A 124,310-nucleotide genomic window follows, 5' to 3' on the forward strand; every position below is an offset into this window, starting at 1 on the left:
CTCTGAAATCACCATGTCAGACATCCCTGTGTCTGTTGAATTTCAACAAAAGCACAACTTATTCTACTTAATAAACACCTGATCCATGTCCTATTTAAGGAGAAGTATAAAAACCACATACTGTAGCAATCGCTAGTCACTTTTCCATTGACTCTCAAATTGCGTGAATATAACTTGTGCATAAAAATGTACCGACTGGAAAAACCCCAATTTTGCCAAAACTGTCGTTTTTCAATTAAAAGTGTTTGCGCTGGCAAGAAGTGGTTGTTTGGGCGTAGCGAAATTAGTATATCATGCAAAACTGCAATGGAAAGACCTTTTTCTGCAACTAGAGTCGCATGAATAAAAAAACAAATGTTGACGGACGTTACAACAAGCGAATAAAAAGACATCAAAGAAACATGGTGTGGTATGTGTGGACACACCAGGAAAACGAACCGTTTTTTAATTTAGTACGGCATAGAGGGGTAATAAATAATAATAGTAATGAATATACCTGTAAATCAACACGATATTTACATTTGTCACCATGTTTATGGAATGACTTCTCGTGTCATCTCACAATAATAAAGAAACAAATCATCATGTTTGTGATTTAATGGAAAAACCAACATTACGCACTTGTTTTTTTTTACATTTAGTAAATATCAGTAAAGTTTTGCATGGATGTCCAATGGAAAAGCCACTAGTATCTTCTTACAATAGGCCAAAAGAGTGCTATTAGTACCACAAAAGTAACTGGAATCCAAAAATAACTATTGAAAACTACTGGACTTCTGCTTTGACAGTGTTCCCAAACTCTGAGGACTGGTTCTTCTATCAGGACAATGCTCCTGGCCTCAGCTAGGTCAGTAAAGGTGTGGATGACGGACCACCAGATGAAGACCCTGTCATGGGCAGTCCAATCTCCAGACCTGAAGCCACTTTGAAAATTTCTGGAGGAACATGAATGGTCACAAGCCATCGAATATTCCTGAGTTTCTTGCATTTCTCTGCCAGGAGCTGCATAAAGTCATCCAACAGCAATGGAGGAGAACCAAGACACATGAAAGCTGTCATTGAAAATCAGGGTTATTCCACCAAATATTGACGTCTGAACCTTTCCTAAGTTCCAACATTAGTATTGTGTTGTTTAGAAATGAATATGAACTGGTTTTCTTTGCATTATTTGAAGTCTGAATACACCTGCATCTTTTTGTTATTTTGACTGTCATGTTCTGCAAAAACATGCTCTAAATAATATTTTTATTTGGAATTTGGGAGAAATGTTATCATTAGTTTAGAGAATATAACATTAATATTCATTTTACTCAGACACAAATAGTAAAATCAGAGAAAGTGATAATTTTGCAGTGGTCTCTTATTTTTTTTCCTGAGCTGTATAGTGGACAAGAAGCAAAAACAACAAACAAAACAGAGAAACTGTGAGGCGTAGTGGGTAACACACATAGACAACTACTGACTTGCCAGGATGACCATGTCCATTCCCCAGAAGATGCTCATGATCCATCCAACCATGATAACAGCTGTCAGTATCTGGATGAGCGCCGCTGCCACATTGAGCCAGAAGACGCAGCACACGCCTCGCTCGGAGATCAGATCACTGTGAGCTCCACACAGCACTGAGAACGCTGAGATGAAAGTACCTGCCAGATGAAAACGGACAAAACATCATCCGATTATTTCTAATGGGATAATTAGCTCTTCGTCCAGCATCAGTTTAATGCATGTGCATTTCCTTCAGAGGTCACTTCATCCAGTCCAACACAGGAGTTTTCAGGTCTAGTTCATTCCTGATGAAATACACCAGACGTCACAGCTGCCACGGAAATAAACCAAATGAGGCAACACGTCTTGACCTCCATTATTTAAAAAAAATACCCAAAAATTGACCATATTTGAGCTTCAAACTGCAGCACATTAACATAAACGCAGTCGTTCTTTTTCCTGCAGCAGATGTTTATTACTTACACATCCTGCAGTTACATCGAACCATTCACATTCATTCTGCTGCAAGTAGCTACATTTGTCTTTTACTAAATGATGTTGGGAGAGCAAATAACAGAGGTTTATCAGATTTCTTAGACCAAAAACAGCTGCCTTTATCTGGAGAAAACACATGAGGCTGAACTAAAACACAGTGGCTATGTTCACACTGCAGGGAAAAGTGGCCTTAATTGGACTTTTCTGTCTGAACAGTGCAAATCAGACCCTGGTCACTTACACACAGTCACAGAAAAAAATTATTAGACCATCCTTGTTCTCTTCAATTTCTTGTTCATTTTAATGCCTGGTACGACTAAAGGTACATTTGTTTGAACAAATATAATGATAATAACAAAAATAGCTCATAAGAGTTTAATTTCAGAGCTGAAATCTAGACATTTTCCATGTTTTCTTGATAATAACCAAAATCACTTCAGTTCTTACATCAGTATCTATGGCATTGTACTGACAAAAACAGTGCTTTTAGGCATTCCATGTTTTCTTTTCTTTCTGTTTTAGTCACATGATACACACAGGAGTTAGTACTTGATTGCATAACCATTGTTTTTGATGACTTTTGTTGGTCGAATAATTTTTTTGTGCAATTGTACGTGTTCCCAAATTAGATACATACCTGATGTTTTCCATTGCGACTTCAGTCTGTATGATCATATAACATTTCATCTGATTTTAACATCACTGAAATGCGACAGATGTCTCAATTCTGTGCCGGAGGAGGCAGAACCAGGCAAGATCTATATTTACTTCCATAAACACAGTGTGCTCCATAAACTCATGAGGCTGATGGCAGTCACATTTACATTATAATGTGAACAATTATGCAAAGAAATCAGATTTCAGTTTTGGAAAATCTGAATTGAGCATTAAGACCTGCAGTGTAAACATAGCCTAAGTGTCCAGTTCACGAATAGAAGTGCCTTAGGTGTGTTGAATGCATTAGTTGTGCAAAGTAGTGTACAATAGCAATACATCATGAGCATAGATTTGCGTATGTTCATGACGGACATGCAGAGGTGGCAAGTAACAAAGTACAAATACTTAACCTTACCTTACTTAACCTCCTAAGACCCAGCTATGACCTTTTTGTCCCCATTTGTGCACAAGAGTTTCACAGCTTTATACAAAAAAAAAAAAAAGAAAAGAAAACTGTCCACCATATAGGACATTCCATAAAAATTTTAAAACTGCATTTGAAAAAACTGTTGCATCGTGATGTTTCCAATATAGGCACTTATTTAATGAAAAAAAAAAAAGCTTGTACTTTGCTGACATTTCCTGGGTCTTAGGATGGTTAAGCAGAAATTTTGGTTATTTAAAATTATTTTTCAGTTGATTTTTCACTTCTGCTTACATTTTTACGCAAGTACCTGTACTTTCTACTCCTTACATTAAAAAAAAAAATGGCCTCGTTACTCCTATTTTATTTCAGTTTGTTTTCATTCTGGCTTGTCATTGTTCAAATAAAAAATTTAAAAAATAACATGCTGCACACTTTTAAAACCTCTTGGCCAAATATAGTGTGAGATTCGGTTGAAAGTTACTGCCCTATAATTTAGATTAGACTGTCTTTGTGTAAAACTTATTACATACATATTTATATTTGAAAGTACTCAGATATTATACCTGCACAAGGCCATTAGACTTTGAAATAGTAGGTTAAAGTCGCCTATTTTCACTAGGCTTCTGCTCCATGCTAAGATGCATCCACAGTATAAATTTGGTGCAGATATCTCAATGCATTCTTCAGATAATGCGATTATTGAAAGGACAGATGACAAAACAATTACAATACCCCTCTGGCTATCTAACTATCCAGATAAACTGCGCCACACGGATAGAGTGAATTTGATTGTGGTTGGATGAGAAGTATAAACATATACCCTTCCAACACCCTACTTGTGTTGATACTGATTTTAATACTGACCATAAGTCTTCTGTTAGTTTATAAGACACTTATGATAGCTCTTCAGTTTGTTGCAGTAGAAGTTGCCAGAGATGTTGATCCCCTTACATCTTACGACCATAACTTTGTGTCCCAGCAGAACCTGTTTAGTCACGATGGCAGCAAGCCGGCCGAGTAGATGTCCCCTGCCATCAAGTAGCAGAACTTTATTGAACCGTTCCGCCATGATGCGTGAAAAAAAACTTATTAACACTACAACACTACTACTTAACAACAGTATTAACACTGGTCTATACACAATCCATCACACCTGCACATGACACAAGTCACATCACACTCCAGTAAGGACATAAGTAGCGCACTATAGGGCCTAAGCTTTTGTCTTAATGTCATTTTCCTCCTTACATTTACCTTTATACTTTCAATAGTTTTAAAAACAGTACTTTTACACTTTTACTTGAGTAAAAAGCTTGAGTTGATACTTCAGCTTCTACAGAAGTCTTTTTAAACCCTAGTATCTATACTTCTACCTGTGTAATGACTGAATACTTTTGACATCTCTGTGGACACGTCACTACCAATACTTTTGTAAATTCCTTCACATTATCTAATTTTTCAGATGATGAAACCTTTCAGGGGGCTGATCATGTACTCACAGAACTGGAGTTAAATCTAGTAACCAGAATTTCTACTCAAAGTTGGTTTTGTACTTGCCAATAGAGCTGTTTCACCACCAAGATCAACATCAATTGTTAACAAACTAATCAGAAAACACAAAATCCTGCCACCTGATGCCACAAGCCACTACGTAAATAATGTTTGTAATGACCATGTAACTAAGGCAACCCTGCTTTTCTAGGCCAACACTCAACAGGGGCAAATAGTTGTGAGTGGATATATCAAATTGTGAGATGAGAATTGCCACCTTTAATGAATTATTTTGCATGCAGAAAATACAGCAGCAGGTTGGAAAAGTCGAGCAGACTCTTGAGGAAACACACATACATATTCAGGGTTTTCGGTGATCTCCTCATAAATATGAATTATGGCACGACTTGGGAATTATATCGAGAGGCATCAGCATTAATGTTCAACAAATATAACCTCAAAAAGTCGAAACATTTGGTTGGGAGTCTATTTTGGAACAAACACAAGCATAAGTGCAGTCATGTGCATCATCATCTGTTTGTGCAGTTGAGTTAATCTACAATTAGACAGAGTTTAAGTGAAGGACGAGTGATAAGTAGCAGCAGAAGAAGTCATTTACCTTTAACCTGTTGTCATCAGAATCTTTTAAGCTCATCCTCAAGCTCATTTCACAGGGTGCAATTTAAAAAAATGTTAAATGTAGCCCACAAAAAACTCCAAAACATTGACCTCTAGTAACCACATGCTTATATACGTATAGATGTAAGTACATTTCTAATAAGTGGTTAGTAGTTGTGTCCCCACTACTGTTTAAACATACAAAATAAAATGTGAAATCGTAATTTTCTTCACCACTTTTATTTAATATATTATAAATGTTTCCCGTTACCAAAATTTACACGCAGCAGCAGCAGCAGCAGTGGGTGAACAATAGAATATACGACGTCTGTTAAAAAAAGTCAAGTCAAACACATCAGTCACCGTAAAATACATTTAATACACACAAAAAACCCTCCTCTTACAAGATTTGCACATAGAAAACATAGTGATCGAGGCTGTTTTACAAGATGTTATATCACAGCCTCCTTGGATCATCATTAAGTGGGTGATTCAGCAATTCAATGAGTGTAATTGGTGAATGCGTGGTTATGGCGGCAGTCCGTCTGCAGGGGTGGGGGGGTGCAGGACACACATAAATTGATGCTCACATCTATGATTACTAAAATGAAAACCGGATTATCCCTGTGGAGGGTCCTCGTGTGCCTGAATGAAATCTAATATCGCCCCTCCTCATCCTTTATGTGTGGAGGTTGACCTCCAGTCTTCCTCTGCACACAGTTGGGGGTGAATTCACATATATTAGATTATTTCTTTATATTTCATGTTTCCATGACAAGATGTTCTCAGAAAGGGATTATAGTTTATAACATGATTCGGACTCTTCGTATTGTAAGTTTATCTTACAGTATCAACTTAATTTTAATGTCAGGCCTCACACATTAGGATATTCAAAATATTGTATCATTGTAATATAACGTATATGTATGATTTTTTTTGTAGGTTTGAGAATAATTTTAACCTTTTAACAACTGCAATCTCTCCGGTGCTGCATTTTGCACTTTACAGCAAAAAATGACTGTAACTCCTGAACCATTTCCATTATCCACAAAATTCAAACAGCATCAGAAAGCTGAGATCCTGAGCTTTCCGACACAATATAACACTTTACAACAGCAGTGTGGGACTCTAGTAGACAGGAACAGATTCAGAGACTTCCACACAGGCAAAAACACCTGGAAATATGAAAATATGAAGCTGTACCATGGACACTGAATGCTCAAGACCAAAAAGCATGTTTAAGCAGATGTAAAATAGTTGAAAGTTTATTTTTGCAGTCTCAAAAAGTTTTGTTATGGACATTTATAGTTGTTTCTGATAATAAATAAGCTATAAACTTCAAGGTTGTTTTTTTCACTCTGTCATAAGCATTTATTATTATTAATAATAATGATAATTAATGGCCAGATATTGAAAGTTATGTTCTTCCTGAAAAGAAAGGTATAAAGAATTGGCAAAAAATACATTTTCTGACATTTTTATTGCATAGAAAATATGAAAACACCTAGGTGGCCTGTTCTAATGGCAGTCTTAAAAGAGCTAAATATGCTTGTTTTATATATATGGTGTTACATGGAATATATTTGTTGAACAGTGAACTCACAAGAAAAGGTGACAATTGTCACACTATAACATGATGAGTTTCACTTGTCAGTCAATTTGTATTTTTCTGACATGGCAGTAATAGTTTCCGTAGAACAGTAATGTGAACACTGAGTAACGTATAAAGACACTCATAACTAGCCGGGGCTATTAGGAAGTGAACTGACAGACCATGCAAATCAATTCAAACTGCACTAATAGAAGCTAATGTTGCTAAGTTACTCAAAAACTCTGGGTTGTAATTCGGTACTGGTAAACGTCAGAACAGAATCACCTGAAATATGACATAAATATTTATATGGACACAAGGATAGAGTTTGTAGGCCAAAGGTCAAGGACGTTTTGCCCTCAGAGAACACATTTTTGGTTTTGATGTAACTGAGAGAACTGAGCCCATGTTTCCTATAAGGCACAGGTGTCAAACATGTGTCCCAGGGGCCAAATCTGGCCCTCCAAAGGTTCCATTCCGGCCCCGCAGGATGAAAGTGCAAAAATGAACCTGAGCAGTCAAGGTTGTCAAAAATCCTTTTGGTTCAGGTTCCACATACAGACCAATGTGATCTACAGTAAAAATAACAACACAATAACCAATAATTAATGACAACGACAAGTTTTCTTTGTGAAAAATTATGTAGAAAAAAATTCAAGTGAAAAAAATAACATTACCCCGTGAAAATATTTACATTTACAAAACTATTCTTTCGCAATCAAATGCAAATAAATACATAAATAAAAACAAAGATGAACAACCCGAAATGTGCAATTTGAACAATATTCTGCCTGTTACTAAATGTTTTGTGCATTTATGGATCCACTGGAATTTGTAATTGTGTTAACAATAACAGATGTAATATTGTAAAAATTGTTCAAATTTTAGCTCCAAACTCCAAAATTTTAACAATATTCTGCCTGTTACCAAATGTTTATGTAACACTGTGTGTAATGTACATGTATAAATAATAAGTCGAGGCATAATATTGTTAAAATTGCACTAATTTTTCAAATTAAATTTGTGTTTTTTCAGGTTATTCACATCTTTTTTGTTAAATGTAAATATTTTCATAATTTAACTGGGTTTTTTTTGTACTAAAACAAAATGGAAAAACTTGGATTTGTCATTATTTCTAGGTTATTAAGTCAATATTTTACTGGTCTGGCCAACTTGAGATGAAATTGGGCTAAATATGGCCCCTGAACCAAAATGAGTTTAACACCCCTGCTGTAAGGCCATTACACAAAGTTGCTTTTTCAGGGGGGGATATAAATTCACATATCAGTATTTTATTTTATTTAACAACTTTTCAAGTCGTGAATGCTTTCATTCAGGACCCAGATATTTCACAGTGAAAAAGTATATTTTTCAGAGCTTTTTCAACAGGAATAACGGCATCATCCACTCATTTATGTTTAGATGAGACTTCAGGTGATGTTGACTCCATTACTATTTCTGAATGGCCTGCTTCAGCTATATTAAAATGTTTTACTAAACAAATATCGCAACCGTTGCAAACTCGCTGGTGCCTCTGATGTGAAGAGTTTGACAAAAAATGTTCATGGCTGAATATTTTGCACTGTCATGTCATTTTTCCATCACACCCCCAGTGTATAAAGGCCTTAACTGGCCTTAATTATGAATAAAACCATGCTTGAAGTGGCTAATCGGGAGATTTGGGAGGATTCCCCATGGACCGGCTCATGTCAATCTCAAGTTTGGTCCGGTTGGATGGGAAAAATAATTCTGACACTTATCTGTCACTCATCTAATCTTCTTTCATTCATTCTCCATTCATCTGACAGCACAGCCCCTTCATCACAGCTGGTTGGGCCTGCGAGTCATCTTCTCTGGAGTGGTAAAATTAAATATAATAACAGAATACCGCGAAGCATAAGTCAGTGGTGATGGTGGGCAGGAAGAGGTCAAGTGGAGCTGAAAAGGCCAGGTTAAAGAAAAACAAAGCTACTGAAGAGTTTAATGTAAACCAGGTAGATTTACCAGGTGGTAGGTAAATCCCCCATTTGAAAATCTGCAGAAAAACTTGTTGCTCTGACCAGGAATCAAACCCCCACCTTCTGCAGTGCAGTCTGTGGGTTAATTCTCCATTGGATGAACATTGACCTATTTGCCATCTGATTGTCTTGGTTTTTTCGGGATGTGACATTTATATCTAAGCTTCAGGGTTAATTAAGATTAAAGTGTATGTTGTGTTGTGAAATATGACCATAATGCACAGTATGTTCTGTAAACAAAGCAGGCAGTCCAGCTGAGCAGGAGTATGACAAATCAGAGAAGGATATCATGTACATTGTAAAAAAAAAAAACAAAACAAAAAAACCCCCGTAATATTCCAGCAGCAGGGGTGCTGAAAAAAATACTGTTAAATAACGGAAAATAACCATCTCATAAAAATATGATAATTTTCCATAATTAAAATACAGTTTTTTGCCCTAACTTTACATGAAATTTTGCATTTTTTTTTTACTTTTTAATCTTTAATAAAGAATATTTTCATGTATTAAAACAATCAAATTACCTATAAATATATATATATATATATATATAAATTTTCAATGAGATTAAGTTGTACAATCCACTGATAAAAACTGTATTTTGACAGTTTATCAGTGCTTAAACATGTTATACAGTCACAAAAATACATTTATTCAACATTTTGTTGTGAAACCTCTCATAATTACACAAGATACTTGTCAATTAACAAACAAGTCTTGTTAAACTTACAGAACAAATGCTTTTTTTTACAGTTAATTGTCAGTAATTTTATCTGGTTTTATTATTATTATTATTATTATTATTATTATTATTATTATTATTATTATTATTATTATTATTATATTATTATTATTATTATTATTACAGTATTAAACTTTAAATTAACAGTTTAATCTCATAAATAGAAAATAAATATTTGTGAAATTATGATACATTTGCAAATGTATTTTAACTGTATTTTTCTATGAAAAAAGAAAAAATTTCTTTGAAATGGAAATTTTTGGTTATTCACGGTAACAGTTTTTTTGTGTTATTTTACATCTGACATGTAAAATCACGGTCTAGTTTTGTCATTTCATTGATATTTTCCTGTATCTGGAAAATACAGGAAAAATCTGTAAAATAAACAGTGAAAATTCTGTTAAATTACAGATTTTTTTTTTTTACAGTGTATGTATATAAAGCAACCCCCCTTTCATTTTTTCTGGATCCGCCACTATCTAACAATGGAGCACCTCTCTGTTGGGAAGGAAAATGCAATTTCAATCTCAAATTATTTTAATTTCAATTTATTGCTCCTGTACGAAGGAAAATACGTTTTCATCTTCATCACATTTTTTTTTTCCGTATACATCTTTATCTGATTTAAATTTGAACTGAACATGTTGTTAAAGTGAAGTGTTTTTTGTTAACTTATTGACATACACCTGAACTTATACCTAATAAAAAGGCATTGTAAGAGCTAGCTGCTGTTTCATTGATTCAAATTCTTCCTCCATAGAAAAAGTGGGCTGTTTTGGGCATGAAACCCCCGGGCTGAAAAAGAGGCTCACTCCGGCCCTGAATAAAACTAATTCTTCATATAATTTAAACAGACGAGTGACATAAGACAGTTACTTCCAATTCATAAACAGGGAAATCATGTCTTTACCAGGCTGTAAGTATGTTATCTCTGCTGTGATAAAGGGCATTTCAACATGGAGGTTTATGGGGATTACTGGGTTTTGGAACCAGCCTTCAGTAGATGTTGGAGAACTGTTAGTTTTAACACTTGATGCTGGCTTTCAAAGTGCTATTTGGTGTCAACATTGCAATCCCAAGATTCATGTGATATCATAGCTTCACTACATGATAATCTACCATCCTTTTCAAAACATGCCTAAGAGACATGAATCCAGAGAGGAGGGAGTTGATCATTTTTGTGTCACATCTAATTTTAACCCTTTCATGCACAGTGGTCACTACAGTGGACAGCTATTCTACATCTGTTCTCTTGTAAATTCATGGGTTTTGTTGTTTTAGTTCCATATCAGCCAACACAGTGGACGCTTATGCACCATCCCACACACTGACATTCATACCATTACTGTAACTTTGCTGTTCTTGATAAACCTGATCTGCAGTTACATGGCTGAGTGTAAATCAATTGCTAATTGTTATTAGACTGTAATTAACAGTTTTGCATGTTATCTCCATGAACTGAATAATAACCAGTATTTGAGTATGTTAAAATGTGAGAATACATCAGATTAGCTGCATGAAAAATGTTTTCACACAGTGTATCACTTTCTGATGATGGGTTTTAAATACATGTTTCTTTGTTTCAAAAATTAAATGCATGGTGTCCAGCTGAGAGGACATTTTTGTAACTCCATGAAAAATAGGGTCATAAAAAATTTTTCAACTGCATTGTTTTTTTCATGCCTTAAGCGGAATAAAAACACTCAGGATAAAAATCTCGACTTCTCATAATTAGGGATGGGAATCGAGAACCAGTTCTTTTTGAGAACCGGTTCCCAGTAGCTCGATTCCTTGGAATCGTTTGCCTGCCCGCTTAACGATTCTGCTTATCGATTCCTCCTTCGTTGCGCATGCATGATGACGTCATGCATACGCTGCATTGTTTTGGTCAGAACGTAGCCAACATGGTGTTGAGGCAGAAACGGCCTAAAAAGACGACACCAGGTCCACTTACTTGGAACACTGTCAAAGCTTCCATTTCTTCAAAAGGGTGGAATCCCTCCAATATCCTCAAATATTTGTCCACAGCATGTGAATCATTTACAGGAATGTCACATATTTGATACTCTACTTAGCGGTGCTTGTGAATGTAGCAGCAGAGTGAACGCCGGGCCGGTTCCGGTGTGGGCAACAAACGTCGTAACTCCTCAAATACAAGTTTCCGAAGATAAGGGAAAGGAAATGAGGTGCACAACAACGGGAGACAAGCTGAACCAAGTCGAACCGGTTCCACGTAGTAGAATTGCGGCAATAGAGGAATTAGTAAAGCGTCTTTAGTTTCACTTTCACTGTACGTCCCCCCCAAACTGGCCCGGCGTCATCTGTTATTATTATTTGTACATACTGTATATGTTATATTTTCTGTGCAGAGATGGAAATATAAAAGACAGTTAATGCAAACACACCCGTTTGTACTCTTTTATTCCCTCACCCAATGAGAATCGATAAGAGAATCGGATCGATAAGCAATGTCGATAATAGAATCGGAATCGTTAAATTCTTAATGATTCCCATCCCTACTCATAATTCATGCATGAAAGGGTTAATGGCTCATGCTTTTCTTGCTTGTTTAGCTTGTCATATTTTTCTGTTATCATATCAGTTCTGCACATGTAGTGTTCAGACTGTTTACGCTGCATCTCAGCTGCTGCAGTTGACACTAAAGTGACCATTCAGGATGTACCGAATGAATGAACATCCCTCAGTTCAGTAACAGTCCCACGCAGAACATTATAATCTTAGTTTTTATTCACAAAGTCCAAATGAGTTCAGATAGTCTTTTTTTGTCTTATAGTTAAATTTTTCAGACAATCCATTGATGTTGAGACTTCTCTCCCTGTTTCCTCTCCCAGGTTTTGGAAAAACTCAACTGCATACTGCAACAAACTGAATGCGACACAAGAAATGCCTAGTGGGCGTTGTGTGCATCATGGCCTTGGCCCTTCTTTTTCTGCTTGCTCCATTTCTTGTCACATTGGTGGAATTCAAATAACAGAGCGAGCAGAACAGGTGGGGGGAGGGCGAAGTAGAAGAACTTCCCGGATGCCAGCTGCATCTTTTTTCTCAGGAGAAAGCAAAGGCCAAAGTCGACTCATGTACAAGTTGGTTTCTTAATTCCTTTTTCCATCCTATCTGCATTTCTGTTTAATTTAATTTTACGTCCCATTTATTCGCCATAATTTAAGAACCAAAATAAAAACTAGGAGCTCTGCCAACATTAATGTCTCTATAGAAACACATACTAGATATGCTCGGTTTGTCCTTATCTGAGAAGTCTAAATGAAAACCACAATATTTACTTTCACATGGCCTGCGGTGGCCTTTTCTGGAATGACGTCCAAACAGACAAACCTCAAGAGTAAGAATCCCCGTAAAAGTGAGACTTAAAAAGTCACGTTCTTGTTTGCTTTTGAGCGTTTTGCAGATGCTCTTTTCAAAGCGTTTTCATAAAGAGCAGCACGGGGCTGAAATGAGACTGCATCCACAGCCGATATGGCCTGATCAGAGAGAAATTACCAGGTCGCAGAGGCCACACCCACCAGCAGATGCTCTGGCTGCGAGTGGAGCTGCCCACCTCCACACATGAGCAATGACTGACAGGAAGCTGATAGCTGAATGGTTACGCATCACTTCCATCCCAGTTATTGGCATATAAAATAGAATTTATACGGTCTGGCTACTTGGGAGTTTTTTGTGCAACTTCCAACTTCTGTTATCTCTGCAACTGTCAGGTACCAGGTTTTTTCTGATTGAAGTAATTCATGATTTAAGAAGTTTTAAGCATGTTTGTGTCATTTGTGCAATAAATTATATAATTTTTCAATCGGATTTTCTTTTTTGTATGTTTAGGTATGCTGATATAGTAGGTCAAAGTGAAAATATAATGGGTATAATATAATATAATCACATAGGTGAAGTTCTGCCAATTATGGCTGTGGTAAACATGTTTTTATGTGATGTATAAAGCGGCTAAAATTTACTTAGAGGGTCAAATGAGTGGCTATTTTTGTCAAAAAAAAAGTTGTAAGAAATTCATAGAACTGTGTTGAAATAATGCTAATACATTTGTGCACAGACTACTGATATTCTTTGACAGTGGAAGCTATATTTTCAGAAATATTGGATTTTGAATAGCACATGTATGTGAAAACTTTTGCTGGTGGACGGACGTGACATTACCCATGATGCTCTGGTCAGTACCAGTACTTTATTAGTGATAAACTTATATACTTACTATTGCTAATTCTCCTCTTATTCATAAATGTTAGTATTGTGGATCTAAAATAATAACAGCTGACACAAAAACACAAAATGTGGCAGTGGACGGATGTGACATGGTTGTTACAGATCCCATCATACTGATGCTCGGCAGCCATGTCACCGTTTCCACAAATGATCCCTGTGCAAAAACTAGGATCATGATTATTTATTGTATAGTTTATCATCATACTAAAGAGTAAATAAAAATATAGAATTGTTATTTCTTTATAAAAATGCTTATTATTAGAAAACTGTTGATTTAAAAAGTGATATGTGACATTCTTAATGTATGTATTGGTGTAACATAAGCAGGATGGATCAGCGCCATACTCCATATTGCAACCTGTAAAAATAAAACATGTGATATGCAGGATAGAATCTTGTAAGAAAAAACTGGGGAATCTAAAAGAATAGAATATTTGTTTTTCAGGTAAAATCAGTTAAAATATAACTTGGTCATTTGTGACATGAAAATATAGCATTAATTGTGATGAAATTGGACATTTTTGAGCTGAAAACATCGTTCATATGACCATCAACATGTTGAACAGAACTGAAATCCTGTAAATTTGCATAACTTGCATTTACCAACACAAAGTTCCTTTGGGGATTCACTTATATTGATTTCTTATGCACAAACACATAAATAAGACCTCTAAGCAAATTTTAGCTGAAAGGCAAAATTAAAAGTAACAAATCAAAATGGTCAAAATAAGCTCCGACGTCTAAGGGTTAAATCTACAAAAAGCCGTTACACATTTACAGATTTGAAGGAACACTGGCATTTACCAGACAAATTATCACATTTTCCTTTTACTTTTGGTTTTTTACTGATTTATAACAAACTTATCTGCCAATTATCCGTTCATTACTGTATTTGCATGTCATCTCAGGCATTTGTCTGAGCTGCACTGTGAATTAATGTTCCATATCACTGCTGTGAAAGACATCATGCCTTCTCTGCTCCCTGAAGGATAAGTCAGACTATTAAACCGGGGGCATTTTTGCCTCTAAACAAAACAAACAAAAGCAAAGAGTCAATTTTTTGCAGCTAAGACAGAATCCCTTTCAGGTTTCTGTGCTTTCTCATTAAGCTGCCAATGTCTGTTTCCTGAAAAGAAGTAATGATGTGGAATCACACTCCGGTTAATAATGTTCAGTTAATCTCACATACACAAGAAATATTAATCCAGAACTGTTACACTCTTTGTATTTGTTAATCACTTACAGGACCAAAACATCCAGGATTTAGCTTTCATGGTGAATAGGAATGTGTTCATTTCGATAAAACACATTGATTATTTATATGTGTGTTCAACAATTCTCAAAAGGAATAAAATGGGTTCAATGAAACTTTAATCTTCTTTTACCGAGAAATAGCTAACACTATGAGTGACAACTCTTATAAGCCGCATGTGGGAGACTGTGTGTGTATGTGTGTGTCTGTGTGTGTGTGTGCGTGTGTGTGTGTGTGTGTGTGTGTGTGTGTGTGAGTGAATGTATGTGTGATTGTGTGCCTAGATATTACCCAGACTAATGACTATAATTACACAGAGAACTCTAGCAAGCACCCACTGCTAGTGTGGGAGGTTAATGATGGAGTGTAAGGGTGTGAAAGAAAGGCAAAGGAGAAGAAGGAGGAAATGATAAAAAAGGGAGAGAAACAGAGGGAGCAATAGACACAAAGGGACAAGAAGAAAGGCAAAGTAGAGACAGATAAAGACATAAAAAGTCAAAGGAACCATAACAAGGACTGTCTACAGTGGGAAAAGTTCACCTCTATCAACCAAAAATACACAAATAAAACTTTTTAAATGTAAATGTTTATATTGGTAGAATTTTTACAATATAGAGAACAATAAAAGACCAAAACAATGCAATAATTTCAGGTCAAAAGACACTTCCTTGAATAAAGTGCAGTACATTTAGTCTGAATAGATAAAATAATTAGAAAAAAACCCAACTTCAGATTACAATAGCATGAAAATAACTGTTTTCGAGTGCAATTCTATGCAAAAATGTCTTTTCTTGAGGTGGCTTTTGCTGTGTTTTGCACAAGAGTAAATGAAGAGGTGTATTCAGTAAAAATACAGCATAAAATACAAAATCAACATTGAAGTAATTTTGTTGGGGAATAAAGCCTACAATATAATCTCAGTGTTTGACAGGGATTACTTGAGGTCATTTTATAGAGACAGATAAAGACACATAAAAAGTCAAAGTAACCATAACAAGGACTGTCTGCAGGGGAAAAGTTCACCTCTATTAACCAAAAATACACAAATACAACTTTTTAAATGAAAATGTGTATATTAGTAGAATTTTTACAATATAAAGAACAATAAAAGACCAAAACAATGCAATAAGTTCAGGTCAAAAGACACCTCCTTAAGGTGTAGTCCTTGAATAAAGTGCAGTACGTTTAGTCTGAATAGATAAAATCATTACAAAAACAAACAACTTCAGATTAAAGGTAATTGCAGAAATGAAATTTACTATTAATAAAGTTGTTTTCATTGGTGTACAATAGCATGAAAATAACTGTTTTCGGGTGCAGTTCTATGCAAAAATGTCTTTTACTTGAGGTGGCTTTTGTTGTGTTTTGCATAAGAGTAAATGAAGGGGTGTATTCAGTAAAAATACAGTATAAAATACAAAATCAACACTGAAATAATTTTGTTGGGGAATAAAACCAACAATATTACCTCAGTGTTTGACAGGGATTACTTGAGGTCATTTTATGGAGACAGATAAAGACACATAAAAAGTCAAAGTAACCATAACAAGGACTGTCTGCAGGGGAAAAGTTCACCTCTATCAACCAAAAATACACAGATAAAACTTTTTAAATGTAAATGTTTATATTAGTAGAATTTTTACAATATGAAGAACAATAAAAGTCTAATAAAATGCAATAAATTCAGGTCAAAAGACACTACCTTGAATAAAGTGCAGTACGTTTAATCTGAATATATAAGATAATTACAAAAAAAAAAAAAAAACAAGGCAATTGCAGAAATTAAATTTACTATTAATAAAGTTGTTTTCATTGGTGTATAATAGCATGAAAATAGCGGTTTTCAGGTGAAATTTTACGCAAAAATGTCTTTTCTTGAGGTGGCTTTTGTTGTGTTTTGCACAAGAGTAAATGAAGAAGTGTATTCAGTAAAAATATGATGTAGAATACAAAATCAACATTGAATTAATTTTGTTGGAGAATGAAGCCCACAATATTATCTCAGTCTTTGGCAGAGATTACTTGAGGTCATTTAGTGGAGGGTTTGTACTGAGATGTCGCTGTAAATAGTCTATAGGTCGTCAGGGTCAGAGGTCACTGCTACACTCACTGCCACCTGCCATGGCTGGAGACACATGGTGTGAAAACTGAAGCCACGTCCAGACAAACACAGATGTATAGATTAACGGTAACTACATGAAGGAACAATAGGTAATGCCAAAAAGTCATGTGATGCCATTGTTTTCTGATCTCTTTGGTTCCCCGTCCACACAGATGCACAGAGTTTAGTGACTTAAAATGGCCTGATTCAAATGAAAAGAAAAATACTTGTTTTGCACAAAATCCATGTTAGTGTTGCCAAGACGTGAATAGTGATGTTTGGGCACTATTGTTTTCCTCAAACCCTCACCCCTGTACTTTTATTCAGAAATTATTTAGGATTTTCATGTCTATTGTCAAGAATAGACTGACCATGACACATGGTCACATGGTCACATGACCATACCTTAACCCTTTCATGCATGAATTATGAGAACCTTAGTCAAGATTTATTTTCCTGAGTGTTTTTATTCCTCTTCAGGCATGAAAAAAACAATGTCATTAATTTTTTTTATGGACCTTTTCTTCATGGTGTTACAAAAATATCCACTCAGCTGGACACCATGCATTTAATTTTTGAAGCAAAGAAACATGTATTTAAATCCAATCATCGGAAAGTGAAACTGTGTGAAAACTATGAAATAAAACATTTTTCCTGCAGTTAATCTGATGTTTTCTCACATTGTAACATACTTTAATACTAGTTATTACTCACTTTATGAAGATAATATGCAAAAAAAAAAAAATAATAATAATAATAACTTTGAGTAAGAAAATGGTTAATTACAGTCTAATAACAATTACCAACTGATTTACACTAAAACATGTTAGTGCAGATCAGGTTTATCAAGAACAGCAAGGCTGCAGTAATGGTATGAATTACAGTATATAGGATGATGCACAGGCCTCTATTGTGTTGGCTGATATGCAAATAAAACAACAAAACCCATGTATATACAAGAGAACAGCTGTAGAATGACTGTCCACTGTAGTGACCACTATGCATGAAAGGGTTAAATGAACCCTAAATATAATATTTTCATATTAAAGGCTGATAAATGCATCAGTAATAACCGTACTATATACATTATACAGCTTTTTCTCCATTCTTTTTATACTTGTAAGTGTTTGGAGTAGAGGTTTGAATACATTTTTGACCCCTGACAATGAGCAGAATTAAACCCGTCTCTTACCCTTTCCTCAACTGTGGCCTTTGACCCAATAACATTTACTAGTCTTAGTGACCACCAACAAAATTCCACTCTATTTCAACCCTTCGATCCTCATAAAGGTAGAAATCCCTGCAGACACATACTTGTACACACCCAGGGACAAAATGTCAGCATAACCCAGTAAACTGATGCAGTGTCTCCAGTATCATATACCATCAATCACATACACGTGTGCATGAAGACACACATGTGACCTCTGCCACCTCTGCGTACACTGACACCCAGGGCTGGATCATATATTCACTTCGACTCTTACACCCTCCAGTCCACTTATGACCAAGGTTCTAATGAATCTTGAGCTGTGGTTTACCTCACAATAAGTGCAATTATTTACCAGCCGGCAGCTCTTTAATCACATCCAACTGCTACTGTAGAGCTCACGCATGGATTTTTACTCAGCCTTCATTACATCGCAGGGGCAATTAAAGGCTTTGGCATCATAAATGTCAACCAGTATTAATGTTATGTTTGAGAAGAGTGGGCCTTTGAGAGGGGGGCTGCCAGTTAAAATCCTCACTTTACTGTTTGGTGTGGATATGCAGATCTGCAATTGAAGCACATTTAGGAGAAATCACTGATCATTGGTGCTGATAAAAAGTCAGTAGTTGCTTTTCCATTGGACATCTGTGCAAAACTTTATCGATATTTACTAAATGTCGAAAAAACAGAAGTGCGTAATGTTGGTTTTTCCATTAAATCAAAAATGCGATGATTTGTTTATTTATTATCGCGAGAAGCAGGGGTGTAAGAAAATATCGGTATCGCAATATATCGCAATATTTCACTTCACAATACTGTATTCACTGTATCAATATTTTTTAGGTATTTATTCAAATGCAGACGTGGCAGAGGTTCATTTTTGTTTTTCCAGCTCTTTTATTTCTGTATTCACATGGGTATTTTGTTCTGTTGTTTGTATACTACAAAAGTACTATTGTGTTATTGCAGGTCATAAATGTAGTTTTTTGAAATTGATAATGCTGTTTTGTTAAATAATAGATAATTCAGTCCATCCTAGAAGCACTTTTTACTGTCTGAAAGAGACAGATGTTTGCTTTTTTGTTGGGAATGCACAAAAATAATGTTCTAATGTTGGATGATTCAGAGACTGAACACTATGTAGTCTTTTCACAATAGAATACGAATATTTAAGCAGGATCTTAAAGTATAATGTCTGTAAAACATTATTAATTAATTAATTTATTTGTGTGTTTTTTGTACTGGTAAAGCCACGTGTTAAAACTTTATTTATCCAAATGCTACACTAAAGGTTTTTCCAGGAAATAATCTTTTAAACAAAGAAACAAAACAAAAAATATTGGCTTGTTAACAGTATCGTGATATATCGTGATATGTCGTATTGTGAACCTACTATTGTGATTTGTATTGTATCGCCTGATTCTTGCCAATACACAGCCCTAACGAGAAGTCATTCCATAAACATGGCGACGAACGTAAATATGGTGTTGATTTTCAGATATATTCATTATTATCATGTTACCCCTCTATCTCATCCTAAATAAAAAAAAAATTATTGGGTTTCCTAGTGTGTCCACACATGCCACAACATGTTTCTTCTTCTTCTTTTTTTTAATTCACCTGTCTCTAGTTGCAAAAAAAGGTCTTTCCTTTGCAGTTTTGATATACCATTTGCACTACGCCCGAAAAACCACCTCTTACCAAAAACTTTTAATCGAAAAATGAGACTGCGCGAAATTGTCATTTTTCCATTAGGTAAATTTTTATGTGCTAATTATATTTGCGCAATTTGAGGGTCAATGGAAAAGTGACTAGTGATTCCTCAGAACATCTATTGATTTCTAAGTCAACACCCTTACAAACTACCCCCTCCCTAAAGTCACCACCTAGATTTATGGATACACACCACCAAAGGCAACACCCACTGTTGTTGACCGACTGAAGACAACAACTGCATCTTAGTCACTTTTCCATTGGACATCTGCGCAAAACTTTATCGATATTTACTAAATGTCAAAAAAACAGAAGTGCGTAATGTTGGTTTTTCCATTAAATCACAAATGCAATGATTTGTTTATTTATTATCATGAGATGACACAAGAAGTCATCCCATAAACATGGCGACGAATATAAATATGGTGTTGATTTACAGATATATTCATTATTATTATATATTAACCCTCTGTCTCATACTACATTTTTAAAAAATGATTGGGTTTCCTAGTGTGTCCACACATACCGCGACATGTTTCTTCTTCTTCGCTTGATGTAACGTCTGTCAACATCTTTTTTTAATTCACCTGACTCTAGTTGCAAAAAAAGGTCTTTCCATTGCAGTTTTGCGTGATATACCATTTGCGCTACGCCCAAAAAACCACATCTTGCCAGCACAAAGACTTTTAAACAAAAAATGAGACTTTGGGTGAAATTGTCATTTTTCCATTAGGTAAATTTTTATGTGCTAGTAATATTTGCATAATTTGAGGGTCAATGGAAAAGCAATTAGTGATTCCTCAGAACATCTATTGATTTCTAACTCAACACCCTTACAAACTACCCCCTCCCTTTAGTCACCACTTAGATTTATGGATACACAGCACCAAAGGCAACGCCCACTGTTGTTGACTGACTGAGGACAACAACTGCAGCTTAGAACTGAAGCATAAGCAGTAGTGTCTAAAAGTGTAACATGATGGCTGATGGATGCAACATGCTGCCCTCTGGACCCTCTAATAAGCGTTCCAATGATCTATTTCTAAGTTGCTAATAAGATTTTAGCGCTAATAGAAGGCTGTTGATGGACAAGCGGGTTTGACAGCGCATTCATCAGCCAAATCAGACAATAGGAGAAGCTGTTAGTCAAAGAAAATGCATTTTTTCTCTGATACAATGAGCTCCACTGGAGTTGTGGTTAGTAATTTACACTAACAAGGTTGTCACATGATTTGTTAGACATGTGTTTCAGGATGTTTAGCCTTTTAACATACCACGCCATGTCCCAGTGTAATCACCTCCGGCTCCAAAACATAACAAGGAGGGTGTAATGGCATCGTGTAGATCAGACGGAGACACTTTGTTTGTCCCATTTTTTCATTTTTTTTCATTGTGTACTAGACAAATACCCGGTGGTAAAAAGGTATTAGACTGACTGTCATCTAATGTTCATTATGTAAAACCCAAGAATATATTGGAGTCTTTTTTTTTTTTTGCTTGGAATGTGTCATTTGTTGACTTTAGCAGATTCCATTTTTTAGCTAATGCCAACACATCCATGAAAACCTCCTATACACTGACTTATAGTTGCGGAAAAAAATATTAGACCATCAAAAGTCATCAAAAACAATGGTTACTCAATCAAGTACTAACTCATGTGTGTATCATGTGACTAAAACAGACAGAAAAGAAAACATGAAATGCCTAAAAGTACTGTTTTTGTCAGTACAGTGCCATAGATATGGATGTAAGAAATGAAGTGATTTTGGTTCTTATCAAGGAAATTATGGAAAATGGTTGGATATCACCTCTTAAATTAAACTCTTACAAGCTTTAATTGTTGTTGTCATTATATTTGTCCAAACAAATGTACCTTTAGTTGTACCAGGCATTAAAATGAACAAGAAATTGAAGAAAACAAGGGTAGTCTAATAATTTTTTCCGTGACTGTATGTGGAGTCAGGTCAGTTTTTCAATGAAAACGCATATGCTTTTTCCCTGGATCTTCAACGCCTCACTTCTGCTCCTCTACAGTGATAACATTATACAAGCCACTGTTAGCCTGCTATCATCAAGCCAACACAAATAGCAACATAAAGTTAAGGAAATCACACAAGCTTGTAAAAATCTTACATATCAATGCTTACATTGCTAACAAAAGAAATGATTCATTAAATAGCTATGATTATCATTTTTACATATCAGACAAATTCTCTGAAATCATCTGTTTTTTTTTTAAGCCCTCTACATGATCAGTGTGATTTTTTTTTTAAATTGAAAAACCTGATGTATACAATTAGATACATGCAATATGCAGATAATCCACCGGGGGGGGGGGGGGGATTCATTCACCAGAGGCCTTTCCAGTGACACTACAAGATTGTCATTGATGAGGAAGGAGGCAGAACTTTGCCAATTTTGAAAAGGAATTACCAATTTGTTAGACATGTTTGTGTTATATTATGCATATTTGCTCAAAAACAATGCTATTTAAGCATTGAGACCCAATGTATCAAATATGAAACAAAACTGAAACTCATACATGGAAATTGATTTCAGGAAAAAAAAAATGTTTTGAGTTGTTAAGAACGACCAATAAAGGCTCCAGTTTCAAAGAACTGGAATTTTCTGTCAATTATTTAATGGTTCAGGCTTTACAGGGTTAAGCATTGTGTGTGAAATTATGTTTTGCATGTGATTATTTTGCAAGGTGTGCACTTCAGGTTTCTTCTGTGCAGCTGTATAGACATAAGACTAATGGAACCTGAATGACCTAAACACATTACATGCATAATGTTATTTTTTACAGTAAATGTGAAATGTAGTTTGAAAGCACAGTGTTTCTTCAGGTGAATCTAAACTGACCTTAAAAATATAGCAGTTGTTTAACAAAATGTCCAGTGGCTGAAATATTCACTTATTGTGCTTGACATTATAAATAAATGTGTGGTTTTCCTCTTGTGTGTGTCGTCTGTTTATCATTGTGTCTTTTTGTCTGCACCTTGTTACACCCTACTCTGATTCTTGTCCCAGTTCAATTTTATATTTTATCCTGGCGGCAGGTTGAATATAAGATGCTGTTTTCAGTCTAAGTCAATTAGACCCAAACGGCGCAGACACACACACATGCATTGTGTTCATTTCAGTCAGTGTTGTCATGGCAACTAGCCACCGCTATTCAATGAAATGTCAAGGCATTCAGGCAAACCTACAGTACACACACACACACGACTGTACACACACCTAGATGAGGTGATGCTTTTCATACATTAGAATCTCAGTGGTAATTTTGAGGATGACATTAATGTTAAAATGTGAAAAACTGATTATGTTTGTTCTATTGTGTGTATTGACCTTTTTTTTTTTTTTTTTCGCATGGTTGTTTGTTACATTTTGAAGCTGTAATTAATTCAACATTTACATTGAAAAGGTCACAGTTGCTGAATAAGTGCATAAAGATGAGAGGAGAAAAAAAAAAAAAAAAAAAGCAAAAGTGCGAGAATAGATGTTGGATTTCATGGCCAAAACCTTAAGCAGGGAATGATAACAGATACTGAAGAGAGAAAGAGTGAAAAAGAACAGATGAGAGGACAGACACTCACAGTTGGAGAGTTATGACCGACAGATCAGAGGCGAGGATTCAAGAGGACACAAGGTTATTTAATGATGGATTTCAGCTGTGTTCAGAGTGTTTTTCTGTGGCGAGATCATATCATCAGGAGAAAACACCTGAGTTTTGTTTTTTTTTTTTTATACCTGCTAAATTTTGCTCTGTTTATTGTTCTCTGCTTCTCTGTTTGTCTTGTTTCTCCTCTCGCAGTATGATTTTCATATTTTTGTGTGTACAGTGTGTGCTGCTGTAGATGTCTCTTCCACTTCTAAATGAAACATTATTGAATTCCTGGGTGTGAGTGTAGAGCGTCTGTAGCTACTTTATGTGCGTATCAACAGTGTTATGCTGGTGTAAATTTAGTGCTGGATATACAATCTGTATATTTGTGCATCATTATGTTCAAAGTGAGGATTGACATATTGTTGATGTTGATGTGCTTTCCTATGTGTGTGTGTCAGTAGGTACCAGATGTTGTTACATAATCTTACCATACACAGATGTCAAGTGAAGTTGAAGGAATAGGAAAGATGCTACCATAGAAATCACAAATCAGACTTTATGTGAATTATTATGTAAATCATCATGATGTCAGGTATCTATTTTAATGTGAATATCAACAAAATGGGGCTGAGTGCTTCTTTGTTTTATATTACTAGTCCCCCCATACGATGATCATCAGAAACCTATAGTACACAGGTGTCAAACATGCGGTCCAGGGGCCAAATCTGGCCCGCCAAAGGTTCCATTCCAGCCCGCGGGATGAAAGTGCAAAAATTAACCTGAACAGTCCAGGTTGTCCAAATCATTTTGGTTCAGGTTCCACATACAGACCAATGCGATCTCAAGTAAAAATAACAACACAATAACCTATAAATAATGACAACTACAAATTTTCTTTGTGAAAAATTATTTGGAAAAAATTTAAGTGAAAAAAATAACATTACACTGTGAAAATATTTACGTTTACAAAAGTATTCTTTCACAATAAAACACAAATAAATACATAAATAAAAACAAAGATGAACAACCCGAAATGTGCAATTTGAACAATATTCTGCCTGTTGCTGAATGTTTTGTGCATTTATGGATCCACTGTGATCTGGAGTTGTGTTGATAATGATAAGAGATGTAATATTGTAGAAATTGTTCAAATTTTAGTTCCAAACTCCAAAATTTTAACAATATTCTGCCTGTTACCAAATGTTTATGTAACACTGTGTGTAAATGTACATGTATAAATAAGAAGTCAAGGCATAATATTGTTAAAATTGCAATAATTTTTCATATGAAATTTCTGTTTTTTCAGGTTATTCACATCTTTTTTGTAAAATGTAAATATTTTCATGATTTAATTGTTTTTTGTTTTTTGTTTTTTTGTACTAAAACAAAAAAGAAAAACTTGGATTTGTCATTATCTATAGGTTATTAAGTTTTTATTTTACTGGTCTGGCCCACTTGAGATCATATTGGGCTAAATATGACCCCTGAACCATAATGAGTTTGAAACTCCTGCTATAGTCGGTGAATAAAATCTACTGTGACACCTGCAAAGTGATGCTCAGTTGATATATTATACAAGTGAAATGTAAAAATTTGCCTTGACATTTACTCCCACAAATGCCCATGTCATATAAATTGACATTTTCTAACACTGTTATGACAAAATGAAGTAAAAAGTGAGGAAAATTGCAGCTGAATGTCACTTTGTCCAGGTGTCTGCTCCAGTTAATGACACAAAACTGAGCCCCCCACCCCCCACGCCCCACTATGATAATGTATCCACCCGCTGTGATGATGAATCTACCCACGGAGCTGATATTTTTGCCCAAAATGACACCAGTGGCAGTGAGTGTCTCTGAACTTAGATGTTTCCACCTGGAGTGATAACACCCAGTGAACTGAGCATCAGGCTCAGTGTGGATTTACACTTTGAGCTGTTGTTTTTAGTGCATGTTTGCACCTGGCAGACTGAGACTGAAAAAGAAAGGATTCAGATGTTGTGTTTTTCTGAGTCAAATGTGGGTGATTGTTGGATTTTTTGATGTGCAACACAAGTGAAAGGGAGTCTTCAAAGGTTGCAAACTCATTTTAATCATCTTCACAAATTTTCCTGCTTTTATTTGACATTTCTTTCTGCTATTTATTCATTTTTGCCTTTTGCGCTTGTTTGTGTTGATTTATAGTGTGCCTCCTCACTTGCCTCTTAGTACAGGTCCTCTAGTTTCAAGACCACTCAGTCGCTCCTGTTGCTATTTTCGACCCTGCATGTTTGCTTACTTTCACATGTGCTCTGTGTGAAATCTATTTACCAACTGTATTTGGTTTGACTTTTTTTTTTTTTTTTGGTTCAAACCTCACTGCTCTTCTTTTGCAGCAAAGACAGACAAACGTACAGAGAGGCGAAGGAGACAGACAACAAAATCAAATCCAGAAACGAAGATAGAAAAGAAGACCCCCCCTCAACTCACCAAGTCCAGGTATAAAGGTGTTAAGAAACAGACAGATGACAGCCAGAGGGAAAGGCATTGTAGGTATGGCGGCCCGCAGTGGTCCCTTCTTCTCCCTGACCTCCACCACCACTCCGCCTCCTGCTGTGGGGGCCCCAGCCATGGCTTTGGCCCCCAGGTTGTCCCCGGTCTTAACACGGCCCTGCTCTGTTCCTCCTTCTTTCTGTGCCATCTCTTCCTCTCTCTCAGTCTTCTTTCTTTTTGTATTGACTCAAGACTAAATTAATGATGCTTTAGGATTGATTACTGATGATTTACACAGGAGGAATTTAGTGATTTTTCTTTATAGTCACTCTGTCGGTGTTAATCGATAATGACTGACTGTGTCCTCAGAAAATTAGACTGGAAATGTAGTCCACAAGTTAGCACTAAAATGAGCACTAGCACACAAAGTAGTATTTTAACAGAGAAATATTTACATCTACACAGTGGAATAAAATGATTAATATCAACTTCAAAAGCCTCCAGACTTCTCCAAAAGATAATCCTGAGTAGCTATCTTACTCTGATTGTTTCTCTCACAGTTTAAGTTCCACCAGGAAAGTGTGAAGAGAGGCAAGATTTAGTTATTTTCCTCAAAAGTCCTCAAACTGTGTCATCAGAGGTCAGTGATGTCTGTTTCCATGTCCAAATGTTGAGTCAACAACAGGTTCTCAAGGACTCAGTGATAGTTCCTCCTTAAAAGTATGTGAGTATCTTCAAATAATTCCAGGAGGGATGTGCAGCTCTTTCTTTCTCTTGTTTCTTTTCTTTGTCTCTCTCTCTCTCTCTCACTGTCTCTTTTTTCCCCCCTCTTTCCGTCAAATCACGCTCAGCCCACACACCTCTCTGAGACAGAGAAGAGAAAGTGCACACAGCGACCCCCCTCTTTTTCTACTACGACTCTCTCTCTCCTCTCTCCTCTTTCCTCTGTCTCTCACTCCCCTCCACTCCCCATCGTCTCCTTCCATTTAAAGGAACAGTACGCTGGTCTAACATCGCCGCTCAATGAGATCACAATCAACAAGCTTTTACTGAGTCAATCAAACCCAAATGGATGCATCGGATGCCTGAGTCTGCTCATGTCACGTTTAAATGAGTTTTAATAGGAACCATGAAGCACCACCTGGGATTAATCTGTATCCTCAATGATAACATCACTGTTAGTTTTCAGTCATATATTCATTCATAAATGACTTGAGTGGGTAAACACTTCTGAGCAGAACAGATAATAGCTCAGAGAAGAAAATCATTTGAGATCCTCCCCGGTGCGTAATAACAGGTTATTAGAGCGGATAGTGATGATTATGTAATATTTGTGAATGTTGTTTTTGATTAATTAGATTTACAGAGGCTAGAAAACAAATAAGAATGAAAGAAAAGCAGAAGAGTGAGAATAAAATCTGCACGAGCGAGGGACAAAAAATGAAAAAAACTGAAATGCATGAAGGTCACCAAGGAGTGAAGATGTTATTAGAGCGGATAGTGATGATTATGTAATATTTGTGAATGTTGATTTTGATTAATCAGATTTACAGAGGCTAGAAAACAAATATGAATGAAAGAAAAGCAGAAGAATGAGAATAAAATCTGCATGAGCGAAGGATGAAAAATGAAAAAAATAACCTCAAATGCATGAAGGTCACTAAGGAGTGAAGATGACTGAACTAGAGGACGACGGGAGGCGACAAGATGAAGAGACAGTCTGTGTCAATATCTCAGTAATTATTCATGCAGCCCAGACCCCTAAAGATCACACATTTCTGTCTCATTGCCCTCCACCTCCAACCCTCTCTTAACTTTTTACAATTTTTTATTTCCTCCATTTCTCTCTCTGTCTCAATTTTCACCTCCTCCCCTTCCTCACTCCCTCCACACACACACACACACACACACACACACACACACACACACACACACACACACACTCTCAGCATGACTTCTTTTTAAACACAAGTGGGAAAAGCACAATGAAAATCAGTGCAACCCTGAAAATTGTCTGCGAGTGTGTCTCTGTCTCATCTTCTTTTTCTTTCTCATCTCTATTTGGTCGCCTAGCAACCCATGAAGCTGTAGGTAATTATATGGAAGATATTGATCTCCAGGTTTTTGGTCCCCCACTCCCCCCCCACCCCTCCACACCCCGCCCACTCTCTTCCTCATGTCTCCCTCTCTCTCTCTCTCTCTCTCTCTCTCTCTCTTTTAATTTCTTCTCAAATCCCAATTTTAATTTCCGTCTAATCTCTTCTAAAACTCACAACAACATGGCTACCTAAAGCGTCTGACGATGCAGGACTCTGGGAAATCTGGACCACTGAACTCAATCATCATCGGATTGTTCAGCCGAAGGCATGCGATGTAATGTGCTGATGCTTATTACCATGACAACGTGACAGGAAAAGTTATACAGCAGCCGTCTTAAAGGGACATTTTGGATTTTGCTGTGGAAGAATAGTTTCATTAAAGGACTGGGACATTTACCTCTGCTGGAAAAGTGATAAAAAATTCTCATTAGCCTGGTGATTCTCAGCTTAATTTCCCCGTCTGCACCCTGCAATAAGACAAGAACCATAATAAACCTTTAGCTGTGCATGGGTGCAGTATGAAGGGTAACTGTTGCTTTGGTTCACTTAAGCCCACAAGCCAACATTATTCCAGTTTGTTTGTTGTGTGTGATCGTGTTTGTGTGCATCTGTAGCTGACAAGAGTTAGTGTCGGCCTTTGTTGCCACAAAATCTGTATTCATGCCCATTTAGTTACTTTAACCTCTCTTCTTTGATTCTCATCCATCCTGCCTCACTCGCACATGCCCCCTCTCTGTGTTTCATTCTCAGAGGGTTTAATTTATGTTGATCCCATCTGTCAGGAAAAGCCGACATCACACACAGGTTATTTATACTCTACATGTGTGTGTTTCTTTAGTGTGTGTGTGTGCTCCTGATGGCATCCTATTGTGTCCCTCAACCCTGGACTGGATCATCTCCACAGCGACTGAAGCTTTCACACTCCCTTTCTCTTGCCTTTCATCTGCAGACGCTCGGCTGACTCTCGCCGGCTTTTATGTTTCTTTGTTCCTTGTCTTTATTTCTCTCAATCTCCCATAACGCCACATGAATTCCCCCATACAAGTGTATCACGCTGATGTTTTTTTTTTTTGTTTGTTTCAGCTTTTTTATGTGCAATCAGTCTTTTGTTGATAAGGGAAAGCTGTATTAAGATATTTTTTTTGCCCGGCAACACTGAAACCCAAGGTCACTGACTTGTTATTTCATCTCTTGAGTGATCATTGCATCTGTTTTATGTATCACCACATTTTGTATTCTTGCGTTAGACACATGCAAACATTATTAACACATGACTGCACGGGAATTAACAGTCCTTTTCTAACTATAGCAAGCTCTGATGAATTCAGAGTGAAGGCAGGTGAAATACTCAAGGCCCGTGGCTGCAATACCCCAGACCGCCCGCCCGCCTGCCTGTCTGTGTCCTAATTTCTCGGTGGCTACAGGTAGGTCATGCTGACAGACAGGCATGTATGCCAATTTTATAGGACATGTCTAAGACGCTTGATTTAGACACGTGCATGAACATTTACACCACACAAACAAAGTAAACAACTGATAAATGCAGATATCCAAATGTGTTTTCATGCACTATTCTGTTATGTAATATGTCAAATACCTATTTTAATCATTTTTCTTTAGAAATATAATTCCAGTCATTACCATGAGACCACTGAGCTGCCAAATCTTAAGCCTGATTTCTTCTCATTAATATGCAGATTTATTCAGCAAGGCCCTCCAAAATCTAATCAGACCATCTCTTCTAATGGGTCACCCTCGGTGTGTGCATAAAGCTCCTACCATGAGGTTTATTGAATAATATAGCACGTAAGAATCCGTATGTAAACACATCAATGAAATAGCAGGGAGGCGGGACATAAATATAGTAATGTGGGTCTGAAACTATTTAAAGATGGAGCTGTGAATGATGTCACTGCATTGACGTCACTATGGGAGTTTTTCAGGTCAGTTTGTCTTGAAATAACAAGGAAATCTGGCAAATAGAGACGCACTTGAATGCACCACATAGAGGTGCTCATATATTTTCACAAACTATCTCATCATTTTAGTAAAGACTGTTGTTGAAATCTGCACACTCAGGTTACATAACTAAAGATAACAGCGTTGAGATCATTCATGTGTCACCTGAGTGTGCTTCTGTTGTTAAAACTGAGGTTAAGTAATTCCTCATTTTTCCTACAGTTATAAAAACCTGTGTGGGGAAATAAAGTGATGGATTCCAGGGAGTGTAAGAGAAGAGAAGAGCGACATCTGCTGGAAGAGAAGTGCAATAGACCAAGAGGGGGGAGCTTCTCACAGAATTCACAGAAACAAGTAATATTAATAAAAAAAATACTTCCATAAAGTTAATTTATGAATATCAGTTTAATGAGTTTTATTTCAGTAATGCTGTAGTCTATAAAAACAAATACAAAACATCCTGGAACGGGCAGGAAACGTTTCTGCAGACCCATCACCGTCTGTTTGAACTTCTTCTATCCGGCAGGTGATACAGAACACTGTACGCCAAAACAGCCACACATAAGAACAGTTTTTTCCCCCATGCCGTCACCCTGATGAACACTTCATGAGCCACCCATTGTCAATACCCCCCCCGCCCCCCGACTCCAATTCACCCACAAACTTATATTTGCACTCTGTATATACTGACGATATAGATCCACTGTAAATAATATACACATAAACATATATTTTCAATAGACCTGTACATATCTACTCACTGTATAAAACTCTAATCTGCACTCTGTACGTCAGTGTTTATCAAACTTGGGGTCGGGACCCCATGTGGGGTCACCTGGAATTCAAATGGGGTTGTCCGAAATTTCTAGTAATTGATAAAAATAAAAACTTACAAATAAAAAATATGGTGAGTTGACGGAGACAATCCCAATACATAAAAGACATGACAAACTGTGAAGCTCAAACTGAAGCACTGGTACTGTTTGTCTTTTAAATGTTCATTGTGGTCAGTTTCAGATGCTGCAGCTCTGTCATAATTCATAGTTTGAGTTATTGTTTTTACAGTATTAATTATCAGCCTTGTAAATCCAAGCTGGACTGACTGTACATATCCTGACCAAGGAAAATAAAATTCTCACTTTGTGCAGTAATCTACACCTGGCTTTTCTGCCTCCGTCCATAATAATATACATTATATAGACTGAATGTAGTCTAAAATTAACATTTATTTGCAACCTAGTAAAGCAAACTATTACATGATCAAAAACAACTTAATTTTAGTAAAAAAAAAAAAAAAAAGTTTCTGTTTTTGAATGACTGGGGTCACCAGGAATTTGTGATGTTAAAATGGGGTCACAGGCCATAACAGGTTGGGAACCACTGCTGTACATATTACAATATAAATCCTCACTGTAAATATGTATACATAAATATATATTTTAATAGACTGGTTCACTGCACACATCTACCCAGTTATTCATTTTTATCTTAACTATTGTCAACTCTTTGTCTCGAATGTTTGTTTATATTAGGTCTATGTTTAAGTGTCTTTGGGTTATGTTGAAATTGTACGTCATGAGCTAAGAAAAAAAAAAGCCAAAATTCTTGTATGTGTTCACATACTTGGCCAATAAAGCTGATTCTGATTCTGAAAATGATCGATGAGGCGATGAGTTGCATATGAACACAGTGTAAAATTAGCTCAAAAGCATAAAATAAATATATAAAATGGTAGCAAACAAAAATAACAGCAAAGGCACTTTAGTCTTGTCTATGACTAATTAGATAATATTTGGGGAGTTTTGTCATTTCACGGTTTCTGTTATTTCCTGTGGCTTTATCTCTAAGAAATCACACCAGCCCTGATTTCACTGATACTTTTGCCGATATTAAAAAACAAGGTAAAACTGAATAAACAAATCAAAGTAATCAGGATATAATTACTTGCAGTCCTTTATTAAAAACAATATTATCTGTTGAATTTAAATGGCACAGCTTATATGCAGATAAGAGACAGAAAATAAACCAAATACGAGTAATCTCCAGTTATTTAGCATTTTGGGGTTACAGGAAATTAATCTTTGCAGAAAAAAAAATAGCTTTAAAGATACAGGACGATGCACTGCCACTTCAGAGAGACCTGAAGTGTAGTTAACACACATCAGATCATTCAGAGTATTGTGGGGAAACTCGAGGAGGCCCAGCGGTTGCTGTTGCAGTTGCGCGTAACCTTTCTTTTTTCCTGTCTTGGTCTCTTATGATTCTCATGACCCACTCCTCAGTCGGGTCGGCGCAGAGTTCCCCCTTACGCATCACCAAACTAAAACACAAAGAGAGCTTCAGTCAGATTGTTGCTAAAGAATCTAAACTAGTCATTGAAAGTCTGTTAGTAACTGTACACTCACATCACAGACTCCTTTGCACACTTTCTGTCAGTCCACCTGTAGTCCTGGACGTTATTCTTCGGCAGCCTTTTTTGGACATGGTTAAAACAGCACTCCTCTGGACCAAAGATACCTGGAAAAAATAGACACACACAGATGTTTTCAGAAATGTATTTAACATAAGACTAAAGCACTTTTTATGGCTGTTACTGAATTTGAGTTTATTTAATGGTCTCTTAGATGCAGCATTTTTATCTTTAGGACACATATATTAGAAACAGATATAAATAAAGCAGAGTGCTGAAAATTCATTGCAAAATTTAAGGCAAATATTTGAATTGTTAATTTTTCAAATAAACTTATTAATTGGATTTTTCTCACACGATTTACAAGCCTCTTTATCAGAATCAGAATACTTTATTAATCATAGGGATAAATTTTTGTGTGTTACAGCTGCTCCATTCACGTATACTAAAATAATAGGAAAGAAATTATCAATACAAGAAAAAAATTATATGTATACATATATATAAAGCTATAAATATACAAACATATATAGCTCTGAATATATATATATATATATATATATATATATATATATATATATATATATATATATATATATATATATATATATATACCAAATATACATATTGCACTCTATTAAACACAATTAGAGCATCAATACATACTAGACAATATATTATGAATATGATAATTAAGAAAATATACATAAATAAGTGTGCAAAAATTGTTGTTTGGCCTAACTGTTTTACTCAAATCCTGTTATATATTAAGCAACAGTACACTTCATCAACATTACCAACCAAGTACAGGAAAAATATCAAAGGGAACCACCAGATTAGATTATATATGTCCACAAAATGGAAATTAAGACCTAATTACAGACGCAACAACGGCAGACTTGCTGAAAAAGACGAGTTAAGTTCTTACTTTGAGATGCAAAGACAGCCAGGGATGAGAAGAGCAAGGTGCAGATGACCAGAAAAACGGACTTCTTCATCATCATCATCATCATCATGTTGATCTGTGTGTCTGTCTGTCGTCGTCTCTCTTCTCTCTTCTCCCTCCACTCCCTTTATTATTCTGCTTGTTAAATGTGTGTGTGTGTGTGTGTGTGTGTGTGTGTGTGTGTGTGTGTGTGTAGGTGTAGGTGTAGGTGTGTGTGTGTGTGTGTGTGAAAGCAGACATTAGCAGAACAGGTTCCATGACAAAGTAAAGACCATACCCTGAAACTACCCAGTATGCAAACAAATTGCAGCCTGCGGTCATGTGGTCAGTACTTCTGAGCAAAAACAGAGGAGGGGAAAAGCGAAAGGGGGGGTAAGTGGGTGAGAAGAGATAGAAACCATCGTACCTGCACTGATGTTAAATCAACTTGTGTTCATGTGTGCAAGTTTGTGCAGAATGCAGATGCACTGTGGTTTTTTAACTCCTGTCCCTGTCGCTGGGGTAAAAAAAAAAAGTTAAAATATATCACTTAGAGTTGTTAAGTAATGCCTCAACATCTTTGCAGGAAATGCTTTATTTCAAGAGGACGCAAGTCAAAGCCTTAAATGTACAGCACAATACATTTTAATGTCTTTTTGGCTCAACTTCTCATGAAATGATTGAGAATATGTCATTTATTCTTGATGGATAAAGTGTAACTGGGACTCAGTATGTAACCTAATTATTGCTACAGGTCAAAGGTGAATACTGATGTGTATAAATAGGAATAACAAGAGGCATGTGTATGAAAACAGAAGTATTCCAAATTTATGGGCAACAGTGTAAATAAAAATCATGCATTCATCTTGGGTTCATGTATTCATGTATGGAATAGCAACGCAGTGAAACAACTATCTCAACTTCTAATTTTAATTATTGCAATTATTTTATAGGTAAAAACATATGAAGTGATAGAAACATTTCCTGATAAGAAAAGAAAATAATACATTAATGTGGGGATACAATACATACATACATACATATATACATACACACACACACACACACACACGTATATGCATACACACATACATTCATACATACATACGTACATACACACACACACACACACACACACACATACATATACATATATATTAACAGACAATAAATATACTGTATTATTCTGAACAAAATAACCACTTCATTGACAGTATAAGTTAATCTGATAAATGCTGACAACACCAGAAATCATCCGCTGCAAACTCAAACTGAAACCTTGTGGGTTTTTTTAAAAAGGCAGAGGAAATACAACCCAAAACCCACAGAGGAGTGAAAAAAACACAAGTGTCAAAAGTTCTGCCGCAAAATTAAATGACACGTATGTCATATATGCTTCATATTGGCTCCACAAATCTTTATTTTACTGATTCGATATAACTGAATACTGTAGTTGATTGACTTTGATACTGCAATGATTTTTTCTTTCAACAAACCAGGTAAAACTTTTGAAGGAAAAATGATTTGGAAAAAAAAATCTCTCCGTGGTTCAGGAAGTTGGTGTGGTAAGACTGGAAACGTACCTATGTTACATTAAGTAATTTAAAGGTTGGGTTGGAAAGTCTGAAATGGAAACTCTGAACACATTTGCTGTTTAAGGTGTGATTTTCCAGCATCATTTAATATATCGAGGTTTTTGTCTCTGTATTTATGCAAGAATAGAACTGAGCAGAGTCTGCATCCTTCATTTTTCATAAAGATTGAAATAATTTAAAAAAAAAAAAAAAAACATAAGAAGGGTTATAAGTTAGTTTTCAGATGTGGCAGCTCTGTACAAATATCTGAATGAATAAATATATCATGTTATCAAAAACAATTTAACCATGATCATGTGACACTGAAGCCACAATTGTCACACTGATACGGACCCACAATCAGACCTGATGGTGTAACAGATAAAAGGCTCTTTTTTGAGCTCCAGGGCAAAATACACAAACACACAGCGTGGCAAGACACACAAAGTCCAACAACAAAGCAACAGTAAAAGAGGTTGTTGACAATAACAGAGGAACCATGTAGAGACACACAAAATATAAAAAAAGAGTCGAATAACCATTGGGTGTTGCTGGCTAGTACCTGGTTGAATAGGAATAAGGCGAGGGGAGGCCCAGAGGAAACATGCTGGTGAAGTTATGTGAAACAGACCGACAAAGAGTGTATGGGAAAATGAAGTTAAATACTGTGCGGTGATTAAAAACAGGTATGTGATGCGATGATAGTGGATTATTAGTGGATTATCATTATAATTATGAAGGGGAGGCAAGGGGTATTATTTTTGATTTGGTTTGTTTGTTTCTTTGTTTAACACTCTATCAGCAAAAGTATTGGTTGAATTCATACCAAATTGGGTTTATAAATTGGCAGTGACCCAGAATAGATCTGATTACATTTTAAGAACAGTAGGTCAAAGTTCAAGTTTTTAGGAATAAAAATAAATAAATAAATAAACATAACATTTTCATTTACTTATAATGGGCAAAATTTCAAATGCCTGTAGCAGCAAAACTGTGGGTTGAATTCATGCCAAACTGGGTTTATAGATTAGCAGTGACCCAGAATAGACATCATTATATTTTGGGAAAAGTAGGTCAAAGTTTCATTTTTTTAAATTAATTTTTTATATCTTTTTTTTCTCCATTTACTTATAATGGATGAAATTTCACATGTCTGTAGCAGCACAGCTACTGGTTGAATTCATACCAAATTAGGTTTATAGATTACCAGTGACCCAGAATACATGTGGGGAAAGTAGGTCAAAGTTTCTTCAATTCCTTGTGAATTTTTAAAATCCTTTTATTCACATTTACTGATAATGGGCAAAATTTCAAACGTCTATAAATATATCAATTTTGTTTCAATTTAATTCAAACTTGGTACATATATAGAGGCAATTGATATAAGCATACATATAGACATGATGACATCAGTTGGATCCATGCCAAAATAAGGTGTAATACATGCGAGGGGCAGGGTCTGTTGTGCCTGGCACCACTTGAATTTCTGTTTTGAAATAATTAACTTTAAATTTACTTATCACATCTACATGATCTGTCAATTAAATATAGGAAAATACATGATTTACACCAAAAATGCAAAATTCAGAGGACAATATTAAATAAAACAATGGTGATAAATCAGTTAAGAAAGGTAGAAGTAGAGAAAAATTCATTTGAGAACTATCACAAAAGCAGCACTGGGTCTTTATAGGTTAAATACAGTAAAACTATCCTAATCTTGGACCTATTTTAATGGAAATATTTGTTTTATGTTGCATTATATGTGCAGTTTTGCTTCATATACTAAATCTGCTCCAGCATTTTTCTTAGTGATATAGCCATAATTCATTATTTATTCAGTCATTTAATATGGGGAAAATTACCTAAGATTTAGAGGGACACCCATTTATAATGATGTTATTTTTACATATTTATATTTTATATTGTCTTACTGTGTGATTGTTTTGCACTGGAGGGATTTGCTCTGTAGTCTTAATGTATTTTAAGGATAATGACAATAAAGTTTCTATTTTTTCTGTTCTGAATGACTGACCATGGATCTGAGCCGATAATAGCACAAAACAGCAACACTTTAACCTGTATTTGAACTCTTCTAAAATACGTCAGGACTTCAGGGAGTAGGTTATTTTTTGCTTCTGTTCAGTCTATTGATTGTGCTAAACAAAAACAAAAAAAACATACAAAGAAGTCAACAAAATTAGCTGAGAGAGAGTGAGGATGTTAGAAGCAGGAGACGTTCAAGGACTGGTTGGAGAATCTGAAGACACTGATGCAGAACCACATGAAGGTCTGAACAGATAGGTGTGGTATTTTTTTTTTTTTTTTTTACATTTTGTCCTACCTTAAAGACGGCCAGTTTACAAAAAATTAATATCAACATGAGTTTATGCGCATTTGCAATATTTTAACAGCTTAACTCAGTGTTGATTTCTGATGGGAAAGTGAAACTCTAGCACTTTTCAAACCCATCAGAGTCTCTCAACAAAAACATAAACTGTGACATTAATATGTACCGACATAGAATTCACCCATAAAGACCCAAACAGCCACTGGCAACCAAAACCATCTACTGATATAAACTGTTTAATATCTGTTGATCCAATAATCCTATAAATGCATGTGAATAATTGGTGTAAAATGCAGTTTGTCGTCTTCTCATGGTCATCAGATATGACCCATTTGGACGTTCAGAGGCTCCGTAGTGAATGTGGAAACACCATCATCTTCTACAACATTGATTCACTAGTAAAACCCACGGAGAGTGATAAATGACAGTGGATGGAAACACATGTTTTTATGTTCAGTTAATGATAACTTTGTTGAAAAAGTCACTTTTTCTTCAGTTTTCTCTTTTATTGATATAATAACCCTCAACTTTAACCTTAGCTTTTATGAACATCAACATGATCAGCAAATTAAATATAGGAAAATACCTGATTTATACAGAAAAAACAAAAAATACAGAAGATAATATTACAATAAATGGTGATAAATCACTTAGGAAAGGTTGAATATAGAGAAAAATTAATTTGGAAACTGACACAAAAGTAACACTGGGTCTTTATGGGCTAATATGTGATGTGTAATACGCCTGTATAGTACAGAATAGAGCAGTGTAACAAAGTTGAACCTTCACCAACTCCCCCTGTAGGGAGGGCTTACAGGTCTTAACAGTGTTTTATTTGAGGTTTCAAGATGCAGAGAACATCCAAACGCTTCTGCAATTGCACACAGATCTTGCAGATTTCCTTACGAAACAGAAAGTGTTCAGCCATTTTCTCCATTACAATGCTACTTTCCTCCATTTTCTTTCTACATGTTAACAGAGGCATTGTTGTATTTCATCACAGCTGAATCATGTTTTTCAGAATCCAGCTCAGAATGACATGTTTTAATGGCTGTTGTCTTTTAGAAAGCCTGAAACGTTGCTGTAACCTCAAACAACCGGAAACTGGAGTAAGCAGAGACATAAAAGATGAAACAAGAGGAAAATGGAGTAAAAAGACATGAGAGACAAAACCGGAGAAAAACAGCGTAAGACCAAGTACAAGACAAAAACAACATAAAAACAAAAGTAAAAGACGAAAGAAGAGAAAACTGTAGTAAAAGCACTTTTAATTGAATGTCCAATAACCTGTTCTACCTCCCAGTACTTTTATTATACAGATACACTTTTTTTTATATAATTGCACTTTTATATAGTAGTATTTTAATACTGATGCGTTTCAGTGTGTTTGTTGTGCTTGTTGAATGTATTTATGAGTGGGAAGAGTGTAGTATGAATGTTATTTGTGTTTTTTTATGTGGGGGGCATGTGCAATTTCATTGTTTTTATTATGCAATGACAATAAAGCTTCTATTCTTCTTCTTCTATATTCTATTATTATTTTTCTGATATAACACTCTATTTTACAAGTGTGTATTTGTGTCTGTCTGTGCAATAACTGTTTTTATATGTTGTAGCTGTGTTTCTGTTTTTGTTCATGTCTTTTTTAACTCCGTGACTCAGGGAAACGCACAAGAATTCCAATGTACCTGTACTGCGATGTATCTGTGCAAATGGCAAATAAAGTCTATTCTATTCTATTGTATTCTAACATGTTTTAATGGTTGTTGTCTTTTAGAAAGCCTGAAATGTTGCTGTAACCTCAAACAACCTGAAATTTTACTGAGAAACCACTAGGGGGCAACAGAGACATGAGAATATGTTTCATATGACCTGATATTACAAAGTTTATTATAAGCACCTTATTGTAATTTTATATTTAGTATCCATGCATTTACCTGTTACTTGTTATATTATGCACATAATTCTTAATTTTAGCATTTATTCTATTGTTGTACTATTTCTAGAAGGAATTTGAATGTTTTTTTTGTACAATAAACTCTTTAAATATAACAATAAAACTCTTCTTTTTACTATTTATTCATAAGATGTAAATGAAACCTCAGAATCATGTACATTTCCAAACAAAATGGTGCATTTAATACATTTCCTGGTGTGAACATCTGAAAACCATCATTCATATCATGTTAAAAGTCAAACTCACATTCATTTTCAGGCTCCATGTTTCATATGACCTGATATTAGAAAGTTTATTATAAGCATCTCATTGTAATTTTATATTTAGTATCCATGCATTTACCCGTTACTTATTATTTTATGCACATAATTCTTAATTTTAGCATTTATTCTATTGTTGTACTAGTTCTAGAAGGAATTTGAATGTTTTTTGTACAATAAACTCTTCACATATAACAATAAAACTCTTCATATTTTTGCTATTCATTCATAAGATGTAAACAAAAGCTCAGAATCATGTACATTTCCAAAGAAAATGGTGCATTTACTACATTTTTTGGTGTGAGCATCTGAAAAGCATTGTTCATATCATGTTAAAAGTCAAACTCACATTCAGTGTCAGTTCCAGGCTCCAAATTGCTCTTCAATCATGACTTGACCTTTAATTTCAGTTAAACTTTATCCACTGGCACATATTTATCAGCGTGAAATTTCCATCAAATACAACGTCAATATCTCGTTATAGACCGGTCGTTCATTTCCATTGATTTGTGGGTCATATTTTCACACATTTCCTGATGAAAAGAAGCCAAAGCGTGTAACGTTCTTAAACGCTGCTCTTCCTTACCATTATACTCATTTAGTTAAGCTGTTTCTGAGAATACATCCTGTCTGTCTGTTAAAGGAGCGAATGTTTATCAAACAATATCCTCCGCCTCTTCTGTGCACATCCTCTCTTCATCCTGGCCCTTGACCAGTTCAGACAACAGATGCACATTCATCAGGTGCTGCAGCGTTCACTCCATTTTTATTCAGCTCCAAGACAACTACCCTGCTGCAGGAAAAAATGCTCGGCCTTCACAGAAACAGAACACACAGCAAAATAAAACACACAAAACCCCCACGAGAAACTGAACTGAAGACAATATTTTCCTCCTGCCTTCTCAAAATATCATCCATCATTTATCTTACAGAATAACAGCAACTCTGTTCACACATGAATAAATGAGTTCTGCCGCTGAGTCAGTCTGGTGCCTGTTCTCCTTAGAAAACATAATGTTCCCTGATAACATTTCAAGGAATTCCTCATTTAGACAACTCTTACATAACAACAATGAAACCTGTGTTTCTGCATATAGTACACACACTCCCATAGATATGCATAAAAATAACACGTCACATATACACTTATTAACTTAACCCCTACAGACACAGTACTACTTTTGTGGAAGTTCCCAAGTGATTTTTTTTTTTTCTAGATTTCACCTTTCTTAAGTGATTTCTCACAAATTATTATCATACTATCTTCTGTATTTTGCATTTTTTCAGTGAAAATTATGTATTTTCCTGTATTTAGTTCACTGATCATGTAGATCACAGGTGTCAAACATGCGGCCTGGGACCCAAATCTGGCCTGCAAAAGGGTCCAATCCAGCCCGTGGGATGAATTTGTGAAATGCAAAAATTATACTGAAGATCTTAACAATCAAGGATGTTCAAATCATTTTAGGTCAATTCAATCTAAAGTGGGTAAGACCAGTAAAATACTATCATAATAACCTATAAATAATGAAAAAAGCAATTTTTTCTCTTTGTTTTACTGTAAAAAAAAAAAAAGTTACATTACACAAAAATGCTGAAATTTACAGAGTAGCCTTTAACAAAAAAATGTGAATAACTCAAACATATATGAACAACCTGAAATATCTTATGAGAAGTAAGTGGAATTTTAACAATATTCTGCCTGTTACTAAATGTTTTGCGTATTTGTAGATCCACTGTGATCTATAAGTTGTGATTCACAAGTATAAATTATAACTATGGCACAATATTGTTAAAATTGCACTTATTTTTCCTAGGAATTTTCAGGTAGTTCGTATTTGTTCATGCTGTGTTCAAGTACAGTTCATAGATGTAAGCATTTTCATTACGGAATTTTACTTTTTTCTCTCAAAAACATAGAAAAAACTTTGGAGTTGACATTATTTATAAGTTCTTACCCTATTATTCATACTATCTTACTGGTCCGGCCCACTTTATATCATATTAGGCTGAATGTGGCCCCTGAACTAAAATGAGTTTGACACCCCTGATGTAGATGTTCATAAAAGCTCATATCAAAGTTGCAGGTTATTATGTCAGAAACAGAGAAAACTGAAGAAAAAGTGTCTTTTTCAGCAAATATATCAATAACTGAATGTAAAACCAAGTGTCTCTATCCAATGTCCTTTATCAAACTGGTGAATAAATGTTGTAGAAGATGACAGTGTTTCCACATTCACTACAGAGCCTCTGAACGTCCAAATGGGTCATATCTGATGATGAAACTGCATTTTACACCAATTATTTACATGTATTGATAGGATTAGTGGATCAGAATTTATTAAATATTTTAGATCAGTAGATGGTTTTTGGTCGCTGGTGGATGTTTGGGTCTTTATGGGTTAAAAGACATAAAAGAGAATTTCACACACACTAATTATTTAAAAAAGAACTAGGAATCTTTCAACTGTATTGCCAACAAACATGACAAAAAATGTGTCCAGTTGGAATTTAATTCAACATCTATTATTGTGACACTGTGCATTAAAGGTTAAAAATGCATTTTAAGGCTCCGGTGTCAGGATGATTTAGGAGGATCTGATTGTATAAATGGAATATATTATTGGCAATTATGTCTACATTAGTGCATAATCCCCTGAAAATAAGAATGATTACATTTCCATTACCTTAGAATGTGTTTTTTATATTGTCAGACTGAGGGTGACTTATTCAGTGTTAACTCTATTTCCACACCCACCTGTGTTTGACTTCAAATAAATGAAATGGCCAAATGGGGCAAAATAACTTCAACTCTAACAAGGTCTTTTTACTTTTTTTTGTGTCCACTGTGGGTGAAGTGGAGTTAAATATGGGTTGAATATTACACAGTGAACATTTAACGATGCAAATATTCTTTTTTAACATAAAATGTAAAGTTGTCGAGCTCCTTCCAGAGTATGATTACCTTGGGAAAACACACTTCATTTAAGAGGATAAATGTAACTGTCTACCGTTGTTTTCCCCAGAGTTATGGCCAGGATCCAAAATGTATTCTATTTTCTGAATTAAAATAGTAGAAGAGTGTTCCCTGGATGAGTTCATGAAATGCAGGAGAAAAATAAGAGAAAAGGCAGTGTTACAAGACAAGACATAAAGGATAAAATCAGAATAAAATGACATGAAACGATATAAAAAATGAAACCAGAGTAAAGTAAACAAGAATAAGATTAAGTAAGAGGAGTAAAAAGATGTAACAGATGAAAACAGTGGGAAAAAAAGAGTAAAAGGGCGTTTAAGACGAAACCAGAGGAAACTGGAGTAAAAAGACGAAACAAGAGGAAAATGGTGTCAAAGATGTAAAAGATAAAACAAGAGGAAAACAGAGTAAAAGGACGTAAAAGACACAAGAGGAGGAAACCGGAGTAAGCTGAGACATAAAAGATGAAACAAGAGGAAAATGGAGTAAAAAGACATGAGAGACACAACCAGAGAAAAACAGTGTAAGACCAAGTACAAGACAAAAACAACATAAAAACAGAAGAAAAAGACGTAAAAGACGAAAGAAGAGGAAACTGTAGTAAAAGCACTTTTAACTGAATGTGCAATAACCTGTTCTACCTCCCAGTACTTTTATTATACAGATGGGCTTTTTTTAATATAATTGCACTTTTATATAGTAATATTTTAATACTGATGCGTTTCAGTGTGTTTGTTGTGCTTGTTGAATGTATTTATGAGTGGGAAGAGTGTAGTATGAATGTTATTTGTGTTTTTTTATGTGGGGGGCGTGTGCAATTTCATTGTATTTATTATGCAATGACAATAAAGCTTCTATTCTTCTTCTTCTTCTATATTCTATTATTATTTTTCTGATATAGCACTCTATTTTACAAGTGTGTATTTGTGTCTGTCTGTGCAATAACTGTTTTTATGTGCTGTAGCTGTGTTTCTGTTTTGTTTCTGTTTTTGTTCATGTCTTTTTTAACTCCGTGACTCAGGGAAACGCACAAGAAATCCAATGTACCTGTAATGCGATGTATCTGTGCAAATGGAAAATAAAGTCTATTCTATTCTATTCTATTCTATTCTATTCTATTCTAAAAAGATATAAGAGATGAAACCAGAGGAAAACTGTAAGAAGATGCATGAGACAAAACATGACATAAAGCGTGCAACAACATGATAATAATATAAAATACATAAAAAAGTAGAAGAAGAGGGAGTAAAACTGAAGTCACATGTCAATTAAATATGTGTTTGTTGTACCTTTGGGTCCTGAAGAGACATAAAATTGATTTAATTTTTTTAGCCTCAAGGTGAAACTGTTCAGGGACCAATGGTTTGGACATAAAAGGTTAATTGTTTAACCCTTAAACTGCTTTGTTATTGGAGGATATCCTACATGTTAGCGTTAAGTGTTCCTAGTGTTGTGATATGTTGTCTTATCATAGTGTATAAGAGCGGTTGAAATATTGCTGTTTTGTTTTCATTCCTGGAAATATCTCTATATACAGGTAGTTACATAACTGATAACTCTGAATGAAGCTTAGGAGCTGTTTCAGAGAATAACACTATAATGACATGAGAACTTCCCCAAGAATGTCTTTATTTATCACAATGATCCTTATCTGTCTGAAAATAGCAACCCATGTGTGAGGAGTTTATTTAAGTATATTTGAGGCCAAAAGGTGGTTTATTCTGATGGTTCCTGGTTTCTGAACAATGATGCCTGTCACTCTGAGGGCCCAACCCATATTATTTTGACAAGAGGTTTATGAAGTCACAGTGAGGAATGGACTACCCAAAGATGGACACACCTTAGGCTAAATTAGTGTGTTGTGTATGTGTGTGTTTACGTAGGATGTTGACCTCATCCGTGCCGACGTATTCAAGGGATGGACAGCAGAACTCAGGATTTGGTGACATAGACACACTTTGCTTCACGATGCAGTGTTTCCTTCTGTCACAGGATACAAACAGGCCAAACAGGGCTACCAGACACCAGGCCTCAGCTCAGACCATATGGGACTATGAGTAGCATGAGGGAAAATCAATAAAAGATTACAAGCATTTGGAATATAAAAAAAATACAACAAAAATAAACCCAAATTTAATTTTAGACAATACTGAAATGCAATGCAAAGGTACCTGGTTTAACCCATAAAGACCCAAACATCCACCATGGAGCAAAACCATCTGCTGATATAAACTGTTGAATACCTGTTGATCCACTAATCCTATCAATACATGTAAATAATTGGTGTAAAATGCAGTTTGTCATCTTTTCATAGTCATTAGATATGATCCATTTTGACATTCAGAGGCTCCGTAGTTACCGGGGAAACACCATCATCTTCTACAACATTGATTCACCAGTAAAACCCATGAAGTTTGATAAATGACAGTGGATGGAGACACTTGGTGTGTGGTTTTTTTGCCTAAAAAGTCCCTTTTGCTTCAGTTTTCTATTATAAACATCTACATCATGAGTAAATTAAATACAGGAAAATACCTGATTTTCACTGAAAAACACAAAATACAGAAGATAATACCATAATAAATGGGGATAAATCACTTAGGAAAGGTTAAATGGAGAGGAAAATTCATTTGGGAACTGTCATAAAAGTAGCACTGGGTTTTTATGGATTAATTCAAGTCATAAGTAAATTATGAGATTTAATTTATGTTTTTGTAGGAAATCAGGAAGGTATTAAATATGTTTATGTAGAACTGATTAAATAAAATATAATTGTTCAGGTTCTATAGCTTTTGAAACATCAGCTGTCCCACATTTTTCAGATGAGCTGTCTTCAGATAAAATGAGACACTGAAGTTGGAAAAACACAATAGAGTAATGTTTAATAAAACCATCAAATTAACTTTAATGTTAAAACACAGATGACACATTCTATTAACGTATTATCATACTTTAGTCATTCATAATAACTTTATACTGAACTTAATAGTCCAATAATATTTTGTGTGTGTACATGAGGTGGGGGGGCTCCTCCTCCACTGGACCATTAGTTTGTTGAGTCCTGCAGCCTTTGCAGCTGACAGGACTTCAGGGTTCTGCATCCCAAGCCCTGGGTTGGATACCCTGCACGACCAGCCCCTAATCTGGTTCTGTGATGCATATGGAAGGTCAGCTGCATGTAAGGCATGTAAAATATGCTCCAACACATACATATATTATTAAATTAATGCATTTTAATGAATGGAACCATCAAAATATTTACTAAAACACAAGTCTGAGGGTGGCTCAATTTAGCTGCAAATGCATGGCTCAGTTTATCTGAAAACATTAAAGTAAAATGAGCCACCATCAAAAATGATGTTTTCATAAAAATTAAAGACCTTAGATAAACAAAATTTTTTACATTATATCTTAAGCAGGCAATCACAACACATATGATGTTTAGTTTTGTTTTTTAATAGATGTACACCTATTTTCTATTTATGAAGCTTATCGTTTTAAAGTCAGATTTGTGTGCCAGGCCACGTTCCTCACAGTTCTCCTCAACAGGCTGGATATGAGGCATTGATACACCCACCACAGCAAACACACACCAATCAAATCTATTATTTTTGTCAAGTACAGATGTAGCAACAATTTGTAATAATTCTCATTCATTAGCTCTTAAAATGTAAAGAGCTAGGAGGCTCAAACCTTAAATGGCTCATTTTACCTAATATCACCCTATATATGCCAAAAAAGTAATCGGTATCGTGTCAAATCATAAAAGTGTGGTATCACCCAACACTAATGGAAACTTTTGTGTCTTTTTTATGCTGTGAATGCCTGGTGTTAACTAGCATTACAGCGCATTACTGTCACCTACAGTTGGGGTGAATGGACAGTGAATGGACAGCATTCACCTCCAAAAAAAATAAAACAGGATTGGTTTCTTGACATTATTTTTTGCCCAGACAAAGACCTGCGACCCACTGTAAACAGGTTTGTGACCCCCTTTAAGGCTGCGACCTATCAGCTGAGAAGCACTGATTTAAAGAACCTCAGTTCCAGAAAAGTTTGGACACTGTAATATGAGAATAAAAACAGAATGCAACAATTAACATGTGTCATAAACCCTTAACTTACTCACAATCGAACATTGAAAAACCTTGAAAATGACCAAATGTCCCATTTTTAAGAAAACTACTATAACAGTAATGTAAAACTGATGGCTGCAAACATCTCCAAAAAGCTGACACAGGTCTATGTTTACCATTATGTGTCACCCCGTCCTCTTTGAAGTCCAGTCTGTAAATGTTGTCGAACTGGGGAGAACAGTTAATGGAGTTAATGGGAGAGGAGTGTTAGCCCTTTCTAGTCTGACATAGGATTGTAGTTGCTCAACAGTTCTGGGTCTTCCATTTTTTTCTTTCATGTTTTTTACTCAAGATCAAGGTCAAGTTGATTTATATAGCACATTTAAAATAACAGAAAGTGCCCTGAGTGCTGTACAAAGTTGGAGATACAAATGCGAAATGTATTCAAATTAGTAAAATAAGAATAAATGCAACATATATTAAAACTGATGAAAAATTACAACACAGTAATAGGATAAATAGCATCTAAAACAGGTCTGGTCTGGTCTGGTCTGGTCTGGTCTGGACTGGACTGGTCTAGTCTGGACTGGATAGGTCAGGTCTGAAAGGTGTGGACTACAGATAGGTCAGTTCAACACATGGATTTTTCTACTATGAAGCCATACTGTTGGAATAGATGTTGAATACAGTTCCACATTGTCCTGCTAAAATATGCAAGGCCTTCCCTGTAAAAGACATGAAAACCTGTCTATAAGTCTAGGTTGATGGTATGTTTTCAGATGTAGAAGCTGCCCATTCCATAGGTACTAATGTGCCCCCATACCATTAAAGATACAGGCCTTTGAACTGAGCACTAAAAACAACCCCCTCTTTATTAGTTTAAATGCAGTACTGCCCAAAGGCCTAAATTTTTGTCAGCTGGTGTGATGACAATCGTCTGGACTTGAATGTCTCAAAAACTAAAGACATGATCATTGATTTTAGACACAACAACGATGACCACAAAGAGAGTGTGATCCATGGTGAAGATGTTCAGATTGTGGATTCATACAAATATCTTGGCATTATTTTTGACTGTAAGCTCAGGTTTGATGCCAATACTGAATCTGTGGTTAAGAGGGGCCGACAGAGAATCCATCTGATGAGGAGACTGAACTCTTTTAGTGTCAGTGAGAAGATTTGAAGGAACTTTTATTGTTCATTCATTGAAAGCCTTTTAACATGTTCTTGTATCTGTTGGTTCAATGTTTTAACTATGAAAGACAAGAACAGTCTGCACGCCATCATAAAAATATGCTCCCAGATCATGGGAGTCAGACTAAGAGACTTGTCTTCCCTCTGGGAGCTTTAGGGGGTGAGGAAAGCACAGACCATCATAAAGGACCCTCACCATGTGTTGCATAAGAAGTTTGCTTTGACGCCTTTGGGTCGGCGTTACCACGCACCTCAGAGGAATGTTGCGTGGGGCCATGACATCATGTGCTGTGTAACCCCTGTTTGACTTTTTCAATCAGCTGACACACCTGCTGATGATCAGATGAACCAGCCACCCTGACTGTCAGCCTGCCACAAAAGCCAGTCAGATGCAAACCTCTCCAGACCCAGACACAGCAAACCACTCCAGACCCAGCTGAGCTTTAGGCTTGGAAGCTTCTTTCTTTTGGTTAACATTTAACCCTTTCATGCACGAATTATGAGAACCTTAAACAAGATTTTTTTTCCTGAGTGTTTTTATTCTTCTTTAGACATGAAAAAAACAATGCAATTGAAAAATTTCTCATGAAAAATAAATAAATAAACAAAAACTATATAAAAAAACAAAACAAAAAATAAAGTTTAAAAAAAGACATACTACTACTACTAATAATAATAAAAATGATCTTATGAACCTATTTTACATGAAGTTGCAAAAATGTCCATTCAGCTGGACACTTTGTATTTCATTTTTGAAACGAAAAAACATGTATTTACAAATAAATTGTGTGAAAACCTTGTGGGGGGGCTTGTAGTTCTGGGGGTGAGAGTATGCTCAGGGGAGATCTACACAATGTTACCAATCCATGTCAGAAAAGATATGTAGTGTCTTAAAACTTTAATAAAGATATGTGCAAAAACAAACAAACAAATCCATGAATATATAAGAGATCAGCTGTAGAACAGCTGTCCACTGTAGTGACCAGTATACATGAAAGGGTTAAGTTAATTTCTTTTAGTTTGGCCTGGGGGTGGCCAGTGGTCAAACTTTTCGTTTTAGATCTACCTGAATAAGTTCTTTTCTATTAGGGAGGGGGAGCAGCTTCTACATCCCTATAGGGGGTGGCCTGCCTTCCCCCTCCATTTTATTTATTTTTGCTGGCACCTCCAGGTCTTTGGTTCATTGAGTTTATCTTCGGTATGAATTGCCCTCTAAGTTGTTATTTTCTTAAATGACTTCATTGTTGATTTATCGGGTTACTTTTGTTTAACTTAGATTAATGAAATCCTTAAAATCATTTAATTTTTATGGTGTCCTTTCTTTATGTTGGGGTCTCCTTTCCTTTTGAGCTGACTTACTTTCTTATTGTTTGGAGACCGTAACAGGAACTAACAGATATTCAAAATCTTTTATTCCTTCAGCCGTCACACTTTTAAACTCTGACAGCAGCCATTTTAGTTATTTTGTATGAGATTTTTTTTTTTTTTTTTTTTTATGTTTACAGAACCAGTAGAGTCTTTTAGTCTGCATTGGTATTTATTGATTATTTAATGTTGATTATTTAAATGCATTTATTCATAGTTGCTTTCAGTGATCTTGTATTTGTGCACTGATTTATTTGTTTGTCACATTGCACTTTGGATGTGGGCTGATGTCTGTGGTAAGCTGCAAATGAATTGCCCGTATGGGATAAATAAAGTTTTCTGAATCTAAATCTGAATAAAGATCACACGTATCCAGGAATGATTTTCAGCCTTGTCCCTTACCTATATTGGTTTCCCCAGACACTCTGAATCTTTCTCTGAAAGCTGTTCGAGTTTTATGGCTTAATTTAGGATCTGGATCACAGCAACTACACAAATATTTTATTTTATTCTATTTTATTTTTTCAAAAATTGTTAACACATTTCGGCAGTAAGGAGTTACGGTATCATTATCATTGTGATTATTACTAAGACATTTATTTGAAACTTATCCACAGTTTAAAGAAAAAATAAATGCCATGTAAGTTTTGCATAACTGAACACATTTACATTTAACTAACCTACCTGTTTTGGCATTTTAATCCTTTACAAAGCTCTCATCGCTAAAATATTTTATTTATGTGTAATTTCTTGCCATTCCTCTATGAACTGTATGTCATATCAGTCCCCGGACTTTCTCTTGTTTTGTCTGTCTTGTGTGTCACTTCCTGTTTTATTTTGTTAAGTTTCCCTCATGTGTCATGTCTGGTGTTTTTACTTCCCTTCCCTGATTGTCTCCACCTGTGTCCAATTGTCTTCCCGCCCTCTTGTGTATTTAAACCCTGTGTTTTCCCCTGTTTGTTGCCAGTTCGTTTTCCTCCTCTTGGTGTGTTAACTTACCAGCGTTTTTTGGATCCTGCTTGTTCGCCTGCCTGTTGTGACCCGTTTTGCCCTTCGACCACCGTCTCCGCCTGTCCCTTGTCTGCCTGCTCGTCTGTCTTCGACCTGGTTCGTCTATCACACCTGAGAATTCGCCTGACCCCTGTCTGTTCATCCGCCTCGGTGCCCTATCCTGGTTTCGACCCCTGCCTGGACTATCGGTACGTGACCTGCCTATCGCTATGTACGTTTGCCTGTCTGATTGTCCACCCGTGTATGACCTGGTCTGTCCCCTGACTCTTCTGTGTTTCTTCCTAGTCGGGTTCCCCTCGTGTGCTCCCGACCAGGGCTGTAAAGTGGTTCTCTTGGAATCCGAAGCCGAGACGGTTCCCCACTACAACCACACTGAAGAAAGATCCATTACTTTCCTGTGTGAATTATTTACTCTGACTGTATTCAATAAATCCCCTTTAATTGTATTTCCGTCTGTGGGTCTTGCATCTGGGTCCGGTTCTCGTACCATCAGTCCTAACACTGCATGGGGAAACACAAAACTTCACTTCAACCACTTTTCATTCTGCAAAAAAAAAACCAATCAGAATCATTCATAATGCTTGATTTTCGGGTTCACACGAAGGACTTCTTTTTAAAATCCAAAACTCAAAAATTTTTTGACTTCTTTTTTTTGACAGCTCAATTATACAAAGCAAGGAATAAATTGCCACCAAAAAACATTCAAAAAGTTTTATGAAAGCAAGGGGGATTACAATGTAAGGGAAAATTTAAATGTAAAGGTCAGACGTGTGCATACAACATTGAAAAGCTTCTGTATTACTGTTAGGGAAGTGGAACAGATGGAGTGCAGAACTAAAACAAATTTCCAGTATGATGGTGTTTAAAGAAATGATTTTCCAGAGGTACACTACCTTCATATTTTTGGGTTTTATGTGTTTTCTTACTTGCTGTCTTTAATCACCTTTTACATGTTTCTTTTTCCTTTGTCATTGTATTTCAATGTCCTGTGTGAAGCACCTTGAATTGCCTTGTTGCTGAAATGTGCTTTACAAATAAACTTGCCTTGCCTTATAAGCTACGGGTGTATCAAATTGGAGGCTAATCAGAGTCGTTTTTAATTTTTTATGAATGTTCGAAAATTGCTCGATGATGAGAGATAGGAAAATTTGAGATTTTGTGACCTTGCTGTGACTTTGAACTTTGGCCTACTTGGCCCAAATTGAATGGGTTGGTCCCAGGGCCTAGGCCTATCTGTGGGTACAATTTGGTAAAGACGGTTGTAATAGTTTTCCCGTAAAGTTGCAAACAAACAAACATGCAAACAAACACACAAAGCAAAGTGATCACAGTACCTCCTGGCAGAGTCCAAACTTTTGGCTGGTATTGTAAAATGATAAACTCCACGAGGTTTTTGCTTGTTATTTGGATATCAGTTTTGCAGGGTATGGTGAATGTGTTGTAATTTGGATGAGTGACTAAATGTACATGTTTCAAAATTGCTAATAAATTTGGGACAGTGTTGTTTGCAGTAAGTATGGAAAGGTTTGAAGGGGTAGGATTAGATAAGTTTATACTTCTTCCTACTCTTTTGCACTCATGCAAATTTAGATTCTTAAGAAGCTTTAAGTTACCGTCTTGTTTTGTTCTCATTCTCTTGATTATCATCTATTTGCATTTCTGTTTTTAAATGATCATTTACATGATCAAAATAAAGATCAGTCAATCTATCAAAACGTGTGTTCACTCAGAAGACTTTTCGACTTATTAACGCACAATAATGTTAATCAACATCCTACAAGGATCTTATTACTCATTAACTGATGTTTATTACAAGTAACCTTAGTATGTTTTCTAACCTGTCATGTCGAATTAACTTCAGTTTGTGCTCAAAATGGTCGTGACGTGTTGGTTTTTGGGTGCGTATATTGAGCATCATCCACACCCAATGTTCTGAAATATCAGTTCCCTTGCGTGTCTGGGTGTATACGTTTCATCCTGATGTATAGCTTCCTTGTGTGTTTCTTCACCAGACAAACACACCCATCCATCACACACACAAACACACAAATACCCTGTTCACTGTTGACAGCCGTCCCACATTTATCACCACGGACAAACCATTTTCGGATTTACTGCATTTCCTCTTCAAATGATAAGATACCAGCCAGAAACAGAGCGACATGTTTCAGCTGTTTGTTGTTGTTTTTTTCTATTTATCTTCCTCTGGTTTCTTTCAGGTCTTCTGTCCATCATTTTGTCTCATTTATTCCCAGTAAACACAAAAATACTTAACTCTTTCACCCATTTCTTGTAATTTTAGGAAGAAATGAAGGATGAAAACGAACCACTACTGTCACTTTCCCATACACAGGGTTAGTTTTACATAAATAAAACTAATGTAAAATACTCAGTGTGACCTTTACATACATAATAATGGAGGATGTATGGATTGATAAGTGTGTGTGTGTGCATGCGTGCATGCGTGCGTGTGTGTGTGTGGTGTGTGGGTGTGTGGGTGTTTGTGCTTGTGCTTGTGTGAGAACAGGGGTCAAGGTGGGACAGACAGGAAATAGCAGACAAGACCAGAACTTCCTGTGTGAGAGGAGAGAGTGCTGCATCTTCCCTCTGTCTGTTCGAGTCACAGTCCAAGGGGACGTTGATGCACCAACTTCCTGCCACACATGCAAACATGCAAAAACACACACACACACATATATATGGGAATCTCTAGATAATACAGTTATGTACAATACGGTCCATGGATAATTCAAAGTGCTTTTTTCTTTTAACCCATAAAGACCCAAACAGCCACCAGAGACCAAAAGCATCTACTGATCTAAACTGTTTAATACCTGTTAATCCACTAATCCACAGGTGTCAAACATGCGGCCCGAGGGCCAAAACTGGCCCGCTGAAGGGTCAAAACTGGCCCGCTGAAGGGTCCAATCTGGCCTGTGGGATGAATGTGTGAAATGCAAAAATTATACTGAATATATTAATCAAGGATGTAAAAATCATTTTAGGTCAATTCAACCTAAATTGGGTCAGACCAGTAAAATACTATCCTAATAACCTATAAATAATGAAAAACCCATTTTTTCCTCTTTGTTTTAGTTTAAAAAAAGTCAAATACACAAAAATGTTTACATTTAGACTAGCCCTTTTACAAAAAATGTGAACAACCAGAACAAATATGAACAACCTGAAATGTCTTAAGAGAAGTATGTAGAATTTTAATAATATTCTACCTGTTATTAAATGTTTGGTGCATTTGTAGATCCACTGTGATCTGTAAGTTACAATGTACATGTGTAAATGATAAACTGAGGCGGAATATTGTTAAAATTGCATTTATTTTTCTTTAGAATTTTCAGGTTGTTCGTATTTGTTCAAGTTATGTTTGAGTACAGTTCGTAGATGCAAACATTTTCATTACGGAATTTTACTTTTTTTTTTAACTCAAAAACAGAGAATACTTCGGAGTTGACATTATTTATCAGTTTTTATCCTGTTATTTGTATTATTTTACTGGACCGGTCCACTTTAGATCATACTAGGCTGAATGTGGCCCCTGAACTAAAATAAGTTTGACACCCCTGCACTAATCCTATCAATACATGTAAATAATTGGTGTAAAATACAGTTTGTCATCTTTTCATGGTCATCAGATATGACCCATTTGGACGTTCAGAGGCTCCGTAGTGAACGTGGGAACACCGTCATCTTCTACAACATTAATTCACCAGTAAAACCCATGGAGTTAGAAAATTTCCAGTGATTCTAGGAGCTTGTTTTTATGTTTAGTTAATGATATGTTTTGCTGTAAAAGTCACTTTTTCTTCAGTTTTTTTCTGTTTTGTTATAATAACCTTAAAATTACTCTGAGCCTTAATGAACATCGACAGGATCAGTGAATTGAATCCAAGAAATTGCCTGATTTACACTAAAACATGGTAAATAAATTTTATAAATGGTGATGAATCATATAAAAAAGGTTAGATTTAGCAAAAAAAAAAAGTACACAAAAGTAGTTCTGGGTCTTTAAGGGTTAACAGAGCAACGATTAAACAGACTGTCTACCAATATGATGTCAATTTATCACACTTGTTTTCATGACTGTAGCATTGGTAAAGAAATTCGCTTGTAAAATTGTTGCTGAATACATTAAACTCTATGAGGCACACTTGAAATTAATATTAAGAAGTAACATTAATTCACCAGGAAACTCATGGAGTTGGATCAATGACAGTGGATGGAGACGCTTGTTTTCATACTCAATTATTATCTTTGCTAAAAAAAAAAAGTCACTGTTTCTTCAGTTTCTCTGTTTTTCATATAACTCTCCATTCTTATCTGAGTTTTAATGAACATCTATATGATCAGTAAATGAAATATAAGAAAATACCGGATGTACACTTAAAAAATGCAAAATACAGAGGATAAAAATGTAAGAATTGGTGATAAATCACTTAAGAAAGGTTATATATAGAGGAAAAAATAATTTGTGAACTTCCACAAAAGTAGCACTGGGTCTGTATGGGTTAAACTATGTAATGTTGTATTCAATGTTACTGCAGAGGTCATTGACTTTTGATAATAAACTGCCCCTCATCTAGTTGTAAATAAAACATGAAGGGCACTGCTGCAAAGCATTCCATAGAATAAATCACACTATTTCAGCTTAATGAGTTCATCCATCCAGAAATGGTCTTATTTGCTTTAAAAACTCCCTAAAGTCAGTTCAAGATGAGTTAAAAAAAAAAAAAAAAAAAAAAAAAAAAAACTTCAGAAACAGCTGTTTTTGTGCATTTCACGGTCATTTTCTGCTGTATTTTTCATGTGTGAGCTCCATACCGGGCTCAGGTTCAGGTAATAAATTTACTTTCAGCAAAGCATGCAGAGTTTGTTTCTGAAGACGAGAAGAGCACACACAGACTGCAAACCAACCACAAATTATAACCTGTGTTTTCCTTCTTTTTGTCCGGTGGTGTGGCTGGTTAATGTAACCAGGGTGTCAGTTGGGGATGAGGTCAAAGGTCACATCCACCTTAAATCACCACATTCCACAAAACGTTACTGACTGACTCGCTCTGATTTACTTTGGAACATAATATTATTCCATGATGAATATCAGCCTCATATTTATATTAGTTTCTCAGATATTGGGCCTTTGAAAATGGGGCATGATATAAAAACAAGTGGTTCAGGAAAATATGGAGATGGTCAATAAACCATTATTATTGAAGCAATCATGATAGATGCGTGACATATTCAGGAGTTATTTTTAGATATAAGATGTCTTTAATTTTAGTAAACGACAGCTGCATATTTGATAAACTGTTCAAAAATATATCAGTGTTGTTCTGAGTATTTTTTCCTTATTTATCTCTGCATTGAAACACATCAGATCTTTTAGATTTTGAAATATTTTTTTCATGTCACATTGCTTTTGTGATGACTATTTTCTAAAAAAAAAAAAAAATTTATTTTATTTACGAGGTTTCAACCCATGAAGACCCAAACCTCCACCGTTGACCAAAACCATCTACTGATCTAAACTGTTTAATATCTATTGATGCACTAATTCTATCAATGCATATAAATAACTAGTGTAAAATACAGTTTGTCATCTTTTCATGATCATCAGATATGACCCATTTGGACGTTCAGAGGCTCTGTAGTGAACATGGAAACACTGTCATCTTCTACAACATAGATTCACCAATAAAACCCATGAAGTTGAGGGGAACTGGTTGAAAATTGTTGATGAAATTCACCAAATGGAGAAACTAACATTTATGCTGAGGCTGCAAGCTGAACTTTACGATAAGATGGGGCAAATTGATTAGTTTTAAGACAATTTTTAAGACAATGTATGGTTCGTCTCATAGTTCTGTGAAGTGTTGTGTGAACTGCTACTCTTAAAATTTGAATGTGTAACTTGATTACTGTTTCAAAACTGTAGCCTGAATTATCCTTGCTATTGGATTAGGAGTATTGCCGATTGCTGTTTGTTATGTTCTGTATAACAAAATGATAAATAACTGACTAGAAGCACTCGGAGAGCGCAGACCTCCGCCAAGGCTGATCAGTGGCCCCCCCCCGTGGGCCCCCCCACCCCCGATCACCACCAAAATTTAATCATTTCTTCCTTATCCCATTTCCAACAAACCCTGAAAATTTCATCCAAATCTGTCCATAACTTTTTGAGTTATGTTGCACACTAACGGACAGACAAACAAACAAACAAACAGACAAACAAACCCTGGCAAAAACATAACCTCCTTGGCGGAGGTAATAAAAACTAAGTGTCACAAAAAAAACCCCAATGAAGTTGGATCAATGACAGCAGATGAACACACTTCATTTTATGCTCAGTTGTTGATATATTTGCCAAAAAGGTCACATTTTCTTCAGTTTTCTCTGTTTTTGATATAATAACCCTCAACTTTAATCTGAGCTTTTATGAACATCTACATGATCAGTGAATTCAATATAGGAAAACACTTGATTTACGCTGAAAAACTGAGAAATACAGAGGATAATTTTCCAATAAATGGTGATAAAACACTTATGAAAGGTTAAATATAGAGAAAAAAATATTTTGGAAGTGCCACAAAAGTAGCACTGGGTCTCTATGGGTTAAAATGGAAAAAACTCATCTCACACCTGTATTTGAATAGTCATATTACTCATATGAAACAGTTACAATTCATTATTGATTGATCGAATAAATATAATCTGGTTAAAGATAACACTTTATGGAGGTGTCTGGTGATTTCACATGGACTGACCCCTACACGAGGCTCTTCAGAGTTGAAGAAAGCAAAAAATAATTCCAGCCTCCGCCCGTTTACATGGATCTGCTCCAAAGTTTAAGGGCTTCGTCCTTGGTTCATCTCCTTCCACCAATTTTGATGCTGCATTAGTTTTTGCTGCCGAATACAGAGGAGTTTGAGTAAACAGCACATGATCATTTGAGGATTGTGCCTTTATTTTTGGCATAAGCCTAATCAATGTCATTTTATTACATTATCTTTTAATTGGGTTTAATTTTGTTTCTTTTCTGCTATTTTGGTGAATGGCGAAACACTGAGCACTTTTTTGTCTTGACACTCGAGCCTGTCAGGTTCAATGTGTGTTTTGTAATGGAATGCCAAATGCAATCATTTTTTCTGCAAAACAAATCTACCCATGGGTATAAATAAAGTAACCTTGAACCTTGAAATGCTGGTTTGTTTACTTCCTGGATCACCAATGACAATCATTCATCTTATTTGTCATAATTACTCAATTGTCTAATTTGAATCTCATGACTTCCACAGACTTTTTCAGCCTTCACTGTATGTTTTCTATAATTTCTTTATAACCATTCACTTTCTCAGTTCATTTCTTCTTTTCTGAATTCAGCATTTTTGTAAGCTTGAATCAACATTGAAAGGGACAGCACTTCAAGACAAATACACATCTCTGAAAACCGTTCTGTTTCAACATTAAATATTTGCTTTGTTTGCAACAATGTAGACATGAGGAAGATGAGTCAGGGATTCAAATGAACATTTGTGTTTTCCTCTTGTTGAAGACTGAGCTGGAAAACACTTAAAACTGCTCCACACGCTAACAAAACATTCCAGTGAGCCAGTTGAGTAAATGGTTTTTTATTACTTTTGGCTGTTATGCTGACAGAAAAGCAGTGAAATACAGATTTAGCAATGCGTCACCAGGATTAAACAGACAAAATACTGTAAAGCCAGTGTTTCCACTTAGTGTATTTACCAGTAAGCATGTTGCAATTCATCGGAATACGGAAACATCGTGTGAATGTGAATGATGAAAAACAATGTCCGACATTCTCCAGCATCCTTTAAATTTACGACGCTGATCTTATCTGACTTGTCTCTGAAATATGAGCTACTGAGCATAAAAAATATGCAATACAATTCCTCAATCTGTATGAATGGAATGCAGGCAGAAGTCCTCTGTACATTAGATTCACAGTAACAGCACAGGGAGAAATAATGGATTCAGTAAATTGTGTCTCATAGAAACCAAACTGGGTTCATTTTAGACTTTCATTGGTAATAACTCACAAACATGGCCCAAAGGTGAAATATATACATACATACATACATATACTGGCATATGGTGACAGTAATACATCAGAACATGGTAAAGAGGAATAACATGTATTACATGTGTAAAGATTTTAACATATTCAGCCAATTTCTTTTTCCAAAATGCTGTGCCGATTAGTACTTTTATCAATAAATTTCCATCGATAACCTCAGTGGAATATTACCAACACAGTAGTGAGTGTAATGCTTAAGATCTGTTAAAGTAAGACGCATGTTACAAATAATAGCACTACAACATGTGGAACGAACAGTACGCATACGTAAAATAGACGGGATGTGCCCACACATAACCTGGCATATCCAATACAACACATTTATACTGAGAATGTCAGCATACCCATATGGTCAAACAATACCCATACTAGAGATTTGTATTTTAGTCACAGTTATCTTCAACATGTTAATGAGATTCAGAACGAGTTAAATATCAGAAATGTGACAAACCTCTCTAGCTCCTCTTAGTGTCAATACAGTTGTTTCAACAAATAATAAGACCTTCATCCCTCACATTAAACAACAACAGTCCATCATATCACACTGACTTCTGCTATTTTCCTTTCTGTGTGTGTGTGTCCTTCTGCACATCTGTGTGTTTTTGTACATATTCCCATGTTACCTGCCCGGATATCTTTGTAGTTGTTTAATATGTGGCCATGAAACAAGCCAGACTATTAAGCTGTTCCAGGGAACCGAGAATTCTAAAAATACTGCAGTAAAACATGGGCGTCTATTATGTAGACAGATCAGAAAGTTCATACCAAAGATCAAGTTTTCATCCAACGGGGATGAGCTGCGTATTTGCATATCTATACCCTTGTCCTTCTGAAATACCCTTCTTTTATAATGTCTTTTCTCACTGTTTTCTTGTCTTCACATTGTTGTGGCTCACATTTTCTTCCAGTAGTTTCTTTTATTTTGTTTTTCCAACTCCAGTGTTTCCTTTCCCGACAGCTCTACTTTGCTTATCATCAGCCCTCCTCGCCACTAACTCCCGTTATCCTCAGTGTAAATTTAACAAATGACGCTGAAGACATTTGTTTGCAAAGCTTTCTGAAGCTTTTACTGTACTGGTGTATTAAAAAGGCATCCTGCAAGATTCGCTACACATTTGTTATCGTGATAATTCTTCCACATCCAAAAGGCTTGAGTGAGTTTTCTTGACTTTTGTAGCTGTTTTTATGTTGTTCTGACACTGGTGTTAAGCTGTATTGTAGCTGTAGTGTCACTGTTGGTCAAAGTCCTCACAGGGAACCTTTATGCAGATGCAGTTTTTCTATGGCTAAAGCCTTTTCAGGAAATAGAGCAAGAGTTATGAGATAAAACGGCAAATCTGCTTTAAAAAAAAAAAAACAACAAAAAAAACAAGTGGGAATCTTTGCAGCTTGTGAGCTTAGCATTCTTAAACTTTTTGTTTTTTTTTGCTTTTTTTATGCAAGTTGATAATCTATTGTAATGTTTTGCCTCTTGAAGGTGAAGAAAAAAGCTGCAAATCCAGGCTAACAGAAACTTGAGGGGTTGTAGGAGGCTCTAGTATGTTCTGAGTGTTGTTAGACTTCTTTGCTATGATGCTACAGAAACAATTCTATTTTAATTTGGGGGATGGGGTGTTACTTACAGGTCTAGGGGGAAGGAAAGGAATGGGGTAATCTTACATTTACTCTGGTATTTTCCTCTTCGATGGAGGCACCAGGTGTGCTGGCAGCTCTGGTGGCAGTTCGTGTCCCTCCAGTTTCACTTTTATCAGGTGATTAGCCAAAGCAAACTCCTCATCGTCAAGCATCCCGTCTTTATCAATATCTGCCAGCTTCCAGATCTTTCCCAGGACCGTATTGGGCAGTTTTGACTTCACCATCTCTTTCTTGGCATTGGCGCCGGTCACCTTCCCGTTGACAGGCGACAATGTGTAGAAAATCTCATCGTAAGCTGGTTTGTCGCGTGCAACAACCCATTCGGCTTCGTCGATGCCTTCGCCCGCTCCCTCGCCGTATCCGTGACCGAAGGGGCCGTCCAAAGTGCCATCAAAAGCTCCGCCCTTCACCACCGGGTTGGGTCGCTGGGTTTCCTCTTGGCGAACCAGGACCATCAAACCAGCGATGTCGTTGGCGAGCATGTCGTCGACTGACTCTAGGAGTTTGGGTTTTAGAGGCTGGAACTTGGTGAGATCCTGAGCTTGGAGTTGGTCCTGAGACATGACACAAAGAGCAGATATTCATATCATATCACAAATACATTTCTATTAAAGGGGTCATATTTTGCTAAACCCACTTTTATTAGTATTTGATACATTTGTTTGTGTATTTAGACCCTAATATTTCATAAAGTTTGAATTTGAACCCTCCAGGTGCTGCAAAGCTATCTTTATATTCATTCCTGCAAAAAGAGAGTGGATTTCTACAACCTGTTTTAATTCCTTAATCTGTTACGTCTGTAACTAGTTACGTTACAACATTTGCACATATAAGGTCAAGACTTCCGACAAACATTTCTCGGAGTACACCATAACTGTTTGTCAGCAGCAGCGGTTGTAGTCCGTACTGAAAATATGTCCAAACTTCGAGCCTATTACCTAAAATGTTCAGTTGTTGGTTGCATTAACAAACTCAAGTGGCTGAATGGGACAGAAAGCACAGGCAACAACCTGGAGGGGGTGGGGTGTGAAGCAGCTCATTTGAATTTAAAGGGCTAGCGCTCAAAACGACCTGTCTCATGTCATTACTCAGAAATAGGGTTGAAGATGGACCTGTGGAGTTGAATTGATGAAGAATTCAGACCCAAGCATAGCATTTACAGTTTATGTAGACCACAGGGAAATGTTTTAAAATGCATAATTCCATTTAAAAAAGCAAAATATCACTCCTTTAAAGTTCAGATCTGTGCTCTCCTCTGTTTACCTGCATCTTCTTCAGATTAGGAAAGTCTCCAGGTGATATCTGATGTTCTCTTTCTATGCGTTTGTAGATATCTCCCAGACTGCCGATCAGTTCTTTCTTTTTGTTTTCCTTCCCAAACACAGAGGGCATCTCCTTCTTCAGTGAGCTGATGATGTAGGCATGGACCTGCATTTGGAGATTAAAGATGCTTGTGACGTCAAAGGAACTTCAAGTCTTCCTAATAGAATCTAATGTATTCAGCAACAATTTTACAAGTGAATTTCTTTACCAATGCTACATTCATGAAAAGAATAAGTGTGAGAAATCAATGTCATATTGGAAGATAGTCTGTTTAATTGTTGCTCTGTTAACCCTTAAAGACCCAGAACTACTTCTGTGTACTTTTCTCACCAAATTCAACCTTTCTTATGTGATTTATTCACATTTCTATAATTATTTTTGAAAAAAAATGCAATTTGCATTTTTCAGTGTAATCAGGTAATTTTTTATATTTAATTCACTGATCCTGTAGCTGTTCATTAAAGCTCAGAGTAAACGCAAAGGTTATTATAACAAAACAGAGAAAACTGAAGAAAAATGGACTTTTACAGCAAAATATATCATTAACTAAACATAAAAACAAGCTTCTACAACCACTGTAAATTTTCAAACTACATAGGTTTTACTGATGAATCAATGTTATAGACAAAGTCAGTGTTTCCACGTTCACTACGGAGTCTCTGATCGTCCAAATGGGTCATATCTGATGACCATGAGAAGATGAGAAACTGTATTTTACGCCAATTATTTATATGTATTGATAGGACTAGTGGATCAACAGGTATTAAACATTTTAGGTCAGTAGATGCTTTTGGTCGCTAGCAGTTGTTTGGGTCTTTATCATGTAAAGCTGCAGTTCTTGACAGGTTTTTTTTTTTTCTTTTTTTTTGAGTAACTTGGTAAAAACTCCTTCATTTGCTTTATATTCTTGCCAGAATATTGTGACTCAAGTGGTCTGACATGAAACAAGAACTCTCTGTTTTAGAACTTTAGAAAATCTACCCTGTGACACAGCTGTTTGAGAGTGTTTTCAGACAGGTAGGGTGGACAAAAGCTCAGAGAGAGGAAATGCTAAAACATGAAAGTACACACGTTCCTTCTGTAACTCTCTCTGTAGAAAATGAGGCAACTTTTTCAAAACTTCTGTTCTGAGACATGCAGCGGAGCAGCAGAAACGTGTCCAGGTTTTATTTGATGGAGTCCTATCAGTGATTGGCAATTATAGCTGTCAATCACGTAGTTAACCCACCTACTTGTCTGAAAACACCTGTAATAAGCCTGGTGGGTTTTCTAAAATCTGAAAACACAGACAAGAAGTTGAATTTTTGCCCATTGCTGCTAAAAGCTATTAAGCACCGCATCTTGAAAGACTTCTTTTGTTACATAGAGACATGAGAGGATGTTGAGGTATTTATATTTCATCTTTTGATTTGCACCAAGAGGAGAGAGCTGTAAGACAATGGTGTGTGTTTTTGAATGCTCGTATTTAACATTTATTATTCTGATCCTTGTGTCATTTTTCTATTTGATAAATGGCCCAGATGAAATTTCATTATCAACACAATGATGCAGTTATACAGCCTTGGGACTAACTTTCACATAATCTGATTAGTCATACAGTAAATCTGTCAGATTACCTTACAAACATTTGTTTTTAATATTTAGCATAATATTAATGCTCGCGAAAGTGACGGGAAAACCCATATTTGTTGTGTTGCTGTGGTGATTGTGTGTTCTTGGTTCAACCTTGTGTTCTTGAAGCTCATCACCAAACACACCCTATCAGCTGTGCGGCAGGAAACAGTGCATATATTTAATATGTGTGTGTTTATGTGTACACATGTCCCTGTTCGCTCTCTGTGTTTCCTTGAACTACGACAAGCAGTGGACTGCCGCCTCTCATACCTGACTTCCTACCCGCGGAGGAAACAGGAAATAATTCACTCAGAGGAGAATGACCACATTTGTCAGACTGTATTGGATGTGTGACAGCGACAAGCTTTTTTTGTCAAGGTTAACAGCTGGACAGGGTGGAGAGAGCCAGTGAATGATGGGAAGGATAAATAGGAAGCACACAACGTACAAAGACTTCTGCTAAAAAATCGAGTCACGTCCTACCAAAATGCAAACACATAACACATTTTCATGCTCTCACAGACCCTGTGTTCTTCATTATTACCAAAGAAACAATCACCTGTCACTATATGTGGCTAGAGCTGATGTCTGCCCCAATTCTACACCAATTCACATATGGGTGCTTCTATGAAGCTGGGTTCATTTTGGTACCTACCTTGCCAGCTTTTTTTTAGACCCAGTGATAAAACAGAAATTTAGACATATTTCCCACCAGGCTGTACCTAATGATGACCTCAGATAAATGCAAAAAAAAGTATACTCTTGCTCTGAGCCATCCCAAAATTAATGATTTTTTAATAAAATATTGGGGCCAAAATTGGGACATGAAAAGCTACCTAGGTGTCAGTGCATTTTATCTCAAAAACATGGCTTGAAATGGTCTTATATAGCAATATAAATAAAGACACTGTGCTAAATTTGAAGATCCTAGTGGTTTTTCATGAATCTCAGTCTCATTCCAGGTTTTGTATGTAACCCATCGTGTCCACTTGCGTTACATGCAGAACCTGCCCAGTTAAACGCATATAAATTGCGAATGATTTTGCAACAGTGGCCGTTTTTGTGAAACACTCTGCCTTGCATAATTAGTTCTATTCCCAAAATGTATCCGTGAGAGAATAGATATTCAAAAAAATGGTAGCGCGTAATTTTCGTGTCCTTTTGAATGTGTTACATGCAGATTTTTGTATTAAATATAATGTAAAATAACATAAAAATGTGTTTTATCTGAAAAATAGTTTATCTTTTATCTCAGTAAATATTTATTTCTTAAAATAGACCCATAGTGCTTCCAAACTTGCTTCATAACATTAGTCTACATCTAGTTTGAATTTTTAGCCCCCCATGTCCTGTTTTCAGGGACCAGTTTCATACACTGAACAAAAATATAAACGCACCACTTTTGTTTTTGCTCCCATTTTTCATGAGCTGAACTCAAAGATCTAAAACTTTTTCTATGTACACAAAAGGCCTACTTCTCTCTCAAATATTGTTCATAAATTTGTCTAAATCTGTGTTAGTGAGCACTTCTCCTTTGTCCTTTGCTGAGATAATCCATCCACCTCACAGGTGTGGCATATCAAGATGCTGATTAGACAGCAGGATTATTGCACAGGTGTGACTTAGGCTGGCCACAATAAAAGGCCACTCTAAAATGTGCAGTTTTACTGTATTGGGTGGTCCAGGGGGGTCAGAAAACCAGTCAGTATTTGGTGTGACCACCATTTTCCTCGCGCAGTCTTCTTCATGAATTCTCTGAAACAGCTTTGGAGATGGCTTATGGTAGAGAAATGAACATTCAATTCACAGGCAAAAGCTCTGGTGGAGATTCCTGAAGTCAGCATGCCAATTGCATATTCCCTCAAAACTTGTGACATCTGTGGTATTGTGCTGTGTGATAAAACTGCACATTTTAGAGTGGCCTTTTATTGTGGCCAGCCTAAGTCACACCTGTGCAATAATCCTGCTGTCTAATCAGCATCTTGATATGCCACACCTGTGAGGTGGATGGATTATCTCAGCAAAGAAGTGTTCACTAACACAAATTTAGACAGATTTGTGAACAATATTTGAGAGAAATAAACCTTGTGTGTACACAGAAAAAGTTTTAGATCTTTGAGTTCAGCTCATGAAAAATGGGAGCAAAAACAAAAGTGGTGCGTTTATATTTTTGTTCAGTATAGAAGCACCCATTTCTGTTCATTTCTGTTTCGTCCACTTACCTTGGCTAGTCTTGCCCTCTTGATCAGGTCGTTGAGTTTTCTAAGTGCTGCGTTCCTCGGTAAAGACTGAATGTCCTTAAATAAGTCCTGCTCCTCGGCTTCAAAAAGCTTCCTATTGTCAGGGATCAGCAGAGGGTGAGACCAAAAAGAACCAATGTAGACACGGATCACCTATTAGAAAGGATGACAGAGACAAAAAACAAACAAAATAAAAGTATGGAACTGGCTTTTCAGGAGACACCAAAACTAGTAATAAGCGACTCAGATGTCCATTTTGTACCTCTGGGGTGTTGACTATTTTCCCCAGCGACCACATCAGGGCTCCATAAACTCTCATCAGCTGCTGTGTCTCTATTTGGTCAGCTTTGTTCAGTACGACCCTGGAAATAAACAATACAGTGGTGATTGTTAACTGCTTTTATGCAACAGTGTGTCTTAAAAATTGGAGAAAAATGTAAACAGTTGAGTTAAGTTAACCCATAAAGACTTGGTGGTACTTTTGTGGCAGTTCCCATATAATTTCTTCATCTAAATGTAACTTTTCTGAAGTGATTTATACACATTTATTGTAATATTACCCTTTGTGTTTTGCATTGTTTCAGTAAAAATCCTGTATTTCCTTATATTTAATTTACTGATCATGTAGATGTTCATAAAAGCTCAGATTAAAGTTAAGGGTTATTATATTAGAATCACAGAAAACTGAAGAAAAAGTGAGTTTTACAGCAAAATATATCATTAATTAAACATAAAACGTATCTACAACCACTGGAAATTTTCATCCTACATGGGTTTTACTGGTGAATCACTGTTGTAGAAGATGACAGTGTTTCCATGGTAACTACGGAGCCTCTGAACATCTAAATGTGTCATATCTGATGACCATGAAAAGACAACAAACTGCATTTTACCCCAATTATTTACATGTATTGATAAGATTCATAGATCAACAGGTTTTAAACAGTTTAGATCAGTAGATACTTCTAGTCGCCGGTGAATATTTGGGTGTTTATGGGTTAAAGCAGCACACACACTTTAGCTCACTCTGTAAACATATTCACCAATTTCTACAATATTGAAACAGCAAATTGTAAAATTACAACCAAATGACTGAAATCAAAAGAAGGGCTTATATAGAGCACTGATCCTTAAGCTGATATAAGTTTTTTAGTAACTCCTGACTCTCCCCCACACTGTCAAACTAGTAGTTTTTTGCAACTTCTTCCAAACAGTTGTCACTTTTATCTGTGCATCTCTTTCTGTGTCATCTTGTTCTTCCAGTTGACTTTCCGGTGAGATGCTTTGATTGGAGAACAACCAGTTCTCAATGATATCCTTCAACGAATTCCCCTCTTGGTGGAAGTGTAACATTAAGTTTGGAAAACTGTTTGATCAGAAACTTGCCCATGACTGTAGTTTACTTCCAAAAAGTCATAATGGATTGAGGGACAATCACCTAAATGTTATTTTAACCCTTTCATGCATACCGGTCACTACAGTGGACAGCTATTCTACAGCTGTTCTCTTGTATATTCATGGGTTTTGTTGTTTTATTTGCATATAAGCCAACACAGTGGACACTTATGCACCATCATATACATTGCAATTCATACAATTACTGTAACTTTGCTGTTCTTGATAAATCTGATCTGCAGTAACATGTTTGAGTGTAAATCAATTGCTAGTTGTTATTAGACTGTAATTAACAGTTTTCTTAAACAAAAAGGTTTTTTTTTTCATATTATCTCCATGAAATGAGTAATAACTAGTATTAGAGTATGTTCAAATGTGAGAAAACATCAGATTAGCTGCATTAAAATTGTTTTTATTTCATAGTTTTCACACAGTATATCACTTTCTGTTATTGCATTTTAAATACATAATTATTTGCTTCAAAAATTAAACGCATGGTGTCCAGCTGAGGGGACATTTTTGTAACTCCATAAAAAATAGGTTCATTAAAAAAATTTCAATTACATTATTTTTTTCATGCCTAAAGAGGAATAAATAAAATCCCTCAGGAAAAAATTCTTGACTAAGGTTCTGATAATTCATGAATCAAAGGGTTAATACAGTGTTTTTCAACCTTGGGGTCGCCTGGAATTCAAATGGGGTCACCTGGAATTTCTAGTAATGGATAAAAATAAAAACACTAATAAAAAATATATGGTGAGTTGAGAGAGACAATCACAATAGATATAAGACATGACAAACTCTGAAACTGAAGCACTGTGGTACCGTTTATCTTTCAAATGTTCATTGTGGTCGGTTTAAGATGCTGCAGCTCTTTCATAATTCATAGTTTGAATTATTGTTTTTTTCAGTATTAATTTGCTCTTTTAAAATACAAGTTTGACTGACGGTACACAACCTGACCAAGGAAAATAAAATTCTTACTTTGTGCAGAAATCTCAACCTGGCTTTTCTGCCTCCATCCATAATAATTATATAGCCTAATTGTCATCTAAAATTAATGTTTATTTGTAACACAGTATAGCAAATTTTAACATGATCAAAAACAAATTAATTTTAGCAAAAAAAAAAAAAAAAGTATCCATTTTGAATGTCTGGGGTCGCCAGAAATTTGTGATGTTATATCGGGATCACGGGCCTAAAAAGGTTGGGAACCACTGGGTTAATATTTGAGACATGGTGATTTTTTATGTGGTGCATCAGTTTTTGTGTAAGATTAGTAAACGGCTGAGAATCTGCTTCTAAATATGTGGTTATACTGTACCTGATTTTGTCCTCATGGTTCTTCAGGGCCTTTATCACCTCTGAAAACTCATCAGAGATGTCCAGTTTGTGGGCATCAAACAGCAAAATGATCCTATCCACTCTCTCAGCAAACCACTCCAACACAGCTGCGAAGTCATAGCCTGTGAAGAGAGAGGAAGAGGAGAAAGAGGAGGAATACAGAAAATCATTGTGTGAGGTACAAAAACTGGAATGAGCATGAGACAAAATTATCTCTGAAGGTTGAGTTCCCATGCTTTTAAAGCTCAGGTCAGTGAGTTTTTAGTAAGAACTAAACCATAGACTTCCACTGTGATGTTGCAATATTCCCCAAGGAAAACCAGTACAATGGCTTCAGGTCAATACTGGAATCAATAAGGACGCCCCTATTACAACATGTTGAGAGAAAAGGATATCTGTTTACGGACAGAGAATGCTGCCAAGTGTTTTTTAACCCAATAATGGAAAGGGGAAAACCATGAACTCTATTAGTATCTGAATAATTAAGCACTAATATTGAAACCTCATTGTTTTAATTACATCCACATTTTTGTTCAAATATTTATTTAGCAAAAATTAATGAACAGTGTTGTTTTTTAATGCAATACAAAGACAAAGTGACCTTTTAAATGCATGAGGCGGACATGAATGCACAAACGAGTTAAAGCCTGCTGTAGTGACCGTATGATGAAACAAATGAGTGATTGTGCCTTTCAGCGGGAACACGTCACTGACTTCTTTGACTTTCATTGCGAGACAAGGACAAAACTTGCTCTTACCTGGAGAAATTCCACAGGATATAAGACGAGAACAAAGAACAAAGGAAAGAATGAGGGATTAATGAGCTCAAACATCCAGCCAACACTGACGGATGGAGAAAAGAGGCAGAGATGGCAACGCGTCGATGGTAAACAGGTTACAAGTTATTATGGCCTGGAAACAAGGAGGCATTTACTGTCACTCGGTTTTGTGTAGTATTTTTCTATTAATGTGTTTTTTGTTTTGCAGAAGAAACAACATCTTAAACTAAAAAGGCCCATTTTGACATCTTTTATCACCTAATCTGACCCAGATCATCGGACTGTGTGACATGACAACATACATTATGTGAAATAGAAGAACGTCAGCTGTTTTACATTATGATCTATTGCTTAGCTTGTTGTGTTGCAAACCACATACTTTACAGCAATATTATTCATCATTTGGATGAAACATGATCATGTTTTATGTACTTCCACAGTGTGTATGCAGGCAGAAAATATGCATGATGATATAACAAACATGAAGGACAGGAACTGTGACTACAATGTGCTAATACTTACTAGGAGAATGACAAAATGACAAGCATTTCTTTGCAACTTTTACTTTATACATTAATATTTAATATTTTGTGACTTCTTTGATGGAAAATACACTCAAACAATCTATGTATCAAAACCAAAGCATTAACAATGTAGTAATTAGCTTTTATTTCTTACGTATATAATACATAATGTGAGAAATAGGCCTTTCCATGTGGTAATTCAACTGTACAATAATGTTAATGTGACATATAGCACATTATGTGTAATGTGCCATATAGTATCATCTGGATCTGAAATGACATGAAATTAACCGTCATATCCCACAGCCCTAGACCAGGGTAATTAGTCTCACATACAGACTCTGTATACAAAAAACATTCATTTTATATACAGCATTAAATATACACAAACTATTCAGCAGTAGTGATGTAAAACAGAGGTTTTTCTTTCTGTTGTGTGTTAACATGTCTGAGAGAAGACAGAGGACACACACCGCTGCTGCAGCAAAGCTATGAGGGTTATGTCTGTGATACCTTGATGAGTTGAATTTTAGTGGATTATTCTTCACTCAATGATCTTATCACATGTTAAGAGGGTGGGAAGGAATCAAAACTCTCCTCCCAAAAGGCTGAAATGTTGGTGTTTTGAACAGAAAATCTGTCAGCAGCATCAGAGGGAAAAACTTTAAACAGAGCAGGTCCCAAAAACATAACACCTGAACAATCTGGAGAAAAAAACAAAAGCTCTGTCATGTGATAATCCGATTAAACTATCCAATCCAGTTCCAAACATAAACTAAGAGACAAATATGCTTTTCCCAAACCATGTGATAAGCCTGTGGTGAAGAACAAGTAACGGTCCATAAATTCTTCAAGATATCATGTAATTTGCGTTTTTGCAGCTGGTTTATGGTCAGATTTATTATCTACAATACCTCCATAAGGACATCTACGTAGACAGCTATAGCCTGAAAACTCCTCCTCTGGACACACACACATACAAATGGACAGTAAATATGGATATAAATAATGGCATAGATGTAGAAAATAAAATAAATAGCATACAAATATCATAGATGCAAATGAAACATAAAATGACATAAAGAGTGGAATGAATGACATTAAGATGAACATGAGAAAAACACATAGTCTCACACACGATCTCTGTTGAAAACACAGCTGTGCTGTCTCAGCAGAGGTGAAGTTTAGCCTCTGTTTTTTTATACACAACACACAACTGTGAGGCTTATTTGGTTTGACAACACTCTGACCGAGCAAACACAGAGTAGAACAGAGAAAAGGAGGGTTGTGGGTTTCAGCTAAACAACTTCCAAATGTAAACTAAATTGGTAAATAGGCTGGCTTCATTCACAGCTGTTACTCAACAGAGAAGCTTCAGATAACGTTATCGTGACATTTTTCTGCAGAAAATCCACATCTCAACAGACCCAGCCCTGCTATGAAGTCATGTTCTGAACTTGATGGCCAGGACTCAAGGATTTGTTCTAATTTGGCTGTTGGAGGTAAAAAAAAAAAAAAAGGAAACTACTAAACTGCAATTTATTAGGCCAACCCTTTAGAGTTTCTGATACCCTCCATGTGTAACATTAGGCCCTAAAAATAATTATTATAAGCAGATTATACTGTATGGAACAAATCATTAATGTTGTGTAATAATTAGGAAATCACTGTATCAAAGTGGAAAATGATGGTGTAAAACATATTGTTATCACTCTTACAATCATACATTCCCTGTATTATACAAAGGCAGTTTTTGTTTTGAACAATATAAAAAACCCACAGTATAACGTTGGGGTTGTCATTGAACCAGGGTCTCCTCTGAATGGACCCTGACCCTGTTAAGTACTAATGTACTCCAACTGCTATTAAATATTGACAAAAGTAGAATTACAAACTGTTCAGCTCTAGAGCCACAAATGCCTATCACTCCTGCTTTTAATAAATAATTGAACGCATAAAACATGGTCTGAATTGTAAGAGGTCATTACCACACCTTCACTGACTAATTCACATTGTTGGCAGTCAATATTACAGATGTTAATTTGGCAAAAGACACAGTCTATGTGGGTCTTACTTCTCCAACAAGCATAAAATGCAGTGATATAATGGGCTGTTACAAAAGAAGACAAACAAATAGAAAACAGACAGCAATAAGAGCAGGGAGAGACAAAAGGAAATTCAGAGATGGACAAAGACCAGACAGACTGAATGAGGAAAAAGAGTAAGTTATTGCTGTATTTAATTATCTTAGTACTTTGTGTAATGTTTGTTGTTGGCATGGTAATGCCAGCCTCTTGCTCTGGGAATGCCAGCTATGAGACACAGATCAACCTGTAAGAAAGCTGGCAGGAAACTTCTCTCAGCATGGTAATCTTAACATCTCCACACCACAAATCCAGGAAAAAGTGCAGTTTGAGTTCAAAAGGAAGTCAAGAGAGTAGCAACATGATGACACATAAAGAGTATGTTATTGTGGAAATACACGAAAAAAGAACAGGACAATAAAAGACCGAGTTTGGTGACATACTCCTTTGCTGGGTTGTATGATTTGATAAACATTACAACATTGCTATAATTACGATTTTAGTCCAAATGCCTGGTTTTCAAGGAAAATGCACAGATTACTAATCTAGATGTGGAAATTAATACTTTTTATAATTTAAGCATACAAATGTAAACGGGCATAAAAAAAAAAAGAAAAATAACCCTTTTTTAAAAATGTAAAGATGTTCTGTGTTTTTTTTTCTTTTTCACACAGTGCCTCTTTCTGCTCAGGGTCACTGAATTCAAGAATATAATCATACACATAACGGACATCTAAATTTGAGATGCACCAATCCGATACTGATCCAGAGAACTGAATCACATATCTCTGACAGTCATTTGTGTGTATGCATAAACGTATTTAATACAAGTTTTGAATTTTTTCATTGGAAAACATGTATGAAAATGGCAAAATTCAAGCAAACTTTTAAACAGATTTTTGGATAAATTCTGACATTGCAATAATTCATGATAGCTAAGATGGCTGATGGATGCCACTATACTCTATGTGCCACATGTAAGTGCTACTATGTCGGTTTTATTTTTAATCTGCTGTCACAAGACTGAGTGCTAGGCACTGGGTGAGAAACACAAACACAGATCTAAAGAGACTTCTCTGTGCAGGATGAGGTATGTACCTCAGCTGCATTCACTCAGAACCTTCTTGCATGGTCGTACAAAGGCGTATTTCAAAGCTTTGTTCTTGCTAATACTACTTCCTTCCATCATGTACTCTCCAGTTCACTCCACCACCACTGCTCTGTTCTTGTTTATCGAGCTGCGAAGAGGAGTCACTTTGAACTGTATGTTAAGGAACATTAAAGAAACTGTCCACATTAAGTCATTAACATTAGCAACAACATGTTGTGTGTCCAGTGAATATAAGAACAACCAAAAATATGGGACTGTATTTAGTATACTTTATACTGGGCTCTGTTTGTTGATTTTAAAATTTTACATTTGATCCATGAACATGCTTGTTTGTGTGTGCGCTCACATTCACCACTCATCTTTCTGTCACTGCTTCCTGTTCTTTGAAATGAATGAAGCATAATCCTCCTGATAGCTAAAAGCTAAAATAAACACACACAGACAGATCCAAAGGAAATGCTGACATTGTAGTTCAGACTTCAGTGGGACCAGGGGGCTGCAGCTGAATGGGTCCACTGAATGAACACCGACACACCGAACTGGATAAACACACACACACTTACTCAGACAAAAACACAGAGAGACAGAAAAGTGTGTCATGAGTGTGTGTTTTACCTCGGCTGATTCTCTGTTTCTCCCCTGACAGAATCCCTGGTGTGTCAATCACACTGATGCTTTCCAGCACCGGGTTAGGCAGCTGAGCACAAACAAACCTGAAGAGAAGAAATGAGACATTAAAGAAACACCACAGAAGTGTAAAACACTTTAACAACAAACATCATCCCACTCCTGATCTGTATCTGCCTTTCCCCTTTCTCCTCTATCTCCTCTTCTCTGCCCCCTCTCTCGCTCTTTCCCAGCTGTATAAATACAAACAGTTTAGCGGTCGTCCTCACTCTGAACCCCCTCCTCAGTTAAATCCCCACTGACAGTCAGTGTTTCTTCTGTCGTCTTTCAGCAGTGGTGGGCCTGCACAGCCAGGACACTACCGCAAGAGCAAATAAAGACTTTTTGGCAGTTTCCCCTTTCCAGAAGGATGACTCTGCAAAGATGACAAGCTGGATTCTCTGCCTATTACACACATACACATACACACATATACACACATACACACACTGACAGCCATTAACAGAGGAAAGTCTAACCAGTGAGCAGAGGGAAATTCAATCACACAGGAATGTTGAGCCGTGGTGTGGTTTCTCACTTGTACTCTCCTTTGCTCTATTTTTTTCACCGGCTCTCTTCCTCAAACCTTACTTTTAGGTTAAAATCCTTCAACTTCATGTAGTGTTTTGCCTAAGGATCAAATACTTATAAGCCTGGGATCTAATATTGAGCAATTTAACATTTACCAGTACTGTTTTTTAATCTGATATTTGGAAAAATAAACAAATGAATAAATGTGCTATTTTAACTACGATGCAGCTAACTCTTTTTCTCTGTGATTTGATCAGCGTCCCCTCAACAGTATTACCTGAACGTAACCTGAGGTAATGTCTTTATTTATTTGTACTTCTGGGATCACAGAGTAAAAATGAAATAATTACCTTTCAGCATAATTTAATTCTAGTCTTAGAGGACCTGAGACTCCTACATCCATTCCTTGTCTGTGTTTTGACACCAATTTTGTCCATTTTTTCTAATCACAGGCTGTGGTGTTAACTACACGACTGATAGCTATAATTACCAATCACATTAGAATTTGTCAGATGCAACTTAAATGTAATTGGACTGCTTCAATTCAAGTATCTCAGCAGAAAATTGGAAAAGTGATTTCACAACAGCATTCATTTATATTTATATTCAGACTTTTGACTTGGACTGAGAGGAGAGAGCTGCAAAATGAAGGTATGTATTTGCAAATTCTTACATTTTTCCCCACCTAATTTGGGATCTGTTAGCTTTAATATGAAGACTGATGATAAAAATTGTATTGAAATGAACTTCAATTTAACAATGATATGAAAGACACTTCTGCAAAGTTTGTATTGTATAATTAAAAAACTTAATGTCAAGACATTGAGATTTTTTAATGCAAATGTATAAAATACAAGAACTGGCAGCTTTTATTGCAAATAGCCCAAATTAGCCCTAAATATTCTCACACATCACAGATATATTAATATCTGTGACTGCACATTGTCATTTCATGCAAAATTAAATGTTTTTTACTTCTCTCTCTTTTCTTCTTTCTTTTTTTCTCTACTAAAAGCCTGACCAGGGACTGGAGACAGAAACTAGCAATAGCTATAATCTCTGTATGTGAAGCATCAGTTACTACAGCTTGTTTGTAACAGGTAGAAGTTACACTATGTAATTTGCATTGTCCCTATCAAATAAACTTTATAAATAAAAAAAAAAATCTATCAGCAGTGTATTTCAAAGAGCTGTTTTTGAATGTATGTATCTGGGTGTAATCATGCACCTGTTGAGGAATGCATTTCCAAATGCATTCAGTTTCCTGAAGGGCTTCTTCGGGTCGACCACTAAAGCGTTACCGGGGACGACGCCTTCTGTGTCGCCGTGCATCACTGCGATGAAGGAATCTGTGGTGGGTTCAGGACCGATCCGCATACCGGGAAAATCCTGCTCCAACAGGTAGCTGTGTGTGAGAAAGCAACACATGGCGTTAAACTAAACAAGATGAAAAATGAGATGGTGTTGATTCAATTTTGACCATGTAAGAACAAAGCCACCATTTTTTCATATGTGTCAGTAATCCCTTCTTGTGAGTGCCAACTAAACAACAAACACCAGCATAGATGGTATTGTGTGATATCAGGAGACAGTAGTGGATTATTGTCATAAAACTACCTGTAGGCAGCAATTCTGTGCTCCTTTATTGGTGATTACACTGACTCAAAGTTGGTCTGCATGGTAAAAAGTCGCCAGAGACAGATCTGTGTTGAATTAGATGTTTCTGGAACAAAGATTAGTGGACTTTCATATCGCCACAGGCTGTTGGGCTGCTCTGCACTGAAGAATTATAAACTACATGCAAACTCAGCATAAAGTCTAAAGTCTGTTCTCATCACACCGAGAAAAAAAAGAAAAATATTCAGATGGTGAGTTTTGTGGAGGGAGACAAATGTCAAGTTAAACATCCAGCTGAAAAAGAAACGAGGTGTTCATGACGACTCTTAAGACTTTAAATACCGCAAAAGTGGACGGATCCACAAGTGCACATCCACAAACCATCTCCTGCATTTTTAAAATCTTTGACACGTTACTTGCATTTCAAAATGACCCTAAACATGTCAAAACTAGTTCTACATTCGCTAAATCAGGCTTAACTGATGATTTTGGTTTGTCACTGCCAAACTTTTAATTACATTGAAATGAGCTCCAACCCCTCTAATAAGATGACGATTGAATATACCACATGTACAGATGTTTGCTCACTAAGGTTGATAAAGATTAATGGGCAGGCAGCATTAAAATGAAGGTACAACTGAAACTTTTGACCCCATCTGTACTTGTTACTATGGCAGTACAGCTGAGTTATAACACGCATGTTTTAGGTGTGAAAGGTTGAATCAACAGTTGTTAATTCGATACCACACGTGGTATCAATGAAAATGAGTGTATTTGTGTGTACTAGTTTCACAATCCCAACAATGTGACACAAGCCATAAAAAAGGAGATTCAGGCAAAAGTCAGAACTAAAAGGGCTATAAATCTTGTGAGTCTGAGTGTGGAATGTGTATACATTTTAACTGCAAACAGATGTAAGGATGATTCCCATATACATCTTCTGCACACACACACCTTGGTCAGAGGAGACTGCAGTGCCTGGTAGAGCCATCTCTGTGCACGTGTCTGTGTGTAGTGAGAGTGTGTGTCTGTGGGGAGGTTATGCAATTCATATGTGCAACTATATGCATGTATCAGAGTCCATGTTTGGTATCACAGACATATCATTTGCTTGTATGTGTAATACATGTCAGCTCATAAGCCAATTTTGCTTTTCATATTCTGTGCAGTCTGTGCTATAACACTGTTTTTATTATGGGTTTTAAACAATTGTTAAAATGCTCTTTATTTGTTAATTTTTAAAGTTTATCATTTAGACACCAGATGCAAAAAAGTCAAATTTGACTTGATATGCAGTGTTGACTGTTAAGGATTCACACTGCCTTTGTAAAGGTTGTAAATTTACTCCCAAACTGGCATCAAAATATTTTAAATGTCACAAATTCTACTGGAAGGTCTAATCTTAAAATGTTAGGCGAGGGGAGATAAACTTTCCAGTTCCGGCAGATATCAGGAAACTCAGCACAGGTATCAGTCTACATATTGAATCTCAAAGATTTTAAGAAAGTAATGTGTTGTTTTTGAGCAGAAGGGGACTTTTCACCAACCTTTAACCTTAAAGAAACAGCTTACGAAGCACTTTAAAAGTGACTACATAAGCTTTTTCATAAGACTCACTTAACAGACAAATATGTGGGGTCACCTTAAAGAAGACCTTATATTTTGATGATTCTTTGCTTTTGCTCTTGGACAGTAAAATTTGGGATGAGAGGGATGAGAGGAAAATCAATATATTCTGCCCAAAAAATGAACATCCGCTCAAATTACATTATCCAAAAAAGACCACTCAGGAAGAGACTGAATTACTCTTCTATCAGCATCTCCTGTCTACATCTTTTTCTGCTAATTCAGATTCATTACTCTAACTGCTCCTGTTTAAATAGATGTACAAACCCTCTTTTGTTTCCAATAGATTGATAGAAGCCAAGTATGACCCACTAAGCAGGCGGAAAATACCACTACCTTGTAGTTTAGGTGAGACTAACAAGCCAGTGAACCCTAGTGACCACAGAGCCACATGCCAAAGACCTGCAGTGCTTTCAGAGCCAGGACGCTTTCTGAGACCAGATGAAAGACACGCTCAGCAGCAGCCCTGACCGAGGGTTACTCAGCACTTTGTACATTCTGCATCTTACTGTTACAATGTTGGTGGCTTTGAGGGTGAGACTGGAAGGGGGGAGACAGAAGCTGAGAGTGAAACCAGTGTCAGAAAACAACGGAGATACACAAGAGGAAGAGAGAGTAAACACTGATTCCTTTGCTGTCCTGTCTTATAGCAGGAAGTCACTTAGAGCATCCTCTCTGTGGCTTTTAAAGGCCTAACCCGACTAATTATATCCAATACTGTGTGTGTGTGTTTGTGTGTGAGTACGAGGTCATTAGTATCAGCCCTGCAGTTTCAAAGAGGTCCAACACCATGCTGCTAATATCTGCAGCTGTCACACTTCATGAGTCCCTGTAAAATGCAATACAGAAGGACATGTTCTTCACAATGACAGGACAGTTAAAGAGGATATTTTAAAGGACGTAGAGGAAGTCCTGCACCTGAGGGCCTGACTACTCTGCATGAGATCAGACAGCGGACCCCTGCGTCTACACCTGACCTGCCAGATACAGTCTGAATACTTTTACGTCCGTTTGTAGTTCAACAAGCACTCAAGTCAGTAGAACAAAGCAAACAAACACAGCTTTCTGCTTAATCCTTAAAACAACTTTCTTACAGGGATACTCTGAGAGCTGCAGAGAAAAAAACCTGGCATTAACCCACATCCTGGAGAAGAAAATGAGTTTAGTTAGGAGGCACAGATGTCAGTCAGTCAGATCGACCATACACAGACACATGCAAATAATACACAAACACTGGATCAAGGAGGGCTGTGGTGCCAGACAGTGCTGCTTCAATGTGCATCAGGTTTGCATGTGTGTGTGTAAACTTTTTATGGGGTCGGTAAAGCTTACAGAGTTGTGAGGCTATGTGTTTGTTTCTGCATCTTTTTGGCTTGATATTTGCAGTGTTTGTGCCAAATCAGATGTGTTCACTTGAGGATTGCATCATCATGAAGCCCTCCCTTCTGCTGTCAGACTGTTTCACCGCTGAGGCCGAGAGAGACGGGATTGTCAGTTAGGGTGTGTCGGCCTCTCCCTTTCTATCTTCCCAATGGCCCCAGCCTCACATGTTCATGTGTCACTTTGCATTTGTGTGAGTTTCTCACCGTATGAAGCTGGTCTTGCCGGTGGAGTACTGCCCCACCAGTAACACCATGGGCTTGTTGTCAAAGTCTGCATCCTCTAGAGCTGGAGAGTGGAACTCGTGGAACTTGTAGCTCTCCTCCAGCGGCAGGAGTTTGGTTTTGTAGAGTTTCTTCAGTCCATCACTGACTGTCTGGAAGACTTCAGGCTCCTTCTTCCTCCTGTCATCGGTTCCAAGCCAGCTGAACATGGCTGCTGTGGCTGACTGTTAGGAGTCTTGTCTTCAATAGGTGTAGCTGGTTAAAAAAATGCTGTTTGTTGCTGATAAATTAGAAACCTGTATCAACTGGGTCTCAAAATCTTAAAACTATAGAAATTATAACAAAATTGTTCAATAATTTCTAAAACAAAATGTGTCTAATTTTGCATTAAAAATGTTATCAGCTAATAAAAATAAAATAAAATGCCTATCTTATGTGTGTTTCATGCACAATGCATAGAAGTCTTATGACTGAATGGGTGTTGACTGATATTGTTGTTGTTGATGATACTGAGGTAAGGCCTGTTGTTATTTTCAGCACAGTTCAGACCTATTTTAAGAACTTGCCTTTCGTAATAAATGCAATTTTACAACATAAACAGCCCTAGTTGTTTATTAAAATTCAAATTTATCCCTGCAGATGCTTTCTCATAGAGTCCATCGGTCCTCCAAAGTCCAGGCCACTTGTGCTCATGGGCCACGAAACACTGCATTCGAGGAGTTTATTTTTGTTTACCGATCTGCACAGCAAACAAACAGCGCAGAGAAAAGCCTAAATCATTCTACTCATGCACAACATCACGTTACCGCTATTCAATACGGTCCTAGAGGCAGCGGAGGAATCCCAAAAATGATGCACCGAGCTGCTGTCACCGTTATTGTTCAACTGCTCCCGCTCTTCCCGACAGTAAACAGCCCAAAGCTCCTCAGTCTGCTGTTAGTCTGATGGTTTTAGGCTCAAAAAAATAAGACGAGCCTGTTTGTTGGCGCTACGGGTTTATTTTCTGTCACTGCACAGGGCTGAATGTAGCAGCAGCTGATGTCCTGCAGCTCAATTTAAATGCCGAGTCGAAGGAAACCCGAGCCCACCGGAAGTGCCCAACGGCTGGCAGGCCGACCCTCCGCGGTCCCGCCCAGTGATGCAGGGGCTGAAGCCGGCCGGGAGGACGCCATGATGGATGAGGAGACGGACGAGCTGCCGTTAGCTTACAGCGCACCACCTAGAGGTAACACAGGGGAAAGCCTCTACATGACATGAGCTTTTACATTAAGTCACTCAGTTTTAATGTAGAATATATGTTTTTTTTATGTCTGTTAATTGAATATAAAAACACCTTGAGCTTTATTTTACAGGCTACAGTTTCAGTACTAAACATGACGCGTAGCTTAGCGAGTATGCTAGGCTAATTTAGCAATATTTAAGCTGGATATTTCTCTTAACTTCAAAATTGAAGATATTTTATTTGGTTTCTTTATTACTGATTTGCCTGTTCGGAAATTGTTTATTCTTAATCTCATTTCCTTATTAGCTAAATTTCATATTCATACAAGCAAATTTGCTAATCAAAAACCCAGCTTTGTAGTCTTTAAATCTTATTTGAAATCTTGTCAAGACACACTCAACTTTTGTACTAACCCTAAAGCTATGAAGACTAAAGCCTTATGTAACGAATTTAAGTTGTAATTTTTTTTTTTTTTTTTAATTTATTTATTTATTTATTTTTCTCTCTTCTTGTTTATTTCTTTACTTTTATTTCTTTATTTTTTTCTTTTAATTTGCTTGCCTATTTGTGTAGTTGTATTTGATTCTTCCTGCCTCACCTCGAGCATTATGTTATGTTGTGTTATTTTTCTCCATGCCATGTTCTGGTCTATGTGTATACAATGTTTTGTAAATAAAGTATGAGGGAAAAAAAAAAAAAAGCAATATTTATCATAAAATAAGTAACAGTATCTTAGTTAACACTAAAAAACAATTATATTTCTAGTATTTTCAATCTTATATTTCAATATATGTATACGATCGCAACTACATATACAAATACAACCTATATCATACTACAATATTTCATTATATTAAATACATTTTATATTAATTAAATTAGGTTAGATTACATTAGATAAAATTTTATAGAGCAGCACATCACTGAATATATACATATAAGAAGAATTTGAAGGTTAAAAAAAGGAAATAGGGAAATAATAATAACAATAACTATGAAAACAGTAGTTAAAACAGGATATTGTGCATTAAAAATACAAACAGTAATTCATAATGATAATAATAATTATTCTTATTATTATAATTGACAATGATCATCTGTAATAATGTGCCCTAGTGGCCTAATGGATAAGCACTGGCCTCCTAAGTTGGGGTCGTGGGTTTAAGTCCCATTTGGGGTGATAATTTTCCTCAATTTCCTGAGGGCTCTGCCCAAAGGAGCAATAGACTTCTATCTAATAATCTAATAAACATTTGCATGTTTAAGACTGAAATCCAGATGGGTTTAAGTAACATTTAGGGTGAAAATAAAAACAAAGGCTGTTATATTAAATAAATGGTCATAGGTCAGTCAGTGGTGCCATCAGGAATTCGGAGGAAAAAACTATCACTTTGCGCCCCAACACTTCAGTGCCTTAAACCATACAAACCATACAATTTCATGCAAGATTGATGAGGAAAGTGCAACCCATATTTTACATTTTAATAATGTTTTTATTTTTAATGATAATAGTATAAGAATGTTTTTTACAGCAATAAACAGTTACAACTAGGCTAAATATACTTTTACTTTTTGGATCATTTTCAGCAATTCAGCAAAGTCTGGCTGAATTTTATCCATTTTCTTTTCTTTTCTTTTCTTCCAGAAGCAAAACAAAACTAATGTAAAAAGAAAACCAAAAAAAAAAAAATTGTATATGATTAATTAATTTCCGATGATTAATTCCTTGTCAAACAAAGATTCTTTAATCTTGATAGGCTAATTTTCATCAAAATGCTGATTAATTTTCTATTATTTTATAGGGCCCCTGTCAGTCATGGGCTCTTAGAACTGTCATTAGGCCTATGCCTTTCAGTGCCTGTGGTCAAAATGATCTATTTCTGCTGCCAAAAGGACACAAAGATTTATTAATAAAACAAACCAAAAAAAAAAAAAAAAGAACTTAACACTGAACATGCTGAACCAAATGGCTCTCAAACCGCAAATGATTATTATGCTATTTATAACTAAGGAATTTTTTTTAGTTATTGAAAGTTATTAGGCCTAATTGTTCTTTATCATCCAGAGTTTTTCAGTAAATAAAAATGTTGTGTATTTGTCATTCATGTATGTAAAAAATGTTGTTATTTTTATTAGTATTAAAAGAGTACAGTCCTGACCTTTAAGGAACAAGAAACTTCAAATAAATGTTCATTATTACTTATTGAAATGTTAGAAGCAGAAGACACTTAGAAAATAGAGACAGAGGTCTACATAAGTGAAATGTGAATTAACCAGGAAATTTGAAATATACACTGCATTTTTACAACATTTTTTAACATTTGTTTTTGGGTTTAGCGCTTTACTGAAGAGATATTATTGAAGCACAACATACTCCAATACTGATCCCTGGATATGTTTATTGTACCTGGTTGTTGTAATGTGTTTATGATTTGGCCAGCAGATGTCCCCATTTAGAAAAAGATCTGCAGACATTTTCCTGTGAAAGTTAATATACTTTACACACCTAGAATTAAACCCAACATAATGTGATTAGATTAGTTTACATTGATTGTCATCAATCTCAACATATACAGTAATTGTTGTTGAGTATACATCACAGAATACCTGAGTTGTTTCAGTAATACACAAACCAAAAACGAACCACAGTTTCTAATTGTCTCTTGTATGTTTACTCACATACCAGAATACAGGAAGATACTGTGCAGTAATTCAGTAGCAGAAATCCCCCACATTACAGTACAGAGAAACTGGATCCTTTACAAGCATTATCAACATGACTTCCTTTATGTAACTTTTCAGTGGGCGTAACTTGTTCAAACAAAATAAAAATAGCACATCATAATATTTCCCTTCATTTCTTCAAAGTGAATCATCAGTAAAAAAGATGAAACTGAAAGTTAATTACAAATGAATTTAAGCTTGTTTTGATGACTCTGCCAGCACAAACGAACAAGGGATTACACCAGCAACAACAAAACTACCTGAACACAGAATTAAAGTAGACACAGTAATAGTGCTGTCATCGTTGTATACCATACAGTAATTTGCTCACAGTTAAAAAAAAAAAAAGAAAGAAAGAAAATGATTACACACAAATATTATATTTTTTGACATTTTTCAGTTCAAATACAAAAATACTGAAATAAAATGCAGACCAGACACAGATTAGATGAAAGTGCTATTTTTTTTTCACATATCACATAAAAAAGTGCAAAAGCTCTTAAGCTATGCATTTCCTTTATTGCTATATAGGTATAAAAAGGATGGTGTAATCTTTAAGAACAATAATCATTTACATAAGTACTCTTCATTTATTGGAAACATACTGGCCGAGTGCTAGAGTTTATCTGGAAATTAAACAAGGACAGATGGACAGTAAAACATTATCAAGTAAACACATCCTATCATGTAAACACACGGCTATAAAAAAACCCACAGTCCCTCCTCCAGTGGAACAACTTCCAGTCTGTCAAGGAAAAAAAAGTGCTATGTTGGTTTGGGATCTAATGTGCTAGTGGTCTGTTGTTGGTATTTTATATGGTATTAAAAAGCCTTAGATTGCAACATTAAAAGTGGTTTCCTGTTATTGTTTTGTGCTGAACAGTTGACTAATGATCTGACACATCCATTATCAATAGACAAAAATATAGTTATGACTCCAGCACAAATATGTTGAACTAAATGTGACAGTAAATCCTATTGAGGATTTGGCATCTTTGATACAAGATGTAAATCCCAACAGTTTCAAAGTAGCAACAATAAAAGGTATAAGAGGTCAAGTTTTAGCTATGGCATGCGGTGTATTCTGGTAGAAGCAAATAACTGGTGCTTGTCATTTAAGATTTTCATGACACTTAGAAAGTACTGTATTAGTGCCCGGTACTTTTTGGGTACATTTGTCGATGAATATCATCTACTAGTCCATTGAGATTACTAAGTTCCATTTGGTCAAAATATCTCCTTCCTCACCTGTCTCCTTGGCGACCTGTCCCCCTGCCTCTTCCCCCGACTCTTGCCTGATAAATACATTTTCCAGCCTCAGCTCCCTGTTCACCTCCTCTTCCCCCTCTCTACGCAACATCTCCGTCTTTGACTCCAGCTGGTCCAACCCTGTCTCCTCTCTGAAATCCACCTCTGGGAACACTATCCTTCTGGATTCAGGATCCCACTTAACGGTAAGAGCTCCCTCACCCTCCATTTCTTGCATTTCAGCTGATCTCAGGACATCATATGGTAAGAGCTCTAACTGGTTACAGCGAGGGGCTGGCATGGCTCTGATGTTCTGTGAAGCATAAGCAGAAAGAAGGGCTACTTTCTCACTCTCACTTCCATCTGTTCTTCTTCCCATCACCTTTCTGTTAACTTCCTCCTCCATCCCTTCCTCATTGCTTGATAGCAAATTTAAAGCTAAATCGAAGAGGCCTGTTTGTGGGTTTTTATTTAGAAATAAACCAGGGCGTTCTTCTCTCTCCTTATCTACAGCACCGCTGTTTGCTCCCTGAAAAGGTCTTACTGACTCATGTGTGTGATTCAGTAACACTGGATTTATCTGAGGACATGCATGTGCCTGTGCAAAATAAGTGCTCGACTCTATGTGTGATGATGACATTTGCGATTGGTAAGGGGTTGATCGCACAGGCTTCATTGTGATGCAGGACCCATCCTTAACTTCCTGTTCTTGCTTGTTGTAGTTGTGGTTTTCTGCATCTATTTCATTTAACCTTGCCCCGCCTTCTCCTCCTTCACTACTCAATTCCATGTTTTCCCCCTCTCCTCCAAAATTCACCTGGGGATTTACTCCAACACATCCATATGCAACAGACAAGTCATCCCACGGTTCCTCTGGTGGTGGGGGTGTCTCAGGGTGCTGGCGGGCATAACTTGGTGGAAGATCTGGGTCATGGGGGACCTGTCTGATGGAGGCAGGGTCTGATTTGTGTTCCTTGGTGTCCAAAGGCAGCTCATCCACAATGGGAGTGAAGACGAAGACGTTGACATTATCAGATTGTAACGTCAGAGGGGGAGGGTGAAAACGAGGAGGGTTCTGGAAGGTTGACAAGTGAGACTATTAGGATGTGGAATATCATGTAACAGGTCTTGATTATCAAAGATAACTCAGGCACAAAAAGACTTCAGGTTCAACCTTTCAAGTTCAACCTTTGTACATTTTTCTGGAGTATTTTTCAATGCATGCAAAATATATTTTAACCTCCTGAGACCCAGCAATGCATTTTTGTTTGACAGCTTTTACTTAAAAAAACAAACAAAAAAAACTACAAAGTACTTTCTATATTTTTTTTAAAATTATTATTTAATTAAAAAAAAAAAAAACTTTCCTGTGTATCAGGAGGTTAAGTCAATGAAATAAACAGTGGTGGAATATACATATTTGAGTTACTTTGCTTGACTTATTCATATTTTATGCTGTATACTATAGACTTCACTTCTACTCCAATCCATCTGAGAGTCAGATATTACACTCCCCTACACTTGAATGATTTGTAGTTACTGGAATTTAGTTACTATTCGCATTACAATTTTTTATTCCCTTCCCTTCCTGCTAAGTATCTCCAAATGTTCCTTTATGGGTTGAGACACAATGATCTTATAGAACATGATACCGTAGATTAAACTACTAACAGTATATAAAGTTATGAGTGTAACATCATATATAATAGTAAATAACTAACAGGGAGCATTTTGCTGCATAATGAGTATTTTGACTTTAAAGATATTTAAGATTTTGAATGAAACTTGCACTCATAATGAAGTATTTGTTGTGTAAGTGAGGTATTAGTACTTTCTTAAAAGTAAATGATTTGGATACTTCCTCCATCACTGGTGATAAAAACTATACAGTCAAAGCTTTATTGCATCGTCTGCTAAAGAATAAGAAAGTTAAGAGAGCAAATGTGTCTGTGTAATGTATGTTTGAATTACCAGAAAATAAGGGTTCTTCTGGTCTTTCCCCGTCAGGTAGTGATACAGAACATAGCCACCCACCACCAGGAAACATATGCACACTGATGGAACAACAATACCCACAACGATCCTCTTTAGTTGGGTAATCACCGGGTCTGGAATGAAAGTCAAGAGGAAATCAAGATAATCAGATCAGAAAAATTCTTCAAACCAACACTTAAGATAAAAGTATGTTGACTGACACATGGAATGAAAGAAAAACTGATGAACTAATTCAACAAGATGCATCAGACAAAACTATCCATTTCCGTAATCCAATCTCGCATGTGCTACCCTATTATGTTTCATTCATTTCTACCTGTAAAACAAGAAGATAAATATTGTCTTTCAACCACACACACACACACACACACACACATACATGGTGTAGCTGTACCTTCAGGTGTGGTTATGCAGTGCCATGCTGAGGACAGGCAGTGGGTAGGCATGGCGAGAAACCTTGCCCTGGCGGAAAAACAGTACTCTGTGCTGTAATCCAAAAGGTGATAGGTGTACTTGTGGGAGACCACTGAAAAATGACGCTGCACAGAAACAACAAATTAGACCTGGTTCAGTGTTTAACCTGTCATAGAGGTTAGTGAAGATGTTGTATGTAGGACCATCATATACTTCTACTCACAATTTGGTCACTGTAGGTATTAAGGACAGAAAGGTTGTAGATCATCTGTGGGTAAATGGTTGCCATGGGAACTGCAGGAGTTTGGTTGTTCGGCACGTATCTCATTGGTCCTCTCATAGTGATGATGGCAGTCATGTTCTCAATTTCCACAGAAACCAGTGGCGGACCCAAATCAGCTGCAAGGGTAAATGAGGAAAGGACAGAAACCATTTAGTTATAGTACAAAACAATTTAAATGTATGTCATTAGCTACCAAAAAAGGTTTACCCTCTAAGACCTAAACCACCACAAACAACCAAAATTAACTACTGATCTAGAATTATTTTTAATCCTAAGAATGCATTTAAGTGATTAAGGTAAAATGCAGTTTTTCAGTTTTTCAAAGGGCTCAGATAAGATAGATTTGGATGTTCAGAGGCTCTGTAGTAACATGGAAACACCGTCAACTTCTGCAACAATGATTCACCAATAAAACCTGTGTTGTTCGACAAATGACCGTGGTTGTGAACATTTGTTTTAATGTTGAGTTAATCACATATTTTGCTGAAAAAGTCACTTTTTGTTCAGTTTTCTTGGTTTTGGTGTAATAATTTTGGGCTTAGTTTTTGTGAAAATCTACATGGTAAATTAAACATAGGAAAATGTCTGCTTTTCACTGACAAGTGCAAAATGAAGAGGATACTACTATGATAAATAGTGATGAATCACTTAGGAAAGGTTAAATGTAGAGGAAAAATTCATTTGAAAGTTATAAAAATAGTTCCAGGTGTTTAGGGGTTAAGATGAATGAATATCTCAACTTCTGCATTTTTCTTGCAATTAATGAACAAGCTAAAGTTTAAGGCGATGACGTTACTTTAACTTACTGCCAGTCTTTGGGTCAAATCTGCTCTGTGTCAGGGCCCATTTGGAGGTTCCTTTTCTTCCCACAGCACGAACCTTGGCATAGTACCCTTCCTCAAGATCCCACGTCTCATTGGTCAAATCACACCAGTTCCGCACAATCTCTGTACAGAGTCGCACTGACCTCCAGTGAAGCCGCTTTCCTTTGCTTCCCAGAACACTGTCCCCATAGCTATGAAAGACAAGACATAAAGAAGAAAAAAGTACAATAACTAACAATATAGCAGATCCCACTTGTTCAGTTTCTCCTCAAGCAATGAAACTCAGGTTACAGCAGCCTTTACATTTGTGAGATCTAGTTAGGTTGGCTTTTGTTTGGTCCTGTCTCATTTTCATTTTTCTTTCAGTTGGATGTAAAGACATGTCCTTTGGCTTCAACAAGATGATTATCATGAGAAATGTTCAAATTTAACCCTTAAAGACCCAAACATCCATCACTGACCAAAACCATCTACTGATCTAAACTGTTTAATGCCTGTTGATCCACTAATCCTATCAATACATGTAAATAATTGGTGAAAAATGCAGTTTGTCATCTTTTCATGGTCATCAGATACGACCCATTGGGACGTTCAGAGGCTCCATAGTGAATGTGAAAACACCGTCATCTTCTACCGCATTGATTCACCAGTAAAAACCATGGAGTTGGATCAATGACACTTAAAGGACACACTGGGTTTATGTTCAGTTAATGATATATTTGCTGAAAACGTCACTTTTTCCTCAGTGTTCTGTTATTGATATAATAACCCTCAACTTTAATCTGAGCTTTTATGAACATTTTCATGATCAGTGAATTAAACACAGAAAATACCTGCTTTTTACTGATAAAATATAAATACAGAGGATAATATTATAAATAAATGGTGATAAATGACTTTAGAAAGGTTAGATGTAGTGAAAATGCCATTCGGGAATGACAAAAACGTAGTGCAGGGTCTTTATGGGTTAAGCTGTAGTAAGCGAAGTGCCTGATTTTATATATATATATATACTGTCTATATATTTTTTATTTGCATTCTAAAATGTTTACTTACATGGCATACTGTACTGTATAGTGTGCCTCTGGTGGTGTGCCATTTCCTGGAGACCACTGCAGGACATTCCTCAGATTTACCGAAGAGAAGGTGACATTGATGGGGCTGGGAGGAAAGGAAAAGACTGAAGAGAAAAAAAAAAAATCAGAAACGTACAGTAGTTGAGTTCATATTTGTCATCAGGTTCATCATTTGTTTATAGTTATACTCATGCCACTTTTGGTCAAATTCTTGCATGTTTAGTCAGTTTAACAGGTGTTATGACTGACCATTGAACTTCCTCTCTGTATATCTTCCTCTGTTTGTTTTATAAACTGAAAGCTACACACTGCTTCAGTTTAGCCCATACCATCTGACACATGAGACTTGCTAGTTACAACAACTATAATAAACTGTATGTAATTTTATAATTGTGCAGAACTCTCAGGTACACTGCTATGATTAAATGCCAAAGGATTCATGAGTAAACTATTGAAAAGAAACTTCCAAATACAAAATTAAGCTATAGCTCACTGAGTCTAGTGATCTTTACTATGAGAAACTGATCTTTAGCTGGAGCGGGGCACAAAAATTTGTAATACTACAAATGGTGATCGAGATATGGGTCAATCCATAGGAGCAGCTGGGATCAGTCAGTGACCAATGGTTAGTCTTTATGGGCAAAACACCGGTGAGTTAATAAATAACCTGGACATCTGCGTGTGGTTAAACTCCATGTTTGCATACTGATTATAATGTGATTTACAGTGTTGACACATCATAAAACTAATTTCAAATCCCTCTCTTAGTGACAGATTTTAGTCAGTCAACAATTTTGATTATTATGGAAGTTGCAAAGTACTTGGTAAAGTGCCAAGAAAAAAGTTAGAAAAAAAAAGGGAATGTTTAAGTAAAACAAAATATGCCATTGAATTATGCAGCACGTATGAAATGTGCCTACCTCATTTGTTATAGTATCCATATTAGTTTTAGTCCGAAATAACCGATAGGCAGCAGCTCTCTTAGTTGTAGGTTATGGGATCTTACCTGTACAATGCAGGATTCCGATGGTCAGAAAAATGAACTCTTTCCACATGTCGGCAGTCTCATGTTTTTACAGGTAACACCAACATTTTAAACCTCCGACCCGGTCTGTGCTCTTTCACCTGTACGTGGGCTCCGCATAATCCGACAACACCTGTCCCATACGTCCCCCTGAACGGGTAAATCAGGAACAAAGAGGTAAAGGAGGAAGTAGGCTTATATGACTGAGGTCTGATGTCTCTCTATCATTAAGTTTTCTCTGACAGTATGTCATACTTTGGTACAAGGTTCCGTGCAGGAAGAAGGAATGTGATCTCACTTGTTTGCTCACATTACACCTGTGCAGGTGTAGCCTATAGTTCCGGTGGGGAGGGGCAAAGAAATGTTGAAGAGCATGAAAACAATACCTAGTTCTACTGGTTTTACTAGTAAAACTATTTTTTAACAACTTAGTTAGGTTAATTAAATAATGAATGACCTATATTGTGTTTCTGGTTTGAGCCTCTCATTCATATTTGACTTGAGTATAACATCTCCAGTCCATACAAATGCAATACAGACTCAACTGCAAACACTCATGTCTGTTATACAGGTGTACGTCAAAACATACCCGTGCATGTACACCCTATGTAGGTTATGTGGGGAGTGGGAAGAAGAAGAAATCATACAATACACAGTTTTGAGCTGCTAGACCTCATCTGCTGGTTTACTGATAAACAGGCTTGTGCTATAATGATTTATATGAACCAGTTATACAAAGTAATTTGCTTAATTTGCAGCAACATCAGGGTGTGTACCTGGCAAAAGTCCTGTATTCAAATACAGTTGGGTAAAACTTGTCCAGCACTTATACGGTGTATATTTGCAATTATATGAACTGGAAATACTCATGTTAATTAAGTATGCCTACCTCAGTATTAGGTTTGAATTTGATGTAGGTTTTATGGTATTCCTAATATACAATAGATTCCTTATTTTTTGCTGTTTGTAATTTAATAAAGTTATGAAACAAGAGGTGGGCAGTTTTTCAAAGTCACAGTAACTTTTTTCAAAGGTAACCATCCTGAGCTTCACTGAAACTTGCCACATAATCTTTTTTGACAGTTTGTTTCCTACTGTCCACTCTTAAAGATAACCTCTTATGTTCATTTTCAGCTTCATTTTATTTTGGGTATCTACTAGAATAGATTTACATCCCGCAATATCCATAAATACTTGTTGCTCCTCTTATACTGCACCTCTGTTGTCAGCTGGCTCCACTTTTATTTAATATACTATACAGTTGCAATTTATCAGAAAACCGCAATATTTGAAATAAGTGTGTTATTATTCATTACATATTAAAATGATTAACCAATAACAAACAAAATATCTTTCTCTGACCATGTATTTTCAGAAAATACATACATACAAATATAAATTAGATGCAATTGTTAACATACAAATACACATAAAAATTTGAACAGGGAAATATTTGAACTTTGCTTTTGATTTTTAGTGAAGCTTGATAGGGTGGTCATCCCATCTTGTATTGTAAACTGGAGGAGTTTCTGGAGTTTCTGGCTCCAGCTGCTCAGTATGATGGCTTCCATCCATCCCATGAAGATGGGCGACACATGACAGGCCACCTCCTCAAAGTGATGACAGATCCATTTGGATGTGAGCCTCATCAGGTAACCCTGTATACTTTATATTTAGTGTTCTTTTTCAAAGGTGATTTTCTACATGAACCTCTTTTGTACATACCTGAAATGTGAAGATAGGTATTCAGGTTTGTTGTTTTTGCATTATTTTTGTGATGGAAAAAAAAAATCACCTATGTCGAGTCTTTTCTCACTTGTGTTATTACTCACTCCAAGTTTGTTGATATCAGTAGGAAAATCTTATACACCGCTTGTCAACAGAATGTTGGATGGTTGCAGACAGTTTTTCAAAGCAGACACATACATTAATTTTGTTGTTATTTTGTTTTATTATTAACCCGTAAAGACCAGTGCTACTTCTGTGTCATTTCCCAAATTATTTTTTTTCTCTCTATTTAACCTTTCTTAAGTGATTTATCACCATTATCATAATATAATCTCTTCATTTTGCTTTTTCAGTAAAAATCTGGTATTTTCCTATATTTATTTTACTGATCATGTACTTTAATCGTCAGGCTGAGATTACATTTGATGGTTATCTTACCAAAAGGAGAGAAAACTTGAGAAAAAGTGACTTTTTCAGTAAAATCTATCCTTAACTGAACATAAACCAAGTGTGTCCATTCGCTGTTACTGATCAAACTCCATGGGTTTTACTGGTGAATCATCGTTGCAGAAGGTGACAGTGTTTCCACATTCACTACGGAGCCTCTGAACATCCAAATGGGTCACATCTGAGGACCATGAAAAGATGACAAACTGCATTTTACACCAATTATTTACATGTATTGATAGGATTAGTGGATTGATAGGTAATTTAACAGTTTAGATCAGTAGATGCTTTTGGTTATTGGTGTTTATTTGGGTCTTTATGGATTAAAATGCAATTGAATCCAATGAACAGTTAACACTCTCCCTTGTTACCCACAATTGCACAGAAATTGCACTGTAACTCTATATAAGTTGATACGGTGTCTTCATGTTAATAGAATGTGTATTGAGTTTATAAGTATGTAAAGTTTATTTCTTTCTTATTTTACTTACATTTTGTATTGTATTGTGTTTTCATAAATTACTAAGACACAACTATTATTTATTTATTTTTTATTTATTTAGCCACAGTCAAAGACGGGCCCATTTTTCGCTTGACTACAGAAACAGTATATATCATAAAGGCTAAGTCAAACAAATGCGAAGCAGACGGAACTATACAACCTTTAACGTTACTGTTGCCCGGATTGTTTTTACGGTTGCACGTCTCATGGCGCATTTGTTCCGGTGTATGTTAGCAGTTAGCTTATTGATAGCATTTTTTGCGCTCATTGAAAGAGTGCATCAATTTGTGTGATGGTTCGCTGATATTTGCCACTTTTTATTGAAAACATGGCGCTCTCAATGGAAACGCAGCTTCAGAGTATCTTTGAGGATGTTGTGGTGAATATAGTTTTTGTTTACTTAAAGCTCAAAAATATATATATTTAGCTTTTCATAAAACGTCACTGTTGATGTTATATGTGTCGTTTACTTTCTGAGCCTTAATCGGATTTGGAACTAAATAATGTGACCTAATAAAAATAGTTTATTTCATAATGCATTTGTCGCTAAATATGATTGTTTTCTACCTATCCGAAAAGAAAAACAGCCAGTAAACGATCATGTGTTTCAGGCATTCTGCAGTAGTGAATGCAACTTCATCATTTTAATGGTTTGAATTAAAGTCTTTAGTATTTGTACTTGCAGTGTTTTCTATGATACAGTGCTTACAGGTATTTTATAGAGTTTTTATAGGAATTTAAACAATGGCTTTCTTCATGCACCGGCACATTAACAGCACTGCATTTAAATTCTTACCAGCTTTTTAACTTAAGACACTCAAAGATTGGACATTTTTCTTTACTTTGTTGTTTTTTCTTTTTTCTTACAGAAAACTGAGATGATCGAAGAGGCTTTTGCGGGGTAAGATACCTCCATACCCTTTCTTGTGGTCTAACAGGCTTTCTTCTAATGTGTTTATTAATATTAATGTCATATATTATTATTATTATTATTATTATTATTATGTTAAGTTATTTGAAGATGAGAATTGGGGGTGGGATTAAATAAGTTTTTCTTCTTCCCACTCCTTTTCGAGTATAAATGAATGATTTTTTTTTTTTTAATTTTGAGTTTGCATGTATTCTATGAATGCTTGAAATAAACAAACGAATGAATGAATGAATATACTGCTGTATGAAAAGGGCACTGGTTAATTACAGAATATGTTGTGTTTTAGGATGTTTATGGACACACCAGAGGATGAGAGGACTAAACTCATCAGTTGCCTTGGTGCTTTCCGACAGTACTGGGGAACCCTACCACAGGTTTACAAATGCACACAAATGCACACAGTCACAGGCTGATGAAAAGCTCATGGATCTCTTGAACGTCTTGCATTTTCCTTGTTGCTCTACAGGAATCTCATGACCAGTGTGTGCAGTGGATAGTGAGGTTCATACACAGCCAGCACAGCCCCAAAAGAATATCCTTCCTCTACGACTGTCTTGCTATGGCTGTGGAGACGAGCCTGTTACCACCAAGGTACACATATTACACAGTTACTCATTCCAGCTATAGCTTAGCAGTTGAATAAAGATATATTTATTGCATATTGTTTTTGATTTTAACTCCGCATTAATTTGAACTGCGGCGCTTCTGCTTCTAAATTTAGTTATTTACCTATAGGTCTCTTACGTATCAGTCACTAAACTGTGCCTGCAAGGATTCTTATAAGATGAGATAAAGTATGACAAGTTATCCCACTGTGGGGACATTTCATAGTTAACAGCAGCAACATACAGCAAGCAATGCAGAGAAAAAGACAGGTAGAGAAACACCACAAACGAGTGAAAAATAAAAAAAAATATGAAGAGAAAAATAGGTGACTGGAGGGGGTCCTTTGTGACAGGGAGGGGATGTGTAGAGACATGGGTGAGGGGCAGAGGTGATGGTGGTATCAGCAGAGGGGAGGCTGTTGTTGTGGAGAGATGAAAGGAGGAGGGACATGAAAGGGTGGAGGCTGGAGCCGGGGCAGAGGTGTGAGTGGAGCTGAGGTGTCGATGGTAACAGCAGGGAACCTGAGATGTGTTTCAGGCCTCTCCACACATCCTGGATGTTGTTGTTCTCCAGGTGCTGCTCCAGTTTCCTCCTGTAGCTGTTTTTACACCTCCCTCTGGATTCTCCGCAGCTCTTCCTTGTCCCCTGAGATGAAGGCCCCTCTTCTTCTCATTTAGCAGGGCCTTCAGTGTCAGGGGTCACCCACAACTTATTGTTGGGAAAACACTGTGCTGTTTTGGAGGGTACAGTGTTTTCCACACAGAAATTTATGTAGTCTGTGATGCAGTGGGTCAGACTATCGATGTCCTCCCCATGTGGACTACACAGTATGTCCCAGTCCAAGGTGTCAAAACAGTCGCTCAGCCACTCACTTGCCTCCTCTGTCCATAGCTTCACACTTTTCCTCCGTGGAGGCAGCCTCTGTTAACACTGGGATGTAAACAGGAAGCAAATGGACAAGGTTGTGATCAGAGCAGCTGAGAGGTGGTCAGGGGGTGGAGATGTATGCATCTTTGACATTTGCATACAGTATGTCCAGTGTTTTATTGTCTGGTATGACAGTTGACATACTGTGTGAAGTTAGTGAGAGTGGTAGAGAGGGAGGCATGATTAAAGTCCCCAGAAATGATGATTAGGGCCTGGGGGCATTGTGTTTGCAGCTTAGACACTGTGCTCTGTATGCACTCACACGCAGCAGCAGTGTTGGCTGTTGGGGGGGTGTACACAGTTAAAATAAACCATGTGAAAACTCCTGTGGGATGTAATACGGCCGAACACTAACTCCCCATAATGAATTTGTCTTAATCTGAATTAAAGTCATCCTGTTTTTGTCTAGGATGGTTTGTGGCGCTCTCATAAGCTCAGACTCATTGGAGTGGGAGAGGACTCAGTTGTGGGCATTAACTTTCAAACTGATCCGCAAGATCATCGGAGGAGTGGACTATAAGGTTTGTGAAACAACCATCCTCTTTTACATATTACCATGTGCCGGAATATTTCATAAGTTATTTAATTAAAATCTAAATGTTTTATACATTTTGTAAAAATATCATTGTTGGAAGTTCATACTGAAACAACAAAAACCACTAAAGCTGTTTTTTTTTTTTTTTTTTTTTTTTTTTTGGAAACACTTGATAACATGTATTTTTTTTCTAGATGTTTCAAAGCTTCAATATGTAATTCAACATTTTCTCCAGATTTCCTATGATGTCACCACATTTTGCCGATGCCTTTGTCTTTCAGCATATTAAACTGTTTTTATTGTTACCCTTTTCCCATCTCCAGATGTATCTCAGTCTAAAATATATATATATGCATTTCAGGGTGTTCGGGACCTGTTGAAAACTATACTGGATAAAATTCAGACCATTCCTACCACTGTCAGTTCAGCTGTAGTCCAACAGCTACTCGCTGCCACGAAGGTATTTGTCTTTCTGTCATACTGAATGAATGTTTGTACGAATAAGTCATCACATGGGAGATTTATTTTCTGTGTATATTTGTGTACATTCCAGGTGGTTGAGTACATCCTAGACAGAAATGCCTGCCTGTTACCAGCATACCTTGCAGTCACAGAAATCAGAAAAATGTATCCCGAGGGTCAGCTGTCACACTGGGTATGTCGATGCTTATCTCTGTGTGCATGTGTACAGATATAACATGTTTCTAGAACTATTATCCTCTTATTATCTCCTATTTAGTGCTCTCTCTCATCAGTGTGAAACCATCCATTTGTGATTACTTTCTATATTACATGGTAATTTACAGTGATATTAATTTACAATAATTACAATGCCACATATTATGAATGAATGGTTTATTTTTGGTTTTTACACCAGTTGCCACACACAGTACAACAACCGTAGTAAACACAAAAACCAAAAAAGGAATAGACTAGAAGCAAAAGCTTATTTTGTGCCTATCCTTTTCACCTGACACACAGCTTACATTAAATTAAATGTGTACAGCATCGTGCATTCTCATTGTAACAAAAGAAACAACAATGACAAAAATACATCTACCATTTCAACGTCATATTCTTGTATGATCTTATACTTAGGCATTTTTTAAACTTTGTCAGAGAAGTGAACAACTTAAATTCATCAAGTCCATTCCATAATTTCACTCCCACAACTGAAATACATCAAGACTTCACATTTGTCCTTACTTTTGTACATTCTAAAATATAAAGATCTCTTAAATTATAGGTACTCTCTCTTGATTTAAAGAAATTGTAAATGGTATTTGGAACAATGTTATTTTTTTACTTTATAAATCTACATCTATATTACAAGAGAAGATTAAACTTAAGACTGAAATAATAATACAAACTCAACTAAAATCTGACATTTTCTAAATTAATTAACTTGCTTTGAAAACTAGTTAAAACTAAACTTAAATTGAAAATCAAAAGGCAGAATGAAATAAAAATAAAAAACAACTTTTTTTCCTCTTTGTCTCAAGCTTCTTGGCAGTGTGATATCAGACTTTGTGGACAGTTTCAGACCCACAGCTAGAATCAACTCCATCTGTGGTAAGATGAACATAAACCCACTCCCACTAGAAGCTTATATTTGTCTAAAGGCACCAAGTTACTATTTTGTTCAACTTTTATAGTAGTAGTGTGAAGAGTATAATTTTGGTCATGTGCAATCTGCTTGTAAGTGATGTCTAATGTGAATATGAACATGTGCTGCAGGGCGATGTAGCTTGTTGCCAGTAGTGAATAACAGTGGGGCCATCTGCAACTCCTGGAAATTAGATCCCACTTCTCTCTGCTTCCCGCTGAGAGGCATGCTGCCATTCGATAAGGTAACATATGCACACACTGCTCACATCTCGTGCATGCACGTAAACACAAAACGGTACAAATAAGAGTGTTATTTTTTTTATGCAGGACCTTTTTGAGCCACAGACAGTTTTGCTGCGGTATGTCCTAGAACAACCATACTCGAGAGAGATGGTCTGCAACATGCTGGGACTCAACAAACAGGTAAATGTTGTTCTTCTTCGCCCCCTTCACACCAGCCCCTCACTCCTGCCCCCCTCACTCTCTTTGTTTATCTTTACCCTTGTTCATTTTGTCTTACCTACTCTGTCTGCATCCTTCCTTTACCTGCTCTCGCTGTTCTTATCTGCCTTCATTTCGTTACTTCATTTGTTTTCCCATTTATCTTTGATATCTTTCTACTTTATGTTATTTGTGCTCAACTTGTATATACCCTTTTTGTTCCTTTTTAGCCCTCATCCATCCTATTTTTCTCCCCTGACATCACTCTTCTTTCTTGTTGCTCTTGTAATACAGCTATTTAAAACCATATATAAAGCAAGCCAATGCTGTGAGCTTGACCCATAATGCACTGGTGTTAGTTTGCCCTGTTGGGTTCATGCAGTTTCACCTCAGCCCAGCTCATCAAGCACAGCCACAGACACATTTTGACGCGTTTGTCAGTGTCCAGACAAAAAGCAGATCACTGCTGGACAGAATTGTGCATTTCATCTTTTAATATGAACTAACAGTCCAAACCCAGTTTATATGTGTGACTTGGCTGAGTTGATGCTAACTGTGCTGAACAGACAGTGAACAACCTAGCTCCTTAGTCACTACTTTCTCTCTCTGTCTCTCTTTTTTCCCTCTGTGTTTCTCTCTGCCTCTTTCTATGTTTCTCTCTTTTTTCTCTCTCTTGTCCTCTGGTTGTGTGTTGTGTTTGTCTGTCTCTCTACCATGCGCTCTCTAGACTCTGAACATTGCCCAGGTATGTCGTTGTTCCTCCTCCTGGTCACCTGACCCGCCAACTAACCAGCCCATTGGACGCTTAGCTTTATAGACATGCTGATGATGTCATCACCGTCCTAGAAATGGGGAACTGGATTAAAAAAAAAAAAGACGATAGAGAAAAGAGAAAATGGCACAGAGCTTGAGATGGTCACAGCAGGGCTTTATAGAAATAGACTGGGTAGAGAGACAGTTATAGCCAAGTACAGGCAAGAAACGGTGAACAGATGCTGGTAGATCAAGTCTGGAGCCAAAAGCAGGAAAAAAATGTGAAAGTATACACCTGCCTTCTGCAGCTCTCTCCTATTAGTCCAAATCAAAAGAATCAGTATGAATATAGATGATGCAGTTTCACCCTTGCCCAGTTACACCATGAACAGTTGTACATGGAAGCTTTAAGGGCTGTGAACTGATAGGGTGAATGGTGGGCAGATGCTGAAACATAAACCATATCTGTATTTAAAGGTAAAATAATAACCCGCTGTCGGATGTTTCCTGACTCTGCTTCTTCTGTTCAGTTCAGTTTTCTTGTTGAATCTATCTACAATTGCATTTATTCATCAAAGCGAGTATTTTCTGATAGTAGATTGTTTTACAAAACATAAACACCGTGAGTTTGCATGTATTTGTTTTCAAGATCTCAATTAGATTTTTGGATTATTTCAGTTCAGTTAGGAAGTTCACAGTCACAATGTTAAGCTTGTTTGGATATGAAGGAACATCTGAGAATTATTGCTATTTACCAAAAAAAAGATTTAAAAAAATATAAACGTTTGCACTAAGAATTGACTCAAATCACTTTTTATTTAACATGATCAACAAGTCCGAATATCTGCTTTCTTTTAGTGCACATGCATAAAGCATTAGTTATCCACTTATATTATATAAAATAACTATCAATAAAAAATCAGTCAAATGTGCTTAAGTTTCTGAATTGTTTCCTTTGTCATCAGGCAACATTGCATTCAGTGAAAGCTAAATAGGTGACATTAAGATTGCCTTTATCTTTAAACCCTGCTGTTGACCCTTCAAGTCCTGCTGCCTTGCATGTGTGGATGTAGTCTGGTCCTTGCCTGTCGTTAGCGAGGTCCTCTTGTGTCTGATCTGACGCTGCTGCTGTCTGTGGCGCTGACCTGGGCAAAACTTCAACACTCACTCACCCACCAAGGCACTCGGTCTGACAGCTTTAGAAGCAGTACTTTTACACCGTATTCATTTATATTGATGAGATCAGTGTTGTTTTTATCAGTAAAGTGTAAAACAGGTCTTGGGCTAGCAGCACATTTTTCTTTGTATGAGATGCAGATATATTAACTTCGAATCAGCAGTGTGTGAAATGTGACAAATGTACAAGTTTCACTCATTTTTAAAGTTTATTCTTTAGTAGCTAATTCATTGACACAGAATACCTGTACATCGTTTAATAATTAAATGTGTAGGAAAGTTTTTCCCTTTCTTTCAAGCAACAAACAAAAATCAATGTTCTCATGTTACAAAATGTCCCATGTTTTGCCCATGTTAGCTGATGAGTGATTCTGACTGGACGCGTAAACTTTGACCTGTGTTTTGTGATGTTCACTTCGCCACAGGGCGCTTTGTATTGGCTCTTTTGAATTGAACGACAGTTCTTATTGAAGTCGGAGCCGAACGCTCCATGTGAACACATGACATTGTTATTGATGTTTTTCTTTTGGTCTTTTATGTTGAAGTGATTGATTGGAAGCCCTAGAAAAGAACTACAGTTATGGTTTAAGATGAAACTATGTCAGTTTGTCAGTTTTATAATGGTGGACATGTCCTGGTGTAATTGCTACATAATTGTGCTCAGAGAAAGTTTGATTGATGGATTAATTCATGTAAGGACATAAGCATTGTGAAGAGTAGGTGAAGTTATTTTGGGTCTTTTTCCCACAGTTGTGGCTGGAAAACATAATTCCACATAAAGTTATTATTAATATAACAACCCATGGGACCTTGTTGTTGTTGGTCGTAATCTTTCGGGCAGATTACATTGCAGACCAGAGATTTGCTCGTAATTTCTCTTTTCTCAATCTTTATCTCTTTCTTTCTCTCTCTCGCCCTCTTTCTGTTTGTGTGGGCATGAGTGTGTGTCTGTGTGTGTGTGTGCGTGTGTGTGTGTGTTTGGGTGGACAGGTGAGGAGAAGTTGTGCTGAATACCAGTGCATAAAGAAATGAAACAGCATCAGTCTTACAGCTCCTCCTCTTTCCTCCCAATCACACCATCTCCTCACCTCCTAAACCCTGCATGCCTGGATGTTTTCGGCTGTGTAGTGTTTAGTGCCGTGCTGTTGTTCTACTGATCTGTGCCCTGTTGTGCTGTGCCGTGCACTTCCTTGTTATGCTGTGTCACAGTTATGTAAAGAGAAAAAAAAAATACTGGGTTATTTAACTCCAGCCTCTGCAGGGATCCTCACTCTTTCTGCTCTGTTGTCACTGGTGGTATAAGTCAAAAATGTTGGGCAAGTTTACCAGTGTATAAAATTAATCCTGGTGATATGACTGTTGAAAATCAGTTTAGCTTTGTAGATAATCCTTTCTGACAATATAAGTCAAAATAGTGTCAGGTCTACACTCAGCACATAGCCCATAATAATCCCCTTAGTGTTCGTTTAAGACATACTGTGAATGTAGACATGTATTAAACCAATCCAGCAAAGATTTTTCCTGTCAGAACTGTCATGAGGTTTCAATTTTAGTCAAAGATTAATTGCTTTAAAACTTCTATCAGTGACTTTATTTTGCTTTTTCTGTTTTTTTTTTTTTTTTTTTTACTGTCTGGTGCCAACAGAATAGCTTAATCCTTAAACAACGGCAAGCTCTCTGGCGCTGCATTTTGCACTTTACAGCAAAAAAATTAGGGTAACTCCTGAACCGTTTGCACTATCCACAAAATTCAAACCGCAACCGAAAGCTGAGACCTTGAGCTTTCCGACACTATACAGGGTTATTCAAAAAGAATGAACTGATTTCATGATGCATTGCTTCAGTTCTCAAGCATCGTCATGGAATGAGTCAGTGACTATTCGAAAGAGGAGTTTTCTAAGTTTGAGCTTTTTTAAATGAAAAAGTGCCCCAGCGATGGATTGGTTGGAAGGGGGCCCAAGACCTTGCTCTTTGTGCTTGGCCTGCGAGATCCCCAGACCTGACCGGGTGTGATTTTTTTTTTTTTTTTTTTTATTGTGGGGATACATAAAAGATCGCGCTTATGTTCCACCACTACCCACTAACCTTGATGACCTTAAACATCGAATAACAACAGCGATCAACTCAGTGGATCATGATATGCTGATACACATCTGGGAGGAATTCTCTTATCACATTGATGTTGTCCGTGCTGCAGGTGGTGACCACACTGAAAACTTCTAAGACAGGAAATAAAAGTTGATTGTGAGTGGAATACTTGTGACTCGGCTGGAGTTTTCTATTACTTTCCCTTATTAAAATATTGCGCAATGAAATCACTTCATTCTTTTTGAATAACCTTATACAACACTTTATGGCAGCAATGTGGGACTCTATTACAAGTAGAAAGGAACTGTTTCAGAGACTTCCACATAGACTAAAAAACACCTGGAAATAACAAAAATATGAAGCCATTATATGGACACTGAATGTTCAAGACCAAAAAGCATGTATGAGCAGATGTAAAATAGTTGAAAGTCTATTTTTGCAATCTCAAAAAGTTTTGTTATGGATAATAAATATGCTAAAACCTTCAAGTCTGTTTTTTTTTTCTTTTCTGCTAAAGCACACTGTTTTAAGCATTTATTATTTATACTAATGATAATTAATGGCCGTATATTGACGGTGAAGTTCTTCCTGAAAACTAAGGTGCCAGAGAATTGGCAAAACAGACACTTTCTGACACTTTGATTGCAAATAAACACCTAAGCAGCCTGTTTTAATGGCAGTCTTAAAAAGGTTAAAAACTAAGGAATGCTTAGACTTATTTGATACTCATTTTCTACCGAATTTCAGTGCCATTGAAGTCAATATCATCAGCCTCGGTGCATTCTTTACACACTTAAAGCTTTGATGCACTTTATTCATTCATTTTTTATTGCAGTACATGGTTGCTGAAACATATATTGAAAGAATTTATACAAAATATTTTGTCAAAATAAATGTGGAAAGCCATGTCCTAAGTACAGGCACTGGTATAAGAATGTTTTTTTTTTTTTTTTTTTTTACATACCCAGTCTTAGCAGCTAGAATAACAATAACAGAAGATGAACCATTTGTTGGACACTGAAAAATAAATAAAAATGCATTTCTGCTTCCCTTTTAAGCTTTATAAACAAAAATTACATAAGGAAGATATGACAGAAATAATAACTTAAAGCCTATTACTGTGAAATACAAAGAATCACTGATAACAACGGCTGCCAATTAAAGTCAGTCCCCTTGAGAAAAATGTGTGGTAGCAATAATAAGTAATTAAAACATAACAAATGAAATGGGTGCAACTAGAGAACCTCATTAAAAGAAAAGGTGGAGAATAAATGTGGAGTCAGTTCAAAACAGTGACAGTCATTATGTAATAATAGTGACAGTGCAATTTCCAGTCTCTATCCACTCTGCTTCTTCCCACTCTATTATTTTCCTGATTGTATCTTGATTCATTTTCTACCACCCTCTCCCTCAGCGTTCTTATCAAAAGTTTCCTTTAAATATAGAAAATGTCAACCTTTATGTTTACTGCACAGCATGACTGTGACTCATCCTCCTACCAAGAGGTTCTGTTTAATTGCTTTTGTATGAATGGGGATAGACCTGACCTAAACTACACTCTCCAACATGATCATAAAATAAATTTGTGAAAAGCTAAACTGAAGTATAGTAAGAAAAACTAGTCTCAGATGACCACGTTTTACCAAGAATATGGAAATTGGGGAATTGTATGGCACATTTATAGGTTTACGTGAATCTGGTATCAGACCCTGCAGCCCAGACAACAGATGCTAAGGAAGGAGATGAAGTCCTGCAAATACAGAATGAGGGTTGCAAAAACATTTAACAATTCTTGACAATTGTTGCATCGATGTTGTAGATGTGTTGTAATTTAATTATGATTCTCTTATTCTCTCCCTCCCTCTGTCTTTCTGTCTTGCTTCTCCCTTTATTTCCCTCTATTTCCTTCTCTTTCCTGTCTATACCTTTTTCTGTCTCTGTCGTCCGTCCCCCTCTTTTTCACATTTAACTTCCTCTCTCTTTCTCCTACCTGCTATTTCTTTGTCCTGTAACACTTCCCTCCTCCCCCCGCCAGCAAAAGCAGCGTTGCCCAGTGCTGGAAGAGCAGCTGGTGGACCTGGTGGTGTACGCCATGGAACGCTCAGAGACTGAGGAACACTTTGACGCCGATATCGGAGGAACGAGTCAACTGCTGTGGCAGCACCTGTCCTCCCAGCTCATCTTCTTTGTGTTATTTCAGTTTGCAAGCTTTCCTCACATGGTGTTGTCATTACATCAGAAGGTAAGAGAAAGACGGTTGAAGGCAGGGAGAGGTAGCAGTCCTCCAAATGACAAAATAATCTCATTTAACCCGTAAAGACCCAAACATCCGCTGACGACCAAAAGCATCTGCTGACGTAAAATTTCAATAACTATTGATCCATTAATCTTATGAATACATGTGTAAAATGCAGTTCATCATCTTTTCATGGTCATCAGATATGATCCATTTGGATGTTCAGAGGCTCCGTAGTGAATGGTGAAACACCATCATCTTCTACAACATCGGTTCACCAGTAAAACCCACGGAGTTTGATAAATGACAGCTGATGGAGACACTTTTTTATGTTCGATTATTGATATTGTCATGGAAGTTTCTAGCACTCTGGATGCAATTTGAATCAAAACAGAAAAGTCACTGAATCGGGGTTAAAGCAAGTATATTTTTACTCATGCAAAGATACATTGAGACAACAGACGGCACTTCCATTGTTTTGCTTGCTGCTCCCTGCCTAGTGCAGAAATACGAGGGTTTTTAAACACTGGGTCATCACCATGTAAGGTCAATTGTCAGTGAATAGTTTTACATTTTGCTTATGTATGCTTTGTCCTTTTCCAGTGAGGGTGCACTGACCACAGCAGGTGGTATGTTAAAATGAGAACCCTAACATGTAATATATTGCAATTTCTTTGTCAATATCTGTGCTGAAAAGTCAGTTTCCCCATTTTTCTCTGTTTTAATATACTAACTTTTGAATTAACTCTGAGTTTTCTTGAACATTTAGATTACATATAGGAAAATACATGTTTTACAGTAAAAAAAAAAAGCAAAATGTAGTGGATAGTATGATAATAAATGGTGATAAGTCACTTAAGAAAGATTAAATGGAGAGAAAAATTCATTTGGGAACTGCCACAAAAGTAACACTGGGTCTTCATGGGTTAAAGCCACTTCACAAGAAATAGCTATGTATTTTAATATATCATTCATTTCAAGTCAGTTGTTTGTTTCTCTCTCTGTAGCTCGCAGGTAGAGGTCTCATTAAAGGACGGGATCATCTGATGTGGGTCCTACTACAGTTCATATCAGGAAGCATTCAGAAGAACGCCTTAGCAGACTTCTTGCCTGTCATGAAGCTGTTTGACCTACTTTACCCAGAGAAAGAGGTACACATCGTTATCAGTAGCAGTATTGAGCATTCTATTATGGCCCCCGTTTGTGAACTGTAATAACAGATGTATGTAATAATAGAAGTAATGCTGTCAAACTCTCTCTCCAGTGCATTCCTGTTCCTGACATTAACAAGCCCCAGTCCACTCATTCCTTTGCTATGACTTGCATCTGGATCCACCTGAACCGCAAAGCACAGAATGACAACTCTAAACTACAGATTCCCATCCCACACTCCCTGAAGCTACATCATGAGTATGTATCTGTGCACACTGGAAATGAATAAATACCTCATAAGGGTACATCTTCATTTAAACAGATATACTATTTAGTATTTACAGGAAACTGCAGAACAATTTGTCATTTTTGTTCATTTTTAGAAAGGTGTTCCACACAGTCGTTTCAAAAGGTGACTGTATATTATGTTTATTCCATCCTAGTTTCTAAGTAAATACACAAGAGTGTTGTACTCAATGAATGCATATACACATTAAAACACATATCTGATTAAACTGTAAATTGCAGACCCACTTACACACGTATAACCGTATTTGTATTTGCACATAAAATAGAATAGTGTAGAGTAGAGTAGAATAGAATAGAATAGAATAGAACTTTACTTTCACTGTTAGAGGAGCAATGAAAATCAGTTTAGTCGCAAACACTTCAAGTGTAAAAAGGTTATAAAAATACCACACTAAATTACACTGAAAAATATTGACAATGTACAAAAACTGCCAAGAAATACTAAAATATGCAAAGAGACAACTCTATACTACAGATAATAGAAATGTATACAATATATGTAGGATATGCAGATAGTATGGGGTATGTACAAGGTTAAATTAAAAACAAGGTGCTTGAGTTGTGATTTTTGCACTGAGGTAGTGTGAGTATTGCATTGTCCGTTAGACTGGGGAGTGGTGGTTATTCAGTCAGTCAGTGTTTAATTTAATGATGAAATTTTGATTATCTTGGTCATCCTTGCGTCATAACTGTGTTTTCCCAAACCACTGTGATCAAAATGACCTTAAATAAAACCCAGGCTGACTTTGCTAGGATTCATAAGTATGTGCCCTGTAACACACTGTCTCTGACCATCTTTCTTATTTACTTCTCTGCTTCTTTCATAGGTTTCTCCAGCAGTCCCTTCGTAACAAGACCCTGGGTATGTCCGACTACAAGATTGCCCTTCTGTGTAACGCCTACAGCACCAACTCTGAGTGCTTCACTCTGCCCATGGGTGTCCTCGTCGAGACAATCTATGGAAACGGATCGATGAAGATCAACCTGCCCGGCACCAGTTGTGTGGCTTCGGGATCTGTCACTCCACTGCCCATGAACCTGTTGGATTCTCTCACAGTGCATGCAAAGATGAGGTAGGAGATTTGACCCCAGTTTTAATGTCTTTTTCAAACTATTTCTCCATCTCGCTACATCTTTACATTTTTTTATATTCTTCAGTCAGTATTGTTATATCCACAGCTGAAGGGACATACTCTGGGAGGTTTATTTATGACAGGGATGTCAAACTCATTTTCTTCCAGAGGCCACATTCAGCCCAATTTGATCTCCAGTGGGCAGGACCCGTAAAATAATAGCATAATAGCCTATAAATAATGACAACTCCAAATGTTTGTTATGTTTTAGTGCAAAAATGTGACAATAAATTATGAAAATTTATATTTACAAACTATCCAATCTAAAAAGATGTGAATAACCTTTAAAAAATTTAAATTTCTTATGAAAAATAACTGCAGTTTTATGCCTCAACTTATCATTTATACATGTACATTACTGATCGGATCTACAAAGGCACAAAACATTTAGTAACAGGAAGAATATTGTTAAAATTACACTTCATTTTCTTTATATGTTTCATGATGTTAATATTTGTTCAAGTTATTCACATTTTTATTGTTAATGTAAATATTTTCAAATTTCACATATCACATCATATCAAAGCACATTAAACCAAGGAGAAAAATTTGGAGTTGTCATTATTTATAGGTTCTTATACTATTATTTTACTTGAGATCACACTGGTCTGTATGTGGCCCCTGAGCTAAAACAAGTTCAACACCCTTGACTGTTAATATCTACAGTGTAATTTTTGCAGTTGGTAAATTCATCCTGCAGGCTGGTTTGGAACCTTTGGCAGGCCAGTTTTGGCCTGCATGTTTAACACCCCTGATCTATAATATTCCTGGCTTGATAAAATGAAAATTGACATCTTGAAAAATATATGTAGATGTTTATAAAATATAAAGGATGAATATGCCTTTTTCTGTTTGCGTCTGTCCAGTTTGATCCACAGCATCGCAACACGGGTTATAAAACTGGCCCACGCAAAATCGCCCCACGCCCTGGCCCCTGCATTGGTGGAGACGTACAGCAGATTGTTGGTCTATATGGAGATTGAGTCATTGGGCATTAAAGGATTTATCAGTGAGTTAGAAGAACATGGAACTCTTCTCATTTGTATTCATTCACCACCATGTCCACTGGGTTGCACTTGGAACAGATTGACTCAGAGTGTTTCTGTTAAACACAACTTCTGTGTGGGTTCAGCAGACACAGTCCTGAATAATATTAAATCTGTCTGTTCAGGCCAGTTGCTGCCCAATGTGTTTAAGTCTCACGCCTGGGGAATTCTTCACACTTTACTGGAGATGTTCAGCTACAGGATGCACCACATACAGCCTCACTACAGAGTCCAGCTGCTGAGTCATCTGCACAGTCTGGCCGCCGTGCCTCAGACCAACCAGAATCAGCTGCATCTATGGTAATGTCTACACCGCATGCACAAGTGTACAGGCCTTTTACTGCACAAAACATTCACCCTGAGTGGGTTCACAGCAGAGCCATTGTGTCTGAAGAGGTTTTGTCTTTTTGTCAGCGTTGAGAGTACGGCTTTGCGGTTGATCACCGCGTTGGGGAGTTCTGAAGTGCAGCCCCAGTTCACACGCTTCCTCAATGACCCAAAGACGGTTCTGTCGGCAGAGTCCGAGGAGCTGAACCGAGCACTGATCCTTACCCTGGCCAGAGCAACACATGTCACCGGTAACTCTCACTTTTGATTTATCACAGTAGGGCTTTCTTCTTTTCCTTTTCCCTCTTCCTGTGGTCTTTCTTATAGTCTTCACTTACATTTATTTGTCTGTTTTTGCCTACGTGTTGTGTCTGTACAGATTTTTTTACAGGCTCTGACTCCATCCACGGGACTTGGTGTAAAGACATTCTCCAGACCATCATGACCTTCACACCTCACAATTGGGCCTCACACACTCTGTCCTGCTTCCCCGCTCCGCTACAGGTGCACCATGGTCGCTCTTTCCAGTTCAAACTCTGACTTTAGTGTTTCTATAACCTTCCATCCTGTTATAACACCCCTGTCGTCTACTCTTCTTCCCTCTCAGGCATTCTTCAAACAGAACAACGTACCCCAGGAGTCTCGTTTCAACCTGAAGAAGAACGTGGAAGAAGAGTACAGGAAGTGGAAGTCCATGGCCAATGAGAATGACATCATTACCCATTTCTCCATGCAGGGCTCACCCCCACTGTTCCTCTGTCTGCTGTGGAAGATGCTGCTGGAGACAGACCACATTAACCAGATTGGGTTCAGGTCTGGTGCTTCTGTAATTTTGTTTCTCTATTAAGCCACAGCAGACACGTTAACATGCATTTGCAGGATCATTAACAGTCACATTAAAACATAGTGGACATTCAGTGTTTTTCAAGGGACTCTGTAGTATTTCTACTTTTAAATATAAAAAATGACTTGAAATTGTCACCAGAGTGTTTAGATGAAATTGCTCTGAGGTTCTGCCAAAGATGCCAATGCATTTGATTGTAGAGATATGAAGTGAACATGTTCACACTGATGGGCCGACAAATTTATGTGACCACTTGAGGGAGTAGTGAGTCACTCTGTTAGTCTCCCATGATGAGGAAAACTAACACTACGGGGCCTTTAACTAAAACATCAGAAAATGGTAAGATAGGAAAAGAAAACCACTAAAAAATAACTGTTAGTCAAAGAAAGTGACAGTGATAAAAACTAGAGGCACTGTTGCTGAAAAGTATAGAGTTTGATGCTGAAATCACAGCATTTTTTCTACATGGGTGAGTTTTATTTTTAGGCTTATGAAAGTATGAAGTTATGTGATTTTATTATCTTTGCTAAGTTCAGTCTTTGTTGATCCATGGTTCAGACTAAACTGGGACAGGTCTGACCTTCTTTAGATGATTCCAAACAGATCTTTAATGCAGCAATTGACAACACAAACCATACAGAAAATGAGAGGTGATTTATGGGTTTATTGTGGATGTTTTCAGTCTAAAAACAGAGATGTTATGTAAACTATCAGCTGATATAATGTAGGTACTGTGTTATTTTTATTATATTAAGCAGTTTTGAGTTTTGTTTGAAGCAGAAATCATAATAAAACCATAATGCAGGTGTGAATGAACATTGAGTTTTATACTTTATTCAGTGGGTAATACAGTCTGTGGACACATAGTCTTTGGTGGTTTTGTTACTCTTAAGTGTGATCTGGTTTCTGATGTCCCCTTGAGTTTAGAATATCAATGCTACATAGAAAGCCCTTATAACAGTGTTTATTTTCCCTAATTTTACCTCCACAGTATTGAAGTTACATAAGTAACTTAGCCAAGGCTTTTGATGATTTAATTTTCATAAATAGAAAACAAGTGTCTTTTTTTTGTTTACATACAGGAACATGTTGCACACTGTAAGTCTGACACCACTGAGTGTATTTTACTGAAGCACATGATGATAATGATGCATCTCACTACTTGTGTTTTGGCATTTCTATGTAATTGGTCCACCGAGGCACATTCCTAACTCTCTAAACAACATCCATTTTGCTAATTGATGGTGAGGGAGACTACTGCGGTGGTGTTGTTGTAGGATGGTGCGCTGATGGCTGCCTGATTTTGTTTCCCCTCAGAGTCTTGGAGCGGATTGGGGCTCGTGCACTGGTGGCTCATGTGCGCACGTTCGCAGACTTCCTCGTCTATGAGTTCTCAACATCAGCCGGAGGACAGCAGCTCAACAAGTGCATAGAAATCCTCAACGATATGGTCTGGAAATACAACATCGTCACACTGGACAGACTCATTCTGTGCTTGGTAAAGACAAGAATACACAAAACACAGACATTTTTTTCATCTGTCAGTGTTTCAAAATCCAACAAAGTAACTGAACTTAAAAATCTAAATGGGAACCTATCACATGAAGTAGCTCATTGCACTGAAATGACAAAAGAGCATTCATTTTTTTTTTTTTTTTTTTTTACATATTATGCATAATTTGTTTAACATTAAAAGCATTTCAGAGAATGACTTTGAGTTGTTCAAAAAGGTACTGCCAGGATTTAAAGTTTTTTGCACGTGTATATCAGTCAATCCTATTACACACTTAAAGTACTTATATGACCAGGTCTAGATGTCACTGCTATTTTGTTCTCCCTGTAGGCGATGCGCAGCCATGAAGGCAACGAGGCTCAGGTCTGCTACTTCATCATCCAACTGCTGCTGTTGAAGCCTAATGACTTCAGGAACCGAGTCAATGATTTTGTGAAGGAGAATTCTCCAGAGCACTGGCTGCAGAGCGACTGGCACAACAAGCACATGAGCTACCACAAGGTACTTATACATCAGGAGTGTTTGATTACAGAAGCTGAGCAGTGTAGTTACCACAGAGACATCGAACAGAAGTTGTAGTTAACCTGACTGTGAACATAGACTATGAGATTTTCTACATAATAAGCTGATATTTAAAATGGCAACAGGAAATCAAGAATTCACACACATTGTTTGTCCTCATCCTCCCAGAAATACCCAGAGAAGTTGTACTTTGAGGGTCTAGCAGATCAGGTCAACCCTCCCATGCAGCTCCAGCCTCAGTACCTGCCCATCTACTTTGGCAACGTGTGCCTGCGTTTCCTCCCCGTCTTCGACATCGTCATCCATCGCTTCCTGGAGCTGCTTCCCGTCTCCAAGTCTCTGGAGACGCTGCTGGATCATCTGGGAGGGCTGTACAAGTTCCACGGTAAGGTTTACTGCACAGGTGTCAAATATGCCAAAACCGGCCTACCAAATGGTCCAATCTGGCCCAGGGGATGAATCTGTGAAATGCAAAAAGACTGAAGATATTAACAATCAATGGTGTCAAAATCATTTAGTTCAGGTTCCACATACAGACAGACGAAATATTTTGTGTATTTGTAGATCCACTGTGATCTGTAACTTATAATGTACACATGTAAATGATAAACTGAGACATAATATTGTTAAAATTGCACTTACTTTTCTCAAGACATTCCAGGTTGTTTATGTTATTCAGATTTTAAAGAAAACTTTATAGATGTAAGCAGTTTCATAATATAATTTGACTTTTTTTACTCTTATTATTTTGCTGGTCCAGCCCGTTTGAGGTCATATTAGGCTGAATGTGGCCCCTGAACTAAAATGAGTTTTACACCCCAGGTTTAGACAGATGAGGGTTTCCACAGGTCCTTAAAACGTCTACAGTCCAATTATCTGAACTTCTAAGGCTTAAAATGGCTCCAGGCAGGTCTTCAAAACAGAGTTAATGATGAGTTTTACATTACTTTCATAAAGTTTGATTAATCTCAGACTTGCCTTATGGCATCTTTAAGGGAAAGAATAATAAATCATAGAACAAACCATGTTCTCTGATTCTGTTTTATGTGATTTGGAGTGGGAGATTTTATTAAGAAAGACTTTTATCTCAAATGAAAGGGTCTGTTCATACTGGGTCAAAACCAAACATACAAGTATTAATTAATATTCATTACATTCTTAAATTTGGTTAAAGAGGGAGGGATGTTTATAGTCACTTATTATCACTATGAAAGTTGAAATTGAGGAATGTTGAATGCCATTTTGAAACTGTCATTTGTGCTGGCTACTGTAGATTTATTACTTTGTTTGCGTGCAGATCGTCCAGTCACGTACCTGTACAACACCCTCCACTACTATGAGCGGCATTTGAGAGACAGGACCAACCTGAAGAGAAAACTGGTACATGCCATCATGTCTTCACTGAAGGTATGCACAGAGGAAGTTTTATATAACAACTATGATGTATTCATAGCCTGGATTGCAGGCAGTTACACTCTTTGTTAGTCCTTTTATGTCATATTTGTTTGCTTTGGATCAGTTGATCAAGGTCCAAGTACTGATTAAAATTAGACAAGTTCCAAAAAAAAATAGCTAATCTATGACAAATTAACACATTTCCACTTTTTTCACAACACAAAGGGGAAAAATAAACATGTTTTCTGACAAAATTCTTCTGTTAATCAAGACATTCACTTGCACAATAGCAGCTTTTTACTGTTCTTACTCAGTTTATTTAAATCCAGGTTAAAGACCCACCTGTTCTCAGCTGCATTTGAATAGAGTTTTTATTCTTTTTAAGCTTAAAGTTTTTATCTGTTTTATCTGCTTATCTGTTTTATCTATTTATCTGATTTTTTTTTTGTTTTTCTCATGCCTATACTTTTTATTGCTTCTGCTGTAATGCTTTTAATGTTTTATGTAAAGCACTTTGAATTGTCTTGTAGATGAAATGTGTTATATAAATAAACCTGCCTTGCCTTGTAATAGTTTTCTTGTTTTTTTATAGGACAACCGTACCCCAGGATGGTGTTTAAGTGAAACCTATCTGAAGTGTGGCATGAATCCAAGAGAAGACAATGTGTGGACTCCTGATGACACCTACTACTGCAAGCTGATTGGTCGCCTGGTGGACAATATCCTTTCATTAATCTTCTCCTGTTGGCAGATAGATCCATCACTGTGCTCCCTAACGACTTTACTCTGTGGCTAAATAATGAAAAGTGATGCATCTCTGGGGCATTGAACTCGAAGCCAATACTTCTGCTGTCCCTTAATGCCCCTTAAAGGCAAATACAAATAAAGCGAAGAGTGATTACTCGTTCATCTTGACTTAATTTAATGCCAGTTGATTTTACTGCTGCTAAGGTGATGTTAAATGGAGAAGAGAAAAAGAAAACACAGATTCTGCTGGATTTCTTTCAGTGATTGGCAGGGAGACCACAGTATACAGTAAACGTACTCCATTCCTATAGTAAACATCCTTCTCTTGTGATGTTATGATCCGTAACTCCATTTCACCGATGGCTGGAAAGTCTCCCGGCCCCTTCCCCAACTGTGACTGGAGGTTCAATGAGTTCCCCAACCCAGCAGCCCATGCCCTACATGTCACCTGTGTGGAGCTGATGGCTCTGGCAGTACCAGGGAAGGAAGTAGGCAATGCCCTGCTCAACGTTGTGTTGAAAAGGTACACAATGAGATGCACAGTGTGTCACCTCTAAATATTTTATGGCTCGGAGTGTTTTGGAAGGAGTAGCTTATGAAACCGTGCTTTTTGTAACGATAGATACAACATTCTGGGTTGTAACACTCAGTTTCATAGTCCTACTTTTGGATTTGTACTCTGGTGATGTGATTTATTGATGAATTACACAATGTTCCCCTTCATCTTTTAGCCAACCTCTGGTTCCCAGAGAAAATATCACAGCCTGGATGAACGCCATCGGGCTTGTAATCACCGCGCTGCCTGTAAGACTGACATCGACACACATAAAACATCATCAACAGTTTTACTTTGCTCAGTATGATCATACCCTCCTTGTCGTTTTGCAGGAACCATACTGGATCGTTCTCCATGACCGCATTGTGTCTGTAATTGGCTCTCCAGCGCTAACATCAGAGACAGAGTGGGCCGGCTACCCCTTCGCCCTGCTGGATTTCACAGCCTGCCATCAGAGCTACAGTGAAATGAACTGCAGTTATGTGTTGGCGTTGGCTCACGCTGTGTGGCACCATTCGTCCATCGGACAGCTGTCTCTGATTCCCAAGTAAGGGGGTCTTTTTCATGTCCTGTGGTTTTACGGTCTTCAAATTACCCACAGGAGTAGTTCTGATTTCTTGTCATCGTAAACTGTAGGTTTCTGTCAGAGACCCTGAAGCCCATCGTCCAGACGGAGTTCCAGTTACTCTACGTGTACCATCTGGTCGGACCATTTCTGCAGCGCTTCCAGCAGGAGAGGACACGCTGCATGTTGGAGGTACATGTCATTAGCCTCATAGCAGACCTGTCTAAGTCATACACTATATGCACAAAAGTATTGAGACATGTTGAATTCAGGTGTTTCTTTTCTAACAGAGGTCTGGGATACAAACAATAAAGACAAATGTCATAATATAGCTTTATATTGTAATAAATATAATTGATTATTAATATTGATGTTTATATCTCAGACCAGCATGAACAGGACGTCTTACAGCTGTAGCCATATATTTTATAAAGCCAATATTTTTGTCCATATAGTTTATAGACATCAATATTTCCTCAAAGTTTAATGGGAGATTTTTCTTCCTAAGTGAGATGTGAAGAAAGTAGAAGGTTAGATATGGTGGAAAATTTTTATTTAGTCAGAGCATGAAAAATATTTTAGAAATTTAGAGGTAGAACATTTTAAATCATAGTCATGGATTAAAAAAAAAACAAGGTTGAGAGAAATAAAGTAAAAACCATCTCTGAGGCATTTTGGAAACAAAGATAACAGTTTAAACAAACTAACTAATGCAATGATATTTATCATAATATAAAACTATATTATAACATTTGTCTTTATTGTTTTGTATCCCAGACCCCTGTTAGAAAAGAAACACCTGAATTCAACGTGTCCCAATACTTTCGTCCATTTGTGTATGACTTAGGCAATTAATTATGCTACAAGGCTAACGAAATACAAGTCTGACCACATGATCTGATTTTTAACATTCCTTTCATCATAAGTTTTTGTTTAATTGTCTCTTGTATATTGTTGCTGTCAGGTGGAAACCTCTTATGTCCAAATTATTCAGGAAACTCAAAAAACGATATATTCTAAATAAATGAAAGTTAAGAGATGTTACCACAAGCTGTTGTCAACACTTCATTGGTTAAATCTTTCTAAAACTGTCAGGATAATGTGAAAACTGACCAATAGAATCATTTTATGACAAAAAAAAGGACAAAAAATGGACTTACCGCCCAACAAGGACAATGTGTGAGATGTTTTTCTCATGTATTCTGTTGTTTTTCCAGATCGGCGTGGCCTTCTACGAGATGCTGCAGGCGGTGGACCAGCACTGCCAACACCTCAGCTACATGGACCCCATCTGTGACTTCCTGTATCACATTAAGTACATGTACACAGGAGACAGCGTGAAGGAGCAGGTGGGCTTTTACATTTGAGCATTTATGCTTTCACAGGCTTTTACAGAAAGGACTGGTTTTATGTTTTTAATAACTTGTAGATTCACAGTGAGTCTGGTTCTCCTGCACAACCGAGAATACAAAGAAATCCGGGAAAGGATCCAGATGAGGACAGAATATAAAAAGCGTTTATTCTAGCGGCTAAATCTTTTACAGAGTTGACATTTCTCCTTGTTTTGGATTCACCTGTTGTGGTCACATGATCTCCTCCCATTGGCTGGTGTCGCTGTATAATTGATGCTGCTGGAGACAGTTCTGGGTCAAAACACGTCGGCTTTTTAAATGATTTAGCCAGGAGAATTAAAACTTTAGATTTCCTTCCTCTTGTGTAACAGTCTTTCTCTAGTGTGCTGGATCTTTTCTCTGTTGTCTCTCCTTATGTTTTTACCCGCGAGATAACAATAAACCATGGAAACTAACAAATAAGTACAAATTTAGACTTTGATCAGTAGGGCTGTGTATTGGCAAGAATCTGGCGATACGATACAGATCACAATACTAGTACCACGATACGATATATTGTGAAACATCATGATACGGTTAAAAAGGCAATTTTTTGTTTGTTTCTTTTTTTTTTTTTTAAATGATTATTTCCTGGAAGAATTGAATTACACCAGAAATCTGCACAAATACTAAACACATTTTTATTTGATCACAACAGGGTCTAATGCTGTGTCACAAAATGTTCTCTGTTCAAACTGAAATTCTGTTTTACAGACATTACAGTTTAAGATCGTGTTCAAATGTTCATATTCTATTAGTTCAGAACTAACATCAGAACATTATTTTAGTTCATTCCCAACAAAGGAACTACCATCTGCCTCTCAGATATAAAAAGTGCTTTTAGGAGGATTCAAATAACCATTATTTAATAAAACAGGGTTAAATAATAATGAATAAAATATAAACAATAAAGAAAAGCAAAAAACAAAAATGAACCTCCACAATATTTGCATTTGAATAAATACTTAAAAATATAGATACAGTACTTTTAAATATCGATACAGTATTGTGAAATGAAATATCACGATATATGGGAGAACCAATATTTTCTTACACTCCTATTGATCAGCCACATTTAAGTGTTATTTAATCAATGGCAGTACATATCCATATTCAGTGTATTACCTGGTCATAAACATATTTCTGTTATGCACTTTTTTGATATGCACGCACCTCCATCTTACTGAAAAAACTCCATTTTACTTTGCACATTTATTCACAGTATTGTTACACCTTACTGTTTGTCCAGATTTTCTACCAGTTCTCTTTTATACTTCTAATTTATTATGTATAGTGTTTGCTCTTTTGCTGCTGCTGCTGTTGCACTACAGTCTCCCACTTTGGGATCAATTAAGTATATATATCTACTTATCTATTACCAGCAGTAGATCAGCCAGTTTCTTTAGTACCTCATGCATCCGCACTTTCGAGGAATACTAACTTTTTGAGTATCTTGAACTCACTGTGCCTTGTGGAGACGGCGTTTTCTGTTTCCAATTTTACCCTGCAGTCTGTCACCTCCTGTGCAGCCCAGTCAACTCCCTGCTGTGACACTGGAGCTAATTAGAGGCGATGAGACTCTAGCTTTGTCCTTGAGGTGCAGACAAGTGTTAATATATCTATATTTCTAGTCATTAAGCATAAAGTCACAAACTAAGAAGATATGCTCAGACTCCAGTCAGATCACATTTGTGTGTCCGGACATCACAGATCTATTTGCATGGGTTGTTATGGCAACGACATAGGCGGCAAATGCCAGCACACTGTTTATTTTTTTTCTGTTTTGTGGCTGTTTTTTTTTTTTCGTGGATTTCCTGTCATTGCAGTGTGAGATGCATAAGCCTGGCTAAAATCCATCTTAACAAAACAGACGGGATGTAAAAGACATAAGACGACATAAAAAAGACCCAGTGAATGCATTTCTTGTCCTGTCTCTTCTAACTCTCAGGTGGAGAAAATCATCATGACTTTGCGTCCGGCCATGAAGCTACGTCTGCGCTTCATCACACACAGCAGCATGATGGAGATGGCCACGTCTGCTGCCGCCGCCGCCGCCGCCGCAGCTGCTGCTGCCGCCGCCGCTGCTGCCGCCTCCTCCACTTCCACCACAGTCCCATCCTCGTCCTCCTCCGCCTCCACCTCTCAGCCCGCCCCCTCTTCGCTGTCCTCGTCCTCCTCCGCCGCCTCACCGTCCTCCTCACAGCACACACACACTCCAATATAGAAAACCGGTGGAAATACACACAGATAACCAGACCGCAGACTAACAAACCTGTTTCTGAATTTAAAGAATTGACGTGGATTTTGGACACGTGTTTGACTCCCAGTGTATAAATATTTTTCATGTTTGTATAAATCATTATAAAATGAAACGCCAAAGTTGATTTTATCGCTCGGAACAGTTTCAAGACCAGTTTAAAACAATAGCATCGATGTATTTAAAAGATTCTTTGAGGTCGAGGATGTGTTCTGTAGTCAAGTCATAACTGTCTTTCACCTTTTCGACCGCTAACTGCCGCCACAAAACAGTATTTCTTACTGTCATGACACTTTTTTATGTTTCTGTTTGTAGTTAGGTTTTCTATTGTACATTACCTCATTAATAAAAAGATTTTGGTATCAGAGTTAATTTCTGTTTATGAGTAGTTTATGGATATAGGTTCCCTTCGAGAGGGTTTTTTTTTTGTCTCATTCAGACTGAATGGCAACACAGATTTCAGTGGCACTTCAATTTCACAAACAATAGATAATTTACAATATTTAATGTAATTTCTTCATAGAATTACAGATTATGATTTAATATAATCCTGAAAAACCCTATACAGACTTTATAACAAAGAGTTTAAGTTTTAATTCACGATGTCCACCATCATTTTTTGTTTTTTTCTTATTTTTCGTATTCTTTTAAAATTTTCTATCGTGTCACATGAGATAGAACACCAGCCTGAAACCAGCAGGGGGAGCCCAACATTACTAGTTACCCCCAGTGGCCTTCCTCATCAATGTGGCTTAATCATAGAAGCAGAGAGAGAGAGAGACATCAGAGACCGTAGTGAACCTATTCAATTGTTTCCCTGTTTGTCTGCCAACAGCATATCTCTAAAACATCTGAGCACATATCCATTATATTTACTGAAAAGCTAAACTCTGTGCCAAGACCACTTTGGATTTTGGCTGTGAATTGGTTCTGGGATTTTTGCCATTTGCCAATTGGCAATGAAACTAATGACAAGACAGACTCGATTCCAAATCCTAAGGGTACGGTGTATTTGTTGGGTCAGTAAATCAACTTATAATTAAAGCAGTGCCTTCTGGGTACTCGGCAAGCTGAACAATGGAAGCACTGATTAATTAGTGTTTTATGTTAGTTACATTTTAGAGTTTTAGTGACTTTTTATGTTATACTTTAGATTCATTTCATGCATTTCCTCTTATTCTCCTGGATAAAATAAGGCTCAGCTATTAGACTAGAGCAGGGGTGTCAAACGCATTTTCTTTCAGGGGCCATATTCAGCCCAATTTGATCTCCAGTGGGCCGGACCAGTAAAATAACAGCATAATAACCTATAAATAAAGACAACTCCAAATTTTGTAGTGCAAAAAATAACATTAGATGATGAAACTATTTCTATCCAAAACAAAAAAGATGTAAAAAAAAAAAATTTCTGAAGAAAAACAAGTACTATTTGACCAATGTTCTGCCTCAACTTATGATTTCTACATGTGCATTACAGATCAGATCTACCAAGGCACAAATATTGTTAAAATTGCACTTATTTTTCTTTAGACATCCCAGGTTGTTCATATTTGTTCAGGTTATTCACATTTTATTGTTAACGGATATCAGAATTTAATGTTCTTTGCAATAAATAAAAGAGAAAAAAATGGTGTTGCTGTTATTTACAGGCATAACATCAAATTTTTTTCACATTAAACCAGGAACAAAATTTGGAGTCATTATTTCTAGGTTATTATGCTGTTATTTTTGAGTTCGATGCTCTTGACTGTTAATATCTTCAGGGTAATTTTTGCATTTTGCACTTTGTAAATTCATCTCACGGGGCAGATTGGAACCTTTGGCGGGCCAGTTTTGGTCCCCGGGCCGCATGTTTGACACCTGTGGACTAGAGCAAATCCCACCCCCTCATCATTAACAGATCAGGTCTTACCCTGGTAGCTGAAGTCTACACACTGATCAGTGTTTTTACTCTCTTTGATCCTGATGAAACTACAGCATGCAAGGGGAAAAAAGCATTAAAATGAAGACTGATAATCATTCCTTTTTGAATCCACACACCCACATCTACACCGTTTGAGCTGTAACTGAGTGACATCTACATTATGCAAGTTGTTAATCACATTAGAGGCTAGAGCATCTCTGGTGATTTCCAGTCCAACTCAGCTCGTAGCTGCTTGTGTCTCCAGAGAAAAGCTGCTCATGTTGAGAAATATTGATTATATATTTCTTGATATCATTATTCCTCCTCATTAAAGTTTCATGCGTACCAGGTCAACCATGACTTAATCATATCCCAACACAATGCGGTGTACTCTGGCTGTTTAATCCCATTCTTGTGTATGTGTGACTCATCAAATGATCGCTATAATATGTAGGTCAGTGTATGTGCTGTCAGGGCCTGTGGCTAAAACGTTAAACTCTGGACCCTAGATTGAAAGTGGCAGGATGTGAATGCACAGGGAGTTTTCTATCACACTATGGTCGACTAAAGCTTCTGTTCCATATGTGTGTTTCTGTTCCAGCTCCCAGTTTTGCGTGGGAAGCACAGATTTATATTTAGCAAAGGCAAAGCTATAGGATTGTGAAGTGATGGACCAGTGTTCAGAGTGAATGAATCATCAGGTTTAATTCAGGATTCATGAAATTAGTTTTGCATGTCGTTAATCTCATAGTATAATTGCTTAAGTCAAATTTTTGGCCATAAAATGAAGCAGCAGTGTTAGGAGAGTAAAGTTACACATATACATAAATATGGACAAAAATATGACTTCACCAATTGTGCTATGAGGCTAACAATGTGGGTTTGTTTTTTATCTATTCATTTTTTCTGTATTTAGTCCTAGCCTGTTGTTCTTTTTTTTTTTTTTTTTTTTTTTTATTTATAAAGAGCACTTACAAATGACAGTGCCACAATCTGTTACATTCTTCCTCATATATATATATATACAGGGTGGGGAAGCAAAATTTACAATGAACATTTAGTTGTTTTTTCTCAGCAGGCACTACGTCAATTGTTTTGAAACCAAATATATATTGATGTCATAATCATACCTAACACTATTATCCATACCTTTTCAGAAACTTTTGCCCATATGAGTAATCAGGAAAGTAAACGTCAAAGAGTGTGTGATTTGCTGAATGCACTCGTCACACCAAAGGAGATTTCAAAAATAGTTGGAGTGTCCATAAAGACTGTTTATAATGGAAAGAAGAGAATGACTATGAGCAAAACTATTACGAGAAAGTCTGGAAGATACTATTAACGAAGAATGGGAGAAGTTGTCACCCGGATATTTACCTCCGCCAAGGAGGTTATGTTTTTGCCAGGGTTTGTTTGTTTGTTTGTCTGTCTGTTTGTTTGTCTGTCTGTCTGTTTGTCTGTCCGTTAGTGTGCAACATAACTCCAAAAGTTATGGACAGATTTTGATGAAATTTTCAGGGTTTGTTGGAAACGGGATAAGGAAGAAATGATTAAATTTTGGTGGTGATCGGGGGTGGGGGGGGCCCACGGGGGGGCCCATTTCCAACAAACCCTGAAAATTTCATCAAAATCTGTCCATAACTTTTTGAGTTATGTTGCACACTAATGGACAGACAAACAGACAGACAGACAGACAAACAAACAAACAAACAAACAAACAAACCCTGGCAAAAACATAACCTCCTTGGCGTGGGGGGGCCCACAGGGGGGGCCACTGATCAGCCTTGGCGGAGGTCTGCGCTCTCCGAGTGCTTCTAGTTGAGGAACACTTGCGCAAGTTTCAGGAAGCGTGTGAAGGCAGTTATTGAGAAAGAAGGAGGACACATAGAATAAAAACATTTTCTATTATGTACATTTTCTTGTGGCAAATAAATTCTCATGACTCTCAATAAACTAATTGGTCATACACTGTCTTTCAATCCCTGCCTCAAAATATTGTAAATTTTGCTTCCCCACCCTGTTTATTTATTTATACCATAACATTTACATATGAACAGTCACAAATCATCGGAGTATTTCTCCTTGTAGCTCTTTCAGATGTTTTTAGACCTTTAGGTAAACATTGGTGAGCACTATTTTCAACAAGAACATTGGAAGCTTTCACATTGGAAGGTTTTTCAAAGACAAAATTCCTGTGTAGCAGTATAATGAAATAAAAAGGTTCAGGTTAAAGGTCATAGGCAAAAGAGAGAAAATAAAAAATAGAAAAATAAAAATAAAAAAATAAAAAATGTCTGGATCAATAAGACACTGTTTCCTGACCCTTTTCCAATAATTTAAGAGAAGTCTGGTCTTATAGGTTTGACATACTCAGTCCATTTACTCCAGATTTTGTAAAATTTCTCTTTCTGGACTCTAAGGGAATATGACAGCCGGTCCATCATGTAAATTTCATGAATAATATCGATCTATTCATCTATAGCGGGTAGATGGGGTTTGAGCCAATTTCTCGTAATAACTTTTTTGCTTCCCGCCAGGAGAATTTGGACCAGCTTTTTATCGTTATTTCTCCATCCGTCAAACTGAATATCTCCCATATAAACTGTATCAAAAATAAAAGGGATATTAACTCCTATTATTACCGCCGCCAAGGAGGTTATGTTTTTGCCAGGGTTTGTTTGTCTGTCCGTTAGTGTGCAACATAACTCAAAAAGTTATGGACAGATTTTGATGAAATTTTCAGGGTTTGTTGGAAATGGGATAAGGAAGAAATGATAAAATTTTGGTGGTGATCGGGGGTGGGGGGGGGTGGGGGTGGGGGGGGGGCAGACCAGAAAATTACATCAAAATCTGTCCATAACTTTTTGAGTTATGTTGCACACTAACGGACAGACAAACAAACAGACAGACAAACAAACCCTGGCAAAAACATAACCTCTTTGGCATGGGGGGGCCCATGGGGGGGGGGCACTGATCAACCTTGGCGGAGGTCTGCGCTCTCCGAGTGCTTCTAGTATTGTTAATGTGTTTGTGGATTTCCTGCCAGTAAGGGATGATGACTGGGCAAGTCCAGAAAATATGGTAGCCTTGTTATTCTTAAAGGTCCCGTATTATGCAAATCTCTCTTTGTGACAGTTTTCTTATAGTAGTGTGTGTTGCAGTAGCCTCATTATGAGGTTCGAATTTGAAAACTGTCTGTTTCCTCCCTGCCTTGCTACACCACATGCCTGCTCAAACGGCCGAGTTTGAGTTGGGTCCGCTTATGACGACATAAGCGGATTTAACTCCTCCCCCTGACTGTGCCCCCACCCTGCATGAAAAGGTAAGCCCCGCCCTGGCAAAGTACCTCTTGGACAACAAACATGGCGAAGGCGAGACACGCAAGTTGTGGTGTTGTTGGCTGCACACACCAACACGAAAGTTTATTTTTGCTCCCCACTTCCGAGCCTCTCCGTAAAAAGTGGCTGGATTATATCTTTGATGGTCATGTACCAAACAACATTCCCAAACGCTTGTATTTGTGTGCCCGGCATTTCATGGACGAGTGTTTTTCGAACATGGGCCCATACAGCTCCGGCTTAGCACAAAGACTCCGAATCAAGAAGGACGTAGTACCAACGCTTTGTGACCCAAGTACAAGTGTGGGAGATGTAAGTTCTGATCATTTTTTTGTATCTTTACTGCATAACCCTACATTACGGATAAGCTGGTGGGTGTTGATGTGTACGTCTAACGTTAGCATGGCAGCTAACATAGCTCGGTTACTGCTGCTAACGTTTGCGTCCCCGTTAACATGCAAGAGCTGATAATATCAAGAGACATTCAACATAACTACTTTGAACACGGGCCTTTTGTGGTTGGCATCAGTAGAGTTAGCATCAAGCTTGTTAGTAGCTGCCTGCATTAGTGGCGGCAGGCGTCTTTCCGTGTCAGGTCCACGAACCCGACACAACACCGCCGTTTTCCGTCGGGGCTCAATCACGCCTCAAGGCAAAGAAAGCCAGTGTTTGGAAAGACGTTCTGTCTGAGACATGTGTATTGTAGACGAGAGAGGGGCATTTCAGACAGGTGACTTGTGTATTCAGGACAGCGAACGCTAGCGTAAGCCGTGTCCTCTCCCAGAGAGGGGAGGGGAGTGGGCGTGGACAGATGCATTCATTTGCATACCTGGAAGCAGGCCCAGAAACAGCCTGTTCTGAGGAGGGCTGGTGAGAGTGACTTTTTCGACCGCTGAAACTCCGAACAAAGGAGGATTTTGGGGCGAACAAACTTAAATACTATGTTTTTGGGCTTCTGAGACCTATATGACTTGACTGAAAAATAGCATAATAATGGGACCTTTTAAACTTGTGATGTACTGTTAATTTATTTTTTAATTTTTTTTAAAAAATTCTCTTTTTATTGAAAGAATTCTGATTTTTTTCCATACATTGAAAAAACAAACAAATACACAAACTATACATATCCAGAGTGGGTGTAAAAAAAAACAACAACAAAAAAACAAAAAAAACATTTACAGCAGCTCATCATGGTCCTGGCATACAGGATCTCAAAGTAAAGAATCAATGAATAAATAAAAAACACAAAAACATATTTCCTTCAGAGGATTTTGGGTTCATATTCATGCATTCATCTCAGCAAAATCAGATCTCAAAGGCTTTACATATCTCACCCATCCCTCCCAGTGTGGCACAAAAAAATTCAAATTTACAGTGAAGGTTGTTCTTTCCATCCTATGAATTCCCATGGTTATGTCTATCCAATTATTTATGATGTACTGCTAATTAAAAAAAAAAAAAATGGGGCTGACATTTGGACAAAATACCCCCACCCCCAGGAATACTATACATTAGGATTTGTTGAATTTACAGTTCAACAGTGTGTCTCTGTGACTGTGCTATATACAATTTAAACCACAGACTCTAACCGATTATTTGAGTCATGAGACGCATCAACATCCTTTTCACATCTGGAACATTGTTATTCAGACGCTGAAGGGACTTATTTATTATTTATTCCTCAACATCCGCACCTTGTGTACCTGGTATTAATACTTGATGGTGTAATCGAATAAAAGAACATCCACATATTTAACATTTTAATCCTTACATGTAAAAACATCATCACAAAGTGACCTCTTAGACAAAGGCCAAGGCTGCATGGAGATGCGAAACAAAGCTGCAGAAATAACCTTTCAAGGACTGGAAAGGTCACTTATTGTTTGTAATTGCCATAGGATTTAATGAAAAGGATCAGAGCCCACAGGTCTGCTTAAGAACGTCTTTAATTGTAGTTTTGAGGATTGACGTTAGAAAGGCAGAATCCAACGCCGTGATGTAACTCGTCTTATAGTGACTGTCATGTGATAAA

General features: G+C 36.8%; 5 protein-coding genes and 1 long non-coding RNA gene across 7 annotated transcripts in view; 2 read left to right on the top strand and 4 right to left on the bottom strand.

Annotated features, from left to right (window-relative positions):
• Window positions 1-27,030, bottom strand: part of stum (stum, mechanosensory transduction mediator homolog) — a 32,223-nt gene extending 5,193 nt beyond the window's left edge. Inside the window, exons 1-2 of the mRNA XM_030128153.1 lie at window positions 26,130-27,030; window positions 1,464-1,646 (exon numbers count right to left, since the gene is read on the bottom strand). Coding sequence (XP_029984013.1) covers window positions 1,464-1,646; window positions 26,130-26,340 — 394 coding nt within the window. The 5' untranslated portion in view covers window positions 26,341-27,030. The remainder of the gene's footprint in view (window positions 1-1,463; window positions 1,647-26,129) is intronic.
• Window positions 27,031-32,125: 5,095 nt separating this feature from the next.
• LOC115415287 (C-C motif chemokine 3-like 1) lies at window positions 32,126-33,681 on the bottom strand. The gene is made up of 3 exons (XM_030128806.1): window positions 33,529-33,681; window positions 32,596-32,707; window positions 32,126-32,510 (listed from the first exon to the last, which is right to left on the bottom strand). Exons 1-3 carry the CDS (start codon window positions 33,614-33,616, stop codon window positions 32,357-32,359), a joined length of 354 nt encoding a protein of 117 aa, XP_029984666.1. The 5' UTR covers window positions 33,617-33,681; the 3' UTR covers window positions 32,126-32,356.
• Window positions 33,682-50,268: 16,587 nt separating this feature from the next.
• Window positions 50,269-50,899, top strand: LOC115414653 (uncharacterized). The gene is made up of 2 exons (XR_003934692.1): window positions 50,269-50,477; window positions 50,575-50,899. It is a non-coding gene; the product is annotated as an uncharacterized LOC115414653 (long non-coding RNA).
• A 7,014-nt stretch (window positions 50,900-57,913) lies between these two features.
• On the bottom strand, window positions 57,914-79,589 carry ehd3 (EH-domain containing 3). The gene is made up of 8 exons (XM_030128345.1): window positions 78,475-79,589; window positions 74,874-75,050; window positions 73,064-73,161; window positions 67,931-68,072; window positions 65,474-65,573; window positions 65,194-65,364; window positions 61,298-61,462; window positions 57,914-60,588 (listed from the first exon to the last, which is right to left on the bottom strand). The coding sequence occupies exons 1-8, from the start codon at window positions 78,699-78,701 to the stop codon at window positions 60,061-60,063; spliced, it is 1,608 nt and encodes a 535-aa protein (XP_029984205.1). The 5' UTR covers window positions 78,702-79,589; the 3' UTR covers window positions 57,914-60,060.
• Window positions 79,590-82,241: 2,652 nt separating this feature from the next.
• il20ra (interleukin 20 receptor, alpha) lies at window positions 82,242-89,560 on the bottom strand. Its single transcript, XM_030128344.1, has 7 exons — window positions 89,285-89,560; window positions 88,259-88,382; window positions 87,185-87,393; window positions 86,319-86,494; window positions 86,076-86,220; window positions 85,658-85,794; window positions 82,242-84,761 (listed from the first exon to the last, which is right to left on the bottom strand). Exons 1-7 carry the CDS (start codon window positions 89,331-89,333, stop codon window positions 83,634-83,636), a joined length of 1,968 nt encoding a protein of 655 aa, XP_029984204.1. The 5' UTR covers window positions 89,334-89,560; the 3' UTR covers window positions 82,242-83,633.
• A 2,635-nt stretch (window positions 89,561-92,195) lies between these two features.
• Window positions 92,196-117,404, top strand: med23 (mediator complex subunit 23). 2 transcript variants are annotated; one of them, XM_030128795.1, is made up of 31 exons: window positions 92,196-92,358; window positions 92,849-92,880; window positions 93,197-93,284; window positions 93,377-93,501; window positions 94,853-94,964; window positions 95,340-95,438; window positions 95,532-95,633; window positions 96,481-96,550; window positions 96,716-96,828; window positions 96,914-97,009; window positions 97,755-97,772; window positions 103,080-103,286; window positions 104,288-104,431; window positions 104,545-104,690; window positions 105,569-105,814; window positions 106,741-106,883; window positions 107,046-107,220; window positions 107,335-107,498; window positions 107,627-107,751; window positions 107,855-108,060; window positions 109,409-109,589; window positions 109,935-110,105; window positions 110,295-110,511; window positions 111,424-111,533; window positions 112,114-112,240; window positions 112,626-112,791; window positions 113,000-113,072; window positions 113,157-113,371; window positions 113,461-113,581; window positions 114,607-114,738; window positions 116,729-117,404. In XM_030128795.1, the coding sequence occupies exons 1-31, from the start codon at window positions 92,308-92,310 to the stop codon at window positions 117,002-117,004; spliced, it is 4,251 nt and encodes a 1,416-aa protein (XP_029984655.1). In that variant the 5' UTR covers window positions 92,196-92,307; the 3' UTR covers window positions 117,005-117,404. The 2 variants fall into 2 exon arrangements, with proteins under 2 accessions (XP_029984655.1, XP_029984656.1); XM_030128796.1 differs by lacking the exon at window positions 97,755-97,772.
• Window positions 117,405-124,310: the final 6,906 nt, after the last annotated feature.

Source organism: Sphaeramia orbicularis, chromosome 24, assembly GCF_902148855.1.
Source record: "Sphaeramia orbicularis chromosome 24, fSphaOr1.1, whole genome shotgun sequence".
Lineage (NCBI taxonomy): Eukaryota > Metazoa > Chordata > Actinopteri > Kurtiformes > Apogonidae > Sphaeramia > Sphaeramia orbicularis.

What these genes read in the sequence shown, in the direction of transcription:
- il20ra (XM_030128344.1), bottom strand. Translation starts at nt 89,333, where the DNA reads ATGTGGAAAGAGTTCATTTTTCTGACCATCGGAATCCTGCATTGTACA. An exon ending in TATACAGTACAGTATGCCAT is followed by an intron (nt 87,394 to 88,258) that starts GTAAGTAAACAT and finishes TGTCTTTCATAG; the next exon opens with CTATGGGGACAGTGTTCTGG. An exon ending in AGAAGAACCCTTATTTTCTG is followed by an intron (nt 84,762 to 85,657) that starts GTAATTCAAACA and finishes TCAACCTTCCAG; the next exon opens with AACCCTCCTCGTTTTCACCC.
- ehd3 (XM_030128345.1), bottom strand. Translation starts at nt 78,701, where the DNA reads ATGTTCAGCTGGCTTGGAACCGATGACAGGAGGAAGAAGGAGCCTGAA. An exon ending in GGCAAGACCAGCTTCATACG is followed by an intron (nt 75,051 to 78,474) that starts GTGAGAAACTCA and finishes TCTCACACACAG; the next exon opens with CTACCTGTTGGAGCAGGATT. An exon ending in GAAACAGAGAATCAGCCGAG is followed by an intron (nt 68,073 to 73,063) that starts GTAAAACACACA and finishes CTCTCTTCACAG; the next exon opens with GCTATGACTTCGCAGCTGTG.
- med23 (XM_030128795.1), top strand. Translation starts at nt 92,308, where the DNA reads ATGGCGCTCTCAATGGAAACGCAGCTTCAGAGTATCTTTGAGGATGTT. An exon ending in CTCAACGTTGTGTTGAAAAG is followed by an intron (nt 112,792 to 112,999) that starts GTACACAATGAG and finishes TTCATCTTTTAG; the next exon opens with CCAACCTCTGGTTCCCAGAG. An exon ending in GGACACGCTGCATGTTGGAG is followed by an intron (nt 113,582 to 114,606) that starts GTACATGTCATT and finishes TTGTTTTTCCAG; the next exon opens with ATCGGCGTGGCCTTCTACGA.
- LOC115415287 (XM_030128806.1), bottom strand. Translation starts at nt 33,616, where the DNA reads ATGATGATGATGATGATGATGAAGAAGTCCGTTTTTCTGGTCATCTGC. An exon ending in GGCTGTCTTTGCATCTCAAA is followed by an intron (nt 32,708 to 33,528) that starts GTAAGAACTTAA and finishes TATTTTTTCCAG; the next exon opens with GTATCTTTGGTCCAGAGGAG. An exon ending in TGTGCAAAGGAGTCTGTGAT is followed by an intron (nt 32,511 to 32,595) that starts GTGAGTGTACAG and finishes TTTGTGTTTTAG; the next exon opens with TTTGGTGATGCGTAAGGGGG.